The sequence below is a fragment of the Rhamphochromis longiceps genome, linkage group LG7 (assembly GCF_057381845.1).
Source record: "Rhamphochromis longiceps isolate RC_006_pf linkage group LG7, R_longiceps_female_GT1.1, whole genome shotgun sequence".
NCBI classification, from domain to species: domain Eukaryota; kingdom Metazoa; phylum Chordata; class Actinopteri; order Cichliformes; family Cichlidae; genus Rhamphochromis; species Rhamphochromis longiceps.
In genome coordinates this window covers 45,623,016-45,767,194 of record NC_140563.1, presented here as the reverse complement: position 1 = coordinate 45,767,194, position 144,179 = coordinate 45,623,016, and the positions used below count along the sequence as shown (strand labels likewise).

Sequence of the window (144,179 nt, the reverse complement as noted above, 5' to 3'; positions counted from 1 at the left end):
CTCACAAATATAGCTTCATGAATTTGGTAACGTCCTGTAAGTCATATCGTCAAATGCTTTTGTTCCAAAATAAAAAGGCCTTTGAAATAATGATTGGTGTGGTTTTTACAGGTGAATGAGCAGCAGAATAACTACAGAGAATCTGTGAATACATGAATGACCTTTTGTAATATGCCTTTAGCCTATTAGTGCCCTGAAAGAGTGGAGATTTTACCTATTTTAGCAAAATGATCTACAAACTGTATGGGTGAATATAGGAGCTTGTTAACAGGTTAGCATGTCCAACTAACAGACAGGAAAATGAGCTATGTATTTTTTAGATATCATGTTATCAGCTGACCACTGAAAGCTCTTTCTGCATATATCTTCTACACGTTCTGTCTCTTGTCACGTGTGTGTTTATATTTAAATCATGTATGTTGATTATTTAAATATGCTTTTTCATTCATTTTTAAAAAATGTCAACAGCTGTCGTTTACAGATTCATTGTTTACTATATGCTATATATATATATGAACATGAACAAAACTGAAAACACTGGGTCACCGACCCAGGAACCCTGACAATATGTATTTTACCTGGTTAATGTGTGTGGCGGGGCGTGGTCTGCAGCGCCGCTGCAGGGGAGGCGGACGCACCTGAGCGGCACCCGCGATCACGCCTCGGCGCCTTAACGTCTGTGCTCTCTATGCTGTTGTGTTGGTATGTGTCGGGCTGTGAGCTTTAACACCGGCTGTATGCATACAGCAACCGTGTGTGAAAAGTGGTCAATAAAGAGAAGCTGTAAAGCGTGTTCATGGAAACATCGTTGGGTCTGCCGTGATATGTTTACAATGGGACTTCTGCTCCTGAATCTCTGCGCACAGCGTCTGCAAATCGGAGCTGTATGAAGTCACTTTCATCTTTACGCAGGACTGTAAGCTGTCATCTGTGAGGCGTGAGCGGTGTTTGTTTTTAACATAGTTCACGGTGGAGCTGCTGACATCATGTGGATCCGAAGATTGATAATTAGCCTACCTGGGGTTGAAAGTCTCGATAAATGCACGGCGTTTCGGCGGGTATATCGGCTTCCGCAAGTGTGACGCTTATTTTGAGCGTTCAAAAACTAATAGAATATAATTTTATATTTATATTTCAATATCACAGTAATCTTCCAATTTAGAACTACAAGTTAAAAAAGAACTAACACAAATAAAATACACTTCAGCTAATTACTTAAAAAAATAATTTATTTTCCCAAACCACGCAGAGCCGCACTAAAAGGACTAAAGAGCCGCAGGTTGCTGACCCCTGCACTAACCTATTCAGCTGCTTGTGAATGCAAATATCTAATCAGCCAATCACATGCCAGAAAAAAAAAGGGTGATTTAAGTGACTTTGAAGGCAGCATTGCTGTTGGTGACAGATGGGCTGTTTTACGTTTTTCAGACACTCCTGATCTTCTCAAATTTTCTCAGGAATTTACAGAGAACAGTCCAAACTGAAAAGCGAAATAAACATTTCCCTGGGTAAAAATGCCTTGTTGATTGCAGAAGTCAGAGGGGCGTGGCCATGCTGAAGGCAAGAGGAATTCTAAGCCAGTTTCTCAACCCAGCCCATCTGATATCAGTAACCACAACACATTCAAAGTCAATTAAAAGTCGCCTTTCTTGCCCGTTCCGATGCTCGCTTTCAACTTTGAAATGAGACCACTTGGACAACAGTAATGATAAATAATTGCAAATAGAGCACGTTTACAGAATTTAATGTCATTTTTATAGAGCACCTCTTATTTTAAGAAAAGATGGGCGAGACGATTTTTGAAACTAACTGCAAATTAAGCACACAATATTTAATATCTGTATTTTACCATTTTGATAAGACATATTTCAGTACTCCAAAACACTTTTATTAGACTGCCAACATGCTTACAAGTAGTAAATCCAGGTTAGTGGATCATAATTAAACATAACTCTGTGGCAAACGCAGAGTTCAGCAGGCCATCAAGGAAGAAGTGACGTGCATTTCTGCAGTGTAAAGATTCACAAATGATTTTCTCCTTAATCTACAGTCACACAAAGCGCCAGGAAAATCTTTGGTGATGTTCTCAGATGATTCTGACGCTTATCACCCAGTTCCTCGTGATGTCCTCCACACCATCAACCCTCTGTCCTCCTCACAGTTTCTTCCTCAGCTTGCCTTTCTTATGGCCACCCCTTCCAAAACCTGACTTTTTAACTTCTCCGAGCCACTTTTTGTTCTTGGAGCGGAGCTTCCTCATCCCCCCGCCCTGCAGGAACTGGTGCTTCTGCTTTTTCTTGCGCTGCTTCATGATCTGATCCTTTGTTTTCAGCTCCGAGCGTGCTTTGTGGTCACCGGAGCTCTGTACGTTTGGACCTCGTCGGCCACGGCCACGACCTGGGAGAGGCACGACACAACAAAGAGGTTGGAGGTTATAGCTCGCAAGGCTGGAAGAGGGACTTGAAGTATTTACCTTTAGAGTTGAGTTAAAACATGGTGGCTGATGGTCTATATTTAACATGTTTGTGCTATTCATTTTGATGCCTTCCTACCTCTTGCTGGCTTCCTGCCTCCTCCGCCTGTTTCTCCATCTGATCCAGATCCTGTATCATCAATCTTGTATTTTTTCCTTCACTCCTCATAACTGACATGTTGTCAAGTGATACAACATCTTCACAGTACAGCTTAATATTGTCATAGGAGTAGAGAAGAGGGTCATTGAGAGCAGCACACAGAGAAGCTTTTTGTTGGAAGGATACAAGTTCTTCCTGTTCTTCTTGTTACTGATAACCTGACCGCTGTCTGTTTTGATCTTCTTCTTCTGGTCTTCCTTTCCCGTTTCTCTCACAAAACGCTTCCTCTTACGGTCCCTAAAAAAAGAAGGGGGAAAAAAGACTTTAAATTATAGTTTGAAATGACCATTTGGTGGATACTGAGTCAAACATAGGGAAATTTGTACCATTTCATCATTTTCTTCTGCTGGTTAAGGCGATCGCCTTCATCTCCCATGAGATCAAGGACAGCTGAAGAGGCCTGCTGTTCAAAAGCACTGCCCTCTCCACCGAGACTCAACCTGTCGACGCATAACACAGGACAAAACAGCATAAAACACAAAGCCATTCACATTTTTTAAAGAAACAGATGCAACAGTTTAATGCCTCACCCTCTCTCAGAGTCAAAGTCTTTAGGTCTGTAAGGGATATAATACTCTTCATCTTTGCCTGACTGCCTCTTTTTCTTGGTCTTTGGTCGCTCTTCGCCATCTTCCTGCTGACCTCTTCTTTTACCACCTACCACTTCTGAAAACACCCCCTGGTGGAAATAGAAAGAATTACATGGTACAAAGTGACAAAGCATGATACAGAGATCCTACTATCTTCCTCTTCTAGTTTGTATACAACATCATCTACATCAAAACTGCACTTTATTTTGCTTCTTCTTCATCAGACAGCACAAACAACTTTCTCATTTTGACTCAAATATTGGTTTTGAATGAAAATGATGAAACAATCCTGGGTGTTTATTCAACTTGTGAGCAGGTTTTCTAATCCACCGTACGATTATTATTGACACTAGTACATGTTCGTGCTGCTGGCAAACTAATACACTCAAGAACATATAGCAAAGCAAAAAAGTGAAAAGTAGGTCTTGCCTACATAAATAAACATAAGACAGTTGTGAAACTTTGACATAGTAACATCTGCAGTAATATTTACACCTGTGATCACATCTCACCAGCATTAGCCTTATTTTGAAACCAAGATTGTTTACACAGACTTTGTAATTGCAGAGAAATGCTCCATTTATTTTGGTCATTTCATTTTTGAGCAGGAAGCTCACCTTTCTTGTTATAGCCTTTAGACGAATAGAGAGTTTTCCAATTAAATACATATTCTTTAAATAATGTTCCCTCTTATAAAAAGTAGGATAATTTAAAAAAAAATTTAAAAAATGTATTATACCTCTATTACTTAGAAAAAAACCCTGTTTTTTTCTGTTGTCTGTTATATAACGTTAGTGATGCTCGTTTCAATTCATTTCTTAATCAGCTAAACAGGTCAGTTAAGAAACAGTCAAATATTAAGTTAAATTTGAAAACGGTTTAAAAAAAAATATCCCCATTCCAAAATGTCACATGACAATCTCATTGGCTCACGGAGTTATGATGTCACTACACGATCCTTTGAAGTTTTTCCTTAAACAGGGGTGACACACAGCAGTTTTTTAGTTCGTGTCTTCGCAGCATTTGTGTTTGCAGCCTTCACCACAGAAACTTTTGGAAACCTTTTCGTTGTTGTCGTGTACAACCTTCAACATGTATCCAACAAGACACCAACCAAGGCAAAAAGATTACGCCGCTTCTCCTTCCTGTCGTGGCCGGCCAATTTCCCCAAATGACCTCTTAGCCGTCCAAAGGGCATTACATGACAGTAAGAAGGAAAACTACCATCTCCAGAATAAAATTCAACAGATTGAAGAAGAGAAACTTCAACTGGAGGAGAAGTGTAGACAGATGGAAGCGCAAAATAAGAACCTGGAAGAAAGACAAAAACGCCAGCCCGACATAAATATTATTAATGAGGGTTGGGGAATCAAGTTTGGACAAGCCCGAGAGCAGATTGTCTTCCTAATTAAGGAAAACAAGCAAAAGAGCGTGGAACTAAAGGAGATGTCCAACCAGCTTAAAGACAGCAAAGCTACTGTTGAGAAGACAGAATGGGATCTCCAATATATGGACCAAATGAATCGGCTGCTCCAAACAAACTTCGATGAAGCTGTGAAAAAAAATAAAGAAATCCTCCAACAGAAAGAAGAACAGGAGAAAAAGCAAAGAGACATGGAGCACAAACTCAAAGTCACGGAGGAAAAATACAGAATGCTGAAAGAGAAGGTGGATGATATTCTGCGCCAAAATAAAGACCTTCTTCACGAGAAAAAGCAACTAGAAGGGGAAAAAGAAAAACTGGACAAACAATGCTCGCACATGCAGAAAAGGATGGAGCAAATGGCGAGAAACAACTCCGAGCTCACTAAGGGGATATTGTTGGAATACAACAACTTGAAGCGCAAACACACTGAAATGCAGGTGCAAAAGCAAGAACAAGACAACATACATGACGACCTGCAGCGTACGCTCCAAGATATCCACAGAAGAAATGAGGAGCTACAAGACATGTACAAAGAAGTACAACAGAGAAACGCAGACATGCACAAGGACAAGATAATGCAGGAGGAAACATCCAAAGAGCTCAGGGAAAAGCTTGAAGAAAAACAAGCAACGTTGGAAGAGGTGGAGAAAACGTGCAAGAAGCTTGAGAAACAAAACAAAGAAACCATCGATGAGTTGAGAACCCTCATCCTGGAAAAAAAAGCTCTTGTAGAAAACTGCATGAAAAAGAAGAACAAACGCTTCCGCTGGCCCTGGAGGAGGAACTCTACTGCTTCCTCAGCAGGTGTAGCCTCGTCTTGCTCCACCTCTGTTCACCTCCCCAACCAGTCCCGGCAGTTGACTGTCCCCTCCTGAGCCTGGTTCTGCCGGAGGTTTCTGCCCGTTTAAAGGCAGTTTTTCCTCCCCACTGTCGCCTAGTGCGTGCTCAGAGGGGATTGTTGGGGTTTTCTCTCCTCTACCTTGTTTCATTATTTACTTAACTTTTTGTGCTTGCTTCATTTTACCTTGTTTCATTATTTACTTGTTAACGTTTTGTTCTTACTTCATTTTACCTTGTTTCATTATTTACTTAACTTTTTGTGCTTGCTTCATTTTACCTTGTTTCATTATTTACTTGTTAACGTTTTGTTCTTACTTCATTTTACCTTGTTTCATTATTTACTTGTTAACGTTTTGTTCTTACTTCATTTTACCTTGTTTCATTATTTACTTGTTTAACTTTTTCTTTTTCAACTTATTCATAAAACAATAAACCAATTGAATTTATCCTTTGAGTATTTTTCATCTTTTCATCTATAACTTTTTCAAACATTCATATCTGTCGTTTATCTTCTTCTTGAAACCTCATAAATGGTGAAGGAAAAATCCTGGAACATGGTTTGAAACACTGAAATTGTTTCAGCTGAAACCGGCAAAGTCATACGTGTGTGTGTGTGTGTGTGTGTGTGTGTGTGTGTGTGTGTGTGTGTGTGTGTGTGTGTGTGTGTGTTACTCTGTACATGAAACAACTTTGTAGAAAACCATTTTCCTGTCGAAACATTAGCAAACACAAACAAAGTGTTATTAACAAACGAATTACTAATATCCCTCTCTATGATAGTGATTTATTTTCTTACGGGATTAAAACTGTAAATTTTACCAAACTAAAGAAAGTAATACAAAGTAATAAAACTTTTTATCATTTAGTTAAGATCCAACATCCATTCTTTTCATAGTTGGTTGCTACCACCAGAGGGCGACATGGAGTACTTTTACCCATGTAGAGAAACATAAACGCTCATATATTACACACGCACCAACATTTTACTGTCTATTACTACATCAGTCTGTTTACATTAAACTGATATTGATAAATAAACTCACAAATATAGCTTCATGAATTTGGTAACGTCCTGTAAGTCATATCGTCAAATGCTTTTGTTCCAAAATAAAAAGGCCTTTGAAATAATGATTGGTGTGGTTTTTACAGGTGAATGAGCAGCAGAATAACTACAGAGAATCTGTGAATACATGAATGACCTTTTGTAATATGCCTTTAGCCTATTAGTGCCCTGAAAGAGTGGAGATTTTACCTATTTTAGCAAAATGATCTACAAACTGTATGGGTGAATATAGGAGCTTGTTAACAGGTTAGCATGTCCAACTAACAGACAGGAAAATGAGCTATGTATTTTTTAGATATCATGTTATCAGCTGACCACTGAAAGCTCTTTCTGCATATATCTTCTACACGTTCTGTCTCTTGTCACGTGTGTGTTTATATTTAAATCATGTATGTTGATTATTTAAATATGCTTTTTCATTCATTTTTAAAAAATGTCAACAGCTGTCGTTTACAGATTCATTGTTTACTATATGCTATATATATATATGAACATGAACAAAACTGAAAACACTGGGTCACCGACCCAGGAACCCTGACAATATGTATTTTACCTGGTTAATGTGTGTGGCGGGGCGTGGTCTGCAGCGCCGCTGCAGGGGAGGCGGACGCACCTGAGCGGCACCCGCGATCACGCCTCGGCGCCTTAACGTCTGTGCTCTCTATGCTGTTGTGTTGGTATGTGTCGGGCTGTGAGCTTTAACACCGGCTGTATGCATACAGCAACCGTGTGTGAAAAGTGGTCAATAAAGAGAAGCTGTAAAGCGTGTTCATGGAAACATCGTTGGGTCTGCCGTGATATGTTTACAATGGGACTTCTGCTCCTGAATCTCTGCGCACAGCGTCTGCAAATCGGAGCTGTATGAAGTCACTTTCATCTTTACGCAGGACTGTAAGCTGTCATCTGTGAGGCGTGAGCGGTGTTTGTTTTTAACATAGTTCACGGTGGAGCTGCTGACATCATGTGGATCCGAAGATTGATAATTAGCCTACCTGGGGTTGAAAGTCTCGATAAATGCACGGCGTTTCGGCGGGTATATCGGCTTCCGCAAGTGTGACGCTTATTTTGAGCGTTCAAAAACTAATAGAATATAATTTTATATTTATATTTCATTTCAATATCACAGTAATCTTCCAATTTAGAACTACAAGTTAAAAAAGAACTAACACAAATAAAATACACTTCAGCTAATTACTTAAAAAAATAATTTATTTTCCCAAACCACGCAGAGCCGCACTAAAAGGACTAAAGAGCCGCAGGTTGCTGACCCCTGCACTAACCTATTCAGCTGCTTGTGAATGCAAATATCTAATCAGCCAATCACATGCCAGAAAAAAAAAGGGTGATTTAAGTGACTTTGAAGGCAGCATTGCTGTTGGTGACAGATGGGCTGTTTTACGTTTTTCAGACACTCCTGATCTTCTCAAATTTTCTCAGGAATTTACAGAGAACAGTCCAAACTGAAAAGCGAAATAAACATTTCCCTGGGTAAAAATGCCTTGTTGATTGCAGAAGTCAGAGGGGCGTGGCCATGCTGAAGGCAAGAGGAATTCTAAGCCAGTTTCTCAACCCAGCCCATCTGATATCAGTAACCACAACACATTCAAAGTCAATTAAAAGTCGCCTTTCTTGCCCGTTCCGATGCTCGCTTTCAACTTTGAAATGAGACCACTTGGACAACAGTAATGATAAATAATTGCAAATAGAGCACGTTTACAGAATTTAATGTCATTTTTATAGAGCACCTCTTATTTTAAGAAAAGATGGGCGAGACGATTTTTGAAACTAACTGCAAATTAAGCACACAATATTTAATATCTGTATTTTACCATTTTGATAAGACATATTTCAGTACTCCAAAACACTTTTATTAGACTGCCAACATGCTTACAAGTAGTAAATCCAGGTTAGTGGATCATAATTAAACATAACTCTGTGGCAAACGCAGAGTTCAGCAGGCCATCAAGGAAGAAGTGACGTGCATTTCTGCAGTGTAAAGATTCACAAATGATTTTCTCCTTAATCTACAGTCACACAAAGCGCCAGGAAAATCTTTGGTGATGTTCTCAGATGATTCTGACGCTTATCACCCAGTTCCTCGTGATGTCCTCCACACCATCAACCCTCTGTCCTCCTCACAGTTTCTTCCTCAGCTTGCCTTTCTTATGGCCACCCCTTCCAAAACCTGACTTTTTAACTTCTCCGAGCCACTTTTTGTTCTTGGAGCGGAGCTTCCTCATCCCCCCGCCCTGCAGGAACTGGTGCTTCTGCTTTTTCTTGCGCTGCTTCATGATCTGATCCTTTGTTTTCAGCTCCGAGCGTGCTTTGTGGTCACCGGAGCTCTGTACGTTTGGACCTCGTCGGCCACGGCCACGACCTGGGAGAGGCACGACACAACAAAGAGGTTGGAGGTTATAGCTCGCAAGGCTGGAAGAGGGACTTGAAGTATTTACCTTTAGAGTTGAGTTAAAACATGGTGGCTGATGGTCTATATTTAACATGTTTGTGCTATTCATTTTGATGCCTTCCTACCTCTTGCTGGCTTCCTGCCTCCTCCGCCTGTTTCTCCATCTGATCCAGATCCTGTATCATCAATCTTGTATTTTTTCCTTCACTCCTCATAACTGACATGTTGTCAAGTGATACAACATCTTCACAGTACAGCTTAATATTGTCATAGGAGTAGAGAAGAGGGTCATTGAGAGCAGCACACAGAGAAGCTTTTTGTTGGAAGGATACAAGTTCTTCCTGTTCTTCTTGTTACTGATAACCTGACCGCTGTCTGTTTTGATCTTCTTCTTCTGGTCTTCCTTTCCCGTTTCTCTCACAAAACGCTTCCTCTTACGGTCCCTAAAAAAAGAAGGGGGAAAAAGACTTTAAATTATAGTTTGAAATGACCATTTGGTGGATACTGAGTCAAACATAGGGAAATTTGTACCATTTCATCATTTTCTTCTGCTGGTTAAGGCGATCGCCTTCATCTCCCATGAGATCAAGGACAGCTGAAGAGGCCTGCTGTTCAAAAGCACTGCCCTCTCCACCGAGACTCAACCTGTCGACGCATAACACAGGACAAAACAGCATAAAACACAAAGCCATTCACATTTTTTAAAGAAACAGATGCAACAGTTTAATGCCTCACCCTCTCTCAGAGTCAAAGTCTTTAGGTCTGTAAGGGATATAATACTCTTCATCTTTGCCTGACTGCCTCTTTTTCTTGGTCTTTGGTCGCTCTTCGCCATCTTCCTGCTGACCTCTTCTTTTACCACCTACCACTTCTGAAAACACCCCCTGGTGGAAATAGAAAGAATTACATGGTACAAAGTGACAAAGCATGATACAGAGATCCTACTATCTTCCTCTTCTAGTTTGTATACAACATCATCTACATCAAAACTGCACTTTATTTTGCTTCTTCTTCATCAGACAGCACAAACAACTTTCTCATTTTGACTCAAATATTGGTTTTGAATGAAAATGATGAAACAATCCTGGGTGTTTATTCAACTTGTGAGCAGGTTTTCTAATCCACCGTACTATTATTATTGACACTAGTACATGTTCGTGCTGCTGGCAAACTAATACACTCAAGAACATATAGCAAAGCAAAAAAGTGAAAAGTAGGTCTTGCCTACATAAATAAACATAAGACAGTTGTGAAACTTTGACATAGTAACATCTGCAGTAATATTTACACCTGTGATGAGATCTCACAAGCATTAGCCTTATTTTGAAACCAAGATTGTTTACACAGAGTTTGTAATTGCAGAGAAATGCTCCATTTATTTTGGTCATTTCATTTTTGAGCAGGAAGCTCACCTTTCTTGTTATAGCCTTTAGACGAATAGAGAGTTTTCCAATTAAATACATATTCTTTAAATAATGTTCCCTCTTATAAAAAGTAGGATAATTTAAAAAAAAATTTTAAAAAATGTATTATACCTCTATTACTTAGAAAAAAAACTGTTTTTTTTTTCTGTTGTCTGTTATATAACGTTAGTGATGCTCGTTTCAATTCATTTCTTAATCAGCTAAACAGGTCAGTTAAGAAACAGTCAAATATTAAGTTAAATTTGAAAACGGTTTAAAAAAAAATATCCCCATTCCAAAATGTCACATGACAATCTCATTGGCTCACGGAGTTATGATGTCACTACACGATCCTTTGAAGTTTTTCCTTAAACAGGGGTGACACACAGCAGTTTTTTAGTTCGTGTCCTCGCAGCATTTGTGTTTGCAGCCTTCACACGTTCACCACAGAAACTTTTGGAAACCTTTTCGTTGTTGTCGTGTACAACCTTCAACATGTATCCAACAAGACACCAACCAAGGCAAAAAGATTACGCCGCTTCTCCTTCCTGTCGTGGCCGGCCAATTTCCCCAAATGACCTCTTAGCCGTCCAAAGGGCATTACATGACAGTAAGAAGGAAAACTACCACCTCCAGAATAAAATTCAACAGATTGAAGAAGAGAAACTTCAACTGGAGGAGAAGTGTAGACAGATGGAAGCGCAAAATAAGAACCTGGAAGAAAGACAAAAACGCCAGCCCGACATAAATATTATTAATGAGGGTTGGGGAATCAAGTTTGGACAAGCCCGAGAGCAGATTGTCTTCCTAATTAAGGAAAACAAGCAAAAGAGCGTGGAACTAAAGGAGATGTCCAACCAGCTTAAAGACAGCAAAGCTACTGTTGAGAAGACAGAATGGGATCTCCAATATATGGACCAAATGAATCGGCTGCTCCAAACAAACTTCGATGAAGCTGTGAAAAAAAATAAAGAAATCCTCCAACAGAAAGAAGAACAGGAGAAAAGGCAAAGAGACATGGAGCACAAACTCAAAGTCACGGAGGAAAAATACAGAATGCTGAAAGAGAAGGTGGATGATATTCTGCGCCAAAATAAAGACCTTCTTCACGAGAAAAAGCAACTAGAAGGGGAAAAAGAAAAACTGGACAAACAATGCTCGCACATGCAGAAAAGGATGGAGCAAATGGCGAGAAACAACTCCGAGCTCACTAAGGGGATATTGTTGGAATACAACAACTTGAAGCGCAAACACACTGAAATGCAGGCGCAAAAGCAAGAACAAGACAACATACATGACGACCTGCAGCGTACGCTCCAAGATATCCACAAAAGAAATGAGGAGCTACAAGACATGTACAAAGAAGTACAACAAAGAAACGCAGACATGCACAAGGACAAGATAATGCAGGAGGAAACATCCAAAGAGCTCAGGGAAAAGCTTGAAGAAAAACAAGCAACGTTGGAAGAGGTGGAGAAAACGTGCAAGAAGCTTGAGAAACAAAACAAAGAAACCATCGATGAGTTGAGAACCCTCATCCTGGAAAAAAAAGCTCTTGTAGAAAACTGCATGAAAAAGAAGAACAAACGCTTCCGCTGGCCCTGGAGGAGGAACTCTACTGCTTCCTCAGCAGGTGTAGCCTCGTCTTGCTCCACCTCTGTTCACCTCCCCAACCAGTCCCGGCAGTTGACTGTCCCCTCCTGAGCCTGGTTCTGCCGGAGGTTTCTGCCCGTTTAAAGGCAGTTTTTCCTCCCCACTGTCGCCTAGTGCGTGCTCAGAGGGGATTGTTGGGGTTTTCTCTCCTCTACCTTGTTTCAATATTTACTTAACTTTTTGTGCTTACTTCATTTTACCTTGTTTCATTATTTACTCGTTAACGTTTTGTTCTTACTTCATTTTACCTTGTTTCATTATTTACTTAACTTTTTGTGCTTACTTCATTTTACCTTGTTTCATTATTTACTTGTTAACGTTTTGTGCTTGCTTCATTTTACCTTGTTTCATTATTTACTTGTTAACGTTTTGTTCTTACTTCATTTTACCTTGTTTCATTATTTACTTGTTAACGTTTTGTGCTTACTTCATTTTACCTTGTTTCATTATTTACTTAACTTTTTGTGCTTACTTCATTTTACCTTGTTTCATTATTTACTTGTTGACGTTTTGTTCTTACTTCATTTTACCTTGTTTCATTATTTACTTAACTTTTTGTGCTTACTTCATTTTACCTTGTTTCATTATTTACTTGTTAACGTTTTGTTCTTACTTCATTTTACCTTGTTTCATTATTTACTTGTTAACGTTTTGTGCTTACTTCATTTTACCTTGTTTCATTATTTACTTAACTTTTTGTGCTTACTTCATTTTACCTTGTTTCATTATTTACTTGTTAACGTTTTGTGCTTACTTCATTTTACCTTGTTTCATTATTTACTTGTTAACGTTTTGTTCTTACTTCATTTTACCTTGTTTCATTATTTACTTGTTAACGTTTTGTTCTTACTTCATTTTACCTTGTTTCATTATTTACTTGTTGACGTTTTGTTCTTACTTCATTTTACCTTGTTTCATTATTTACTTGTTTAACTTTTTCTTTTTCAACTTATTCATAAAACAATAAACCAATTGAATTTATCCTTTGAGTATTTTTCATCTTTTCATCTATAACTTTTTCAAACATTCATATCTGTCGTTTATCTTCTTCTTGAAACCTCATAAATGGTGAAGGAAAAATCCTGGAACATGGTTTGAAACACTGAAATTGTTTCAGCTGAAACCGGCAAAGTCATACGTGTGTGTGTGTGTGTGTGTGTGTGTGTGTGTGTGTGTGTGTGTGTGTGTGTGTGTGTGTGTGTGTGTGTGTGTGTGTTACTCTGTACATGAAACAACTTTGTAGAAAACCATTTTCCTGTCGAAACATTAGCAAACACAAACAAAGTGTTATTAACAAACGAATTACTAATATCCCTCTCTATGATAGTGATTTATTTTCTTACGGGATTAAAACTGTAAATTTTACCAAACTAAAGAAAGTAATACAAAGTAATAAAACTTTTTATCATTTAGTTAAGATCCAACATCCATTCTTTTCATAGTTGGTTGCTACCACCAGAGGGCGACATGGAGTACTTTTACCCATGTAGAGAAACATAAACGCTCATATATTACACACGCACCAACATTTTACTGTCTATTACTACATCAGTCTGTTTACATTAAACTGATATTGATAAATAAACTCACAAATATAGCTTCATGAATTTGGTAACGTCCTGTAAGTCATATCGTCAAATGCTTTTGTTCCAAAATAAAAAGGCCTTTGAAATAATGATCGGTGTGGTTTTTACAGGTGAATGAGCAGCAGAATAACTACAGAGAATCTGTGAATACATGAATGACCTTTTGTAATATGCCTTTAGCCTATTAGTGCCCTGAAAGAGTGGAGATTTTACCTATTTTAGCAAAATGATCTACAAACTGTATGGGTGAATATAGGAGCTTGTTAACAGGTTAGCATGTCCAACTAACAGACAGGAAAATGAGCTATGTATTTTTTAGATATCATGTTATCAGCTGACCACTGAAAGCTCTTTCTGCATATATCTTCTACACGTTCTGTCTCTTGTCACGTGTGTGTTTATATTTAAATCATGTATGTTGATTATTTAAATATGCTTTTTCATTCATTTTTAAAAAATGTCAACAGCTGTCGTTTACAGATTCATTGTTTACTATATGCTATATATATATATGAACATGAACAAAACTGAAAACACTGGGTCACCGACCCAGGAACCCTGACAATATGTATTTTACCTGGTTAATGTGTGTGGCGGGGCGTGGTCTGCAGCGCCGCTGCAGGGGAGGCGGACGCACCTGAGCGGCACCCGCGATCACGCCTCGGCGCCTTAACGTCTGTGCTCTCTATGCTGTTGTGTTGGTATGTGTCGGGCTGTGAGCTTTAACACCGGCTGTATGCATACAGCAACCGTGTGTGAAAAGTGGTCAATAAAGAGAAGCTGTAAAGCGTGTTCATGGAAACATCGTTGGGTCTGCCGTGATATGTTTACAATGGGACTTCTGCTCCTGAATCTCTGCGCACAGCGTCTGCAAATCGGAGCTGTATGAAGTCACTTTCATCTTTACGCAGGACTGTAAGCTGTCATCTGTGAGGCGTGAGCGGTGTTTGTTTTTAACATAGTTCACGGTGGAGCTGCTGACATCATGTGGATCCGAAGATTGATAATTAGCCTACCTGGGGTTGAAAGTCTCGATAAATGCACGGCGTTTCGGCGGGTATATCGGCTTCCGCAAGTGTGACGCTTATTTTGAGCGTTCAAAAACTAATAGAATATAATTTTATATTTATATTTCATTTCAATATCACAGTAATCTTCCAATTTAGAACTACAAGTTAAAAAAGAACTAACACAAATAAAATACACTTCAGCTAATTACTTAAAAAAATAATTTATTTTCCCAAACCACGCAGAGCCGCACTAAAAGGACTAAAGAGCCGCAGGTTGCTGACCCCTGCACTAACCTATTCAGCTGCTTGTGAATGCAAATATCTAATCAGCCAATCACATGCCAGAAAAAAAAAGGGTGATTTAAGTGACTTTGAAGGCAGCATTGCTGTTGGTGACAGATGGGCTGTTTTACGTTTTTCAGACACTCCTGATCTTCTCAAATTTTCTCAGGAATTTACAGAGAACAGTCCAAACTGAAAAGCGAAATAAACATTTCCCTGGGTAAAAATGCCTTGTTGATTGCAGAAGTCAGAGGGGCGTGGCCATGCTGAAGGCAAGAGGAATTCTAAGCCAGTTTCTCAACCCAGCCCATCTGATATCAGTAACCACAACACATTCAAAGTCAATTAAAAGTCGCCTTTCTTGCCCGTTCCGATGCTCGCTTTCAACTTTGAAATGAGACCACTTGGACAACAGTAATGATAAATAATTGCAAATAGAGCACGTTTACAGAATTTAATGTCATTTTTATAGAGCACCTCTTATTTTAAGAAAAGATGGGCGAGACGATTTTTGAAACTAACTGCAAATTAAGCACACAATATTTAATATCTGTATTTTACCATTTTGATAAGACATATTTCAGTACTCCAAAACACTTTTATTAGACTGCCAACATGCTTACAAGTAGTAAATCCAGGTTAGTGGATCATAATTAAACATAACTCTGTGGCAAACGCAGAGTTCAGCAGGCCATCAAGGAAGAAGTGACGTGCATTTCTGCAGTGTAAAGATTCACAAATGATTTTCTCCTTAATCTACAGTCACACAAAGCGCCAGGAAAATCTTTGGTGATGTTCTCAGATGATTCTGACGCTTATCACCCAGTTCCTCGTGATGTCCTCCACACCATCAACCCTCTGTCCTCCTCACAGTTTCTTCCTCAGCTTGCCTTTCTTATGGCCACCCCTTCCAAAACCTGACTTTTTAACTTCTCCGAGCCACTTTTTGTTCTTGGAGCGGAGCTTCCTCATCCCCCCGCCCTGCAGGAACTGGTGCTTCTGCTTTTTCTTGCGCTGCTTCATGATCTGATCCTTTGTTTTCAGCTCCGAGCGTGCTTTGTGGTCACCGGAGCTCTGTACGTTTGGACCTCGTCGGCCACGGCCACGACCTGGGAGAGGCACGACACAACAAAGAGGTTGGAGGTTATAGCTCGCAAGGCTGGAAGAGGGACTTGAAGTATTTACCTTTAGAGTTGAGTTAAAACATGGTGGCTGATGGTCTATATTTAACATGTTTGTGCTATTCATTTTGATGCCTTCCTACCTCTTGCTGGCTTCCTGCCTCCTCCGCCTGTTTCTCCATCTGATCCAGATCCTGTATCATCAATCTTGTATTTTTTCCTTCACTCCTCATAACTGACATGTTGTCAAGTGATACAACATCTTCACAGTACAGCTTAATATTGTCATAGGAGTAGAGAAGAGGGTCATTGAGAGCAGCACACAGAGAAGCTTTTTGTTGGAAGGATACAAGTTCTTCCTGTTCTTCTTGTTACTGATAACCTGACCGCTGTCTGTTTTGATCTTCTTCTTCTGGTCTTCCTTTCCCGTTTCTCTCACAAAACGCTTCCTCTTACGGTCCCTAAAAAAAGAAGGGGGAAAAAAGACTTTAAATTATAGTTTGAAATGACCATTTGGTGGATACTGAGTCAAACATAGGGAAATTTGTACCATTTCATCATTTTCTTCTGCTGGTTAAGGCGATCGCCTTCATCTCCCATGAGATCAAGGACAGCTGAAGAGGCCTGCTGTTCAAAAGCACTGCCCTCTCCACCGAGACTCAACCTGTCGACGCATAACACAGGACAAAACAGCATAAAACACAAAGCCATTCACATTTTTTAAAGAAACAGATGCAACAGTTTAATGCCTCACCCTCTCTCAGAGTCAAAGTCTTTAGGTCTGTAAGGGATATAATACTCTTCATCTTTGCCTGACTGCCTCTTTTTCTTGGTCTTTGGTCGCTCTTCGCCATCTTCCTGCTGACCTCTTCTTTTACCACCTACCACTTCTGAAAACACCCCCTGGTGGAAATAGAAAGAATTACATGGTACAAAGTGACAAAGCATGATACAGAGATCCTACTATCTTCCTCTTCTAGTTTGTATACAACATCATCTACATCAAAACTGCACTTTATTTTGCTTCTTCTTCATCAGACAGCACAAACAACTTTCTCATTTTGACTCAAATATTGGTTTTGAATGAAAATGATGAAACAATCCTGGGTGTTTATTCAACTTGTGAGCAGGTTTTCTAATCCACCGTACGATTATTATTGACACTAGTACATGTTCGTGCTGCTGGCAAACTAATACACTCAAGAACATATAGCAAAGCAAAAAAGTGAAAAGTAGGTCTTGCCTACATAAATAAACATAAGACAGTTGTGAAACTTTGACATAGTAACATCTGCAGTAATATTTACACCTGTGATCACATCTCACCAGCATTAGCCTTATTTTGAAACCAAGATTGTTTACACAGACTTTGTAATTGCAGAGAAATGCTCCATTTATTTTGGTCATTTCATTTTTGAGCAGGAAGCTCACCTTTCTTGTTATAGCCTTTAGACGAATAGAGAGTTTTCCAATTAAATACATATTCTTTAAATAATGTTCCCTCTTATAAAAAGTAGGATAATTTAAAAAAAAATTTTAAAAAATGTATTATACCTCTATTACTTAGAAAAAAAACTGTTTTTTTTCTGTTGTCTGTTATATAACGTTAGTGATGCTCGTTTCAATTCATTTCTTAATCAGCTAAACAGGTCAGTTAAGAAACAGTCAAATATTAAGTTAAATTTGAAAACGGTTTAAAAAAAAATATCCCCATTCCAAAATGTCACATGACAATCTCATTGGCTCACGGAGTTATGATGTCACTACACGATCCTTTGAAGTTTTTCCTTAAACAGGGGTGACACACAGCAGTTTTTTAGTTCGTGTCCTCGCAGCATTTGTGTTTGCAGCCTTCACACGTTCACCACAGAAACTTTTGGAAACCTTTTCGTTGTTGTCGTGTACAACCTTCAACATGTATCCAACAAGACACCAACCAAGGCAAAAAGATTACGCCGCTTCTCCTTCCTGTCGTGGCCGGCCAATTTCCCCAAATGACCTCTTAGCCGTCCAAAGGGCATTACATGACAGTAAGAAGGAAAACTACCACCTCCAGAATAAAATTCAACAGATTGAAGAAGAGAAACTTCAACTGGAGGAGAAGTGTAGACAGATGGAAGCGCAAAATAAGAACCTGGAAGAAAGACAAAAACGCCAGCCCGACATAAATATTATTAATGAGGGTTGGGGAATCAAGTTTGGACAAGCCCGAGAGCAGATTGTCTTCCTAATTAAGGAAAACAAGCAAAAGAGCGTGGAACTAAAGGAGATGTCCAACCAGCTTAAAGACAGCAAAGCTACTGTTGAGAAGACAGAATGGGATCTCCAATATATGGACCAAATGAATCGGCTGCTCCAAACAAACTTCGATGAAGCTGTGAAAAAAAATAAAGAAATCCTCCAACAGAAAGAAGAACAGGAGAAAAGGCAAAGAGACATGGAGCACAAACTCAAAGTCACGGAGGAAAAATACAGAATGCTGAAAGAGAAGGTGGATGATATTCTGCGCCAAAATAAAGACCTTCTTCACGAGAAAAAGCAACTAGAAGGGGAAAAAGAAAAACTGGACAAACAATGCTCGCACATGCAGAAAAGGATGGAGCAAATGGCGAGAAACAACTCCGAGCTCACTAAGGGGATATTGTTGGAATACAACAACTTGAAGCGCAAACACACTGAAATGCAGGCGCAAAAGCAAGAACAAGACAACATACATGACGACCTGCAGCGTACGCTCCAAGATATCCACAAAAGAAATGAGGAGCTACAAGACATGTACAAAGAAGTACAACAAAGAAACGCAGACATGCACAAGGACAAGATAATGCAGGAGGAAACATCCAAAGAGCTCAGGGAAAAGCTTGAAGAAAAACAAGCAACGTTGGAAGAGGTGGAGAAAACGTGCAAGAAGCTTGAGAAACAAAACGTAGAAACCATCGATGAGTTGAGAACCCTCATCCTGGAAAAAAAAGCTCTTGTAGAAAACTGCATGAAAAAGAAGAACAAACGCTTCCGCTGGCCCTGGAGGAGGAACTCTACTGCTTCCTCAGCAGGTGTAGCCTCGTCTTGCTCCACCTCTGTTCACCTCCCCAACCAGTCCCGGCAGTTGACTGTCCCCTCCTGAGCCTGGTTCTGCCGGAGGTTTCTGCCCGTTTAAAGGCAGTTTTTCCTCCCCACTGTCGCCTAGTGCGTGCTCAGAGGGGATTGTTGGGGTTTTCTCTCCTCTACCTTGTTTCAATATTTACTTAACTTTTTGTGCTTACTTCATTTTACCTTGTTTCATTATTTACTTGTTGACGTTTTGTTCTTACTTCATTTTACCTTGTTTCATTATTTACTTAACTTTTTGTGCTTACTTCATTTTACCTTGTTTCATTATTTACTTGTTAACGTTTTGTTCTTACTTCATTTTACCTTGTTTCATTATTTACTTGTTAACGTTTTGTGCTTACTTCATTTTACCTTGTTTCATTATTTACTTGTTAACGTTTTGTTCTTACTTCATTTTACCTTGTTTCATTATTTACTTGTTAACGTTTTGTTCTTACTTCATTTTACCTTGTTTCATTATTTACTTGTTGACGTTTTGTTCTTACTTCATTTTACCTTGTTTCATTATTTACTTGTTTAACTTTTTCTTTTTCAACTTATTCATAAAACAATAAACCAATTGAATTTATCCTTTGAGTATTTTTCATCTTTTCATCTATAACTTTTTCAAACATTCATATCTGTCGTTTATCTTCTTCTTGAAACCTCATAAATGGTGAAGGAAAAATCCTGGAACATGGTTTGAAACACTGAAATTGTTTCAGCTGAAACCGGCAAAGTCATACGTGTGTGTGTGTGTGTGTGTGTGTGTGTGTGTGTGTGTGTGTGTGTGTGTGTGTGTGTGTGTGTGTGTGTGTGTGTGTGTTACTCTGTACATGAAACAACTTTGTAGAAAACCATTTTCCTGTCGAAACATTAGCAAACACAAACAAAGTGTTATTAACAAACGAATTACTAATATCCCTCTCTATGATAGTGATTTATTTTCTTACGGGATTAAAACTGTAAATTTTACCAAACTAAAGAAAGTAATACAAAGTAATAAAACTTTTTATCATTTAGTTAAGATCCAACATCCATTCTTTTCATAGTTGGTTGCTACCACCAGAGGGCGACATGGAGTACTTTTACCCATGTAGAGAAACATAAACGCTCATATATTACACACGCACCAACATTTTACTGTCTATTACTACATCAGTCTGTTTACATTAAACTGATATTGATAAATAAACTCACAAATATAGCTTCATGAATTTGGTAACGTCCTGTAAGTCATATCGTCAAATGCTTTTGTTCCAAAATAAAAAGGCCTTTGAAATAATGATCGGTGTGGTTTTTACAGGTGAATGAGCAGCAGAATAACTACAGAGAATCTGTGAATACATGAATGACCTTTTGTAATATGCCTTTAGCCTATTAGTGCCCTGAAAGAGTGGAGATTTTACCTATTTTAGCAAAATGATCTACAAACTGTATGGGTGAATATAGGAGCTTGTTAACAGGTTAGCATGTCCAACTAACAGACAGGAAAATGAGCTATGTATTTTTTAGATATCATGTTATCAGCTGACCACTGAAAGCTCTTTCTGCATATATCTTCTACACGTTCTGTCTCTTGTCACGTGTGTGTTTATATTTAAATCATGTATGTTGATTATTTAAATATGCTTTTTCATTCATTTTTAAAAAATGTCAACAGCTGTCGTTTACAGATTCATTCTTTACTATATGCTATATGTTTTATTGAACAAAAAATAAAAAGTGATAAAAGGATCAGTTAAAATACACACTGTACTTTTTTTTGTCATATAAATAATTTCTGTGTCATCTGCGCTACATTTAGCTGTAGCTAATATGTAATTCATTGCATATCTTTTCATCAAACCTGGAATTTGAGGACCTGAAGGAGTGTAATTGAGTATGATCAGTGGTTACAGATCAAGGATCGAAGGTTATTCACGGCACTGGAACAGGAGATGATGCTCTCATGTTGCGTAGTTTAGTTCTATTTTAACTATTTGAATAATAAATTTAGTAAGTGTGCCTCATTGCTCAAGACAACCAGCAGGCATTCCAATACTGTTAGCCACACTCTGACTCTGACCTGGACTTCTCAGCGACCTTGAACAAGAGCCCAAAGGTTACGGACCCTGTTTAAAATTAAAGTCGTAGTTATGCATACACGTGCATTCCCATTTACGCATTTATAGTTACATCCAGCTACGCTGTGGTTTCATTTTGCAGGGAAATCAGTGTCTGTGCAGTCCTGACTGGCTTTTTGCTTATATAGTCAAGGATCAGAGTTCAGAGATACCACAGCTACACTGTCATGTGGCTGATGGCTGATGGAAGTCATTCGTTTTAGGATGTCAGATAAAAAAAGATGCTCCGCGCGGACCTTTACTACCACCTGGTGGACCATGAGGTACATAGCCTCCTCGGTACCTACAGTATTATAGTGAAAGAGCACTTGTAGGTGGTCTGAGGTGGGCCTCTGCAGCTGTAAATAGTGTTCCAACACGTGTGTGACCACTCCAGTGTTGGTGACCTCTCACCCCTGAAAGCTTAGCTTTACCACCTGGAGGTAGGCTGTTCTTGATCTCACAGCACCTCCAGGAGGCTGGCACAGAGCTCACTCTCTGTTTCCCCGTAAAGAACCTCTAGGTGTATTTATTGTGCACAAACAGTCAAGTACAGTACCTGTGTATGTGTGTGTTTGTGAGTGTGTGCGTGCGTGCGTCTGTGTGCGTGTGTGTCCGTGTTTTGGGTCCTTCCTAGAAAAACAGCTCTATTACAAAGCTATTTGACATGGAGCTCTCTGGGACTGTGTTCTTACTCATTACTTGTAATATGTTTGTAACAGAGTTTGTTTATATTATAAATATCTCAGTCAAAACAAGGTCAGACTCAAAGTTGAAGCACATGCAGTGCTGTGTAAATTCTGCGTATTATGGTTTTCCTCTGTTTTATGTTTGCAGCGCGGATCTGCTCGGCTGACTCGTGTTTCACCTTTGCCGTCTGATCTTTTTAATTCCAAGGATGACGATTCTCAACAGTGCAAGCGAAGGTTCGTCTTTACGTCAGTGTCAAAAAGGATTCAGCACAGCAAAACTGGCTTTACCTATTGCTTATTCTGGGATTAAGCACATCTGGGGTGTGTTACGAATAAGGCACTCTCTTCTCCTAAGATCATCACTGACTTATTCTCTCTCTCCTTTTTTATGATTGTGTGAAAGCACATCAAAACTTATAACAAAGGCTACAAGATGTCTTGATGTCCCAGATACAAGCAGGAGACACTGCGTACCTAGTTTGAGCGAAACAGATGGTGACAGACATTGGATGATATTAAAAACATACCCCAGGTGCGGTACACAGTGAGCTCTCCTCAGGCATGCCTTTTCAAGAGCTACATGATGAAGTATGACATTAATGTTTCTACACTATGATTTTTTTTAACTCCTCCACGGTACCTCAGCCGCACACCCCCACCCCCGCTCCACTGTATTCACTCTCCTCAAAACCTACCAGAGCAATCATATACACGCCTTTGATCAGAATTATCCCTCACTTTAGTCGTGTTAAAAAAAAATACAGCACTAACAATGGGCCAAAATGTGTCTCACTCCCACTGCCTACCCTCCTCTCTTTTTCATTATCTTTCCTCTTTTATTCACTTGTCCACGTGCAGCACAGAACAATGCAGCGCAGGCGGACAGGGTGGAGGCTCATGACAGGACTGGTAACACGATGACACACCAAAGGCCAGGTGAATAAAATCCCCCCTCCACAGTGGGACATGTGTCACGGTCCAGCCATGTCTCCAGCCTTTTTTGTGGTCTCGTTTCTCCCTTCTCGGGCTCTTTCCCCCCTGCGGCGGTCACGATAAAGCGCCCATCTGCTGTGGAGACCCTGGCTTGTCTCTCTCTGAACTGATCCCTCATAGCAGCCTCCCCTTTGTCAGACGTTCCGATCACGTATCAGTTTTGACACCTCTCTGTTATGCACATGCGACAGGTACCGAAGTTCTTCTGTTCTCGGTAGAAATGTATTGGAAAGATGATAGTCATCTCTTTTCAAAGCTTTGCCCTTTGCACTCTTATGCCTTTGGTGAAATTTTTTTTTAAACAACAGAAAAACATTTCTAAAGGAATTCATGAGTGTGTTGATCCCCAGCAAGAACTGGATAAGTGATCCTTTGCTTCAACGACAATCCACCACAAAAGATCCAACTAGCAAGCTTTTTCTTTTACTCAAACATCTTACTTGTGCCTTGAGATGCATGTAGTGTGTGTCTATCTATCACCCTCCTGGCTCTCTCTGTATACGTTTATCTGTCTATCATCCATTAAAGAGGCTGTCGTTCATCGATAGTGTTCTCAGCTGTTTCAGCGTGTCAGCGGCGTTGCTCGTGATTCCACGCACAAACCCGCGCATGCCAATTGTTAGTAACACGAGCCGGCGCAGCATCCTAACCTGCAGTGAGATCACCTGTCACAGGTCAAAGAGACAGCTGTAGCGCTTTCAGATTTGGGCTTAAGCTGATAAAGTGTCTTGGAATGGGAGCGATGTGCGATACGATGCCAGATTATCTTGTTTCAGTCATGATAAAGTTCACAAGTTGTCATGTGTCCCACAAACCTTCGATCTTTTTATCACACTTACCAACAGACTGTTCACGATGATTCGAAATGAGTCCATGCTGTGTTTTACGAACTTGACTTTTTGAAAGCTGGATGATAGGCAAACCTGTGCCCAGAGCCATTCAGCATGTGACACCTGAAGCATGACCTGTGAACTCAAGGATAAGCCTGCCGCTACTCCAGCTATCGGGTAGACTCGAAGCTACTAATGAAAAGAGTTTGAACTTTTCTCTCATCCTTAGAGAGAAATGCAAATGCAAATGCAAATGCTTAAATGCAAACTGCATTTCGTTGCCCTGTACCTGTGCATGTGCAATGACAATAAAGTTGAATTCTATTCTATTCTATTCTAGATTACTCACTGTCTTGTATGATCCAACCCATTCTTGGCCTTGAAGCTCGAAACCTTCGTAAATAATACCAAATAAACCCGACTGTCATATTCTGATTCCTATTCTTGTTACTATGCATTATCACTCCAGATCTTTGAGCCAAACTCTGTCGATCAGTGTTTTCCAGTTGGTTACAACATACTCTTTAATTCATAGGGTTGCTGATGCTAACAGACTCAATAAACTAATCCGCAAGGCCAGCAATGTTGTGGGGATGGAGTTGAACTCTCTTAGGGTGGTGACGGAGAGGCGAATGTTGTCCAAGATAAAGACAATGTTGGATAATTCCTCCCACCCACTTCATGACATGCTGGCTAGCCACAGGAGCACGTTCAGTGAGTGAGTTACCAAAAAGCACCACTGAACAACACATGAAATCATTCCTGCCTGTGGCCATCTCCCTGTACAACTCATCCACCTAACACACTGTATACTGCAATAGCTACACCCTTTTTGCACATGCTCTTCTTTCTTTTTCAGATATTTATTAGTAAGTGACTTACATGTATGTATATATTGTATATATTGTGCTACTTGTTACTTCTTGTATTGTCTGTTTTGTTACTGTTTGAACTCGAGCACTGCAACTAACATAATTTCTCCTAGGGATCAATAACGTATTCTGATTCTGATATTTAGTAGTACTTTACATCTGATTCAGTCCAGGATCCAAAGATCCATACAGGCAGCCCATAGCTATTACTAATTTATTTAACCTTGGAAGGACATTGACACTGCAAGTCTTCTTTCCCATAATCTCTACACCCAAGTGATCTGATTAGATTATCATGGCATTATATTCACTTGTCTCTCCGTATGCTCCATTTAGTTTGTTACTGGAAGCCACTTGTTATGAAGCAAAGTTCAAGGTTGCTGCCACATTTCGCTCATCTTTCATATCATCACAAGAATAACAACAGTGAGTAACAGCGTTTGCTAATTCTCCTTATCGTTGCGTCTGTTAGGTGTTAAAGTGGTAATGTAATGTAATAGTAGCAGAATACAAAGGACCGGGAAATGCCACATCCTGTTTAGCATGATCCTGAGTCATATTTTTTAGGTCTGGAAAGGTTCACCTCCTTTTTGCCAGCATGTGTCCTTAATGGATTTCGACTGCCTGGCAGCACCAGGAGTTTATACGTGTTCACATGGGTGGTCCAGTTAAAATCTGAACTTCTAACATTTGCAGTGTGAGAGCCTCGTTAAGTGAAGGTTTGCAGTGTGTGGGTGTAGTTTTCGACTTTCAGTATTGAAATGACCCGATTGTGTTATGGGACAATTTGTGATTTTAAAAAAAAAAGTTATTTACAAATTGATGCATATAATGGGAAGTCACTCAGAATCATTTGCTGACAAAGTGTATTACATAGTTGAGAAGTGGTAAACCTGTAAATGCAGAAGGAGTCTGCATGTATTTGCAGAATATGCAGTTAAATGTACAAAAAAAGGCAACATTTAACTATGGATGATTCTTTTCAGAATCAGAAGCAGTTAGAACATCAGCAGGGTGGCCCACTGACTGATCTGCTTGATCGTGTTATGGCTTTGTTACTGTGCATATGTTTTTATATGTTAAAATATTTTTTCTGCTTTTTTCCCCTTTTAGTAAGTTGATTTTAAATACACTCACTGGCTACTTCGCTCCATTAGTTAAACCTTGCCATTACCATATTGGGATGATCATGCATAATTATAAAAATTGGAATGAGAATATGAAGGTCAGGCTTATTTGGTAATCACTAAAGTGTTTAACTTCAAGGCCAAGAATGGGGTGGATCATACACGGCAGTGAGTCATCTAAGGATGAGAGAAAACTTCAAACTCTTTTCATTACTTGCCTTGTCATAAAGCAGAGTGTTGGCTCATTTTAAAGCATCGTGAGCAGTGTGTTTAAAAAAAGAGTGATAAAAGATGAGTCTCCTTCAGAGCTGGATCAATTCTTCATGGCATAGATTCAACATGGTGCTGGAAGCAGCTTTCAGAAGATGGGTACGTGCACGGTCATAAAGGTATGGACATGGTCAGCCACAATACTCAGGTAGGCTGTGGCATTTAGTTGCTACTAAGTGACCCAAAGTGTCTCAAGAAAATATCCCCCACACTCTTTCATGTTGCGTACACCAAGTTCCGAAACCTGCTATCTGAATTTTTCAGCAGAAACAGGTAACATGTTTCCAGTCTTCTGTTGTCCAATAATGGTGAGCCTGGGTGAACTACAGCTTCAGATTTCTGTTCTTAGCTGACAGGAGTGGCACCTGGTGTGGTCTTCTGCGGTTGTAACTCACCTGCTTCAAGTTACCGTTGCCTTCGTATCATATCTAAGCAATCTAACCATTTCCCTTCAAACTCTGGCATCAACAAGGCATTTTCACTCAGAGAAATCCTTCCATGCATTTTAACTGTGCTAAGTAGCATACATGAAGCATACATGTTAAAAATGACAATAACAATCAATAGAACTACATGCATAATAATATTGTATAGTTCTCCTTTGTGCCTTACTGACAGCTGTGGCCTGCTGAGGCATAGATATGGGTCTTTGTGATGGTTTCTGAGTTGTGGTGTGGGACCTATGTGGCTAGCTTGTTCGGGCACATCCTGCAGGTTCTTGATTGGTTTGGGATCTGGGGAGTTTGGATGCTAGGTCAGTGCAATGGGCTCTCCAATGTGTTCCCTGAGGTGTTACTGAGGTGTTACTTAGTAGTTTTTGCTGTGTGGTGTGGTGCATTATCCTGCTGGGGAAGTGCAGTAACATCAGGAAAAAATTTGTTTGAAAGTGCCAATGTAGCAGCCACAGAATGAATTCCAGGATGTAAGGTTTTGCAGTTATTCACGTCATCTGTGTCCTAACCATCATCCCTGATTTTAATGTTATGGCTGCTGATGGTGGACAAGATTTCTCTCTTGTGCTTTAGTTTTGAGCAGTTTTCAAGCTGACGGTGCTGCGTGATTTACATCAAAGTGATCATGTGGTTGTGCTGCTGTGATCAACTGTCTCGTCTGCCTAGAGAGACATAATATCCTTGAGGTTTTACTGACAGGGAGCATGATACGTGTGTGTGTTAGTGTCTGTGCCTCACTGTATGCCTGTGTGTCGGTGTGTGTTCACTGTGAATGTGTGCAGTTACACAGGCCTGTATGTATGAGTGTGAATGTGTGACACAGAGTATTTATGTAAGCGGCTGACATATAAATACATCAAGGGGAACACACAGCTGTCTAGTGCCATGTTTCCTGGGGTTTAGTACCTTGAAATGGACTGTGGGAATGTTTCTGTTGGGTCTCTTAGTCCTCAGTTTCTTTTAGCAAACTTGATTGTTAGTTCAAGTGTCTACCAGACTGTTGTCTGTTACTTAGTGCACAGCAGTAAGGGAACTGCAGACGTAGCAACTCCCACTGCACAGCCGCCGGATGGCTGCGGTGAAAGGGACCTGTTCTGATCTCAACACATACCAGGCTGGATTAGAACAGGGAACCAGAGCAGATACAGGATCTGACTCTCTCTGGTATCATTCTCTAACCCTGCTGCCACTTCCCAAAGACATCTTCAACACTTCCTCCTCCAATTAGTGTGACCTTGTTTCATTGAGATACGTCTGTGGGTCTCGTGTAAGTCAAGAACAAGTTGCATGCAGCACACTTTTAGCACAGCGGCCAAAGGAGCGGACACGGAGGCCTGAGGTTATAAACAAAATAGCTCAGTTCGAATCTGTAAACTGATACAGACACATTAAACAAATGGACAACAAGCAATGTAATAGTGTCCCTTCCCCGGGGAGCTTTATGTTTGCTCAGTGGTTATGATCAACACTTAGCCTGCCCTGTTTATTTAGTAATGTAGTCTGAGGAGGCTCCGGCGGACGCTCTTTGAATACTAAAAACCGTAAAGCCAGCATAGAGTCTGACACCGTGCCACCTTGGGGAGGACTGCTAGTATTCCACATGCCCCCTCTTCGAAGAGGGGCGCCACCGACAGCTGCCGAAAGTCAGGGGTCAAAGTCATGCCAGGTAAATATCAGCAGTCAGGATTACAGCAAGAAAGGAGGATGATCGAGGGCAGAAATGAAAGAGCTGAGAAACTCTATCAGCCTAACTGAGACATCCTTGCTGCCCCATATGTTTGCACATATGGCAGATCGTACAATACATAATACACACAGTTCTTTCTCCTTTCTGCATTTGTAGCAAAGACAGCTGAATGCAGATGCTCCTGGCGAGTTTCATTGGTTTGGGTCCTAGCCAAGAAGTGCATCTATGTACCCCATCTGTCCAGCCTTGACTCGCAGAAAAAAATAGAGTAGGTGGTTAAAGATTTGTGGGATGCAGTGTTGTAAATGCTTACACATCAACAACTTTCACTGCTCTCTGCTGCACTCTAAGGACCTAGACTTAATTGTTTATGTCATGGCTCAATAAATTCCCTCTTACTGGATTCTTGTGTGGCCGTGGCCAGACTATTTAGCTGAATATTTAGCTATAAAAATAAATAAAAAAAGGTCTAACAGGACATGCGGGTTTTTAAATGGCTCCTCGTTTAGTAACTGTGTCTGAGAGATTTAACCTTCCTTACTTCCTCCCTTCTATTTATAACCGTGTCATAGGCCTGCTTGCACTTTGATAGTACCAAGTGATCTCATTTACACACACGCACTCACATACACACACACACTCATGCTAGCACATATTTTTGCATGCATACAATCTATCTGTGAACGATGCCAACAAATACTCGTACAATGTTTGAGCAATGAGTGAAACAGATGGAAATACTGCGCTGAGTGCCACAATGGCTGGGTATTTGGCGGGGGGCCATATCGGAATTGTAGCATGTCCTAATGGATAAGCTAAAAGCCATGCAAATCCCTCCATATCTGCCCTGACTACCTGCTCCCTGTCTCTCTGTCTCTGTGCCAAGGGTGACCAGGCCTCTGTGCCCGCTGACAGATAAGCTTACTCTGGCAGATAACTGGCACTTCTGCACACTACATTCGGAATACAGATCAACACAAGAGCCCGAAGTACAACGATATCCAGTCTGAGCTAATGTGCAAAGGGCAGCGACAGTAAAAGGGAACATAAGACATTTGTACTCTTGCAGTAATGAATTGCAGAAAGTTCTGTTACAAATCAGATTTTTCTGCACAAACACGGAATTCAAACGCAAGCTAAAGTTGGTCATTTTGGTCACCTACTCTGCAGCCTGTCTTTCTTAAACACGCTGTTTGTTTCAGGGTATATTTCCCTGTTTGCTGTGCATCAATAAAAAAAGGGGGGAAAAAGCTGTAATTCAGTCTCTGGGGTAGCTGCCAAATACTGATGTTCATCCTGGCAAAGTGTTCTCATGAACCCAATAATAAATTTCATCTGTCAAACATGCACTGAAAACATAAATTTGTCTAAAACACAGTGAGTCAGGCGTTATTTTAACATTATTTGTTTTAACTTCATGCTTGTGATGATCAGTGTTAAACACCCTTCTTCTTATTTTTTTATTATTCACATTAATTTAAGGGAGATCTTTATCATTAGAGTTTATCAACAGTTTGACATAATATTTCAAACTACGGGACACCCATGAAGAGTTTTCTAGGCTAGTATGCAGTTTGGACACTTAATCCTTCTTTTAATCTGCAGAAGTGAAAAGAAGTGACTCGTGAATGCTGTTCTTCTAGGCAGAGCTGCAAAAATAGCCCTTAAAGAAAAATATTAAGATGTGCTAAAGAGCAGATTTTTGCACAGAGGAAGAGCTGCCCTGGTGTTTAATGGGCATTAGGTAATGGAGGTATGCACTGAGGACTTGTCACAGGTCTGTAGAGAAGATATTGTATCTGTCTTCTTGCTAAGTTGTGCTTAATAATCCTCCATGATTTACTTTATCCACAGTCTCAATAAAAGCAACTACGCATGCATCCAAACACTTTGTTGTAATTTATATTTTTCCACCACCTAACCATTTACAGTGCTGTGAAACTAATTTCTACTAATCGGAAGGCTGGTGATGTGATCCCTGGCTGCTCCGGTCTGCATGCTAAAGTATTCATGGTCAATATACTGAACTCCGACTTGATCCGTTCATCGGTGTGTTAGATATTAAGCACTTAGGCATAGAAAAAAGTGCCTGTGTGAATGAGGCTTGTAGTATAGAGTGCTTTGAGTGCTTAAGCAAGGTAGAAAAGCGCAGTCCACTTACCACTTGTTGTTGAATCATGAACTCTGACCTTAACTAAGGGTGACAAATATGCAAACGACTAAGAAATCAGGAAGGGAGCAAACCGTTTTTCACAACACTGTACGTACAGTATACCTGCCATAGATTGTGAGGTTAAAAAACCTAAATGCAGACTCAGGGCTCAAAGTGAAAACAGGAGCGCTTTATTTTAAAGATGATAGCTCCAGTCCAAAAACAGCAACAAGCAAAGGGGAATCCAAATATTAGTTTTCCAAAAACCAGCAGACAGGTAAGAGGACTGCAGACCAGCGGACAATCTGACAGAGGCTACAATGAAGACAGAACTTTTTATACACATCAGGGCAATCAGGGAATCAGGCACAAGAGGGTAACAAGACACTAGTGTAGACAATAAGAACAATCAAACAGGGTAGGAAGAAAAACTAAACACCAGAGACACATAAATATCAAAGTAAAGCATGACATGAATAATTACTGAATTCTAAAACTATAAACAGTAACTAGAACTAAAAGACCTCAAACTGACTAAATCAAACAGAGCACCTGAAAATAAGAAAACCAAGCAAAACACCAAACGAAACAAAGGAAACCTGAAGAGAACCTCAGGAATCTGCTACATGCACAAAACTCCAGGATCATGACAATACCTGTTCATTACAGTGCACCTTGTGTACCTGTTACATTCCTCTGAAAAAGAGTTGAGCATTCAATGATTTTGATCTGTTTTTGCTCCAACCCCCAAAAAAGAGTTCCTGCTGCTTTTTCTGGAAAACACCAGAGCACTGATATTGTCATATTTTATTCCCATAACTCTTATTTTGAAGTTATGAACCATGGCAAATCTAATTATGCTCTCTTGGTACTAAATAGTCTAAGGAAAAGATCCCATTCATTTCTCAAACGAAGCCTTACATTGACAAAGGTCAAATACTGACCTCATCGTGAATATATTAGGGTGGATCAAACAAAACACTAACTTTCTGCCTAAAGCAAATCCTTAAATAAGACTGTTAACTGAGTAAAATGTGTTTAAATGTTTTGTCCCAGTGCACTATGCGTTTTAATTATTTAGAAGTTTAGTTGGAAACAGAGCCACAGGTATCCCATTTTGGCTGCATGAGGCACGCAACGATGGCTCATAAAGTCAAGAGGCAGAAAACATGAACAGCACTATGAACAGGTTGCGAGTTGTTTGACACTTCCTTTTTTTTTCTTTCAATAATTTCAGCCATTTAAATCTAATAAGTCATCGGTGGATATAGATGACGAGAAGACAGGATCCCGAAAGACAGAAATAAAAGCCGATTAGCCACATGTGACATTTGTTTCATATTATTATTATTATTATTTTACAGTTTGTCGCTAAACTGAAGCAGACGCCGTGATGTGGTTTTGTTTATGTGAGCTTTGTTAGATGCTCTTATAAACTCTGTGGGGACTCGTGGGTATTTTCCATCTGAGGTCCCGTCGAGTGCGGTGCGGAGACGTGACATCAAACATTAATGCGCCCATTCTGTGGGTGTCACAAATAATGAAAGAGGCTTTTCTGTGTGAGTGACGACGCTCTTCCTCACACCCCATGTGGTGGTGATTCGTTGAGCTTACTCACGTTTCGTCTCCTAACAAATTAATATTTATTATAGTCACTGAGGCGTTCAGCTCGGGGGATTTTTGACACCCAACAGACAGTGCAGCACTCTCACATAAAGGAACTCTCTAAGATGGGTCTATTTTCAGTGACCATTATCTTCACAGCTCTGTCTGTGTGAGGCAGAGGAGGGTCACAGAGGACTCCTTTGGTGACATGAGTGACAATATCAATAAACAATACAGTCTCTGTCTGTCATATCTCTGAGTAGGCCGTGTCCTACACTAGCCTGCGATGTCACACGCAGTGACGTGTAAAAGTATCTCCTAAGAGATCTGCATACACCAAGTGTGTGGCAGGAAGCACAACATACGTCACAGTGCCGGACACATCAGGGCGCTCATGTTGAAGAGTATCTTTGCATTAATACAGTCGTGGTAAAGAGAAGGTGTGGCCTCTGTCAGTTTTAGGATCTTACATATCAGGAAATCTTAAATTTAGGTCAACTGAACCCGACTTGAACAACAACACATGGCATTTCACAAAAAGTTCTCAAAAATGCAGAAAGTGTGTCAAAAACACCCCAATCAGGGTCACTAATTGTTTTCTGTATGACTTTATCAGTCACTCACATCAGTGTGGAGCAATTTTGGCCTATTCTACTTCACGGGATTGCTTCAGATCATTGAGGTTTGCAGGTATTTGTTTATGCAAAGCTCTCTGCCACAAAGGTCCTGCAGCATTTCAGTCGGCTTGAGGTCTGAACTTTATCTGGGCCATTGTGTCACCTTGACTCTTTTCTATTTTAGACTATTATAGTATTGTTGCTGTGCTTTGGATCATTGTCCTGTTTTATGACCCAGTTTCAGCCATATACCAAGGAGTTCATTGCTGTTTTGAGGACTCCAAGGGTCCCCGGTCCTGTGGCTGCAAAACAAGCCCACATCATCACCCGTCCACTATTGTGCTTGACAGTTAATTTGAGGTGTTTGTGCTGATATGCTGTGTTTGGTTTTTGCCAAATGTGACACTGTACATTATGTCCAAACATCTCCACTGTGGGCTCATCAGTCTTGTTCCAGAATTCACACAATTTTTATAAAGTTCCTAAACTTTTGTTTTTATAGAGGTGCTCACACTTGCTGATGATCAGTTAATCAATTGCATTTGATTAGCAGCACATGGATGACACTTGACACTTGCCCTCCTCACTCCTATGGAAGTAGTAAAGGTCTACTTAATTTTTCACACAGTGCTTGTGCATTTTGGCTTGATTGCTGTTAAATAAATAATGACATGATGTTACACGGCATGTGTCGTACTTCCTACTGATATAGAAACATTAGAAATGAGAATGTACTTAATTTAATGATGACTGTAAGCTGGTGGTTTTAATGTCCTAAGTGAGCATTTTTAATGTTGTTGAAATATATTTTCTAGCTGACACAATGTTGATAAATCATTTGGTGTACAGTATAAAATCTCCATCTCAGTTTCCCGTTACATGTGATGACATCTGCACCATTTCTTGTTCTGTTTGACCAGTAATCAAACAGATGGGTATTATATCTTATTATATCTTATTATATTATATTTTTGCTTGTGGACAGTAGACTTTGTCGTCCTGACCTATCTCTCTCTCTCTAACCCTTTTAGGCATACGTAACTGACCGAATCTAATGATTAAATATGGACTTAATAATTGCTCATAAAAATTATACACAGAGGTTGAATAATCTGCTCTGTCAGTTTCAACTCAAAAAAAATGCAGTTGAATAATTTTTCCATGCAATGCGAACTTCACAAAGAAAGATTCTCTGCTGCCTGTGACCTTCCTGCTGTGAGGGGCAAGTGCTAACCATGCACCATGACGCCGGCCATGCAGCCACCCACTGTGTGGAGTTTGCATGTTCTCCCTGTGCTTGAATGGGGTATCTCCGGGTACTTTGGCTTGCTCCCACAATCCAAAGACATGCATGTTAGGATAACTGGAGACTCTGTGTGTATCGCCTCTAATGTGCTAGCCCTGCGATAGACTGGCAACCTGTCGAGGCTGTACACCAACTACCTGTGACAGCTGGGATAGGCTCCAGCATCCCCCACTCCAACCCTTAATTGGATAAGTGGTTAAGAGGATGGATGGATGGATGGATGGATGGATGGATGGATGGATGGATGGATGGATGGATGGATGGATGGATGGATGACCAACTCAATTTTTAAGGTACAAGTGGACCCTGTACATGCATGTAGTAGTAGTTGTAGTAGTTGTAGGCAGTGTAGTAGCCATTTGTAAGGGTGTGGTAGATAAATAAAAAAAAGATCAAAACATGTAATTAATCTAATAATCATATGTTATTCAGTAATTGCTTTTATAACAAATATGAGATAATATGTAGTGTAATTGTTTTTTCCCCCCAACTTCCTTCCCTAAACTGAACGTGCATGTCTAGCAAGTGGCTCCGCTTTTAGGTGACTCAGTCTTTTATTGTAATCTGCTCAAAGCAAGTTCACATTACATCCGTACATTTGAGCCTGTTTACATAAGCACCGACTGTCTCTCATTCATTTTCTACACCTGCTTGTTCCTGTTTTGATCAGTGTGAACAATTAGGCAGGAAAACATCACAGTGGCATTTTTTTTGACAGTCTGATTTTTCCATTGACCTTAAAAAAATGTTATTCAGTTTTATTTCACAGATGAGCAGATTTGTGTGATTGTGTTACATTGTCAAATGTGAACATAAGCATCAGCCAGCATATAAAGCTTAAATATGGAGTCTTAAACTATGTTTGGAATTTCTTCATTTGTGGCCCATGTGTTCCTTTACGCAGAACAACGCCATTTTTGAAGAGATCGTAACATTAAAACATTAAAGAACCACACGTGAGAGACTTGCCCTTGTATAAAATAATTAAGAGCTCCAATATGACTCACTATAAAACTGTAAACAAAAATAACATGTGAATTGAGAAGATTGTATGATGACAAATGAACCGTTCACGGCTGTCATTTAATACAATGAAACCATGCGAGAACATGACAGAGAGGAATCCATACAATGAAGACTTGGCTCAGTACCATACAGACACTTTAGAATTGGGCAGGGCGCACAGAAATGCTTGAATGAAAGCATGTATCAACAAGAAGTTTCAGACCAGGAGCAAACAAATATGAGCCTTAATACCTCTGAGAAGCAGACAGGTCAGCGTGGATTCGAAGTGACAGCGCTAGATTTTCTTCCCTTTGTTGAACAGCCATTAGCAGCATTTCACGTGTTAAATTAAAACCAGAGCGCTTCTTGGAAGTGTGTCTAGCTGCATTTGGAGCGGGTCTCTCCTGGCGCACGAACACAAAATTACTTTAATTCTTGAAGGGCTGGGTTACTGGTGGAATTCAGTTTTGCGTTAGATAAAAGGCAAGTGAAGCTTGTAAATCATGAGAGGAGATGGAAAGGCTTTCTCGGGTGCCATATCTTAAATAGTGCAGCGTCCTTTCTTTGTGGTCTGCGTGGTGTTGGCCTGAGCTCACCTGGATATAAAACCGCGTATTGAATGACAAAATGCTCCAATTTGTTAACCTGTGAATGTAATTTCTGTGTAACAAGTTTTGAAGTTCGAGAAATTGCGAATATGTGCATGAGCTAAGTGTCTGCTGGTATTTACAATTTCGTTCTAGTAAATAACAAGTGAGATAGTAACCTCACATTTGAGACGTGCTGTAGCCGTGAGACGGAACTTGACGCCGAGGCGCACAGAGTGAGGAGATCAGGTTAGAAACATGGATCGCAACAGAACATCTCTAAATCGCATTCCGCTTACTGAAATCTAACCCGGGGACATCAGGATGTGTGACATAATCCCCAAGACATCTGAAAACCGCGCTCCTCCAAACACGGCTCCAGGGGTGGTTTGGAGAGATATGTGGACCACTGTTTGCTCTTGCAGGGATCTATAAAAGAAGGGCGGACACCAACTGCCCCCAAACGTCAGAGCGCACTTAACTATAAATCTCTCCAAACTGCTCTCTGCGCCCGGCGCGTTGTTATGCGCAAACATCTGTCGTGCCTCAGTCCAATATGAAGAAAATGCGTGTGGACACCCTTCGAGGTTCATAGACACCAGCTGACCTGGAGAATATGGAGAATAAATATCGCCGGGCTTCTTGTTTACATTGACGAGATTTGTATAAAATGTTGGCGATTGTGACATTTTAACGCAGTTTCTGGATATGAGAGGTTCTTGACTGTTATATCAAAAGTCGGACTACACGATCGGGCACTCTGGCAAACATATTGCGCACTTTTTAGCGCCGTGCTCGTGTGCTGGAGACACTGATGTCTTCATTGGACTCCTTTCAGTTGGAGATGGTGGCCCTCTCTCGGATTTCCAACGTGGAAACGTAGCATCCAATTAATCAGCGGCAGCAACTGTACCCCCAAGGCGCAGTGGCACTTGGTCCGCTCTGTTCAGCACCTACCTTTGGACTCTGAAGTGTGAAAAGGCGCGTGGATGGTCGGTGTGCTGAGTCCGAATATGAAAAACATAGCTGGTGCGTTACTGCAGCCTTTTTTCTCCCGCTTGGACACAAACTGAAATTGAACTCGCTTGAAGGAAATTTTCGTGCTGGGGTTGTTGAAATGATTCACGCAGCGGAATCAGCTGGGAACATCAAATGAGTGGCGTTTTCTGTTTGGATTTTTACCACTAAAAGCCGAGCTAGTTTCAGGTCTGCATGGGCCATATTTAAGGTAAGTAAGTCTGTTTTTTATTTTCTCATTTCAGAGTGTCACACCAAATACTGCCTATAGTTTCGGATTGTCTGTGCGCATTTAGATAAAAAACAAATAGTGACTGTGAACGACGGGACTTTCACACGTATAAAGACAGTAGAACTTTTGTATTGTATGTCTGAGCCAGTATTTATCTATGCATAACTGTTTAGTTTTGCTGCAGACTCAACATGCCATTAGACAGAGTCACGTAAGCTTTGGGGTTCGCCATCTGGCCAACTCACACTACTATTTAGGCAATCGTTGCCAAAATGCTTCGATGCGTGCTTTAAGCAGCGCATTTTTTTTTCCTGTGAGGCGCACCCTCCCAGTCTCTCACAAGTAGTAAGAGCTTGGCTGATTTGAATAAATACAACCAGTCTGCCATCAGTAGCTTTCTATTTAATCACGCATTTAAAACAGTACTTTTACGCACAGATTTGCGCATTCCTGCATTGTTATTTTTAGCTTTCATTTGTGGTCTTTTGTGGATTCTTGCTCCTTTACGGCACAATATGCTCATTTATTTTGTTTTAAAAAATGTGAATCAACATTTTCTGGCAGCTTCACTCTGATATTCACGTTCACGGCACATGCACAGAAAAAAAAACTGAGGATCAAAGCTGCTTGACATGATGACACAGTTATTAATAAAGAATGAGTCAGGGTAGGTCTGGCCACAACAGTAGTGTTTCAGACACTTTGCTGACTTCATTACAAACTAGAGGAGGCTCATATTCACTCTGCCCATTTTTATACCCATCAGTTTGTTTTGATTTAAAATAAAATATTATCTTGTTTTGTTTTGTTTGCAGCTTTCTTCATAGGAACTGAGTCTAAGATGAAGTTATGGGATGTTTTGGCCATGTGTTTGTTGCTCCTGAGCTCTGTTGCTACAAGGCCTCTCTACCAAAACACTCAGCCAGCCAAGAGGACTTATTTCCCCAGCAGCTATAGTGATTCTGTGCCCTTGCCTTCTTTGGAGGACGAAGCGCCATCGTTTGAGCGTGAAGACCACCGACTGCAGGAGATCTCAAAGGAGAATCAGTGTAAGTATGTTTTTGTAAGATGTGTAGTCTGTCTTGAATTTGTAATTAGGCTGTATGGGTGTCACATAAGAGATGTACTGTTTGTCCAAAGCAATGTCAATGTAATAATATGCAATTAACCATTATATAATCCAGGCATATTACCCTGTTGATTTGATGCATATGTAATGTTGGTCTTCCTTGACTAATTACACTTGGGAAACAGCACACGCAGTGATAAGCGAGGCAATATGCTGAGCCCACAGTGGAGAGTCCCATATTGATAAGGCTGTCAGACAGGCAAGTTATCAGACGGAAGATCTTAATTTGCGTTTTATTGGCACTTTGGGTTGCATCATATGGATGTCAAAACAATCCAGCAGGAAGAATAAGAGTGTGAACAGCTCCAGTCCCAAACATGGGGTCATTCTCAACACTACCCCCTTCTCCCTTTGTTTATATTCACCTCTGCCTCTCTGCGGTTTAGAGACCCGTAACCTTTACCCATCTGCCAAAGCTCAGAAATTATGGTGTGGTTTAGAGAACAGGGGCCAGGTCATGAGGATTTTCGACAGACAACACCGGAAAGTTTGAAGCACCGACTGAGAGTTCTGTGTTTATGCTCATTTTAACAGCGACAGTGGGCAGGAATTTATTTTGTTTGGATCAACGTGACACTGTAACATCTTCACGCAGACGTGAAACACGGCCAAGAACTAGATAAGGAATGGAACATTTGGACAAGAGTTTGTCCTGCCACCTCATATTTTGTTTGGGCCGGGGTTACATCACTGATCTGCTGTGCAACCCAAGTACATTAACTATGCTCAGATACTGTAAGCAACAATCGAGATCCAAAGAGGGAATGGGTCTTTTTGGTTTGTAAAGATAAAAAGCTTGTTTCTTTTTCATTTAAGTTCTAGAAGCTGCAGACACCAGAAAATCAGCGGTTAGATCTGATCTTATTGTTGTGTTCAGTGATTTTTAAAAAGCAAACTTCTTAACTGTTAACTCTGTAAAACTCCGGCAAGGTTTGCACAGCGAATCCCCCCATTTGTTGCTGCTAGTCTAGTCGATTAGCAGGTGTAAACTGTAGCCACCCTGCCTGTCATCTGAGATGCTGGGGTTTGTCTAAATCAAAGGGTAGGTGTGTCTAAACAGATTGGCCCTAGCTCACCTGATATATTAGATTTGTGGCTCAACAGGCTCTGAAGCTCAGGCAGATCAGATGGCCTGCGCTCTGCCAGACAAATAGGTAAAAGAGGAGTGATAGGAGATACTGCAGTTTAAAGGCTGTTACACACCACACTACCTGCCAGACATCACACGCCGCCGGCCTGACCTCTTGGTGACACACCCACGCTGACTTGAGCTCTTCATTTGAGAGCAATATGTCTTCATTATCTTTATGCACACTTCACTGTTTCTGGAGCTGCAGGCACTCAACCAGGAGAGACGTTACTCTGTAATAGAATCAACATGTAACAGTGCAGCATCCAAGCCTTTCAGTCAGTCCTCATCACTCTTCGCAGCAGATGGCAGAGAGCTGTGCTGGTGCATGTTTTCAGTTTTGAGCAGACTGCAATCTGCCTCATCTGAATGAGTCAAAGCATATGATTTCCTCTTATTCGGCCTTTGAAGTCTAGGCGTTCTAAAATTACATCCGTCCGAGATTTAAATGCATCTCTCTAGGTGGTGTAATTGGCCTGTGCCTACTGTATCAATACAGTCGGTTCCTGTGTGAAAGCCTGCTGGATTAACTTAAGCTGTAGAGTTAACCTTTAACGACTCAGGGTTGCATGGCAGCGGGGTAACCGCATTATTTATCCGAGGTCAAGTCTGCCCTTGCATGCCTATATTTTTTTTCCTCCCATCTCTGACTGAAAAAGAACTGAAAATGAAATTGACAACAACCTCTGACCTTCAGCTTCCAACTCATCACACAGCAGCCATCATGGAAGAGGTTAAAACAGGGCACCTGTAAACCTACGTCTGAGCTGCTCTGGACTGGACTGCTCTGCATTCCTCCACTCAAGACTTCTTCTTGAGCGTCTGAGCAGCACATATGCCAGTATTTCTGTGCATTGTCTAAAAAAACAGTCTACATTCGGATAGTGTTATTTTTTCACATCTGAAAATTCGAATATTGTGCTTCCTGCACATAGTTAGATGACAATAGAGATACTATTTTCATATGTCTATTACTATTTAGGACTAATGCCTGAACAGTTTCTTGGCAGGCACCTTTTTGGAGGTGCCAGCAGGTAAAGTTTGGATTGGACTGTCTCATTCTAAAATGATGAGATTGTAAGTAAGATAATGTCTTACTTACAGTAAATGTGCGCATGTCTGTGTGTGTGTGTCTTTTTGTTAGTTGTGCAATGTTTTAAATGTCATGTACTATCACTGTGGTTGATGTGTTCCTATTCCCACAACGATCTATCAAATTTTATCTTATCTGCTCATGCAGTCTTTCAAAACAGTAAATTATTAATTACAATATAGTTGATGATCGTAGAGCTGACATGTCAGAAAACTGTTTAGTGTCAGCGGGAGCCTGGATATGAGCTTTATAAAAGCAGCTTTATAAGCAGATCTCTCCCTTCTGTTTCTTCCAGATGACATTGGAGGTCCCTATCCAGATCAGTTTGATGACGTAATGGATTTTATTGAGGCTACCATTGGCAGACTGCGGAGATCTTCGGAAACCAGCGGCGGTTCCAGGGGAAAGAAGGAGCAGAGAAAGAGAGGAGCAGCAAACACAGGAGGCGCGAGAGAGGAGGGGAGAGGACACGGTGACAGGAGGCGTAATAGGGGCCGAGGGGGGAGTAGAAATGGCAAAAGAGGACGAGGTGAGAAAGGGAAGGAGAAAGAGAGTATATCTGTGCAGACGCGGGGGTGCTTGCTAAAGGAAGTCCACCTCAATGTGACGGATTTGGGGCTGGGCTACCAGACTAAAGAGGAGCTGATCTTCCGGTACTGTAGCGGCCCCTGTATTGAGGCAGAGACCAACTACGACAAGATCCTGAACAACCTCACGCACAACAAAAAGCTGGACAAGGATACACCCTCTCGCACCTGCTGCCGGCCGATCGCGTTTGACGACGACCTGTCTTTTCTGGACGACAATGTGGTGTATCACACGCTGAAGAAGCATTCTGCCCGGAAGTGTGGGTGTGTTTAAAGAAGTCACATGAGCGGCACGTAGCAGACTAAGGATATCCTTTACAAGCTCACGCTGGAGAGGGACATGTGTACACAAGGTCAAATTGGGAGTGTTTGTCTCCTTTTTGTTGTTGTTGTTTTTGTCAGTAGTCATCAGAGGAGGAGCAGGTAGGCGTACTGAGACCGCCTGAAAGACACTGGAACAGCCGCTTGAAAGGAAACTGTGCGTTTATCCCATACTCGACTGTTCAAACACGTGCAAAACAAAATGTATCAGGTGTGCACCAGTTTGCAGAAGATTAAATACTGTTACACTTTCAGATTTGCCAACTGTGCTATCTAAAAAGGGTGAGAGTAGAAGAAACATCAGTTGTTTTGTTTTTTCCACAGCTGGCTCTTTAGACTGTAGATGAATCCAGAGATTTGACGAGCTTCAGTTGCAATCGAAACACTTCCAGCCTGGATGTTGGCATTTACATTCAGAGCCAAGGAACCCCATCGGAGTTAAGCAAAGACTTTTTTTCTTCTTTTTTTGTGCAACACATCTACATAAAACCCAACCTATATGCATACATATAGTATATACGTGTGTCAGAGGTATATTTATTAAGATGGAATTAACTTATTGTTATTTATTTCAATCCATTTTATTAAAAAAAGTGTCTTTTTTTTTATTTATTTAAAGCTTTGTTTGTCCTGGATAATGCCAAAGTAGAGCATTTTCTCAAGTAAAACCATGCAAGCTGACTCAGACCTGTTAAAACACTCCCACGATCCCAAAGCTTATTTATGTCACTTAGATTCCAGGCTTTCTCAAGCAGATCCAAATGATCATTGTTAGCCGTTAAGGAAAGATAGAGAAGCAGAGGAGGGGACCAATAGAAGATTTCTTTTTTTTAAATAGAGCTGATCTGTTGTTGCATTTTGAGTAGTTCACCTCGTTATCGCTAATGTGACCACACTAAGACAGGGAGAAAACGTCACCCGGGTACAGCCTCCCATTCAAAGCATCCTTTAAGAACACTATGTTTACGCGGAAGCAAATAATTCTTTGCTGCTGTTTGTTTATAAAGTGTGTGTGTGTTGTTTTTTTAAAATCAACAATCCAGGACAGACTCGGCGTCACTCCAGCCATAAGCCATAATGACTTTTAATTTCAATCTGCAGTCGACACGAGAGCGGTGTGGTCTCGCGAGGATCTGCAGGTGCCTTTGACGATCCATCCTTTGAGTCACACAGTACAGAAGCTGCTATTTCTGCCTGTCAGCACGCGTTACCTGAAACCTCGCCCTGGCCTCGCACCAAATCTGAGCAAAAGGCTTTGCAGCGATAACCGTCCCAGTAGGCTTAAAGTTCACGGGGCTGGCCGTGTTTCTGTCTGAGCTGTGACAGACAGGTCTTTTATTTTTTTTTATCCTCAAAGGGGATTTGAAAGTGATCCTCTAACATGAGTCTTAACCAAATATCCCCACCGGCAAAGGCAGTTTAAGGAAGATCTAGCTGCTGTAGTGGATGTCATCACACAACTGATATGAATATCTCAAAGGACTCAACAAAGGAGTATGTTTTGGAATTACTGAGTAAATGATTGGTAGGCTCAGTGGGCTTTTCGGTGTACCCGTCCAGCCACCTGTCCCCAAAGTTTAGGAAGAAATATACATTAAGGAAAGGAGACTCTTTAAAAAGCGCGTTTGTGTGCCCTGTTAAGGGGGTAGTTTTAAGTGGAACAAAGAGAGCCCTCGAGTAGGTCTTGATGTTAACACGGATTAGGGACCAAGGTATCTGTGCCCACCCATCAGCAAGCAGGCCAGCTTTACTGTGTAATCCCCCCACACAGAACAAATCCAATGCATCAAGCTGAATTTAGGCCAAATACTACACAGACAGGGAAAAAAAGTCTAGCTTTTATCACAGCATACCTCATCAGTTGGATCATCTTCCCCTTTAACAACTGATTCGTGCATAAGCCTTCCCAGATGGGAATGTGGAGGCTTCCCAGAAGCCTCCAGAGCACCTCGCTACTCTTCCACACCATACATTAAAGAGTGTGAACTGCAGCACTCGTCTCATCGGTGATTAGTACCCCGGTTTTGATGCAAAAGTGTAAAGATGCGAAGGAATCCTCAGTGTTAATTTTAGAAGAAAAGGACTACATTTGTTATCACTCCGCTATCACCTCTGTGGAAAAGAAAAAACAAACTGTCATGTCGTCTCACTTGTTGTGTGTTACAGAACCAAAGCTCTGGGCAAACTTTATTTTTGTACAATATTCATTTTATAACTTTTTACAGAATTAAACTTGTTTCTATTAAATGAAAATGTCTCCTGGTATTGTGCCATGTACGACAATGATCCACCGGTGCCAGATGGTTCTAATTTGCAGGGTAATGTTTACACAGGCATCAAGCAAAATTGAGGGTGAAAAATTTGGGTTAAATGGGGAGAAATGCGAGGATGGTTTGAGAGATGGCCTCCGCAGTGTGGCATCCCCCTTCTGCTCTGAATTCTTGAACGGGAGCCCGGGAGTTGTACAGTAAACAAAAGCCAGCAGAAAAGTGCCACCGACTGTATATCAAGCTCCTCGAGTCTGTTTCCACTGTGCAGAGAAGATATGTAAATGGCAATGAGAAGGTGGCAGAGGTACAGATAGTGAGTCATGACACAGACGCAAGGAGTGCACGCAATGTATACCTGATGGCACCTTCTAATCCCTTTGTTCGGCCTGGTTACTGTGAACCTAAATGGACAACTGGTTAGTTGCTGTTTAACAAACCTGAAGGTCACCTCTTTACCTCTAAGTGCAGAAAAGAGGTTGTCTTCAGTCTCATTGCTTGAGCAGAAAGATGCTCCAATGAAAACGAGATCTGTGAAATATTTGCATTGACCAGGAATATAAATAGAGATTCATCCCCCCAGATATTCACTAATGGTACTGTAATTTAAAAAAAAATGTTTGAATTTGAGAGTGAGCTTAGTCTTTTATAGGCCTATAAAAGGTTCTACCTTTAGGCCTACACAGAGCTTCTCCTTTTCGCGTGCCAGACGCTTTTTCACACAGTGACGGACTGATCAACCGTCCCACTTGAATCAAACTGCAATCACTCCCCACCTCCCGCTGCTGACTGAGGACTCTGCTACTGAAGAGCTTGACGTCAGCCTCTTCCCACGAAGCCAGTATCCTCTCTAGATGCTTTTAAATACATCACTCACTGTTTCAGTCCATCCATGTTTCTTCTTCTGGTTCTTCAGTTTCATTTCATGGCCACAGGATGCTTGCCAGGACACAGAGACATTTTATTTGTCTTCTTATAATTTTAGTTAGGACACATTGCTCTACATATATAGCCCTTTCTAAGCCACTTGGTAAAAAGATGAACCAAAAGCCAGATCTGGATTTTAAAAAAAGGTGTAGTATTAGTTTACAGTTTTTGACATTCACTCATTCATTTTATTATCCAATTCAGGGTCTTAGAGGTCGGGGCTTAAGTCTGTCCCAGCTGCCATAGGTTGCGAGGCGGGGCACACCGTGGACAGGTCACGTATTGCGGGGCTCCTGTTTGTCATTATGCAGGCTAATCTTGTTACAAACTAGATACATTTGAGAGCCAGTGCGTTGTAGGCAGGCGATGCATTCCAGAGAGATGCACAGTACACAGAACACAAACGTGGCTTTCATTAACTCTGTATGTTGTGGTTTTTCTCTGTCAGTTGAAGGATTTTAGACACTACCCAGGTCAATCAAAGGATTGCTAAAGAAAAGAAAAAGGTATGAATGCACAGGGAAACAGGACCTCTGTGAAAAACAATGAAATTAAGGAATCCGACTGTGGAAGTTCATCATTCAGCTTGAGAACAGCTGTTTGAGAAAGACTCAGCTCAGCGCTGGAAATCAAATGTGTACGTGGGATGCATACCGAGTAAACTTCCATATACTGCATTTAACATGTGGTTGGATACTGCTGAAATTTACCTTTTCAACATAACGATGGTTTACATAATAAACATTGCTGTACTTGCAATTATGTTATTTGTAAGAAACAAGGCAAAACATGTTTGGGGTTTTTTTGATTTTAAAGCATAAGACTGTGTGCTGTGTATTTTACATCCACAGCCGCACAGAAAAGGTATCTGGCAAAGATCTCCCTTTAATCAGCTCTTAAAACCATTTCACTTTGGATAAAATATACAATTTGACATTTGGATGCAAGTCTTTTATTAAGGCGTTAGGTGGGTGTAAAAAAAAAATTTAATTAAAATAAACAGATGATTTGATAAAGTTTTGTCGCAACCCACCAAAAAAGTACATCTGTAGAAACATTAAAGCCTTTAAAACGTCTCAAAGTAAATTTGGATGGATTTTTTTTTGTACTTCTTAGTAATTTACTTTGTACAAAGTGGCAAACTGTTCTTCGTAATGACAAACAGCTCTAGACCGCAAAATCTGGAGCCGATTTACGAGGCATTAGCAAACGCTGGAGAGTGCACATATATACACATAAAGGCTTCACAGCGTTGTCAGGGGGACAGATACTGTACAATTTAGGAACATAATTGATGCTCCTTTGCTGAGTACTCAACAATAATTCTGTCTTGCGACTAATTGCCCACCGTGTCAGCTGTCCTGTATAAAATGAACTGACACTGAAGTCTCTCAGATTTTGCGTTTCTTCCATTCTGGCTCCTGGTCGGGCTCCTCATCCTCTGATTCCTCTGCAAACACGGGCTCTGGCTGGGTCCTAAAGGGATTAACAAAGAGGAATGATTTACCTGCTTCTTTAAAAGTCTTCAGAGCAAAACAATGAAACGTACGAACAAAGAAAATCAGCAGAGCAAATGAGAAGTAATGGAGAAAGTTACATTTCTAGTGCACTGGAGTAAAGTTTTATTCTATATAGAATAAACATGGCTTACTGAAATTTAGGCCGTAAACTGAAACTTTCCAGATTAAAAATTTTTCAACACCAAAACATTAAACTAACCTGAAATGTTTTGAATGACTTGAATGAGTCTATTTAGCAACTGTCACTCCTGTGATCTGTTGGCCAGAGTCTCTGCAAGTTTATGATTATGATAAATGACTAACTGATCGTGTCAGCGCACGTGAGTTAAAAATAAAAAATAAAAAAACAAAAAAACCCTCCTGTGACGACTTTGGCTCGTTGAGTACCTGGAACGTCAGCCTTTGTGACTTTTTAGTAAAATTTCTTCGGTGTTCTAAGAAATGAAGGTAAAGTCGTGCAAAAAATGTCCAAAAAACTGAAACATTCATGCACAAAATGTACAACTATCTTCGCAGACCGCCATAAAAAAAGGCACTGGCATGTCGTTGTGCTACCCTAAGACAAGTTTATCACGGCCAACACGGCAGCTTTATTAAGTAGCATCCAAACTACGCAGGTGTGTGAAGATAAATACACACAGTTGGAGGGTTTTTGCAGTTTACCTCAGAGAATAATCTAAAATTCTTAGACCAAAGAACACTCTGACAAGAATGAAAATAAAAGTTTATTTGAAGGTGATCATCAGATTTAAAAAATACACACGAATGTCTGGTGATGTTGGGACCAGGTAGATTTTCTCCTAAAACAAACATCAGATTTATGAGACATAATTCCATTAAATGCTGTCAGATTTCTGATTATTCCCATTTTGTTTTAAACAATGTGCTTTAAGTTACACTGAGCTATGGTGTGTGCATACTATTGAGCCTTTTTTTCTTTGTTGTTGTGTATTTTAATGCAAAAGCTCTTCACTCTGAGTGCTTGTTTTTGCACCTTTCAAATAAACATGCATAATTGCAACAAAAAATCTATAGCTGCTTGCAACACCTCTAAGCATTAACTGAATGTTTAAACCCCCAGAGAGCTGTAACGGTGAAAAGTAGCCCACTGTGTGAGCAGCCAGGCTAACGTACTTCATCTGATTTACCTACTACACTGTGTATCACAAGGATACTAAATTTAACTCGAGCTTGTTTGCCTGCAGTCTGAAAGACAGACTGTTTGATTTGGCTCAGATCCTGATAGTGATCTAAAACTGTCTGTTGCTCTCTGCTCTGCAGTTTCGAGTGCGTGAAACAGTACAGCTTTTTAAACATTTATGTGTCACACCGGTAAGAAGAAACCTACCTATGTGACACCTCGCAGTACTAAAAAGCAGACACACTCATCTTACACTGTCTGATAATGAGAGAGGGTGGGTGGGTGAGCAGGACGGGAACCATCACATGGACACAGTGTGTGAATTATTCATGCATTTTTCTCTTACTCTGTGTATGCTGGAGCAATCCAATAAGGGTTCTCTGATGCTTCCTTGGCATGACGCAGGATGGCCTCTCGCGGGTTACTGTCGTCCGTTTTATCTAATGCGATGTTCTTCACAATGAATGACGACAACGTGCCACCGTGAGCTGCGACTCTGCCTCCTCGGCCTGTCAGTGCACACATTTAGTGGATTAGATCCAGCTGAGACTCATGAACATACAAAACTACATGTAAATTACTGAAACTGTGCATCTTCTAAGAGTTCAGCGAATCCTAAACATCAGTAAAGTGTTACTTTGAATAGTTGGCAGTAAATCAGCATGTCCGTGCAAACACAGCAATCCACCTCAACCAAAGCGTTCACAAAGAGGTTGCTGCCAATCGTTCCCGGATGGTTGCGGAGCGGTCTCTAGGCCCGTGTTACTGGGGCCTCATTCACTTAACCCCACCTTAATAGACAGGAACATGAGCTGATCATCATAATGGGCAAACAGCAGATGTAAGGCTATGATGAGTGTCCTTTTCTCACCAGTGGATATTAGACCTCTTAACTAGCTAATGAGCTGAAGTTCTGAAAACCGGGATTTTACATTTTTGAAACTTTGGCGACTTCACACGGCGTCACAGGAAAATCCCAGACGTGTGAGATTTATTTACTCATATTGATGTACTACATATTAATCTATAGTACAAAATGAGATGTTGGAAAGTGATGAAATTTGTGGGTTAGGTAATTAATTTTTTGGCATCAGTGGGAAAAAACGCGTAACCTTTCTCGATACTTAAATTCATGTGATCTGGGAGGAAAGCAGACTTCCAAACCTCCACTTAGCTTTGTTTTCAGGTTTAAGAAAATCTAGTTTGTGACATGAGGCTTTAAGAGAGAGGATGTTCCAGATGGCTGTTTAAAAATATAGATGTGACTCTCTTACTACTTTAAAACATAATGGGAACATTACGCTTTCTTCAATTATCGGGTTGTCACATATTTAATTTTTAGTCCCTCCACAAAGCAGCGCATACAAGCTCGGCTCTTTGCTGCAGCATCCGTATGCAGTTGGCTGGATTTGACTGCACTTAATGGAACTTTTGGGGGGGGAAACTTCCTGCTTTCCAGAGAGGACAACTTAAAGGATCAAGGATATGATACACACACATGCACGCATACTTAAAACATGTAGGGATTTCCTGCTGAAGCTGGGCCATAGGTTTGTTTGGGGATTGAGAGGCACCTCTTTCCATTGCTTGTAAGCATCCGGCCAACCACCAAACGTTACCTTGCAGTCATCCAAAGTCATTTTTCACAAAAAACAAACAATATAAAGTTCGTCTGTAATCTAAAAACCCAGGACCTGCTATCAAACATCCCACCTTTTCATGAAGTGGATCTTCTTTTTTCATTCGCAGACTGTTCAGTTTAGACTTGTGTCTTTTTCTCAACCTCATTGACACTTTTATTTGTTTCATTTATTTTACACACACACATACATACACACACACACACACACACACACACACACACACACACACACACACACACACACACACACACACGCATATATATATATATTTTTTAAATTTTTAATTTTTTTTCTTTCTATTTGTTATCTTTAAGCAAAGTTTGTGTTTACTATTTATAAGCCTCTATAAGAGTTAAACGACTCATACACTATTTGGTATATATTGAAAAACAATTATTTCCTTGAATCCAAAACATTTTATTGGCCTCATGTGCAGCTTAAGGTAGACCTGTTGTGATTGGCCTAAACTTCCAAATGGCTTAAACATGTCTTTTGAACCTAAAAAAAAAAATCCCCACTGTGGAACCATTATATTGTTGCAAAGACATTGTGCTGAGGGATTAAGTGAAAAAACAGTGGTAGTGAAGAGACGGTGAGCCAGCTGGATACTGTGATACAGGAAACACTGTCTGGCCCTTTGCCATATTGAAACACAGCTCACAACGGTACCTATTATTATTTTTAGGTGTAGTATTTTGTAGAAGTGTGTTAAAAGGCGTCTTTAAAAAATATGAGGCAAGAGTAAATCTCTGAGAGACTGTTACAGCTCGACATCAGCTGGATTGCATAATACCAAGCAACAATACCAACAATTACGGGTTTGCACATCTGCCTTGCACCAAATCTTGTAGGTGTCCAGTTATGAACATGACTCACATCCAAAACAAAAACAGCCGCTGAATTGCAGCCAAACCTGATTAATCTAATCTTGTTTAACATCACTTTTCATATCACCTTTGGTCCTTTCGTTTTCTTCTTGTTCACTTAACTTTTTGGTTTTTGCATTACTAATTTTAAAAACAGGCAACAACAACAACAAAAAAGAAAAAAAAGAAGAAGAAAAGAGCATGTTACCTGGTCCAGACACCGGAGGCTCGGGTTTGTGGGATTTCTTTGGATCAAGTCTGTCCTTCTCCAGCTGTTTGCGTGTACTGCGCTGTCGGGCCTCTCTGAACATGGGTAAGGCATGAGCTGGAGACGCACAGAGTAAACAAGGACAATCAGTTGCTTAGGTAACTAAGACCAACACAACACTGCCACACAAATAAGTAGTCAAGGCACCGAGGAAATTGTCCTTAAAAAGTACAGACAGAAATAGAAACAGAAAGAAAATGAACACATTTCATGATTTCACCTACTGCACTGTTGGCATTAGATACACAGCGTACATGCAAAAACACGCACTTGTACACAAATTATTTCCTTAGATCTAAAATCTACTTTATCGCCAAACCAGCATATCAGCTGTTCTCTGAGCCAGGATGCATCACGTTCCTCAAAAATAATGTTGAATATACAGGTTTTTCATGTCGCCTATATTAACTGATAAAACAATCACCAGAGTTTGTCAAATATCTTCACAGATATGGAGAACACAGTGTGCAAATATGTCACTAGCTGCATTTAAATACATTTTTGGATAGATTTGTGGGGATTTATGGTGAACAAATAGACTTAGAAGGACACCAGGTGCACAGATGGTGACCACATGTTCAACTTTACTGACTTACACGCTTGATTTTTGAGCTAAATACAAATGTCTGACATCATTAGTCATGTACAAGTCCATATAGAGGCTTCACAAATCTCAAGCAACGAGCTAGATGACTGCATTGTGCAACAAAACAACCTCCTATTCCAAAAAGTACTCAGGTTATAATTGTTTATTTTATTTGGTTTGGTGCGCTTCCTTCTGAAATTGAACATTATCTACAAGGACGACCCTCAAGAATTTTGACCACTTATATTTCATAAACAAGGCCCCAGGTGACCCCCAGCAGCGTCCCACCTATTGTGTTCTTCTTCTGCTGTAATGCACACCAGCATATTCAATACAAGTTTCAATTCAGACAATCACTCTACTGCTTTTCACACCTTTGTGCACACCATCACAACAAGGGCCTCCAGTACTTAAACTCATGAGTGCATGAGTGAACTGGTGCCCTGAAAAGTGTGTGGTGTGTGTGTGTGTGTGTGTCTGTGTGTGTGAACAAGCCAGTTTGTGTTAGAAAGTGTGTATGCTGCTCTTATCCTCAGGGGTTACAAGGTGACACTCTAGTAAAGAGTTAGATAAAGTGATTTTCCATTCAGGCGTCCCATCAGTGTTAATTCTTCTGCGCCATGCTACATTAAGCAAAAAGGTTACTGTTAACAGATTCCCTCGCTTTTCTCAATGGGCCATCACTTGCTTCCTGTGCCTTCTAATTTTCCAATGCCAGGGCATCAAGTGCGTCACTCACCACTTTTGGCAGTCAAATGCCTGTCTACTTCACACCCTGTTGGCATGGCAATGAAATCACATGATGCATTTGAAAAGGTAGCCCAAACAATAAATGGCATTTGAATGGGGTCCTAGAAGCCAATCAGCGACGCCGAGTCGGCAGCTGTCACAGTCCTCTAGGTCTATGACTTCAGTCTGGGGCCACAGGAGTGAGAGGCACGCACCCAACAGATGACAACCTCGTGTGTTGGTGATATGACAGCATGACAGGTAGTGTTTGTGTGTGTGGTTAGACCAGCAGCGGATCACGCCAGCGGGGGTGGGAGAGGAGGTTGTCCCTAGCGTGATCCTGCATAACCGAAGACCACATGGCCATCGCGTGGCACAGTGCCCCTCCGGCTTTATATTCAATACTCCACACCCAACTCCATCTGCTAATGAACACCCTGAACACTCACTAATTCCTCACAAAGCCTCCACCCGTCATGAGATAAAGCGTGTCTGAATATTTGTGTATGCGTGTGTGTCTGAGAGGGAGACAGAAAGAGAAGCCAGAGCGGATGTAAACCAGGACTGGCATTTTAGTTCTCTCTGTCTGAAAAGAAACATGCTCTGCTTGTCACGTCACATTTCGAAGATGGTTGGCATTGTTTTGGTGATACTTCTTTTGTCCTGTTTAAATCCCACTACCTTACTGTATGAAGCAGATTAGCAGATCGTCTGTGACTTGAGGGTGACATGATAAAAGCGGTATAAACTCACTGGCCACTTCGCTACTTACATCTCCTCAACTGCTCATTAATGCAAATATCCAATCAGCTGAGTATTTCAGAAACTACTGATCTACTATATTTTTTCACACTACGATTTCTAGGGTTTACAGATAATGGTCTGAAAAAAAGAAAAAAAAATTGAGTGAGCTCCAGTTCTCTGGGTGAAAATGCTTTGTTGATGTCAGAGGTGGAAGAGACTGATCAGACTACTTCAAGCTGATAGGAAGGAAACAATAACCCCAATAAGCACTTCTTACAACCAAGGTATACAGAAGAGCAACCCTGAACACACAATCGAGCCTTGAAGCAGTACAAGACCACAGTGTGAGCTCTGCCAGCTAGGAAACCGAGGCCACAATGCACAAAGGCTCATCACAATTAGACAACAGAGTATTGGAGAAATGTTGCTGGTCTGATGAGTCTTAATTTATGCTCTTAAATTCAGATAGCCGACTTAGAATTTGATTTAACCAACAAGAAAGCATGGATCCATCCTGCCAGGTATCAAAGGCTCAGGCTGGTGGTGGTACAATGGTAAGGGGGATATTACCTTGGAAAAGTTTAGGTCCCTTAGTCACGATTGTGCATCGTTTAAATGCAACACCCTACCTCAGTATTTTTGCTGACTATGTCGATCCTTTTATGACCACAGTGTACCCATCATCTGCTGGCTGCTTCCAGCCAGATAACACGGTGTGTCACAAACCTCAAATCAGCTCAGATTGTTTCTTGAACATGTGAGTTCACTGCACTCAAATGGCCTCCACAGTCTTCATATCTCAATTCAACAGAGCACCTTTAGAATGTGATGCAACGGGAGATTCACATCGTCCACGTGCAGCCGATAAATCTGCAGCCACTGTGTGATGCTGCCATGCCAATATGGACCAACATCTCTGAGAAATGCTTCCAACACCTTGTTGAATATATGTCACGAAGAATTCAACTCAGTACCCACCCAGTACTTAATAAAGTGGCCGATGAACATTTATGATTTGCATTAAAAAGGTGAGTGGACAAGCCCATCCAAGGTGCACCCTGGATGGGATAGACTCCAGCCCAACTATGACCCAGAATTGGACAAGCAGAAGCACATGGATGGATGGTGAAAATTAATAACACACACATTATTATTTGGAAAATCTGTTTTCTACACTTGTGTGTGGAGAAACTTACGTGTGATGATGTAGTCTTGTGTAAGAGCCTCTGCATGTTTCTCTTTGCGCTTACTCTTCACTACGCACAGCTTAGCCCCCCTGGAAAGAGTTATACATGGTGCTATTTAAAAATATTTCATAGAATACGTTTATGATCCTGTGCGCTCCAGATTTATGGTTAGAAATATCAGAATTACTTGTTATTTAAATAAGTCTCATCTGAGAATTTCACAACATACTTCAGATAAGGCAAAAGTGAGAGATTTATCTGTAAAAGGTCTAAACCGAACATACCTGTGACTTTTAACGGGGTCATAATACACCTTAACCAGCCCATTTCCAGTTCCCACCATTATCTGGTTAAGTTTGGGGTGCCACAGGCAGCGGACAACACTCTGAAATACAAGCAAAAAGAGACAAAAACAAAATAAGTCACTTAAGCACTTTTCTACAGTTACCCAAGGCTGTATGTGTGAGGAGGTTATACTTTCAAACAGAGGTCTGCATCAGTTTAGGTGCCAGATTTACAGGCACATTTTTGCTCCTCAGCCAACAAAGGTAACAATCCTATTTTATTGTCCTGAGTATTGTGAGTGTGTGCGACCCAGGTTGGTTGTGATGCAGAGGGGATCAGTCCCAGCGTGCTCTGCTGCTCTAGTTGACTATATTTGGTTGTTGGGATGAGGCCTGGATCCCTCAGTCTGTGTGTGACAGATGGCCCAGTGCCAATACGCAAATGTGACCACATTTATCCAGAGGTTTGGTTGTGTGTGTGTGTCTGAGAGAGAGAAAGAAAAATACAGACAAAACAGGGGCAGAGTAAGAAATGTAGTCATAATGACGAAGACTCTGTTCATTCTGTGATATGCAAGTTACAGCAGAGAACTCGAAACCCCCTGCAGTTGTCTCTGCTTTCTTTGCACACGTTATTAGATCATCACAGCCTTCAGTGGTTAATTCTGGGCTATTGTTAACACACACTTTATCTGTGGATAAGCTTGTGGTCTGTATGTCCTGTAGTTGTACAGACATTTGGTACGTCTTTATATGGAACAGAGAAGGCAATCTGATGGGGTCTGGGACAGAAGCGTTGGATGGGGGTAGGTAGGACTATGACTGGGATGTCCTGGGATTCTGTGAGAGTGAAAGCTGCTTAACGCCCAGCTGTTCAGCTTCCCACCAGGATACCAGAGGACGGCGTCTCAATAGCACACATGTGATCATCCATACACAAGCACGTACATGCACACAAAAGAACAGACAGGGGAGGACTTGTACATAAATGTACATAGAGGAAAACACGCCTAGCTCTTTGATATGAAAACTATAAAGAGTCTACAAGTGTTCTATAAACCAAGATATTCTTTCACAGCATGAAAGAATAAAATTGCTTTACGCTGACCCATTTTCCAAACACACAATTAAGACTATCTATGCTTTCGGTAAATTAAAATCACACAACCAGGCTTCGTTTTACTCACGCCTCATACATATTTGCACCATCAAGCCAGTAGCTCAGTGGTGTGTCACTCATGAGACAGACGAGGGTTAATCTGCTCAACCAGATGAGCCAGCTGTAATTAATTGGAGGATCTAGAAAAATGCTAGAAACAGAACGTGCCGAACACACGCCTCGCATACTCTTTTCTTACAATGGGACATGCATAATTTGAGTTAATAATTCCAATACAAATGCATGTGCAATACATACACTGGCTCATTCACCTAGTCTCACACACACTCATCCAGCACTGAAACTATTTGGTCTGGGATAGATGCGTGTCCCAACACATACCAGCGTGCATGAATTATAATTTCACAAACTGTGGATTTGTTTCAGTTTAAATGTGTAATTAATTGGCCTATCAAAGTTGCTAAAGCAACAAAAGACAGTCATGCAGAGAAATGCAGACATTCACTTCACAGGTCCTGTCAAAGCACGCACTCAGAAAAGCCAATGCAACAGGATGAGTGACAAAGAGGCCAGAACAGCTATCTAGTCAAGTTAAAAAAACAACAACAACCAAGCAAAATTTGCTTTTTGATACCTCTGAAAATAACTGTGTTAACAGTGGAGCAAATCTAACATAAAAACCTGAGCAGCCTAAAACGACCTAGGTCAGCGGAGCCAATCCCAGCTGCACCCACCGAAAAACCCACAGCCAAGCACAGCTCAGTCCAGTCCAGACTGCTTTCCAGATATTCAGAGAAGCATGTTTATACTCCAGGAACCCCTGTTTACACTTCAAGTCCACAAAATTACATCACATTATGAGAGAGGAAACTTTAATCAGTCAGTTCTTCAGTAACATGCTTCTACGTTCCATCAGATTAAAATAACGAAGACTGACTATGGATAAACATAACAACAGCCACTTGGCCAATATATATGCCGATTATGAAATAAGGCACTAATGAGACATAACAGTCAGTTGTAGTTCTTGTTTGGCTGCTGGTGAGTGGATCCAAATGTGCACTGCTTCTGAAAGACTGAGTTATAATGGTTAAATGAACGCAGCAGAAGGAAAAAAGAGAGAAGAATGCTAGTTTAAGCAACTCCGCTACACAGTAAGAGGGCTACGCTCCAAGAAGTCTACAAATAGCACAAACTACCTGACTGGAACTCTGTGCTGACTTCCAAGGTACGCTTGGTAAGAGAAAACACAGGACACAGGTAAGTGTCAAAAGTCCCCTTTAAAGGTATGGTAAAGAGAACCGCTGACTTTCAGTGAGCTGTAAAAGAAGAACAGCTCACTTCAGAGGTTTTGTTTTTGTAGCTAAAGGAAAGAAGAAAATTAAATGTTGGTATCTGCACTTTAAACACTGTACAGTTATTCAGCGCTGGAGGTTTGGAGATGCATTTATGCATCTTACTTTAAAAGGTGCTCGATTTCCAGAAATGAAGCACTGATCAAGCAGAATTCAAAGCACCATTTAATGTCTAATTCTTGCTATATTAGACTTTGCAACAAAATTTAAAGTTTCTACCAAAATCTCTAATTTTTTCCAATCTTTACCCAAATATGCTAGACCATTCCTCACATTATCTTTTAGGAGCTCAGTCATTTAGAAGAGGTGTAAGGCAGAGCAGCCAATACTCCACACTGAATAAAGCCAGGAGAGATTGGTTTGGGCATCTGTGAATGTTCTGGGTATGCTGAAGAGATTTCATCTTTCTGCTAGCTTGGAAACACCTCAATGTCACCATTAAGTTGCTAGAGTCTCCCCAGCCACGTTGCCTAGGGAGACTGAGGTCTATATTATCTATGCTTATGGCTCACTCACACTAAAGCAGAGATAAGACAGCAACCTTCTTTAGACTAGAGGGCAAAAAAAATCTGTGTTTGCCCAGAGTTTGATGTTGCAGCATCTTCAGTCTTTGGGTGACCACTTTGGACTGCAAGGTGAATGCACAGGGCACCTGATAGGAGGCAACCTGTCTCCAAGCAAATGCAGTCCAACTTGGACTGACGGCACTCACTTTCAGACAAACTGGTGAAGATCTGCATAACTTGTAAACACAGAGTGCCAGAACATTGCAGCCTTGGGTAGTCTGCGTTGATGAGCTCAACAACTCTGTGATGAGTCTCTTTCCAATAAGGGACTAAAATCAACTGGTTGTATTCTGGTCATATTCCTATATAAAAACGTTACCGGGTGCCTATGTCATTCTGCAATTAAACTGCAAGTACATTACCATTTATTGAGGAGTTTCTGAATTTACAATTGTACTCTCTGAGGTTCTGGCTGGACTTTGAATGCAAATAGCCAGTGTAGATTTCAGTTTAATGTGAATGTAGACGACAGAGTTGCAGCAGACATATTTGCGATTTTCACGAAGTTGTCACAGACAGCACACAGATACAATAATTTTGGCTGTGCCACAGTGACCAAGCACTGCTTTTACTAGTAGAATGGCAGCATTAGACTGTTGCGTCCAGCTAAGTTGCAGGAAATAGATGGATGGAAGCACAACCAATCATCATCATTGTGTTTACAATCTCAGGTATCATTGGAAAGTGGACTACTGGCCTTGAGGTCTGCACTTTGCCATTGTGATTCTGCTTGTGGAGTATCAATAATATATGGCCAATACCGCGTGAATAACGTGAATTAAATTTGTGATTTGAGTGACGTATCAAAACATGATTAATATTATTTACTACACAGCAACAGTAGAGACATAACAGAAGAAAAAGGTTCCATACAGCAAACGTCCTCAGATGGATTTTCCCACAGCAGGAAATGTCATTATATAAAGTATTTATGGTGCACATATGTAGTTGGGATCAAATGTGCATATATAGATAAAATGACAATCGGCACACAGAAGTATGCACACACACACAGATTTACAGAAAGTGCATAAGTGCTGCAGGGTTCAGCCTCCATTTGAAATGCAGCCAAAGCTTGATGCTTTTTTAGTAAACAGGATCTCACCTGGTTTCTGACCCATCTGATGGACTAAGATAAGCTTAAGCGTGTCTGAAATATTTACCAAACAAGCCTGAAACAGCCTCTGCTCCTGAGCGCACCCCAGAATCCAGGTCTGAGGTTATGTAGACTGTTTAGTTAGAAATGATTGGTGGCCCTTCCTTTCACTCGCCTGCTTGGTACGCCACTTTATAAAGACTGCACTTAAATTCTGGAGCCATCCGAGAGCTGACGGCTGATGTAAACATAGTAAATAGCACATTCATCAGGTTCACCGAGTGCATGCTGGAGATAACTGATCTGCTGCACAAAACTAAATTCACACATCAAAATTACTTTAGAAAATCGAATTAACGTACTGATACGAGCAGGTGTGGGTGACCGATTTATACTTGAACTGCTGTGTTGTTGGTCAGCGGGTGGGGTGAAGAAGTTTATCAACTCAACACAGGAAAAAAATGGTCTAAGCTAGACAGTCTATAAATCATTCCTCCTGCAACCAACCACGCTTTTAAATCATGTTTTAGAAGAAGTTCTGATTCTTTAACACAAACATTTCTTTGTTTCTTACTTTATTTCTGTGTCCCTGTGGGCCAACAAACTGAGAGGTTTTAGGACATATAAAAGCAAATAAATCAGATTGAGACAGAATCCATATCAGGATTAAGTTCCTTTTGGAGGGAAAACACATCAGTCAAAGTAGTCAGACCCAAAGAAGACAACAGGATTGCTGGTTTTTGTTCATTTAAGGTTTTTGTCTGTGTGGTAGAAATTTAACTCACATTTGTGGAGACAGTGACAGACTTTTTTCAATGATAAGCACCCACGAGCCCGTGCCGTGACTTCTGTTAAAAAGCCATGCCATGTTTCTAATGTGACATCCATTGAAATCTACTCAAACCATCCAACAGAAAAAATCTTTACTTGTAAAAACAGAGCCCCTTTTAACTGAATGCTGTTTTGCTGTTCTAGCATTAAACAACTTTCATTCTTATTTTGCTTTATTTAAGACTTTTTTGAAACATGCAGCTGGTATAAAAATAAAAAGTGTAATAAAATTAGGCAACTATTTGATATGTTGCCATTATCTGGTTTAAAAATAGGGCTTTGGTGGATTGTATCATTGCATTCTGTTTTCATTTACATTTCACAGTGTGTCCAAACTATTTTGCAAATGGGGTTGTAAATTTTGGGAATTTAGTACAATTAACACAAATAAAAGCACTGCCAAGACGACTTGCAGCCTGCATCATTCCTTAATCTAAAATCTTTTTTTCTGCCGCATTAGGCTGGATTTTGTGGGAAATCTACTGGATTTCTGTACGGCTCACAGTGTCAAAAGACAGGAAGAGGTATTTTGCCATCCTTTAAGTGAAACTGAGCTGACACTTCCAGAGGTTCTTCGAATGGCAGATGGTGGAGCAAGTGAAAGGCCAATGGAAAAATCACTTCCAAATGTTTACCCTCTTCAGTAAAGGGAAAGAGAAGACAAACGTCCACAGAGTGATGCAAAGGAGGAGGAGGCTGTTAAGTTCTGCACAGACTCTTTGACCCAAAGAATCTGAGGTCTTTTGTTTTAATGCTACCTATAGTTAAAGTGAGAGCAAATGTTATAACCACAAGTGTGTAAGTGTTTGTGAGGCTTTTCAAATACTTAAATAAAAGACAACTTTAACTGCTTTGTCTAAATGACTGAGAACTACACATAAAATATGTGGATTATGGTGTTTGCAGATTAATAATGCCACCGTTTCTGAATGACAGCATTATCATTACACTCAGAGGTCAAGTGTACGCGTCAGTGTTTAGTCCTGTCAGGTTTGTGGAGTGTCGTCTTCTAACTGTCACCAATCAAAAGCCCTAGCTATTTAGAGAGCAGAAGACTTTTAAAAAAGCAAGACCACTCACGCAGAGAAGAAATGTGGCTTTGAATTTCATAAACAATAACGAAAAACTTGGTAGGTATCTTGGTACATACACTTCATGGTATTGGTGTGTCAATCAGTTGACAGTGAGGGGGTACCACGATGTTAAAACAAGCTGTTCTTTTTTGGCAACATTGTAACCAACAGAGAAATCAGAGAATTCATTTTGTGTCGACAACATGGGCAATATGACAAAAGTTACCAAGTGTATGGACACCTGAAAGCTTAGATTTAAACTCAGTCATTTTATTTAAGACAGCTAAATTGCAATTATAAAACAGGAATGAATAATGTTTAATTTCAGGTTTAATTAAAAAACGGACCATTTTTCCACTCCCGTCAGTTAGTGCAGCTGAGCAGTGGGGTGTGCACTTAGTGTGAATGCTGTGCCAAGTTTTGCAAGATAACAGCAGCTGGCTGGCAGGGTTGGAGGACACACACACACACACACACACACACACACACACACACACACACACACACACACACACACACACACACACACACACACACACACACACACACACACACACACACACACACACACACAGTCTTTTCTCTTTCCCCTCTCCTTGTTCATTCAATGGCCTATGTGGAAGGAGCATGCCTCAGCCGAGGAAACTGAGTTAGAAAGCATTAGTTTCAGTCAGGACTCAATGTTATGTCTATAGATAGACACCATTAAATCTCTGAAAAGGGTTTGAAGATTGAGAGAAAGAGGCGGAGGAGCAGGAAGCAGCAAAAAAAGTGCTTTCTACTGTCGAAAGCACCTCTGCAAATCATTTCAGCACCTATGGCTGGTTGCCCACACCAAATGGATTTCTGAGAAAGCGGGATTAGTGTAAAAGTACAGAGCATGCTCATGTGTCTGACAGAGTACTCTGTATGTGGGAATGGGACGTGTGGATTGTGTTTTTAGATAATTAAATTTCAAATATAACTCAAAGGCAGTGCGCATAAAAGTGTCAATAGCTGTCCTGCCAATAGGTTTGTGGGAATATTGCAGTAAGGAAAGGTCACATTGCCCCACTTTTACCTTTAACTTGCCTTTATTCTCCTTCAAAACTCAGCTCATAGAGCTCTGATTTTTTTTCTTACCTCAATGATGCTATATTATACTTTGTTTACAGTTGAATTCTGCTCACACACAGTGATTTACAGAGGAAAATGTCTAGTCACTGCCAGACAACTGTGCTACTTATTAGATAGAGAAAAAGAAAAAACCAAACCCACATTTCTTTATCTGCAGAAAGTCATTCTTTAGCTCAAATGATAATTTAAGGCAGTTTTGTAGAGTTGTTTATTGAGTTTAGCTCAAATTCTGCAACGCACATTTCAAGCTGAAATCGTAAAAAAGCAGTGGAATGCATTGGGCTAAACAGATCTTTAAATGAGTCCTTAGACTACTGCTGTTGTGTTTTCAAAACATTTTAAATGCTTCAGTTTTGCTTGAGCGCAAACCACTTATGTTGAGAAGGAATGACTGTCATATTGATTTCATTATGTGTCATTGTGTATTCATCATCTTTTCCACTGCTCGTTATGTGTTCAAGGTCACCGTTTTGTTTGTAACTAACATATCACATCAACGAGCTGGAAAACATCTTGTTGCTGTGGTTGTTGGGGATTTGAGGCAGAACTTACTGCGTTGGTGACATCTATTTCGTAGACCCTCTGAAACGAAATGCGGTCAAAGAAAACAAGCTTCCCATTTCCTTCATCTTTCTTCACCGACGTCCCCGTCACCAGAAGCTTGTCATCTGGGCTAAAACAGCAGTCGGTCCTAACAGGGAAAGTTACAGACATGCATTATTGGGTAATAATGCATATGTAAGCACTTACAGCAACAAACAGGCAGATTATAATTAAGATGACAGTTAAGACTCTCACATGGAAAAGTAGTTGGTCAGACCACTAACTCCATTCACTGGCTTCCTGAAGTTGCGTATATCCCACATCTTGAGAGTGTCATCGCCTAGGGGGGGAAAAAAATAACAGTTGGGGACAAAAGGCAAACTGTAAATTGTGAGTCACCACAGACAAAACTTTCCTGAAGGTTATTTACTTTACTATAGTGCAGCGCATCCTCCTTAACATAGAACAAGGCTGTATGAGTTATTTTTCATTTACATTACAGAATAATGTGAAGCGGAGGTCTCCTATGCAGAGTTATTCCAGTTTACCTTTGTGCTAGACATCTCTTCTCCAGATTACATACCAAGCTAAGTCTGCAGGGTGTTGCTGTTAATGATCCATGCTTATTTGTATACTCAGACTGAAAAGCCACTGCTTCCCAACAGTGATCTTTGACCTTAAAACAGACCCTCTTAGCTTGGGTACTGATGACCAGAACTTCAAATTGTGGCTGTTAAGCTTGGCAGATAAGGGTAAGGCTTTTTTAAAAACTTTATTTAATGTTCTGTTTTTTTTACCTCCACGTGAAGCAAGCATCGTGCCATCATAAGAAAAGCTGAGGCACGAGGTGTCTGATCCTGGGGTGTGGGCTTGCCGACAGTGGAACTTTGTATGAACCTAGAAAGACGGAAAAAGAGAAAGCGACGCATTAGCGACATCACTTTCTACAAGCCATGGTGCAGGTTTATGGTTTCATAATGATGTATATTACAACTGCATGATACAGATCCTATCTAAAGATCCCAGTTCGCTTCTGTTTGTTTTGCAAGTGACACAAATAGAAAGAACTGGACAAAAATGTTAAACATGTTAATATTTATCACATAAACATCACAGACAAAGCGACAGCTAGAAAAAAAATGCGATAAGTCTTGATAAGTAGTTTTTCCATAAACACAACGTTTTTTCGGTCAATATTAATCATCAGTGTTAAAAAGAGTTATTACAACCTCTTGATAAACCACTGCATGGAACTGCCACTGCTCTGCTTCAGTAGCAAGACATTTTAGTCTTGCTGTAGTAACAAAAAGACCTTTTCATTCCCTGTGTTTTCCAAACAACACACGGTTCCCATTTGCACTATGAGCACCAAATTATATATTTAACTATAAAGCCCTCTTAGAGCCTATGAAATACCAACAAGACACCATACTCTCCACTCTTTTCAGCAAGACCACAGACATTTATCTTGGCAAGTTTTTAAGTCCCTGCCTGACAGATGGTATTTTGATTTTTTCCTACCTGAAATGGTATTCTAATACTCTTACTGCACACAGTTTAGTAGCCTGCAACAGGCGAAAGACACACTATCACTGCCAGGGGTCACTCTTTGGTATATTAGCCATCTTTGAATGAGTGGTTTGCCACAATCGGCACCCAGTAACAACAACTAGCAATGCACAATATCAACAATTCCACTTCTCGACAACATGTGCAACAAGCATAGATGACAGTAGCAGCTAGTGGAGTGGACAAGATTATTTTTCATACTCTTCAAAGTGTGGCTATTAAGTATTAATTTAATAATATATGTTCTGTTCAATTTTTAATTATTATTATTTGAGGAAATAATTTGGCACAGAAATTGTGAAATATTAATGGGCTCTGGTGCTGCTGAGTGACTGCTGCTCGTCAAACACATTTCATTCCAATGTTGACCCTGTGCTAACTTGCATATGACAAATAAAACTGAAACTGAACTGAACTGAACTGGTGCCACTAATATATGGATTTTCACAAGGTTCTGTTTCTGAGCCCTTAATTTCTACTTACACGTTGATGCTTTGCCATAATTTTTTTTTTTAAATCCTTATCATTTTAAGAAGCTTATGTTCAGTAAGAGAGAGCTATGTTCAGTTTGGTTCCAGTATTCCTGGGTGCTCGGGCTAATCAACTGTTTATATCAATCTCAGCTCTGCAGTCATCACTTTGGCCCAATCATTTTCTTGCCTGCCTTCTGCGAGCCAATCAGACTCTGTTACATGTGCTTTAAATGCCATTGCGCTTATGTCATTCTGCCCTTTGTGCATCCCGCCTCAACTCCACCTCATCCTAGTCAGTAAGAGACTGGGATGATCAGCCTGCTTCATCTCTGCCACCGCCAGTGATTACACACTTCCATGAAATGCTCATGACACACAGTTATAGTTTCAAGCTAATGGAAAACAAGGTAATATGTTATATGCATATGCACAGCTGATTCCAGTAACTGGTTGGCATAAGACTAAGCATTTAAAATGAAAAAGTTTATTATCATAGTTCTAACTTAAGCGTAATTACCCTCGATTTTACCCATTATCATTAAATACCTCAGTGCTGACTAGCATAATAACTGTTATTCAGTCATAATTTTCCATTGGGTAAGAAGCCGGGTACACCCTGGACAGGTTGTCAATCTGTCACACACAGACAGGCAACCAATCACACCCATGTTCACACCTGCGGTCAGTTTAGACTCATCAATTAACCTAATCCCATGTATGTCTTTGGACTGTGGGAGAAAACCCACAGAGACATAAAGAGATCCACACGGGAAAGTCCACTTCAGACTGGAGTCAAACCCAGGACCTTCTTGCTGTGAGGCAACAGGGATAGCCTCTGCCTCCTGTCATATAATTTTCCAGTTTAAGACAGAAAAATGTCAATCATTTTTATTTGGCAGGAATTTAGAAACTGTACTTTATGCTCAAATGTGAAGATTTCTTTTGTCCCGTGTGAATGTAAACTGAATACTTTTTTTGGGTTTGATTTTTGTTTTTACTGAATCAGCATATTAGTTGACTTTTGAAAATAACTGTTATTTTGCTAAATGGGTATGTGCAATTCTAAAACAGAGCTGGTACAGTTGCATCCCAACAGGCTACAGGGCAAAAGCAGCTGCAATGAAAACATAGGGGTAAATTGCACATCGCAAATTACAACCTTGAGGCAGTGTTTTCACTAAATTGTGAGTAAAGTTCTGCCCTTGTGAACATTTCCTTGGGATGTTGCTATATACAGAATGAGAACGTGATCCTACTCATCTTGGCTGTGATGACTAGCATGTATCAGTGAAAGCTAAGAAGGCTAAATGGCATTTCATTCAAGGTCATGGTATAGAGGTGAGAAAAGACAGAGTGAATGGACTTATCTTTGTAGTCTGCAGGGTAAAGACAGATAATAAGATTTAAACGATTATTCCTGACGATTCCCAGCCAATTCAAACGTCTACCCTGTATAAATAGTGGTTCCCAACACGCCTGTACCATTTCTTGCACTTCCTGAGTGCAAAAAGAGCAAGAGATTAACAGAATTGTAGATTTTCGTCTAGAGGTTTTTTTTCCCATTGCTGATTCATCTAATAATTTTCCAAATCAATCAACTAGGCAATCCAAGAGCTCATGGGGATATCCAGAATGGGGATATCCAGAATGCTTGCCCCTAGTAACCATCCCTTCTCTCTGCTTCCTCCCGTTTACTTCCCAGCGCCTTTTACCTGAGAACAGTCAGATTTCAAAGATCGATCATTAATAGGCGCTGATGAAGCAACAGTCTGGGAAGTAGGCTTGCTAACACTCAAACAAACATAACCTTGGTTTATATAGCTCCACTTTCATTAATCCCAAACGGAATGCAAATAAATCAGTGGAAAGAGAATTGCAGAAACGCAGGCTTTAGACCAAAAAAAAGAGACGGATAAGGAATTTGAAGCACACAGTGTGGAAGACAGATAAGGCAGAAATATAGAGAAAAGCTGGCAAAAACTGCAGGAGAGAGTGGAGCGTGAGGTGAATGAGTGATGTGCCCTGGCGATAACAGAAGGAAACGAGGCCATACTTCACTTCCAAAGTAAGTGGAGGGAAGTTATTAACTTGCACGAGACAGATAACACTGTTACCTTGGACTGTAGATAACGTGGATTACACTTCTTCAGGCCTCGGCCATTTAGTCTCTGTAGTCTCTCCTGGAATAATTTTCTGCTCCCCATCATCATTTTACTCATAGATTGCCTCTGACTTATTTCCATTTTTCTCCACAATTATCTTACAAATATCTGCCTATTCATTTTTTACTGCACCAAAATTGACTTGGTGGAAAGTGCGAAGCCAAGAGGTCAATTTAATACAGAAACTGGATTTTTTTTAATCTTATGCAAGCTATTTCAGTGCTAATAAGTAGCAGATAAAACATAACATATAATATGCGTAGCCCTTGGAAGACCCCATTTTAATCCTGCAATCACTTGCAATGACCATTGTGACTACTGAGCTTTGCAAATGGGCAATAGGGGCGTATCCAAACATGCATTCATGTAACTCTGCACCCATTCTATGGATGGTAACCACCAACTGGGTGGAGTCAGGACACTGTGAACAGGAGGCTTTTGCTCATGAACCGTTTTCTTGTAATTATCTTGTCTTAGCATGTTGCTCAGTTGCACACCATGAAATTAGCCAGCGGAGCAGATATGAACTGAGGCTCCTTTTAGGGGTTTGCAGGAAAATGTGCATAAGCGGTGCAGTCTCAGGGTGAGAACAAATGGCATCAAACATGTAAATATTACAACATAAATATTCAGCGAGGGGAAGGTGATGAAATCTTCTTTACATAACTCCACGAAAGAACTGCACAGATGTGCTTTTTTCCCATCTGAATCAACCTGTTCCGTGACCTCAAAATGCACAGCCGCAGTTTTCGTCAGCTCGACTAATAAGAAAAGTTATGAGTACTTGTTCAACCTGTGATGAATCACTCCGCGATGTGGTTTTTCTTCTTCTTTTCATCTGACATCTTTCTTTCTAAGATGAACACCATCTGCTGTAAGCACATGCTGTGTTTTGACCCCTTTCATGTCCTTTTGTTACATTATACTTTTGTCTGTGTGTTTTCTTTGAACTGAAAATACGTTTCAGCACTTCCTTTTGTCATCCAAACAAACAACCAGACAGCAGATAGGAAAACCCTTGCCTGAATCTGGAGTAAATTATCAAAAAATGAAAAGGAAAAAACTGAGAAAAAGATGCTAAATGGGTGTAAATATAAGACAGAGGTTTTTTTTTTCATAAATAGTTTATACAGAAACTGGGGGAAAGCAGCACCTTTAATACGTAGTTTGTGGTTGTTCTAGATGCATACTGCAAACATACACCCCCGTCAGCTATTTCTAGATCATATACTGCTGTTGTGAAAGCTTGAGTATTTATTTACTGTCCTGATGTTGGCTGGCATTAGCAGATGCCATTGCGTTTGCTTCCTGTGCTAATCTACACAGCCGGCCTGTGAAACCAGATTCTCGTACACTGTTTGAAACTTCACTCGTGCCTTGTGACATCCTCTGTAAGCTATAGCCTCTTCTCCAGCCAGCAGGCACGAAGCTAAATGATTAAGATTTTTTTCAGAAAGCTAATGTGCGTATTTTTATAAACAGCATCCAGTAAATTATGAAAGTCTTCCATATATGCATGCACGTATGCGCGCACACATTCGGCAGCACGAGCTGATACATAGCTGAAGGAACACAGCATTGGGTTTCATCCTGAGCAGACTATGATAACAATCTACCGCAGCGCCAACTGTTCCAAATCACGCTATCAGAGCATTACATAAATACTGCAGGGCTCTTTATCTCAGCTCCTTTCATACTTTTACAACAGCACACCTGAAAGACTTGATGAACAGTGTTCAGTTAGTTTCACATCTCATTCTGACCTCTGTTACTCCCTGAGGATCGAGTGGCCAAACCACAGTCCTAACAGCTGCTCTGATCTTTCATGGAAATCAACAAGTGGTGGTGGCGAAGAGGTTCTAGATAATCCAAATGTTCGCTATGGTAAAGTAACTGTATTCCTCTATGTCTCAGTTACAAAAGGCTATAGATGGCAGGAATATTTTGCACATGCTTCTCTTTTCTTCCAAGTCCCTTCAAGGTCAAAAAAGGACACAACAATGAAAGCGTTGGCATTGCTTTCCACTTCTCTAACATCTTTTAGTGGACCTAGACTGTATGTATAAGACAGAGATAGTCTTGATGTTTTGAAAACTTACGTGATGAGCAACGGGTGGATCTGACAGTAATCTAAAAGCGAGTGACACTAGGGTCATAAATTCAGAGAACAAAATAAGCTATAGGCTTCTCTATAATGGGGATTTCTTTTTTTCAGTTAGAAGAGTTGCCTCCTGCTGGGTATTAGAAAGAATGCAGGTTTAAGGCGCTACCACAGTGGTTTCACTTTTCAGACATGTCTAATCGTCGATACACCGCCTATGAGAAGTCCCATATACAGCATAGTCAGACAGAGAATCAAAGTGTGTGGCAATGAGAAAAACAATGAGCAAGTCAAAATGACGGGACTAAGATATGACTAAGATGTCATAAATGTTTATGATTATGATGTCTCTAGAGTGCTTGGTGGATTTATTCATTTTTAGATGCTCTCACGTGTTGTCAAATCCTAGATCATTTAGAAACATGAGTTGACTTTAAGAGGTTCTGATCGCCTTTCCTAATTTATCTTTGAGCACCCACTGGATTTACTACTTTACAGTGAAAATACTATGTTCTGAAGGTGCGTTAATCAAACTTCTAGAGGACCCTGCACTGAGAGGTTCATGGCAGTAAGCTATTCAGTGGCATTTTAATAGCTTCCCTTGTAATCAGTGCTAATTTCGTTGACCAATACTTTTCATCACAGTTTTATTAATGACAATTTTTTTTCCTGGTGAAAGCAAGACGATAACTAAACAAAAGCTAATGCACAAGTTAAAAAAAGCTGATGAAAGGTGTTAACACTTTCATCAACGAGCAAAAACGAGAGGCATGCTGGAGAGACGAGATCCAATCGAAACTAATTAAATTGTGTAGAAAGGTGGGACGCATTTGGAAGTGATCCAATCAGAAGTGATGTCCTTCTATGGTAAGGTTAGATGAGCACATTTAATCTGTCCCCAGGAAACGGTACAACTATTTACTGTACTCCTTGTTTCTAATGAAAACTCAGCAAAATGTTAACGCTTTGGAGGAAGAGACGGGTGGACATAGGGACACATTTCACACGAAGCAGGTCTCACAGGTAAAAAAGTTTACACTCTATATTTTGGTCAACTGAATCAACTTTAGATTTAGTCTACTGTAATCTTATGACATTTAGTCTAATAAAATGAAACAATTCAGATGCTTAAATTATGAATAAAACTAAATGGCATTTTAATAAAAAAACAAACTATGACTAAAACAACCTCAAAATCTGTTGTCAAGATTAATGCTGCTTGTTTAACTTCCCAAACAAAAACCTGATCTATGCTATGAATTTTTAAAGGTCTTTTCCTAGTTTGAGGATCTCATCGGTATATTTGATGTCTCTGGCAAGACAAAAACCTTGACTTACTAATCATTAAGTAAGTCAATGTTCTCACACATGTAATAATGAAGTCAATAATGAACTACCTCTGAATATCTTTCTTTTCAATTAATATCTCTATTTCAGATCAAGTGGAAAACTAATTTCAGCTATGTTCAACTCCTACACTTACCAAACCGAAATCCACTTCTAGACAGAAAAAGCAGTGTTATAAGAGTGATTAATGGAATGAAATTGAGTCTGGACTCTTAATTACTTTTATATCAAGAGTAATATAAGATCAAAGTAAGACACAGCAGGACCAGCTTAACACTTACTGATTGCTCTTATTCAAAAGCTTGAAAGTGTGGCAGATTTTTTTTCTTTTTGCTTGCATATCTGATTCACCACCTAACCGTAATACTCTGCACTGTGTAGTTTTTCAAAACCACCTCTTTTGGGGTCCCACTTTGAAGTCTGGAAGCATGTAAGTTCACCTATGACGCCATAACATTCCTCAGGTCTCTGTGGTAATGTTTTGGAGCAAAAAACCTGGACCATCAATGCACCCAGTATCACAAAGTGCACATTACCTGGCAACCATTTAAATGCAGTCTTGCAATCCTGGCACCGACCCCTTTGGTCAGGGAATGAACATGCAATCACCCTCTGTGGCAGTGCACCGAACGAGACCTACTTGACTCCCATCGCAGGATCAATCAACTCATGTCAGGGTTCAAGAGCGCGATGTGTCACTCTCAATAGCTTCTCTTCAGACTGAGCCATAGATCAAGGTCATGTATGAGATTGATCATGATTGATCTGCCTGCATATTCTTGCCATGAGTAATAGTGGCAATACAACAGCAGATAGGCCTCATTTAAAAGCGGGGGGAGGGAGCAGCAATAAAAGCATCGGGAGGTCAACTCCTTTTTAGGCTTGTGGCTAAATTCGAGTCAGCAGCACAGGTTGCTGATTAGGGCAGAGGGCACCAACTAAATTCTTGAGCCATTCAGAGAGGACAGGCTCCAGTGGTCAGGAAACAGCCATGACTATTGTAAGCTGCTATGGGACGCAGGGTAAATATTTAGCTTGGAGAAGGAGGGGTAATAAATTTTGAGAGCTTTAACCCAATTGCAAAAAGCATGCTGCTGTGAGCAGCACAGGGGTGGGATGATGGGTGACTGGAGCAGAGAAGGGAGTCTATATAAAGTGGGGTTCATAGAAGCAAAGACTTACAATAGGAAAGCCGTTAGAGCCACACAAAAAAAAAAAAAAAATCATACAAACTACACTGTATTTGATTATGAAGCCGGTTGTTGGATTAATTAACATGACGACTACTTCCCATTTCCCTAATCTGGATAAGCTTTTATGCCCAATGAGTCTGTTCCAACTCACTCACTACAGCTTACTATTACTATTTCTGTTCTCACACAAAATAACAAAAGCATTCACCCCTGACCACAGATAGAGCTGAACAGATGAAAGGATATGAAGTGGAACAAAAAGAATTAGAGAACAAATGTACTGAAAAATAACTTATTATTCTTCAGATAGTTAAAATTAGACTTATACTGACAAATAGTCAAAAACTGTCCTTAAACTGGCTTCTATTAAGCAGTGTATATGTTTAATAGAAGCATAATGAATAATCCTTATTCAATTTTATGTTCAATCCTAAAATCTACGTTTTCAGCGTTTAAGGACTCTCTGATGACAAAATATCAGCCTATAATCTCCCAGAATGCAATGATGCCTGCTAAATTGATTGCTGTAGGTCCACTAAACTCTTTTTCCCTTTCTCATCTTGCCATCCATTCATGGGGGTAAATGTTTTGTGTGACTAATGAGAAGAACAATAAACTGTCAGATATGCCTTGTCGCCAATAAACAGGAAACAGCAGCATTTGGAGCCCAGGCAATGACATCACATCACTGCGACAGTCATGAAGGAGAAAAGATGAAGCAAATTAGTAAGAAGACATTGAAGAATGTGTTACGGAGTAAGAATCAGTGAAAAAAACTTTCGAGTCACCCAAAAGATCTGATGGACGTCATGCTTTCTCAACCCTGAATGGAAGTCATTTTTATCAACAGTGTTGATTTGTCAAATAACTCAAATGAAAAGAGCCAAATAAGTGAGTGCACTGCTTGCCAGAAGCCAAGATCAACTATTACCTCAACGATGTGAATCTTGAGGAAAGGAATGTACACTTTGATCACTTAATTTCCTAATTACCTAATTAAATGGAAAATGTGCAGGGGGAAATTGTGATTGGGCCTCCCAGCAACTTTCATGTAACTCACCTCAATCATTAACCATCAGTTAATTCTGTTACATAAGTAGCTCTTTCAAGCCATGCTAGGGGAGAGGCTCTAGGGGGGTCATAACATGTGCTGGCTTTCCCCCAGTATCAACATCAGATCAAATATTTGATCACATCAATACTTCAGACTGGGCTACTTCCAGTTTAGACAAAAGCATTTTAAATTCTTTGGGCTTAGCGATTTGCCGACCTCTGACCTCTCTGGCCTGTGACCTGAGTCTCATGACTCTGTACTTGAGCCCATAAGAAAACAGACATCCATTGTTTACAATCCACTGCACATTGCCGGCGGCTGGCATGCGTTTGTGTTTTAAAACTCACACTGAGGTTTCTGTCCCAGATCTGGATGGTGCCATCTTGGCAGCCCGCTGCGATGAGCTTCCCGTCGCGGCTGTAGGTGCAGCATGTGGGGATGACCTTCTTACCCTGGAAGGAGCGAGGCTTGAACACAGACTTGTGCTTCTTCTCTGAATTGAGGTCCCATGTGCGCACAGTGCTGTGAACAGACAGATCATTTCATTTATCCTAACCCGGTTGTCATGAATCACTCAAAAAACGTCCGTCTCTCACAACATATTTGTTCTTTAACACCTGCATCCACCATAATAAATCAGAACTGTGGCGATACGGTGTCCCCCGTCATTTCGTGAAACTTTAGGTCAGGCAGCTCTGTGACGCAGGGTGAGAAGTTTTGCGAAGAGCAAAACAGTAGATCAGTCTGACAGGTACGTCTGAAGCGTCCATGAAGTCCTGATTCTCTTTCCTACATCTGCTGAACACATTACACAACCTGGAGCACTGAGAGTGGGGGTTTGAATGCAGACCCGTCGTAAAATACAAATGAGAGATTTCATTCCAAAACATCATAAAATGAGAGTAAAACAATAAGCCCTCATGGATACAGGTCAGTCTGTGTAACACTTTACAGTTCTTTCCTGGATCGAAACCAAAAATGAGCTTGAAACTTTCTGCGAAGGCACCATTAATGCTGTACGATCTATTCATGCTTTGAAGCTACATATGCTGTCATACAGAGGATAAACCTATTTATTGATTGATTTATCCACTAAAACTGCATAATGACAAATGTTGCTAGCTTAAAATTCAGAATGAGCATTCATCTAAAAAAAAATGCAACAAAAATGCAGTTTTAATACTTACATTTTTGTACATTGCAAATAAATATAGAGTTTAAATGATGCTTTTATCTGCCTTTCTCCTTAATCTAGCTCTGCATCATCTCAGACTGATAAAGCAAAGATGGCAAAAAATGATAACAACACTAACTCAGGTGCCCACCAGTGATGAGACAGACTTCACCTCCCACATTTATTTATTGGAAGGGTGTTAGTACACATCGACATGCCAGCACCTCACATGCTCCCACCAACATTCGTGACAGACACGGTTCATCCAAATGTGTCTGTGAACCCACTGCCTGCTTTAGTGGGTATCTTGACCTCTGGGTCACGGGGTCAGCAGGGGAGTATAAACATACAGGCAGGGCTGCTACTAACAGCCAGGGAAGGATTCCACTGTGGCCGGCTACAAAATCACAGACACACACACTCAACTGTGTTTGGATAAGTCTAACAATGTGATACAAATGCCAGCTGAAGACATATGGTTTGAGTGAAAACCTGCAAGGGTCAAATAAAACTCTGATGCATAGTTGTGTTTAAATCCACATAACATGAAAGCTGTTAAATCACAGAAAAGAAAAAATCCTGCTGGGAAAAAAGTGCAAAGGCCACATGTATAAAATCATATTTTCCAATGCAAACTGGAGGCTTCTGCACTGTACAGTAAGCTGTTTACACAGCAGATTTCCATGTGTATGTGTGTGAGTGAGGGATAAAGAGCGATAGCCACAAACTCAGTGACATATTGGTCCACCTGCTGCCTCACACAGACATCTCAATTCTGTTTACAGGAGACTGTGGGCGAGTGTCAAGCCAACAAAGACAACATGACCTTTCATGTACCACACAAAACCTGGAATGGTATTTATCATAAGAAACTCTTTCCAAAACATGGCATTGCTGGCTGTCAGAGGGATAGAGCAGAGAGGCTGGAGCCCACCAGTGCTGAGCAGAGCGTAAGTGATGGGGAAAGACTGCACACAGTCACTTGTCGGGAGTAAGATGCTTGTGGGAAACTGAGGGCTATCTAAAGGGGTTCATTTTAGTTTTAACCTCCTAAGACCCGAACTCTTCCACTGCATGCATTTTTAATTTCTCTTTGATATTTGGGCATATTGGGGCCCAATGAATGTAAAAACAAAAAATTACCAGATTTTTTTTTTACCTTATTTTTGTTTTTAAGAAAAATAAGAGCCACATATGAGTATATCCGTTTAAAATTTTGATAGAACAGTAGCAGTATAATGTCCTTGTAAGTGGATATTGGGCCCTTGTAGAGCAAAATTCAGTATTTTGGTCTAAATAACCCAAAGTGGATGGTTGGGGGAAGGGGATAACAGGTATATATTAAAAAATGATACACAGCATGAACAAAAAACATTAGCAGGTAATAACATTGTCATTTCCCATTTCTCAAAGGCCTGTTTTCCCTTCAATCAGCAGCCCCCTTTTCTTGCACAAACGCTTCACAGGCAGAGGGGTGAATGCAATAAAATGAGACCCATTCAACCTCAGTCATGCATGTGCACTTTACGAGGTAGCACAGTCGTTGACACATCAACTGAGGAGTGACAGCTCCCTAGGCCTCGGGTTTTATCTGTACATCAGGTTATAGGCCCAGTGGGGGTGACGGCTGCTAGGATCACCTTTCCAGATTACGGGATGAAGAAGAGAGACGGAAAAGAAGAGCGTTCGTCTTGTTTAAGGTTGTTTATTGGTCGAATTCCAGTGATAGACTGAATTGCCTGTTTCCTGGTTGACTGACTAACTGGGGCTCTGTTATGAGAAAGGAGGATTAGGAGGGAAGATGCTCAATCTTCCATCACAGCTAAAGAAGATAACAGAGGGATTTAGGAGGCATGCACACAATTGTACCCAAGCAATGAATCAAAAGGAGGAAGATTGTGGCCATTGTGGCACAGATGGGCTGTGGGTACAGTGACAGACTCATTCACAAAACTTCACAACATTTTCACAACATTGTTTCTGCTCAGTAGCAAGGCGGGTGAGACCATACACTACAAAAGGCAAAATGCCTAGAAAAATATCTCTTGAGCTTGAGTCAAGGCAGGTTTTCAGATTTAATCAAGCAAAGGTGTGATAAGTTGCGACCCAGTTCGCTGACAAAAGAAACAAACACTGTATTTCACAGCTCTCACAGTAAAAAACTAGAGGCTACTGTCAGTCAAAAATTCAGCCATGGCTATAAATTGAACAAAAAGGATTAATGCACTCCTTAAAGCTATGGTATGTGCATTCGTGGGCAGAATATGGAACACTTGCAATGTAAGGTGGGAAAGAGTTAGCTAGCAGATCATTACATGAAGGAACCTTTTAAAAACAAGCGCGTTCATGCTCACAGGTGTACACACGGGTGCTCACACACACAAACGACACCCTTTTTGGCTCCTACCACAAAGCACACTGTGTGCTGTCGATCTTACGTGCTGCACAATAATGTTTAATATTTAGTATTTACTGTTATATTCCCATATATCATCATGATGTTGTTTATTGTATTGCTCTCGTTTTCTTCTGCTTGTTTACTTTTTTCATTCTCAACAGGTGAAACTAAAAAAGTATCTATTGTTAGCTAGTGTTTTCTCTTCTGGTTTTTTTTTTTATCTCCATACAGGTGATCCAGGTGTTTTGTTTGTTTTTCTTTTTTTTCTTCCCCCCTTTCTCACCATCTCTTCTCCCCTCTATTTTTCTTTCCCTCCCTCTCTTTCTTTCATTCTTTCTCCCTGTCCTATCCCCCAGTCATGTCTGTCCCGTCTTTAAAAAGCGAAAATAAAATAAATACATAATTATAATAAAGGTCAATCAAATGGACCAATATAGAAAGGCCATGATGATCCACTTGGTAAAGTAAATCCACTTGGCATCTTTCTTGGCCTTCAGACAACAATTCTGAAGGCTAAAGATCCAAACGGGACAGGCAAAAAAAAAAAAGGTGGGAAAGAGTTGGAGATGTGCTGGACTGTGGATGAACCCATCCAGTTCAGTGAATTGCCCCAACATGCTCACCCACACTTTGAGGAGTCATTCCTCATATGTCATCCATTTAACTCTCCTTTCCTTTAAAATTGAAAGTAAACTATTACCAAGGGCACTGATAAGCAACTGACTTGCTAATTCGTCAAGATCCGAGTGCTAGAGATGATCAATTAGCGCTCACAGCAGACAAAAGCAGAGAGAGGGAGAGACAGAAGTACGGCCTTACACAAAAGTACCATTCTCGCAAAACAAGATGAATTACTACCACAATTTATCCATGCGTTAAATCACAAATCTGCTTTATGTGACTTTGTGTTTGTCGATGCTCTCTAGTATGACACATTTCAAATCAAATGTTTAGTTTGAGCACATGACAAAGACAAACAATTTGTCAGCAGTAAAAGGCCCTGCCATGTTGTCCTCTGGGTCTCCTTGTATACAGCTACACATCCAAGTCCAGCTGCAGCCCTGACAGCAGGCCAGCGCGAAGGGAATCCCTGGCATTCAAACCTCCTGGAAACATTCCTCAAATTGTGTGTATTTGTGTGTACACATGCTCAAGTGTGCTTCAAGACTCGACAGAAGTAACATGTGGGCCCAATTAGAACGTCGCCATTTGTCCTGTCCTCTGTGCTCCACTGGCTGAAATTTCAGTCGCAAAAAAAGGAACATAACATGGATTTTTAACCTTCTCCTAGGCACTATAAAACTACGTACGTAAAGCCAAGAATCACCAATGTCCTATCCTTCAAAACAACAACACAAATCTTTCCAGTGTTATACTTGGTAAACTGTTTTATGCCATGTGGTTAGTTAAGTGTTAAAGATTTGGTGCATTAGAAGTTTTTAAAAAAGCTCCTAATATACACCAAGTCAGAGCTATATTTTAACTTTTTTACTACTTCAAGATCAGCCCTGCCAAAGAAATACTTCCACTGAGAGTTAACCCAGCAAGTATTGCTTTCACTTTCTTGGAAATAAAATCTGTGGCTTTCAAACATTCACCAAAGACTCAGACGCAGTTAAAGTTGCTTCATACTTGTGCGGTTTGTTCCTTAGGATCAAACATGAATACTGTTGGAAAACACTGTTTCATTTTACAACTGCACGCTCTCAAACAGAATGACAGAAGAAATGTTGACACACACAGCGCAACACTTTTCACTGACTGACTCGATTCGCACAGTTCTACTGAAGCCCTATTCAAGCCACAATTTCTGAGAACACCCTGCTGCTATATTATCAGTACTTCCCTCTCATCCACTTCCTCCCAGGAGGGGAAAAAAAAGTATGGGTTAATGAAATCATTCAAGGCGCTGGGAGGTAGCCCTTAATGAATGAGATTCCACACTACTGGGGGATCTTTAATTAAGAAGCTGGGCGGTCCAGTGATCATGCTTAATAACCTATTCAAGTAAACACAACAAAGAGCCTCTAACTAGGCAGAAAGACCTGGAAAAGCCTGGATGTTGGTCTAATATTGAAGCAGACAGACAGCAGCTGACAGCCTCTCATACTACTGGCCAACTGCTGGCCCATTCTCAAGACGTCCACTGACTACCGCCTGGCCCCTGTGCAGAATCCATACTTATTCACTAAAGTGAATGGAGTGGATGGTGAGACAAAGAAAAGGAGGAAGACTGTCCTTAATAACTGAAGCATTAATAATCCATGATGAAAAGCATAGTTGTCTATAAGGTTTCAGTGATGGTACTGTGTGTTTCACACCTTCATGGCAACAGAACAGTCTCATTAATGTAGAAAGATCCATAGACAGTTAGATCCTCGACAAACCACCTGTGATGTTGTAAATCACTGAGTAAACCCACATAAATTAAAAGTGAGCAAACGAAAGGAACTAATATGAAGGGACAGCCTTCCAAATTATTATAGCCTGAGTCAAGCAAAAAACCCCACAAATATATATTATTAATATTTACCTTATTGTGGCAACTGTAGTTTAAGCAACTTATCACACATATCGCAATTTTAAGCATTCTTCTGCAAACCTTGTGTGCTTAAAGTTATCTGTTTAGGACTTGTAGTAACATGCAGTTTGCTCCAAAGCAACAAAAAGGAATTTTTGATTGAAAACATTGTAGGTTCAGGGACAGTGTGTCCACCAATAAAGTGAAATTCTGCACCAAGTTGCAAAGCACATTACCAACACAATAAGGTGGGAAAATGTAACCAGGAACAACCTCCTCCACCTGTAAATCAACATAGCCACCCCCCCCCTTTTCTGTCTTTGCCACATCTCTGAGACTCAGCTTGCCACACCGACTGGGTCTGCTGCTGTGAACCTCTCCCGCATGCAGCCCCTCTGCCTATGAATGGCTCCCTGTGCGCTCCTCTCTGCTGCTCTCCTGTTAGCTGGCCAGGAGAAACACCCAATGCTAACGTGCCAGGGGAGGATTTCCAGAGCCTCAATGAGAGCTAATTAAACCAACCTCCACATCCGGGGGAGCAGTAACACTGGTAAACACTGGGCTGCGGGCTGCCCGCAAAGTCGGGCCCTTGTTTCTCCTTAATGATGATAGCCCTAGGTGTCTCTACTGCTGTCTGTCACACTCTCTTAGACTCATCAATGTGCTGTAGCTTAGTCATACTCTTTGCCTTACAAATGTTCCCGCACACCTATACACAGGACAAAGAATTACAGCTTCTACAGGTTTAGTGCTGATTTAAGGATGTCGCTGACTGTTAAAACTCTGCGGTCTGAAGCAAACAATATAAATATCTGTGTATGACAGCGGTTGATCTGGTCTAAATCACTGCATACAAATAAAGGGCTCCATTTGGACAACATCCAGTATAAATATGCCATGTGCAAACACACAGCTATGAGGCCATGCTACAATCTTCAGAGGCATAGTCTGGATTAGAGGACTCCCTGCTGGTGACGGAGGGGATGAGAGCGAAGAAAAGTCTGTTCGGTGAGAGCATTACTTTGAAAATCCGACAGTAAGAATTACTAAATATAATGCTGGACATTAATTTTGTATCAAAGAGGTGTGGCCTATGTATGATGGGTGTCACTGTGCTATCAGCAGTGCTCTGAAGATGAGAAAGGGTATTTCTCACTGACTGCATACTCTTCAATGTCCTGGGGGACTTTCTCAATGATTATTACTATAAATGGCACACGCTGGTTTGTAAAACAGAGACTCCTTGTTATGCCTGTAAATGAAGTGTACAGGAAAGTAACCAGTTATTGTTTAGAAAGACCAGAGGCTTGTTTTCATTTAAAGAGATAAAATCAGCCAAGATCAAAACTCACTATACAAAATACACATGCTTGGTGAGTCACAAAGAGATTAGGCCCATCTAAAAGCCATTTCTGTTTTCTCCTCCCTGAAAATCAAGACGGCTCACTGTGAAGCTTAACAACTGGATGCACAACATGTGCAATGTAACAGCGCGAGAAAGACAACGGGGGCGTGGAGGCTTCTGCCTTTAACTCAAAGCTTACAATGCTTGGTTAAAACTTACCCATCATTGGAGCAGGTCATGAACTCTTCTTTAATCTTGGGATGCCAGCACCCACAATTAAGCATAGCTGTGTGGCCCTGAGAAAAAAAAGAGCATAAAGTGAAAATAAACAAATGCACACTTTTAACAAGCACTAAAATGACCCAATATCCTGTGGCTGGCTTCCAGTGGCTTTATTTATTTTGGATCCAGTGCACAGCAGATATTGAGTTTCCTTTTCTTCACAGCAGTTTTTAAACACTTTATATTCAAGGGCAAGCCACAGAAATAGTAGCTAGCATGTGCTGTTAGAAACTTGAAAGGAGATTAAGACATATTTCGTAATCGTGCGTACAAATAAAGAGTAAAGACAGCTGTTGTTTTTCCATTTTGGCAAAACTTGCAACACAAAAGGTCACCAGATAATTAATCCGATGGTGAATTTTCCAGCACTGTGCATTACAAATGTGAGTCCTTTATCCATATCCTTAATTAGGTTACACTGTAATACATTGACTTTACATTAACGTTCGGATTTCCTCGACATAAGTCTCACTTTACAACTGTGCTAGTGAACTCAGAGGCCCTGGAACAGTGAGCTCTTTGCTCTTTGTAACTTCTACACATTTCCTCTGCTGGAGAGTCATGTGGAGAATTACTCATAACAAATAACTCCAAAGCAGTATAACCCAGAGAGAGGCCTCTCTGGCTGCCAGGTCAGAGTGGAACACTTCAGTGTGCTGCGAAGGGGCTTCAGACAAGACATACTGCTATTTGACAGGATGCTCAAGAAGCAGAGCCTTGCATGAGCAGAAGCTGACCAAATGGCATTGGTATGTGTGGATCAGGAAGAGGGCCTGTCTGTTCACTGTCAAATACTTTAACAACACACCATATTAATAACTGATTAAGAATAATTGCATATGACCTGCTGTTTTATGACTAAAAAGAACTACAAATTGCTAAGCTGTTAAATTTTATGGTAAAATATGCACTCGCTATATGATCAGGAAAGTACAAATGGTCTGTGAAGCCCCTCACTAATTCCCTCCTCTGTGCAAAAACAGCAACCTTCAAAACAGCTTTGCATGAGTGTGAAAAAGGCACTAGCTTCCTTTAAAAAAATCAGATTCATCCTTCTCCAAGTGTTCAAAGCATAATGCATCACTGAAAACAATGTCTTTTTTTTTTTTTTTAAATTAGCGCAAATGTCATCCCAGAAGTAAAAGACAACTTTTCATGTAAAGGAAAAAAAATCTGCTTTTTCACAGGGTTTAATGGGATACCTTAGTGTCATGCAAGAAGCTCTCACCTGCAAGGCGTAGGGTCTGTGGTTACTCAAGTATGGGTAAGGTAATATTTTCAAGCAGGTAACTGGAGAAGAACTTACCACTGGCATTGAGAGTTAGGACAATAATCTCAAACTCATCTACAGTGGCTTGCAGAAGTATTCGGCCCCCTTGAACTTTCCCACATTTTGTCACATTACAGCCACAAACAGGAATCAATTTTATTGGAATTCCACGTGAAAGACCAACACAAAGCGGTGTACACGTGAGAAGTGGAACGAAAATCATACATGATTCCAAACATTTTTTACAAATAAATAACTGCAAAGTGGGGTGTGTGTAATTATTCAGCCCCCTTTGGTCTGAGTGCAGTCAGTTGCCCATAGACATTGCCTGACGAGTGCTAATGACTAAATAGAGTGCACGTGTGTAATCTAATGTCAGTACAAACAGCTGCTCTGAACACACCATCCCCACTGTCAAATATGGTGGTGGCAGCATCATGCTCTGGGGGTGCTTCTCTTCAGCAGGGACAGGGAAGCTGGTCAGAGTTGATGGGAAGATGGATGGAGCCAAATACAGGGCAATCTTGGAAGAAAACCTCTTGGAATCTGCAAAAGACTTGAGACTGGGGCGGAGGTTCACCTTCCAGCAGGACAACGACCCTAAACATAAAGCCAGGGCAACAATGGAATGGTTTAAAACAAAACATATCCATGTTTTCAACGGGCCAGTCAAAGTCCAGATCTAAATCCAATCGAATTTCTGTGGCAAGATCTGAAAACTGCTGTTCACAAACGCTGTCCATCTAATCTGACTGAGCTGGAGCTGTTTTGCAAAGAAGAATGGGCAAGGATTTCAGTCTCTATGTGCAAAGCTGGTAGAGACATACCCTAAAAGACTGGCAGCTGTAATTGCAGCAAAAGGTGGTTCTACAAAGTATCGACTCAGGGAGCTGAATAATTACGCACAATCCAGTTACCAAGTAAATGAACGCATCTCTTAGGACTTTAAGGTTTCTCCTTAAATTAGAAAAGAAAAATGCAATTCTTTTAATTTAATGAAACATTTTTTCCTAATTCTGGTGTAATCATCAGAAAGCAATGGAAAATTACTCTTCTCCAGTAACTGCATTATGCTTCTCAGGTTCACAACAACAACTTGCGAAAGACTAAAAAACAGCAGATATCGATAACAAAAGTAAGCGCAAAGAATTATAATGACAAACAGACAAGAACGGATGGGCAAGCCCAGTTTTTTATTATCACAATTTCCTTAGGCCAGAAAAGTGTCTGTGTTAGCGTTTACATTTGGGAATACTGAAAGAATAAGAAGAATAGTTTGTGCAAAAATTGGAACTAGTACGAAAATTATTTTCACCTGCTGATGGAAATTTGTCTTGTCTATAGTATTTATTCAGAGAAGTATCACTGACAGCAATACATATTCAGGGAGACAGAAGCAATACCATGTGATCATACTGCATATACATACAGCGCAGGCCTGCGTGTGACAAATCTCTGCACACAGTGGGGTTAGTTAGGAAGGAAATTAGTTTTTGTCAACAGAGACAGAATAAAAGCAAGGACTTAATTATCACATAAGACACAGCTAATTGACTGGGACACCGTCACCCGTCCAAAACGCATTTTCACTGAACCAAACTCCCCCATCAGCACCAGATGTGACCGTGCAGGACAAGAATGTAGGACATCAAGGAAAACACTATTTGCGATCAATGGGCCTTCACTTCAAGTAATTCATATGGGTGGTATAAACCATGTCTAAATGCAGTGCAGCAGGCACAGATGCTCATTGACTACCAATATGGCCTTTCTTAAACACAATAAAATCCAAACATGGACACTCAATTAGGATCCTTCTTTGTAGATTCAGGTATATGCAAGAAATGAACCGCGACAGTCCCGAAAGCATGTGTTCCTCTCTTCCTGAGTGCCGCTGGCTTCTCACACAGCACACACATCGTTATCCCCACATACAAAAACAAAACCAACTACACATTGCTACCATTATGCACTGGCAGGGTCAACCCACAGCGCAGAAGAACAGATCGTCCGCTGCATGTTTGGAATTAGCAGTGAATCCTGGGTAGACCGCAGTTGCTATCCGGTTGTTCAGTGATGACGCGACGAATCCTACTTCCGGGCCTAAAGTAGTCTGCGTTTAATATGGCTTTTGTGTTGTTAACATGTTTAATGTTATGTATTTTCTTCTATTTGATCTCAAAAAGCTCCTAAAACAGTCAGTGATCACTGTTGACCTCCCTCGGCTTTTATTACCGCTAATCATTTATTTAAGCTCAGTTTTTAAAACCTTACGATGTAACTACAGCCCAGCCCATGCAGCAGTATATGAATGACTAACCTCGTATTGTGGATGGATTATCTCAGTTGTTCTCCTGGCTGAAGTTTGGTCCTTTTACAGCATCCTGCCATGCGATTACATTTGTTCCTGACCACCGAGAACACTCACATTAACTTTTATCGAGTGGAAAAAAAGTTAGCTTGTTTATATTATGCTAACATAGCTGTGTCGCTAGCGGTCACGTAGCACATCATTATATACCAGCTAGCCCAACTTCAGTAACCCTACAAACGTCACTGCTGTTTAGTTTTCTGTCTTCATTTATGCTGGAAGTGATAGCAGAGCTGTACGTTTTAATTTGTTTCCAAAACCCCACAGTCAGGACATGCTATATTGTATTTAGATAGAAGCTAGCGAGCTAACTCCCTGCTAACTTCTAACTCCGTTAAATGTCATAAATTCCGTTTTCATGGATGCCTGGATGTTAAACTCAATTGTTACACCTGGGAGAGCAGAACGCTGATCATTTTATTAAAGATGAAAGACTTTAGACAGTTTTTCAACTCTCAGTAATCCCATAGTGATCGTTTGATATATGGACCTGCAGCGGAGTTTAGACCCAGACACGGCTAGTGACGTCAGACTGAACAACCGGATAGAAATGAAAACACGAATACCTGCAACATTCTAGAGTATTACAACTTGTACCATATTTTTTTAATAAGATTTTACTATGATTAGGTGTGATTTTACTCTCCGAGATAAATGCTGAAATCTCAGAATACTTCGGCATCACAAAAGTTGGAAGTTGGAGTAGAAAATATGGGCTGTTAGATGATCAGTCACATCTGCAGTATTACAATCTGGCTTCAAAGAGAAAATCAAGGGGGCAGTGAAATGATAGCAAAATGTATCGTAAACATCTATAATAATAACCAGACTGACACAGTGATTCTGCATGCTTACAAAATGCAATAAAACAACAGACAGGGAGTTGTTTTTCTTCATTATCGGGGTGTGATGAAGACTTTTTAGTGGAAACATGTAGGTCGCTTGCTCCAACTATTTTATAATTTTATCATGTCTATTAAATATTTTTATAATTCTAACCAAGAGAGTGCCTCAGGAAATCTCTTGGTTAGACTTGCACTTGTTGAGTTGTTTCGCCGTACTGATGAGCACCTGTTTTATGTCATTTACAGAGCCACGCAGCACTTTCTTTTTATTTATATTTTCTGAAGAACAAATTTTTCATGACTCAGATTAAAGCAGATGTGGAAACTGTAACAATGGAGTTACTTTTTGGCATAACGTGTGGCGTTTGACTGCAGTGAGCGATTATTACTGACATTTCTAGTAAACTTGTGTGTTCTTGGCTTCATTGCCACTCGTCTGATCCTCTTAGAGCGCATTGTTATTGTTTCGTTAGATTTTATTGTAGAAACTGACAGTCAGCAGTTTGGCATACCTTTGTGTTAGCCATATCCACAATGTACTGGTCTCCTTTCACACACTCCATGACACTGAAGCCATCACGGTCCAACACCTTGGCCTGTGCATTGCCCGAAACCACCAACATGACATCACCGGTGATGCTGTACTGCAGGGCCTTGATCTGATGGCTGAGGAGACACAAAAACAGCACAACAAAGACTGCTTCACTAAACATTGTTATATAAGCTTTTAATTCTTCACTTTTTCAGGCACAAATAAACACCAGATAATTGCAACTATACGACCAAAACATCTCAACATCTGATGTACCTGATTATTTGTATGACTGGCCTACAACAATAAACAAAGACACCCAACTATAACAACAGCAGAATATTTCTAATAAAGTGTTTTTAAAGCATAAAAAAACAAAGCTTTCACAGAGAAAATTATCCACTGATAAAAACTGATGTTTTAAAAATAGGGGCAGGGTGCTGACATTGCGAGGTTAATGTGCAAATGCTTATTAGTCTGGAACCTCTCAGTTCTGCTTGGAGCATTATCAAAGGGCAAACCCTACAAACAGTTAGAGCAAAGCGAAGCAAGAGGTAGCAATCAGCACTGGAAAAATGTAAACATACTACGGTATTCACTAAAAATAACCCACCCCGTTTTAGATAACCGCTTCTGATTGGTCGAGCAAGGGCAAGACCAGGTGGAAATCTGTTTGAATGTGAGATCAGCTGCTTTCTGTCAGAGCAAATGAAACATGAGCCCTCAGATTCATCCAGTTCCCAGGCCGAGGAAGCTTCAACAACTTTCTATATGAAGCCCGGCTTGTTAGTAAACCAAACAGACTCCTAGATCACACTGTAATCAAATTAAATGTAGCGTTAATAAGGGGAAACCTGCTCCAGCTCAGCCCACTGCTTCCCAAAAGCAAAAAAGAATTTGATCTTTGATGATGGCTTTAGTTAAACACGGAGTAAACACACATGCAAACACACAAACAGACACATATCTTAACCATCTGTTCTCAAAAGGCTCATTTTGCATGAAAACAGAGGATGTCGCAGAGTTAGCATGAGGTTTGGTGATGTGTGTGTGTGTGTGTTTGTGAAAGTGTATACACTCTGGCACATGGAAATGCAGTCAGTGTAGTGGATGTTTACATGAAATTAATTATTGAACACGTGTCAAGGAGGTGTGTTGCTGTTCTCAGTACCACTCGCAAGGCTGCAGAGATCTGAAGGCCTGCAGAGCCTGGTCCATCCCGAAAGCATGTGTTCCTCTCTTCCTGAGTGCCGCTGGCTTCTCACACAGCACACACATCGTTATCCCCACATACAAAAACAAAACCAACTACACATTGCTACCATTATGCACTGGCAGGGTCAACCCACAGCGCAGACGAACAGATCGTCCGCTGCATGTTTGGAATTAGCAGTGAATCCTGGGTAGACCGCAGTTGCTTTAGAAATGAAAACACGAATACCTGCAACATTCTAGAGTATTACAACTTGTACCATATTTTTTTAATAAGATTTTACTATGATTAGGTGTGATTTTACTCTCCGAGATAAATGCTGAAATCTCAGAATACTTCGGCATCACAAAAGTTGGAAGTTGGAGTAGAAAATATGGGCCCACTGCTTCCCAAAAGCAAAAAAGAATTTGATCTTTGATGATGGCTTTAGTTAAACACGGAGTAAACACACATGCAAACACACAAACAGACACATATCTTAACCATCTGTTCTCAAAAGGCTCATTTTGCATGAAAACAGAGGATGTCGCAGAGTTAGCATGAGGTTTGGTGATGTGTGTGTGTGTGTGTGTTTGTGAAAGTGTATACACTCTGGCACATGGAAATGCAGTCAGTGTAGTGGATGTTTACATGAAATTAATTATTGAACACGTGTCAAGGAGGTGTGTTGCTGTTCTCAGTACCACTCGCAAGGCTGCAGAGATCTGAAGGCCTGCAGAGCCTGGTCCATCCCAGCAAAATCCCAGAATCGAACATCATAATCATATCCACCAGACACCAGGCGGGCTCCAGAGGGGTCCAAGCCAAGAGCCGACACCTGAGGAAGCAGTTTGAAAACCAAGAGACAACTTATGAGCCTGTACAACTCAGAAAGCAAGCCGCTGCTGATTACTAGTTATAACACTAGAAATCTTTAACAATACAGTCATGTTGGCTTTGTTAAAAGGCACAGAAATAAATACAACCCAAATATTTTAAGTTTATTCTTCAATAATTTAGAACTAAACTGTTTAAAAACTGAAAAAGTGCTAGATCTGGATACCAGACTAAACAAAAGCAGAAAAGTAACAGCCTCACAGCTGCTCTTTTGGCTAAAATCAGTGAGATAAATGTTAACTGAAAATCCAATGAGAGGCCTCCGAAACCAGATGTTTGTGTGTGTGTGCGTAATATAAGCAAAAGTTGTACTGTTTACAAGCTTGTGATAAAAATAGAATTTTATTCAATGTCAACTGAGAATAGAGTTGTCACCAGCTCTAATTACTGGCTGGGTGTTAGAGGCGAAAGCCTTACCGTTTTAGTGCCATGCTGCAGCGTGATCTCATGAGTGTCTGGAATTTTTTTCACTGGATTCTGGGACAGAAAGTTGACATGAACGTGAGGAAAAGGCAAAACAACACAAGTCTATATTATGTCAATTGATCAAAGTGCAGCAATATGTATGATATTTTTACATTAACAGGTTGTGAGTCTAAGACATTTAACGACAGAAGTCATATTTGTGAATGGTTGGAATCTGACATATTGTGTAGATAGTACTTTCCTGTAAAAAGCAATACACACATTCTAAAAATCCTTCTAATTAAAAATTCAGATATTTTAGGTGTCACTGTCCTTTTGGTAATGTAAAGAAAACAAATGAAAAAAGCACAACTAAGAAAATAGGCAAAAAGTTCACCTTTTATCGTGTACAGTGCAAAACTAACAATGTTAATCTTTTCTCCTGCTGCCATCTTGTGGTTGGATTTTTTTTTAAAACCTCAAACACAGAACACAATGTTGGTTTTATATGTCGAGATTGTGATCTGTCACAGTAGGAAAATCACACTATAAATTGGCTCATAGTGAAAAGAGCTTTGAGTGGTCAGTATCAATGTAAAAGCACTGTGGAAAAAGCCAGTCCATTCCATTCTTCAGTATCTGGGTCCTGTAACTGTGCATGCTATTTCACCGTTCAAATAGCTATTCATTGTTTATTTTTATTTACTTTTATTACCCTGCAATGATAATAAAATAGTTCTTTTAGCGACACAGAGACGAGGTTAAGGGAATGTAACCAACGCGGAAATCCAAAAATTCAGCAGCTCATAGCCTAGTGGCAATTGTGCCACGTATAAGGAGAGAGCTGATTGGCTGAAAAGTTATCTTGTACAGGAAGAGAAACAAGAGCAGAGTTCACACCAAAGAGGAAGAGCAGCTTAAAAAAAATCAACATCTTCATAGTTTTTAACTCTTGGATAATTCATGGCAAGCTAAATAATGCAGAGCGCATGCACAAAGAAGGGTAACTCACAGTACACAGCTACAACATGGATCTGCAAAGCGCTGTATAACACTTATAGACTACTAACATACCACCATGGCCCAACATTTACTGAGAAAATCTTGTTTTCTTAATGAGCAAGAAGAAAGTCAACACTTTAGACAGACTAAGTGTAATCAGATATATGTAGTATGCTGTAATTCACAGCCTACTAAGAGATTGTATAATTCAGACATACATCATCGTCGTCATCTTGTGCCTCTCCTTCTTCATCATCGTCATCATCACTGTGAGCCGTGCTGCCTGTGTAACCTGGTGGAAGAGGTGGCCCTACGTGCTCATCATCATCATCATCGCCCTGCTGAGCTGCATGCTGAGGAGGCACCGGTGGCCCGATAAGCTCTGAGTCTGAATCAGAATCTGAGCCACTGTCACTGCTGCTGTCGCTCTTCTGGACTCTAAAAATGATAAAAAATAAATAAATGAGCTTTGTCAGACAAAGCAAAACATATTGTACACTTAAGTAGACAAATTGGAAGCCAGAACAGATGTAACAGTCAGTTAAGGATAAAACCTCATAAATGCCTCCCTACCTGGAAGAAGCAGCTTTTCCTCTCTGACTCTGGACTGACGGTTTGACTGACTTGGAGCTCTCCCCCTCCTCCTCCATTTCTATCTCCTTCTGCCGCTCCTCTAAGGACGCAATGATTCCAAATGCAATTAAACTCATCATGACTCCTAAGCAGGGTTATCACATTGCCAGTGATGAAACACTTACCTATCACACGCTGACTCCTCTCGATGGCTGTTCGCCGGGTCTGCTCAAAAATGGCATCAAGATCAAATGTGCGGGCTTTCTTACCTGGAAGATAAAAATAAAACTCGATGTATGACTGCAACAACTCAAATTGTCACTTTATCAGAGAATACTTTTTTTACGGTTATATTTTCTGACAAGTGTGCTGGACTACACATACCAAACCCAGAGAATCCCATGACAGATGCAATGTCTCCATCGTCACTCGTCTTGCCTGTTGCTGTAAAAGAGGTCAGTGCCTTGTTTACAGTGTTAGACTCCATAGTGACAATTTCCTTTTCAGATCACTTCAGAATGCTTAAAAATGAAAAGTAATTCAATTTGGGAGGGTTTCTGTTTTCCTCTGTAGAGCAAAGAACAGCTTCAACATCACGTGTTTCAGTGAGATTAGGCAGACCAGGAAAAATACTGGGGTTACACAGACCTCCCAATTAGTAGACTCCACAACTAACTCCTGAGCCACTGTTCCTGTAGGTGTAATGTCCAGGTAACCCAGTGGTTTTATCCATATAGTGCATCAACCATTATATGGCTATGAAAGACATATATGTTGAGAGAGCATCTCTAACTCTATTGTTTATGCTTTGTTTAATACTCCACACTAGCAGCGTACACACGGATGAACAGAGGTATCCTCCTATGTCTACTCTGAATGTTCCAGTAATGTACAGTATTTCAATCAATAACCCCATCCTTTCCCTTTTCATTTATCATGATGTAAGACATGTAAACAATGTCAGTTCATATGCCAATATCCCTTAAAATCTGTCCCATTATTAAAGACTGGTTAAGGTACAATTATTTTATGTAAATTGGGACATAACTCTACATAAACTACGGACTATGGGGCTGTGAAAGCTAGCAAGCAAATAATCATGTACAAGAAATACTGATACCGACACAACAACCAATTTCCATATTGGCATGGAATTCATTCCGGGATTTATATGTAGGCTTCCGATAAGTGTGTTTAATCCACTTCAAATGCAATACAATATGAAAATACGTATGCTGTCCTCATTCCAGCTTACACAAAAAGATTTACAACTAGCAGTAGCTGTTCGTTTTTCCCCTTTTAAAGGGTAATAAGGATAAGATCAAAAGGGATAAAATGGGGGTAAATAAATGTGTGAACGTTGACAACAACTCGGCGTTTCAAATTATGCTATGGGAAACAGATCTCACATTATAGAAAACATTAGTTAAGCTAACAAATAAGCTAACAAAAAGAGCAACGTTGTCCATTTCTTCACATGTTGTGTTACTAAATTAATTTCACTAAGAACTCAGGACAGAGTTTATTGTAAGTGGTCATTCATGTTTAAAATTAACATAGTGTCCGGCTTACAGATAGACAAAGGCAAAAAGTTCCTACCTTCATCTCCTCTTTTGGAATCCATGTTTTCAAATACGAACGTTACCTTTGACCTCCGGACGTTCTCGTTGTACGTCTGCTGTGCGGCTCGCAGCGCCGCTGCTGGTGTGCTTCGGTATGACCTTGTTTTGATAAACCAATAAGTTGTCCAAGCCAATAACATATAAAGTAATAATATTTATCTCAGAACAAAGCATCGATGAAACAGAGGAGCTCACAATTCTTCTAATGTTCGAATTCATTGCAAACACTGGATTTATTTAGGGTGCATTTTTGTGGATCCATTGTAAAATAAGCTTTAGGAGAAGAAAGTCACCGCTTGTTAAAGGCTCATCTCACATTTGCTTTAAAAAAAATTTAAAAAACCTATGTTGATAATGCCCAACACTTTTGGGAAAATATTCTGTGGACTAATGAGACAAAAGCTGAACTTTTTGAAGATTTAAGTCCTGTTGCATCTGAAATTAAAAAAAACCCCCACACCATTCATAAAAAGCTGCTTCAGGGCCTGGACGAAGCTGTAATTAGGAGACATGAAGGAGAATGTCTGGCCATTATTCATAGCCTGAAGCTCATGCTCACTTGGGTTATGCTGGACAGTGATCCGAAACACATAGCAAGTCCACCTCAAACAAAAAATGTCTGGAATCAAATCAGACTGAGATGCTTCAGCTTAAACAGGCCGTTCAAAAACCCTTCAAAATGGTTGAATTACAGAGGATCGCAGACATGAACATAACATTAGAAATGGAAGTTGAGCAAAGGAGAGAAGAACTGCCTCAAAATATTTATTATTAAGGAAGTGAAGTATGTACAAAAAAGTACAAATGTAGAAAGTTTTACACATACACAAAAATGACAAGCCTATTACGCTACAAAACTGATTACATCATATGTAATTTATTGTTTTATTATTATTATTTATTTATTATTTTCATCAGTTTAAAACACTTTGGATTTACAGTATATGTAATAGGTACATACAAATACAGCACATTTCATTTTTCCAGCAATATTTTAAGCTATTTAAGTATCTACGTGGACCATTTTTGCTTTCCTGGAGACACTCAGACTTCCTCTCCAGCCGCCATCCTCTCAATAGCTTCCCAGTCTATTTTGCTCAGGTTGCTGCTTCCACTCTCAGAGAGATTATCCAGCCAGTCCATCTCTGATCTGGAAGCATCACCATGCTCATCCAAAAGCCCTGCCAAAGCCTGAGAAAATATTCAATTAAAAATACATTTTAACACAAAACCACATCATCTGTTTTCCCTTTAGTTACAGTGGGGCAAAAAAGTATTTAGTCAGCCACCAATTGTGCAAGTTCCCCCACTTAAAATGATGACAGAGGTCAGTAATTTGCACCAGAGGTACACTTCAACTGTGAGAGACAGAATGTGAAAAAAAATCCATGAATTCACATGGTAGGATTTGTAAAGAATTTATTCGTAAATCAGGGTGGAAAATAAGTATTTGGTCACCTCAAACAAGGAAAATCTCTGGCTCTCACAGACCTGTAACGTCTTCTGTAAGAAGCTTTTCTGTCCCCCACTCGTTACCTGTATGAATGGCACCTGTTTGAACTCATCATCTGTATAAAAGACACCTGTCCACAGCCTCAAACAGTCAGACTCCAAACTCCGCCATGGCCAAGACCAAAGAGCTTTCGAAGGACACCAGGAAAAGTATTGCAGACCTGCACCAGACTGGGAAGAGTGAATCTACAATAGGCAAGCAGCTTGGTGTGAAAAAATCAACTGTGGGAGCAATCATCAGAAAATGGAAGACATACAAGACCACTGATAATCTCCCTCGATCTGGGGCTCCACGCAAGATCTCATCCCGTGGGGTCAAAATGATCATGAGAACGGTGAGCAAAGATCCCAGAACCACACGGGGGGACCTGGTGAATGACCTGCAGAGAGCTGGGACCAAAGTAACAAAGGTCACCATCAGTAACACACTACAACGGCAGGGAATCAAATCCCGCAGTGCCAGACGTGTTCCGCTGCTGAAGCCAGTGCATGTCCAGGCCCGTCTGAAGTTTGCCAGAGAGCACATGGATGATACAGCAGAGGATTGGGAGAATGTCATATGGTCAGATGAAACCAAAGTAGAACTTTTTGGTACAAACTCAACTCGTCGTGTTTGGAGGAAGAAGAATACTGAGTTGCATCCCAAGAACACCATACCTACTGTGAAGCATGGGGGTGGAAACATCATGCTATGGGGCTGTTTTTCTGCCAAGGGGACAGGACGACTGATCCGTGTTAAGGACAGAATGAATGGGGCCATGTATCGTGAGATTTTGAGCCAAAACCTCCTTCCATCAGTGAGAACTTTGAAGATGAAACGAGGCTGGGTCTTCCAACATGACAATGATCCAAAACACACCGCCCGGGCAACAAAGGAGTGGCTCCGTAAGAAGCATTTGAAAGTCCTGGAGTGGCCTAGCCAGTCTCCAGACCTCAACCCCATAGAAAATCTGTGGCGGGAGTTGAAAGTCCGTGTTGCTCGGCGACAGCCCCAAAACATCACTGCTCTCGAGAAGATCTGCATGGAGGAATGGGCCAAAATACCAGCTACTGTGTGTGCAAACCTGGTAAAGACCTATAGTAAACGTTTGACCTCTGTTATTGCCAACAAAGGTTATGTTACAAAGTATTGAGTTGTATTTTTGTTATTGACCAAATACTTATTTTCCACCCTGATTTACGAATAAATTCTTTACAAATCCTACCATGTGGATTCATGGATTTTTTTTTTTTCACATTCTGTCTCTCACAGTTGAAGTGTACCTCTGGTGCAAATTACTGACCTCTGTCATCATTTTAGGTGGGGGAACTTGCACAATCGGTGGCTGACTAAATACTTTTTTGCCCCACTGTACACAGAAACATTAAAATTGCTGTTTGGTTTGCTTAAACTAATTAGCAATTACAGTTTTTAATTCAAGCACTGAGTGATCATAAGAGTGACTCAGAGTTGATTTTCCATCTACAGCATCTGGAAAATAGGTGGCAAAAGTGAGGTTCTTACTATGTTAGACTGCAACTCCTCCTGCAGCCTATCAAACCCTGATTGCTCCATCTCTTCTCGCTCTTTCGGCCTTGTCTGCTCCCTCAGGATCCCTGTTCTTACTGCAGTTCCTTCTGAAGAATTTCTGTTCACTTCCGTCTTTCTCTGGTACCAATCATGCTGTTCCTTACTGTGGCTCGCTGCAGGAAGTTTACTTGGGCTCTTGAGCATACCACGTTTAGTCACTTGAGACAAGCGGTCCTTTGGCAAAAAGGTCGCTGAAACAAATAAATAAACAAATAAATAAAAATTAATCGCACAACCTAAACATTTTTCTTTTTTACAGTTTAAGCATCCATTTACTTTAATACCAATATATTTCATTACAGTACCTGGTCGGTGTAGTCCCAGTCTCCTGTGGTAATCGTCAGAAGGCCGTACCTGCACTTCAGCAAACTGTTGGCGAAGGCTGGCTGGGGTTTGTCCTGACTGGGGTTTCAGACTTCTTTTATTATTGATATCACTGTAAACTCTAGGACAGAGAAATCAACTCCATTACTGTATAAAGCCTCAATTCTTTTTTTGTTTATTTTTTAATACACCGTCTCTGTAGGTACACGTCTTGGATACTCTGCAAAAGTTCTGAATTCATTCTGTAACTAGAAAAAAGGCCACAAAAGGTAACTGTGCGCTCATCTCTTAATAAATGTCAAAACAACTAGAATAGCAGCTCTCACCGATAATTACACCAACTATTATTTCTGGATGAGGATGACAAATGCATTTCAGCTTTAATGCTGGTGACTGCTTATAGCTGAAACACAAGAGTTTGTTTTCAACAAAGTGTCTCTGAATATACGACAGAGGTAGTCGACAGCCCTGACCTCAACATCCTGGCACAAAGACACAGAAGCAAATGAGAGAACAACCTTGGTGCACTTCTATAGATGAACTATTAATGCACTCGTATGATGATAAATTCATGGCATCATAACAGAAGCAGCCTTATTCTACTTGGGCCTTGGACCTTCAGAAAATAAAGTCCATGGGTTCACATAGTTTTCCTCGTCACTGTATATAATCTTTAAAAAAAAGTTTACAAGGAATGTGTTCAACATTCTTATTATTCTTTAATGAGTCTGGTTCCCGGTCGAATTACTGTCACAGACGATACCTGTGAGTGCTGCCTGAGGGAGGAGCAAAGGAAGAGTGTGTGGCGGAGGCCACCTGAGGTCCTTCAGGCCTTGACGAGCTTAATGTGGATGCAGGAGAGGCAAGAAAGTCACTGACCAAAGAAAAAGCTTCATGGGTCCTCTTGTTGTACTGCTCAAGAAGCAGGGCCCTAATAAATCAAGAGAAATAGTTTTGCACAGGCAGACGCATTTCTTTAAGACAACGATTAAGTAAATAAAATACATACTTTTCTTTCTTCTCTCTGCTTCTCGAACTGGTCGTTCTATTTTTGGTTGCTGAATACTGAAGAGAACAAAAAAGTAACAAAGTGAATGGGATATTTCAAATACACAGCATGTGATAGAAACCCTAATGAAAAGGCGACTGAATCTCACCACTGCTGCTGAAGAAGAGAAAGGTTTGTGCTCCCTCTCTCTCAGGGTCTCTCTGTGTTTTTGATAAGCAGCCAGTCTTTCCCTCTGTCTTCTTCTCATCCACATCCTCAGCTCTCTTCTCTCATCCTCTGCATGATTCTGCGACATGGAGCTACTCTGCAGTTGGTCCTGCCTGCTGTGGGACATATTTAACAGCTCAGAGAAAAATCACACTTGTTTAAGTCACCATTTGAGCAGCACTCATTTTTAGTAGTCACTATACCTGCTACGGTGTGGAGTCTGTGAGGTGGACAAATCCAAGTCAGTCTGAGATAAATAGCCTTCTCTTATCAACTCGTCTAAGATTTCTGCTGTATCGGATAGCTCAGTCTGACCCAGATTCTCATCTGCTGATCTAGACATTGACAGGTAGAGGGCAGAATATTTTAATATTCAAGAGAAATGGGAAAAAAGGCGAGCAAATCAACAGCAGAAATGATAAGTTATAAGATCAGTATACCAACTTCAACTTACACGTGAGATATCCTGAATGTTTCATTTAACTGAGCTTCCATTCCTGTAGATAAAACATACAAGAATTATGACTTAAATAACCACGTATGCTAGTACAGTATGTCCTCCATCTATAAAGACAGATTCACAATCAGGTCAAATGGTACAGTAGTCCTCTATTAGAGAAAAATAAACATTATTATACCCAAGTTCAGCTCATTTTGGTGAGACAGAAACATAGAAACAAACAACAAGAGTGACAGCTAGTAAGTGTTATTATAAATCAGCCTGCTGTTAAATATATTTGTTGTCATTAGTGATGTTTTTTTAAATTAATTGCGCGATTACTTGGTGGGCTGTTTAGGTGGGACAGACCAGCTCTGTGACAGTGCGGAGAAGTGGAATAATGAAAAGAAGTTGTTCTTTCAGGACTGGAATCAAACACAAACTCCTCTTCTTGATTTTCATCATCTTCTTGGGATTCACTCAGTTCAGGTAAAATGTCCACATCAGGTGCCCATGCTGTTAGACAATATATAACTGATATCAGCATTTGAACAAAAACAGTGACGCACAATGTAATATCTTATATTTGAAATATATTACAAAAATAACGCTTTCATTATATACTGTAACAAATTTTTTGAGATGAACTAAAAATGCAGATGATTTCACTACAGATGAATACATTTTAGGAAGCACCTTTCTTAGGGACATTGAGTCTGACAGTTTTCTTTACTGCTGTGGTCGTCCTCACATAAGGGACCTTCTCTGGCTTGAGCTTTTCAATAGTGTTAACCAGCTACATGAAGACACAACAGAATAACCAAGAAATTACCTATAACATAAGCATGTCAGCTGTAGAATTCAATTTGTAAACTTTGGTGACATTAAAAATACAAGTAGTATAAGTACAAAACATTTTCTACCATCCCGGAGTTTGAGAAGTCCTTCTCCAAATGATCTGCAATGTTCTGTAGAGCAGCCAACTTGGAATCCAGCTCTGAGAGGCAAGAGGAGAACCTGACTATAGGAGTTGAAGAGGAGACACTGGGTGGTTCAGAGCTCTGGGTCTTTATAGCCTGAAGGATCTCAGAGTCAGACAAATCAACCGTCTCACTGTTTAGTGGAGTGTTTCTCTCGGAAACCCTGCTGGGTTCAATGTGGCTGACTGAAGGGGACTCCTCGGGAATATCTAAAGTATACAAAGATATTTGGAAGAATAGCAGTGGTGTGCTTTAACAGCGGCACAACAATTTTCAGTAGACGGAACTCTATAAAACTTATAAAGACCTGGTTGAGTCGTGGGTTTCAGGAGATTCTCTGGAATTGTGAATGACGGTTGCGGAACGGCACCGACATCATCACCCCTGATAACAGAGGTTGCAAGAACATGAAGCTGAGCAGATGTAGGTGAAGAAGGGTGGATGAATGGAAGATCCTGACGGTGCCTCCTTTCCTCTATATCTAAGACACTTATGAACTGGCGGCTGCCCACATCCTGAAAAAACAAACAAACAAACAAAAAAGATACTTTAAGCAACCTCCTGATGAAATATAATAAAAGGGGTAAAAGTGTGCATAAATCATATGAACTTAATACATTATAGTTACTGCATGAAAAGACCTGCATACTTTTATTTACAGGCGTTAAAAGAGCATCTATGCTAAATATATTCAGTGCATCCAGGTAATAACAGACCCTTTTTTCACAGCAGCTATTTTGACATAAAACAGCAGGTTAAACAATATACTGTTGTATTCAAATATAGCTGTACAATCCAAAAGCACAATTTACTGTAGCTAAAAATTGTAATGCTCCTTTATTTGGTGAATCCAGCATGTATTCCAAGGATCTTACCATAACTTTCTCTTCCTCCTGTCTTGGCTCCTTGGTGTTCTGAATAGTGACTTCACTGCACACCCGGAAATCCCCAGAATTTTGTGCTAGGTGGAGAACACAAACATACACACCCACAGATATTCTCAGTTGTATCATATAACAAATAAATAATCAGACTGTTATCACTGACCCTGCAAATTCAAAGAGACTTACATTTAGGGCTGCCAGCCTGGACAGATACAGCTTTATCCACAAGCTTGGGAGTATAACCTGAAAGAAGAAGAATAAATGCTAAGATTTTTAGCTATAATTCAAGTTTTTCTTTAACTGTTTATGCTAATTATTTCTTATGAATAAAAACAGTCAGGCTGTTAAAGAAATTTCATTCAACTACAAATAAATGTAAGCTGTGTAGTAACTTTACAACCATGTAAAACCATTGCATCAACACTTTAACTTTAACTCACCTGGATCTGTGTTGGTGGAAGCATCATGGCACTCTGGGGGCCGTTTACATGCGGAAGCAAAGGCATGGAGCTCAGCTGAAGTGGACATAACTCTGTCCAATAATCTCTGACCAGTCAGTGAAGAGTCAAAAGATTCTAGGAGTTAACAAGAAGCAGATCAATAGAACTGCAAATGGGACATAATATATGATATTGTCTCATCAAGAATGTCCTTATCTCCTTGTTCTTATTTCTGAGGAAAGTTTTAAAGAGTCTGAATAATTATTGCTAGTTCAGAAGAGATTTTTAAAACAGTATTACTTCTCCGCGATTTCAAAAACAAGGCATACATTTTGTGGCTCCTGGCATCTACAGTGGTGCTTTAATACTCTGAAACTGGAAACTCAACAGTGCCAAAACCTACTAACATACAGTAAGCATGCAATGTCGCTGTAAATATCAAGTGTTGTGCATTTAAGACCAACCAGGAAGAATGGGAATATCCTGTTCGGGGATAATCTCTTTGGCAGCTGCAGGCTCTTCACTCACAGGAAGTTCAGCTGGCTAAATATATAAACATACGTAAAAACATAATAATGAAGCAAACATATGATGAGTGTGTTGTAACTTAATATCTATTAAGCACAAAAAACTTTTTGGAATTAATATCATTCTACCTCATGTGTAGGAATGATGGAGTCATTTGGTCTGAATGTGACCTCAGTTTTTCTCGCCTTCCCCTCTCTCCTCTTCAGCCTAGAAATGACACAAAATGATATATAAGTAAAATAGTGACCAAAAAGGGGGGAAACCACTTAATATAGAACTATTATGTGTTTGCCTGTTGTTGGAGATAGAGGTGGAAGAAGTGGGGTCTCTTCTAGTTGTTTCAGCAGATGGGTCTACTCTAAGTAACTGCAGCCGAGCCTCTTCAGCATTCGGGTTTCTCTTCACTAAGTTAGTCAAATCCTCCATGGAAAAGAGACGAGTTACATGGGTTGAAGCAGTGGCCAAGGGTAACTCCTGTGGGACAGGCATCCATCAATAAGCTATAACACAAGATACAGCGGTACCAAATGTGAAAATCAGGACGTTTGGGAAGCACTGCTTACCATTTTTGGTTCAGATTTAATATGCAGAAGCTTGATCGCAGGTGCTTCTCTAATTGGAGCTGCAATCAAAGGAGGATGTCTGGGAGAAGAAGGCAATCTGGGGAAGGTGATGTTGCTTTGAGAAACAGACTGTACGTGCAGAAGGCGAAGGCCCTGCAGTGCTGCAGGTGTGTGAGCTGGAAAAGCGGGAAGGAGTAGGGAGAACTCTTGACCTCTGGACTGCTCCGATGGCCAAATCTGATTTTGAGAGTTTCTGGGAGTAGGATTGTGTGGAGGATTAAAATTCAGCTGTCTTTTTGGAACTGAAGACCTGTCTGCTTTCTTTAAGGTGGTTTGGTCACTGTGCTTAAACTTTTTCTGATCAAATTTTGAGGTTGCAGGATTTAAAGTGTGCAATGCTTGGGGGTTTTGGGCCGGATAACACTGCGGGGCATTCTGCTGGGGTAACTTCAGGCCCAAAACCTGTGGAACAGAGTCATTTTGGCTGCTACCATTACAAGGCTGCAACACAGGAGTGCTGTGAACAGTGTCTGTAGTGGTGAGAAGGCCCTCGGAGGAGGGGATTAACTTCCTGCTCTCAAACAGCTGAACGTCTGCCGAGTTCGCCTGGACGGACAGTGGCTGCATTTCCTGAAGAAACAAGGACTTATTTCAAACTTGGTTTCACTGTGTTGCAAGCATTATTCACACAGAAAAGCAATCTGTTAACATTTTTCTAAAATTAAGGAATTTCTCTGTTTTTAGGATAAATAAATATATTGGTTTATCTTATCTTATCTTACCTGAAAATTTACACTGGTTGTACTAGACAGCAGAGCTTTTGTCTGTGTCTGTTGATTGGCAGGCTGGTCTGGAGGTCGGCATGTATGGGTGTGAATGAACTGGGTATTCTTGGATCCTGAATATGTCTGTACTGGATGTGGCACAGAGACGGTAGCTTGATTGGGTAAGGTGCTTGGCTCAGGAACGAACCTGGTAGTGGAAGATGATGGCACATTAGGGTCTGAGGAGTTCATGTCTGGGTGGGTCAAAGAAGCACTCTGCTGGGCAAGTTGTAGGTTGGCAAATGTAACTCCCAAAACCTCTCTCAGACTCATGTAGTTGATATGCTGCAATGAAAGGACAAATACGCTCAGTTCAGCGTTAATCTTTTGAATCCAATCCTTCCCTTTTGGTTGGTCCCATTTTTACCTGAACCAGCCTGAATAAGTCTTCACCCAGACGTTCTCTCATTGGTGGAATGTGGGTGGTTGATGGCTGATTGGAGTTTGGAGAATATGCAGTGGCTCCACTAGCTGTGGAGCTTTGTGGATGAAAGTTTGAAGGAGCTACAGATGGTTTGGGGGGTGGCATGCCAGCTGAATCAGAAGTTTCTGCCTGGACTGTAGCCTCAGACTGTATAATGGAAGGTGCAGGAGGCTCTGGGTGTGGAGGTTCTTGTACGCTTCCAGCATGACTGTACAGGAAATTTCACCAATAATTTTGCATGCTTAGATTTGCAGAGATTTTTTTTAAATTTTAGAAATGTCTGAGAAACATGCATTACTGAACAAATTAAATGTTCTCCTCTGAGAAAACAGTGTCACCATTATATATAGGTATAATAACTTACACAGAGGTGGAACTGGATATATTGTCAGTTTTTTCTGAGCAGTCTAGGTCTGCAAGCTTTAAACTCTGAAAACGAAAAAAACAACAATCATATTGTCTTTGACAGTCACGATGATAGAGATGAATACTGGGAATGTTAACAGAGGATACTAACCATGTTGGGTGTGCAGCTTTTTCCACTGGAACCAGAAGACAACACATCCAAGCCCTCACTGTCACTGTGTTTGCCTAGAAATATAATATAAATCCATTAGTATTTTCTCTTTAAAAAACAAACTAACAAAAAACTGTGTTATGGCAGCCTTCATGTTGCAGTATAACATAGCGTCATACAGTCTTTTTCAGGTGTAACATCTAAGTCATCGAGAGATGGCTGTATTGGACTTGACGGTCTGTGTGGCGCATCAAAAGTCAGCTGATTCTGGACAGCAGGGAGAGGACTCTGGTGACTCTTCAGCTCTTCTGGTTCATCTATATGAGAACCACTGCAAGGAAGAAAATAAGAACGACTCATTGGAGAGGCAGCTAAATGGCACAGAGGACCAACAGAACAGCAACATGTAGGAAAAAGTAGGACAGGAGGCACTAACTAAACACAACCCAGTTTTATAAACTGATCAAGACTTATCTATAAAAGAGTAGATTTCATTTGGCCACCTATAATCCAAAATAAACTGACTGGCAAGTACAGACTGGCTCGATAAAGACATCCTCTGAATGTGTGTCAGTCCAGTTTGTTTAATATAGAAATTTATGACTGTAAATAAAATATTGGGCACTCACATGGATAGTTCTCCTTGCTGTAGATTGTGATCTAGACCAGTGACAGGAGTGTTAGCTGATCCGGGGTAGCCTGTGTCAACACTGCTCTCTCTTTCTAGCTTACTTTCCACCTCAGACTGCAGCACAGGGGCTACTGTCCATTCCATTTCTGGGACTCGGAAGTGGGCGCTAAAGCAGTCCATCCCAAGTTGAGCGGTGTACCTGCGCTCCAGCAAACTGAGGGAAGTAAGGATGGCAGGTGCTGAGGCTTTGACACGAATCACTACACCTTCATCTGCTGTTCGTCCAACTTTTCCTGCTTTATCTTTCTTTACTCTACCATGATGCCCCATTAGCGCCCTTTTGTCAGCCCAGCGAACCATCCACTCCAGCAGCCTGCCCAGTTCTGGAAACTTAGATTCCAATTGAGTATCCAAGCCCTGCTGCAATTCAGTTACAGCTTCCACAGACACTGAAGGACTAAATATGTTATCTGATGGCTGTGCAGTGGTTGAAGCATTTTGAATAGGCCTACTTTCACTACCAGACAGCCCTCCCATCACTCTTTGGTCTAAAGGCACACTGCTTTGCTGTCGGAGGCCAAACAAACCTTTTTGCCGCCCTATTCTCAGTCCAGGATGAGAACTGGCAGAAGGGTTAGACCTGGTTATGGGGGTTTCATTCCAGACAGAGGAAGTTTGCAGTTCAGGTGTTGTGCCATGTTTTACAGGTCTGTAGCAATAACCAGCTCTGAATACAGGTGGATCATGGCCTGGGTGTTTTCTTGCTGGATTGAGCCCATCTCTTTGACGACGATGTATGGTGGTGAGCACGTCAAAGGTGAGAGAATGCAACTCCTTCTTCCTCAGCTCAGAGCAGTAGCCCTTAAACAAAGGTAGTTCACTGCTCGAGTCCCCACCATCGGTACTATCCTTCTCTAGCACGTAGCTGAGGAAGAGCTCCAGGAAACTCAAGTACTCCTCATCCTCCAGCTCAAACTCCCAGGTCCCAACCACTGGTGGGGAGGGCTCCCTTATTTTCTTGGCACTGCCTTGGTTACTCTCCTCTTGAATTACGCTTTCAATCTTAACAGCAGTCTTCTTTTCATTTTCTCTTTCTTTCTCCTTTCTTTTGACTCTGAAACAATCACATAACGCAAAATAAGATACAAATAAGACACACAACACCACAGAATAATGGCAGTGATAGTATTTCACACTGCCTACCCGGTCATAGCTCTAGAATACTGTTCAGGAGAGACTGCCCCAGATGTATCATCTGTTGTGTCTCCATCAATTCGCATTGATGGGAAACCACAGTCAGTTATGGTGCTGGTACTCAGACTTGTACCCAATGACAGCTGCCCTAACATGGCCATCCCATGTTCCTGATCATCCTCCTCTTCATCCTCTTTCTCCCACAGATTGAGCACAGGGGGAGCCAAGTGCCTTTCTAGTCGTGCCAGATGTTTCCTCCTTTGCCTGTGTTTGTCTTGAATGAGAATCACCATGAGCTCGTTGCCTTCTTCTTTTTTCCCATCTAGGAATCAGATATTACACAGAGAATCAGCATCCAGTTATCACGTGTTTTCAACAGAAATCAAAGCTCAAACACTACTATTATGACTTGTTTTAAAGACCATAATAAATTATTATATAGGCATCACATCTGGCCTTTTAAAATATAAGATGAAGGCTTTCACTGCCTTCTATGCATTTAAAATGCTAAAAGAAGGATTAAAGCCAAAAGCTATTAATTTCTTTAAGTGTTGCACAGCACTTCAAAGCAACTTGCAAACAAAAAGTGGGGTCTGTACCAAGCACATTGCACTGCCTCAGCCTCTCCAACAGCGAGTTATACTTTTCTCTCAAAGGGACTCTGACAGACTCTTTCTCCTCTGGGAAGGCTTTTACAAGTGTGTCTGCAACCTAAGAAAAAAGAAGACAAACCAAAGAATGAAAAATGTAGTCACTAGAGTGTCTTTCATCATAAGATACCATGTATAATTAGACAAGGGATTGTCACCAGAGACACAGGAGGTAGTTCAGACATGAGGCTGAGCAGTATGTCTTGAAGAATTTCATCAGCACTAAGGAAGCGTGAGAAAGGCAGAAGTCGACAGGCCCAAAGGAGAGCATCAACACAGGCAGAATTCACTTCAGAATCTCCAGAAAACTGAGGAGCATAAATATACCAGAGCATTTAGAAGGCATCAGTGGCTAAAGAATAGAGAATAAATTGCACATTCACACTCAAAAAAAGTGTACCTTTTCATCTGTAACATGCTCTCTGGCAGCCTGATACCTCCTGCAACATATTGAGAGCTGGTCTCTGACATGAAGCATCCAGCATAGAGCACACAGCTCCCTGAAAACAACTTCATAGCAGAAATATGGTTAATACAAGTAACCTGAAACTAGATCATCACCAATTATATCCACAATTTACAGTAAGCAGCATCTTACTAATAGTCTGAATGATGTCAGAGTCCAGGTGACCATCATTATTCGGCCCCCTTCTGAAAAAACCACTACGAGTGATGAACTTCATCAATCCATCCGGGAAAGCCTTTTCCTCCTCAGCAGCGGATCGATGAGAATACTTCTTCTTGATCTGATTAAAGACAGAAAAATGTTTACCACCACCTATTCCACAGGACATGATCGACCACATTATTTTGTCCATATGCATAGCGGACCAATGAAGATCTATTAAAAAAAGAAAAGGGTAGGCAGTGAGACAAAAAGCATTTTCATGTGTCTTTTAGAACACACTCGTAATACAAAATTGTAAACAAGAAATTTAGTTGTTGTTTTTTTAATTAATCTAAATCATTCATTCAAACTAGAATATCCCACTTCTTTTTTAAGCCCTTCCTTAAGCGAAGAAATACCTTGTGTAGCAGGTGTCTGGCACGGCGCAGAGAGCTGATGTACCACTGAGCAGCAGAACGGCAACACCGGCCAGATCTTAGGAGCAACACTAATCTTTGAAGATCCATAGAGACTTTGTGTCGACATGTGATTTCTGCAAACTGCCCCTCTGTCCCTATTTGATCCTAATCATGAGACACACGCACAACATTTAGCAGACAATTATCCTGTGAATGTACCATATGTAAACACTGATCTTCTATTAATGCACCTGTGTGTTGGGAGAAGGCTGTGGACAGTACAGAGGTGGGGAGGGAAGATACAGTCCACTGGGCACCAAGGTAGGTAGGGAAGAACACAGGTCTTTGGCTTTGTCCAGCAAGGTAGACAAGGGTGAAGATAAAACATTCAGTCCTGCAATGACTGAAGCTTTCAGAATCTCCTGTATGGAGATCTGTAACAAGTCCCAGTCTTCTCCTTCCAAAGGATCTTAAAAAACAACCACGCAAAGACAAAACAATAGCACAGACAGCAAGGTTAAAAGGTTTCATGTGCACTGGGATCACCTCATAGAAGTCAGGTCTCACTAACCTGATAAGCTCTTGTCAGCATCTTTATCAATGCAATCTTGGGAGGCAGTCTTGTTGCCCAGAAAAGACTCCAACTCCGCCTGAAAAATGCTTTCTGGTTCTAAAACTGCTGGCAGGTGGAGCTCTCTCCTCCTGAGCCTGTCATAAAACATGTCACAGGGGAAAGAAAAATTCACAAATATTGAAGTCCATCCATCCACCCTCTTCTGTTTATGCAGTTTAATATACGATATTCTAAAAACATCAGCCTGTTTGTTATACGTTTTCAAACTGACCGAGTGAAGTCAAAATGGTTGGTGCAGTAACTGGTGTACGCCAGGCTCAGAGACACTGCTGTTTTCCAGTCCCCCAGATGATAAGCTAACCAAACAGACTCAGGAAGTAGACCCCCTATCAGGAGCAGGTCCTGAGCATAGTCCACTGTCCATACTTCCGAAAGATGCTGCTGTCGAACTGCACGAGCCACCTCCTCTTGGCACAACGACACCACACGCTCAACACTAGGGGCTGAGGAAAGACATATTACATGATACAACAATACATGCTATGAATAAATCCTAATAAATTTTTAACTGATGAGTAAGTTGTCAACACACCATGAGGTAGATGTAGTGGAGGCAGAACTACGACATTGTGAGCGGGCAGGACGAAGAGCGGCTGGTTGGTGAAGTAAGAGGCCATGAATCTCCCCAGTGTCTGAACCACCGCAAAGGCAGCGTCATTGTGAAGGTCCATCGGGAGCCATGGGCAAGGAAGAGAATCTACTGAAGGGTGTAAAGGCAGAGATAATAAATAACATCTTCTATTTACAGTGATTTGGTTACTTGATTTCTGCATATAACCAGTAAATTAGAATTATGGTTTGTCTAAACTATATGTCAGATAGTCAGATGAAGTCAGTTTTCCCACTATTATCTGACATTAATACTCCCCTCAGAATTGTATGAAAATAAAGTTTTCATGACACTTCATGTGTACAGTAACACTATCAATGTCTTTATAGAGAAACAGTCTGAAAATGTGTTCAATTTTCCTGTCTTGCCACCCTTCTACTTCTCCAGCTGGTAGCTGGTTTTCATATAGAACTCATATAAACACATTTGATTTCCACTGTGGTCAAATTGTGCTTTTTAAAGTTATTCTGAGAGACTGTAACCTACTGCCTATCTATGAGACATAAAAGCAGACAGTAAACTCTGCTTTAAAGCAGCTTTTAAAGCCTGGTCTTGTAGACAGAGAGATGTATGTGAATGTCGAATCAAAGTATTTCATGCTAATGACTCTTTTTATGTGCACCCTGCATGCTTTAAAGCGTGAGGTAATATAAAATGATGTACTGCATGCAGCAGAATATGGTCACAGAACAATCTGCAGTAACTGTGTGATAGATCACATCAAGAACAAAAAAGTACACTACTGCCCTAAAACTTTGTTAAATGTAATAAGACCTGCTATCACATATAGTTCCTGCCTTGTTTTTCCTCAATTTCCTTTGGTCTGTTTATCAAATAATGTCTCTTCTGGGTCATCTGTTGTTTAAAACCATCTGTTGTAATTGCTTGCATCTAATGTAGTGAACTGATCTTTTGCCTCCAAATATCACATTTCCATTGTTAAATAATGAACACTATCCCTGTTAAAAACAAACAAGCCTAACTGCAAAGGATTTATTAGAAAGTTTCCAACAATGGCTTTAATTACTTAACATCTTGATTCTCAAAACTTACTCAAAGATGAGGTTTTGGAGGTCACGCTGTCCTTCTCCTGTCGAGCCCTGTACAGTATCAGCTGAGACATGTGGTCCCCCAGCTGCTGGGCTTCTTTTAGTTGGTACTGTGATAGCAGACTATACAGGAGAGCCAGACAAAGCCGTGTCTGCTGAAAGACACTACGATCACAACCTAACAAGAGAGGCATATAATGACTATTTTAAACTGACTGCGACTATGCAGTCTGGTGCCCTAATGTAAAACCTGAAATATACTTGTTCTTACTTTTGTCACTCTCTTGACAAATCTGTAACCGCCACACATCGGCACTTTCCGGGTATAAGCCACACAGGAAAAGATGTTCACCTAGTGCAACAAAGGACAAACTTTTAGTTAAACAACACCCACACAAGATGCACTATTTCTGTGTGCTTATTTTGTCTTTTAATACATAAAGTGTAACTGTTATATTTGGTAATATTTGGTAAAAAAAAAAAAAAAAAAACTTTTGGGTTTTTCACTTTCTGTATCTGGCATCAGAGTTACGTTTGAAAAAATACTGTAGTTATCCATCCTGCTCCATACCTGGATAACTCAGCAGTGCGGGGCCCTCTTCTAGTCTTTCTCCAATACCCTGCAGTGCTGTCTGAATCTGGGACATGATGACAGACAAATGCTGATCTTCCTCATCCCAGCCATCATAGCCTTTAAATCTTTTTAGTTCTTCTTTATACTGCTGGGTGACCCTGTACACCAGCTGCCACACTCCCAACAATCTGCCCCAAACAAAAAACAACAAAATCAAATTCTGTAAGACTTTGATAAAGCCTTATATTCAGTGGACGACATGAAATTTAGTGGCTAAAGCTAAGCTTTGCTTATAACTACTTATGTAGAGAAAAAGTCTGTTCCAACCTGCTGGACGGTCGCTGAGGAGCAGGTTGAGCTTGAGGTACAAATATTGATTTCTCCTCTTTCTCATCCTGTAACTGAGGCACATGATATATATCTGAAGAGGAGAGCTGTGGTGGATGTGAAGCAGATTGCTTCTCAATAGAGGGCCAGTCAGATTCTTGCTGCAAGCAGTAAGTGTGGTCAAGAGAATCAGAGATAAGCTGCAATATAAGCATGACTCTGGATAGACTTTCAGATGATACCAGGCATTGGCTCATGTGTTTGGAGTCAGGATGAGGGTTTAGAATAAGGCATATTATCTGTTTCGTAAACTCCACCATCAGCCCTAAGCAGTTGGGCCCATTTGAGTGAACAGTATCCCAGGAAAGGAAAGAAATAAGGGTCTTGATGAGCTGTGAGAGCCAAGTAAATGGCGAGGTATTCATTCTTCCTGTATGGATGACAGAGTTGGGTACCAAATGGAGTAAAGCAGCAAATCGAACCAAAAAGTGCAGGGTGTGCCTCAGCAGAGGAGCTCTGTGTTCCACTGCATTTCCAAGAGAGATGCCAAAGGCCCACGCAGTCAACAATCTACTCTGGATCTTCCCAAGTTTACGGTGAAGAAGAGTCTCCCTCTCCAGTTCAACAGAATCAGTTTCATAATCTTGGCCAGTAACAAATGAGGTGTCAGCGTGTGTCTCTAGGGCATGGATCGTGTCAAACATTGATGCAAACTCCAAACGACCACCATCCTCCACATGAGAACCGGCAGGAAGTCCATCTAGATCAGAGTCATCTTCAAAGACGGCCTAGGAAGCCACACACACAAACAGCAGATTAAAACAGTCAGGACACATTATAAATCAGTGTTACCCAGACTAAAACAAGACATTTCTCTCTAATAATATGTGACTGACTTGTATGTTTTCAAGAAGCTCCTTTGTGCCACCCAGTGTCTGCTGGTCCAGCAGAAATTGAGGCAAAGTGGATCCATTTGTGGCTGCTGAAATGAAAGAGCCTGTGGTCTTGGGTCGACATGTACTAGTGGGACTAAATACATCCAGGCTGAGGTCCAGATTCAAGCAGGATACCGAGTCCAACCATGCCTTTACATGACTCTAGAAATAACAAATATACGTAAATTGTAATGCTTAGAGTACTAATAATTTTCTAAAAGTCCTGGGCTAATTACCTGTGATTCATCCAGCATTCGGCTGGTCTTCTCAAGATCTTTTCTTGTGTCCTTCAGAAGTGTTTTTAGTAACAGGGCAGGAGAAGGCCTGTCTAACACCCTCATCACTGTGGCCATGTAACCATCAGACACAATGAGATACATCAGTCGTGGATGCCAGGTCACAGAATACCGCTGTCTCATCACGTCCCGCACAGACAAACTGGAGCTGGACAAAGAGGCTTCCCCATTCCTTGTAGACATGGGTGGACTTCATAGAGAAACATAAGATCAGCACAGAAATTAGAACAAAATAAAGAAAGGGAACATATGCTCAAACCAATCAACAACTTTTCAAATGGAGTAGTAAGTGACAAGCACGACAGCCTTTAAATAAAGTATACCGGTAAGTGACGAGAGGGTGCAGGGGTAGGAAGTGTGCGGGTCCAAAGTCGACATTGCAACCAGAGCTTGTTAAAGTGAGCAGACCCCCAAGGCGAGCCAGCATAAGAAGAGAGCCTCGCTTCAAAACACATGCGAAGAAAAGGCCTCCAGGGGACCAGCTGACACTGCCCACCCAATAGGACCTGAAAGAGAAGAAATGCAATTAGTTTCAGCTAATTTTTACATATATAGGACCAAATCATCCCTAACAAGTGACTTTACATATTATGGTGAAGGCTACATAATGTTATAAATAAACTCCCGTTTCATAAACACTTAGAGATGACAAATAATGCTATTTTAACATGAGAAAACCTCACATGGGAGCAGACTCAGGGATGAGATAAGAATCATTCCAACAGAGATCCCAAAATACTTTCAACCACAGAGAGCCTTGTGTGATACATCACACCATTTAGTAGTAGTGGCAGTCGTGATTGCACTTCTTGGCAATTTTGACACATTTGTATATATATAGTTGATTTCTCTTCCTGGGATGCTGGGAAAGGATCATGCAATGCTGTTTATTTCTTGTAAATACTGTACAATCTAGCAGTGACTGTTAAATAGAAGTTTTCTCGCAAATTTAACTGGATGACTGTCGCACAGTGCAAATCATTTTTACTTGTACACACTGACCTTATGTATTTGGAGGGGATCTCCATTTTCTTACTTCCACATCCTCCGAGGCCACTTGATATCGAGACAAAATTCTGCATGCTCACAAAGAGGACCTGTGTAGCCTAAATTCCAACAGGCAACACACGTTTTGATTTATGTTTCTACTGATCAATGGACCTAAAAAATGTAGATGTGAAAAAAGAAAGAAGCTACATGCTCACCTTAGGTTTCCTCTGGTTCAGAACAATGGCTAACAGTCGGCCGTCTGGTGAGAAGGCTGGCACCAAAGCCCCTCTGGACTTGACTGGTTGGCATGGTGGAGTGAGACGAGACATGGGATATGTCTTAGTGGCCCACTGTATCCTGTATCCCACAAAACTAAAAAGAAAAAAATAGTCCTTTTAGTTCTATATGTTTACTATTTAAATTTACTATGTAAATGTTTCGAATTATATTTACTCAAGGAGAGTCTTACTGTTACAGCAATGTGTTCACTCACCCTGATTTCATGTGACCTTCTTTCCATTTAATCTTAAGGCAAGTGATAACAAGCTTCTTCCCAGATGTGAAAACAAAGGCAGATAAGCAGCTATCACCCATAACCTGAGGTAGTTTGGATGACAAAAAAACATATAAGATCTCTAGACAATAAGAAATGATGAGAAGGTCTTTAAAATGCTTTTGTTGATTTAAATATGGCACAAATATGGATTCTGTTTAGAAACCAGACCTCTGTCTTGACAAAAATTGTGTGCTGGGATGCTTCTTTGTCTTGGGAAGAAGGCAGGATGGTGTCTTCTAGGGACTTTATCAGAGCCCAGTGTCCTTTGACTGGACCATCTCGCAATCCTGTCAAATCCTTCATGTCTATACATTCCCACAGGAAAACTTGCCCAGTTATGGCCACCAATAGCACACGTGTCCCATCACAGGAAACCTGGAGGGACAGCCTTGAGGAATTCCCTGTGAAAATATCGGATCGGATAATTTTGTTACAGATGTTCACTACATATGTGTGTGTGTGTGTGTGTGTGTGTGTGTGTGTGTGTGTGTGTGTGTGTGTGTGTGTGTGTGTGTGTGTGTGTGTGTGTGTATAATCTATACAAATAGAATAATTAATTAAAATAAGTTAGGTGCCTAGAACAGAAACAGCTTTAGTGAAGGTTACAAATGATCTTCTTATGGCCTCTGACAGTGGACTCATCTCTGTGCTTGTCCTGCTAGACCTTAGTGCAGCATTCGATACTGTTGACCATAATATCCTATTAGAGCGATTAGAACATGCTGTAGGTATTACAGGTACTGCACTGCAGTGGTTTGTATCATATCTATCTAATAGACTCCAATTTGTGCATGTAAATGGAGAGTCCTCTTCACACACTGAGGTTAATTATGGAGTTCCACAGGGTTCAGTGCTAGGACCAATTCTGTTTACATTAAACATTAAAGTTAGAAATATCCTGTCTCAGAGTGACGCTGAAAAACTAGTTCATGCATTTATTACTTCCAGGCTGGACTACTGTAATTCATTATTATCAGGATGTCCAAAAAACTCACTGAAAAGCCTTCAGCTAATCCAAAATGCTGCAGCAAGAGTACTGACAGGGACAGAGAGAGCATATCTCTCCTGTTTTGGCTTCCCTTCATTGGCTTCCTGTTAAATCCAGAATTGAATTCAAAATCCTGCTCCTCACATACAAGGTCTTAAATAATCAGGCCCCATCTTATCTTAATGACCTTGTAGTACCATATCACCCTATTAGAGCACTTCGCTCTCGCTCTGCAGGCCTACTTGTTGTTCCTAGAGTATTTAAAAGTAGAATGGGAGGGAGAGCCTTCAGTTTTCAGGCCCCTCTTCTGTGGAACCAGCTTCCAGTTTGGATTCGGGAGACAGGCACTATCTCTACTTTTAAGATTAGGCTTAAAACTTTCCTTTTTGCTAAAACAGATAGTTAGGGCTGGACCAGGTGACCCTGAATCCTCCCTTAGTTATGCTGCAATTGACGTAGGCTGCCGGGGGATTCCCATGATGCATTGAGTTTTTCCTTTCCAGTCACCTTTCTCACTCACTATGTATTAACAGACCTCTCTGTATTGAATCATATCTGTTATTAACCTCGGTCTCTCTTCCACAGCATGTCTTTTATCCTGTCTTCCTTCTCTCACCCCAACCGGTCGCAGCAGATGGCCGCCCCTCCCTGAGCCTGGTTCTGCCGGAGGTTTCTTCCTGTTAAAAGGGAGTTTTTCCTTCCCACTGTCGCCAAAGTGCTCGCTCATAGGCGACTTTTGTTGTGATTTGGCGCCATATAAATAAAATTGAATTGAATTGAATTAGAACAGTTAGGATAAGTAAAACTAAGATATTCATGCAGTGCAATGATAAATTAAAAGGAAATATGCCAAAGTTAAAACAATACTTTGTTCAGTATAGACAAGATATTTAAAGTGATGCATATAAAGGTCCCACAACTGATTTATTCAATTTATTGAAAACTTTCAAATACTACACAAATCAAACTATTTTGCCTCTAGGTGTCTTTATAAAATACACACATACCCTGAAAAGAAGTAATTATCTGAACTATTTCTGGGACTCCTGCAGCAGTCTTCAGCAAATCTTTATCCCGGTTCCACAGAAACACTTCTCCAGAGACCAAAAGACCACAAAGCCACATACCTGGAACAAAAACCAAGAACAAGATAAATTTCTTAGCCAATATTCAGAGCTAAATACATTACTTTGCTTCGAGTTGACATACTAAGCTCACCGTTTTGCGATGAAGCCATTGTCACAACATTGTTGAGCAAAGGATGGAGTTTAGGAGTTCTCTTCTTGGTACGACCAGACACCATGTTAATTTCACTGATCCTCTTGTCATCCAACAGAAACACAGATTCCTTCTCCTGAAGAGCCATGACACCTGCTTGTAATCATATTTTGTATGTCTATAGAAATGTATTTTCGTAAAAATGAATTCCCCTCACCTGCCCGAGCCAGCAGAAGCGCGGCCATGGTTTCTTCCGTTTGATGCTGGATGACAGAACAACTTCCAACTTCAGCTCCATGTTTGAAAGACAGCATCAGTGCTTCCTTGTGACTGTGCATTCAGGAAACTGTAACGGCAACACAGACAGTGTATTTTTCCAGACGTAGTCGTAAATCTCCCTGAGATACGATACGATAAATAACGTGCTCACTGCAAATGTATTCATTATATTGTGAGCTAAAATTAACTTTGCTTAAAACCAACAGCAACAACAACAAAGACGGGGAAGAAACATTACTGTAGGTAACGGTATGATTAACATGAAAAGAATAGCGTTAGCAGCCTAGCTGGTTCTGTTTAGTGCGCAGAGACAAAGTCCCTAAGAAGCCTAACCTGAGTATTTGAAGTACATTGGCTATATTCACTGGTTATCTTCAGACTAAGCGATGCTGAGAATTTTATTATAACTTACCTATTTGGAATTTATACCGTATATAATCACGAAATATTTCGAAACTCCCTCCGCTTCAGTAGCCAGAATTGCTTCCCATGATCCTCCGGGAGGAAGCTTCAGCGCGTTGCCGTAGGAACGTGACGGCAGCTGTGGCAGACGCTCTCCGCTCCCTCCATGTTTTTAACTCTGTGAGTCCCAAATCCTCACAGCTGTTATTTTGCTCGTGAAAGATATACAGCTTCATGTCACCCCTGGAAGCTGAACATATTGTAAATTTCCTCTCTTCCATTCGTCATGACGTTTATATGACTTTCTGGCTCTTTATGCCAAATGTTGTATTTTTTTCAATACTAAAACACTGCAGCCTGAACATTGGAGGGACATTTTGTTACCGTTCTGTCGTGCGGAATAATGCTTTAAAAACAAACAAACAAAAGGGGTTAACTTCCAAAGTTATTACAGTGAAGTCAACCTAAACTAAAAAGAGTAAAAATGCGTCTTAATTAGCTGACATAAAACAAGACCAGACCATCTTAACCTTGCCTCATGACTTTCTCTCCAAACTGCTCAACCTAAGCTGTCCATCTGATATACTCGGTGTAGGCTCTTTACCTTACAATATAAATAACATTTCCGGTGATTGCTGTTATATAAAATTGAATTGAATTGAACTGAATTGAAGAATATTACAAATGAATTAATAAAGTGAAATGGCAAAATTGACTCTGGCCAATACTGAAATTAAACTATGTACAGAACCTGAAAATATGGAAAAATACAAAATTAGAATAAATCTATGTCCTACTTGACATTTGAAATGTCTAGTACCTGCAATATCAAAACTGAAAACAAAAGAATGTTTTTTCTTTTGTTTCCTTGCTTTTTGGTTGTGTTTGTGCATATTAGGTGACGGGGGAAAGGACTAATGGGCACTAGGGATGGGTATGAGAGCAATAAACAAGGCCGGTTGTGAATTGGTTTGGCATAAAATTTAAGGAATGGACTTTTTATATTGACAGTGCCATATTAAAATGCTCCCCACCCAATTCAGTGAGAAATAACACTAACAGTACTGACAATAATTGCACTTTTTCTTTAAACATCAGTGCATTGCTCCAAATGCACAAATACAATGAGTGTTATATGCTATATGCAGGATACAAAAAAAAAACAGAACATGGCTGTAAAAGCATTCTAATGCCAGCAGATGGCGACCTGCTGCAATAAGAATGAATTCTTCTGAGCACAGAAAAGCATTTTTGAGTTAACATGAGGAGCTTGACTCGAGTCAACGTGAGCACTGTGGCAAATAAACAGAAGCATAAAAGGCCTTTTGTACTTTGTCCCTTCGCTGCTGCAGATATCTTCGACAAGGTCAATTTTCTCTCAGGAACAACAACCCATCTGAATGTTTATGTGCGGTAAGTGATCATCTTCACTATTAACGTGCTTTGGGTTGTGCAAGCCCTTAAGCAATAAGTCTCTTATTGGCTTGTTACAGAGAGTTATTAGGTTTGCCCCGCGGCCCCCGCTGGTATTTAATTACCCTTGCACTCTCTCCTTTTCATCACGACGTTGATGATGGCTGCCATTGCCAGTAGGTGAAAGAGGAGACTTCACCAGACCTTAATTAGTTCATTTGCCTCTGCCTGCCAGGCACAGATGGAGCTCTTTATTACTGTCACTGCCAGGCTCATTCTGCTATGATGATGAGTGTCTTAAGAGGAAGAGCTTGACATCCTAAAATGACACGATGACATGGCCAAAACAGAATCGGTTCAACAAACTAACCAAAAGCAGTTCTATTTTAGCCAGTTCATCATGGAGCAAGCCTACCATATTATAGTCTCATCCCTATGAGATCACAGTGTAAAGATAAAATCTAACCACCTATAAGGTTTCACTTTAGTCTTTCTGTTTATTCTTCAATAAGGCCTTTTTGTTTGGGGTGTGCTTGCAGTTTCATGCCTTTAATAATTGTATGTCTGTTTATTTAATCAGGTAAAAATCTCACCCAGACTGAAACGCTTTATTTAAAGTGAGAAGGCAGCAGAGATTTTAATAAATATAACTAAATAAACAAATACAACTGGCACACACGACAGCTTTATTTGTTAATTTTATAAGAAAGTGAACAAAACAACAAAAGCATACATTATAACATAACTGTTTTCCTCCTTTAAAATGGGCATAAACTGCCTCAGACAAACCACTTCTCCTTCCATAGAAAAAGGGGCAACATATTTAAAAACTTCTTTTTCCTTATTCTGATTCTGTGGTATATAAAAAAACAACCAATGGGAAAGTATGTGGACATAGAGGGATGAGTGTACAGAGAACAGTGATGTACATGATTGATGCTATCCAGCCTCTTTAGTTTAGATGCTGTGATTTCAGCAGATGTCTGTATGGTTACAAACATTAGAATACTGTACATAGATACATATTTGTATATTTGTGTCCCAAGTAGTTCTTAACATCATCATTATCTTGGCGCCAACACATAAAAATACAACATCAGTATACAATCCTTTATGGGGTTAATGTCACACTTCCCCATTGCCTATACAGAAACCAGCCAATTTCATGGGTCAGACTGGGTGATCTGGATTAAATCAAAAGAAAAGAAATCATTCTAACTACAATGACAGTGATAATTTTAGCAGTAAATAGAAAAGGATAAATGAAGGTAGAACAAAACAAAACAAAATTTCCATCAGGAACAATTAGGTTTTTTTTTTAAAGATATTAAAGGGGAGTCTGTGTAATTAAATTCATATTAATTCATCTTTAGTCCTGACATGAGTCATTATTCAGTGAAACGGTTCATAATGCATCCAGTCTTGGGATAACTCAAGAATATTCTGGTAAGATAGATTTAAGTGATCATCCACAATATTAATAATGTGCAGATCTCTTCTGTATCTTGACTCTGACCAGTTTGGGCATTGACACAGGATCTCTGTGGGTGTCTTTCACCAGGGGCTAATTTTACCAAAATAGACTTTGACTATGGTGCAAATAAACCAAAATAGTCATGTGTCTAAATTAATCCATTGCGCTGACTTTCTCGAGCAAGACTGGTACACTGTTTTTGTTGCACAGACTTACTTCAGAGAAGAAATCTAGCAGCTAACCACTCAGCTATGTTTACTGCGGCAGGAAATGTTTGTCTTTTGGAAGAATTCAACAGTTTAAAGGTCCTTTTAGATGCTGCCTTATTTCCCAGCAGGTCACCCCCGCGGATGGATCCACGTATTTGATTTGACACCGGTTTTAACCCTCCCATTTATCTGTGTTCGGGACTGGCACAAGGAGTCCACCAGCTTGTAACCCCCTCCTGGATGAATTCAGCAGTAGACAGTAGTAAACAAAGAGTGTAACCATGAAAAGGATAAGAACAAGTAATGACAGCAACAGTAAACAGTGCAGGAAACTTCCTGTTACATAAAATCTCAGCGCAGTGCAAACCTGTAGCAAAGCTTTGATGCTGTGGTTTGCTAATGGAGGTGGGCAGACTACTTCTGTCATTTACTTAGTGAGCTTAAGGATAGCTTTAGTGGGCAAACAACAACACCTGACAATAAAATGTACTTTTCAAAACTGCTGTACTTTTTCACTGAGTTACCACTGTCTCTGAAACATCTTTCTCTTCTTGCTCTTGCCGGGAGTCACATATTTTGACTCTCGTTTTCTGCTTTTAGGTTTTAGAGTCACATCAGACATCGGTCTTAGGCTTGAGTTAGGTAAGGGTTGGGAAGGGTGTGTGGGGGTGGTGGGGTGGGGGTTCTACCCCTCTCACTAGCTTAGGTCCTTCTCATGAATACTTGATTGAGTTGGGATCTGTTGGAGTTTGGCAGCTGGATAAATTCTTTGAGCCATTAGTAAACGTTTCGTGGTGCTCTATCTTACTGGTGGAGGCCATATGGAGATGTGCTTTGCCTCCAACAATGTTTAGTAGAGTGTTTTTTAAATCTGTCAAAGGCTCTTATAAAGTAGGCAAATATACACTATATCCAGACTGCTAGATTATAGAAAATAAGATAAGATAAGATAAGATAACCTTTATTAGTCCCACACGTGGGAAATTTGTTTTGTCACAGCAGGAAGTGGACAGTGCAAAAGTTATGACGCAAAAATTAGAATACAATAAGAATAAATACAGTACACAAATGGTTCATGAATAGAGTAATGTACATCTACTCTATACTTATGCTCTCTTAAGAAAGCACGCTGGTGGTGGATAATGGGTTAGGATTTCTGGATGATCCTTTTGCAAGCAGTTATGGGGCCAACTTCAGGATCAGGATCCCATGTTTAGCTACAGAGGAACATCGTTTGCGTCTTTAGCACGAACTAAAAGTGGATTTTCAATTTAGCGGCCTGTGATTAACTAGAAAACTATTTCCCATCTATAAATTCACTGCTCAAAACAGGGACATCAGTTGGCATGGTAACCTCATTTCCCATCTGCAGGCCTCATTCATACTGAAAAATGACACTCCGGCAGCTCTCAAGAAACAATTCAATATTCCTGCCGTAACAGCAGGTCAGAGTATGTCTTCTCTAAATCTTGGTCATGGTGTATATCTTTCTTAGGAAATAACAAATGGCATGTTTAGAAAGGCTTTAATTTGCAGTGAATATGATTTCAATTGATTGATTAGTGTATACAGTGCTGAGTGCAGGAGTGTGTTAAGTATTGACAAATTTATATCTAGAATGGTCTTTGGCATCTTATTCGACTTCTGGAAATGAAAACACTGAAAACTCTGTGTTGGATCATGGCAGACTTTGACATATTGGGTAAAATACTTGCAGAAAGTCAGTTCCTTAAAGCTTGCTGGAAACGCATACAAGGAAATTGGGTAGCCTTTATTAACGTTAGATCTCATTTTCAGATAAATGGATGTGTAAATATAACAAGCTGTGGTTTTACTGGAGCTTAAGATCAGGACTATTTCTTGGCCAGTTGCAGTGACTTTCTGTAGTCTTTAGAGGCCATTAGAAGTTACTGGCAGCAATCAAAGACATTCGGAAACTGTTGACTCATATAGGATGGGGTGTCATATATTATAAATGTTGTTAATACAAACAAATGTATAAAGAAACCGTTTTAAATAGCTCTGTATAGCATTATTATCTCTTTGACTTTCAGTTTCAGTCTACTGACCTTGAAGAAGAGATCAGAGGTCAAATGTGACAGGATTTGGTGGTGGTAATAATATAAAAGTATGACTGTACCCAACAGCCACTTAGTTAATATATTGTATGTTCACACTACAGTTACAACAAGTTACAAAACAACAATGTCTCTAAATAGTTGCTAAAGTTTTCCTCAAGTAGTCTTCAAAATCGTTCCTGGGCTTGTATACATGAAAGTGTAATGCTTGTCATGGTGACAAGCAGTGGCACGCTTCTGCAGTGGTTAGCATTGATGACTCACAAAAAGAAGGTCCTCGATTTGAATCCACCAACTTGCTTGGCATCTCTGTGAAATCTGGATGTTCTCGGGTTGGTTATTCTAAATTGGCCACAGGTGTAAGTGCTCTGTTATCCATGCAATATACTGGTGAACTGTACAAGATGCAATCCCGGGACAACTAGGATAGGCTCCAGCACCCTCCATGACCCCATATTTGATAAGCAAATAAGAAAATGAATGGAAAAGAAAAGAATTTGAAATGTTCGTGACATTGTAGATTCATATTGCCAGCTTGTGCACAAAGATTAGAGTGTGTTCTTGTAGGCATTACTGACTCCGATCAAAATGCATCTGTTTAAAAGAGGCAAGCCTTTCAAGCCTCTTAATATAACGTACTGCACGAATACAACAGATGGAGAAGATAGAACTTTACTCTCAGTAGATGTAGAAAAGGATACTGTAGATAGCCCTGCTTGATGCTCTGAATAACAATGTTATTTCAGCATTTAATATTAGTAGCTTAGTAGCTTTGCCACCCTTATTGTTTAAACTAACCACAGAACCCATTGTTATGTTGCTGTGGCACACAAGAATATTTCTGGTACACACACGAATGAATATCTTTGCTGTTAAGACTGGTCAGCTGCACACATTGCATAGCTCCATTTGAAGATGCTGTTCGAGGTATTCTTGAGGTATAATTACAACTTCCAGATTATTTTCATTTTTCTAAATTTTCTTTCATTTTGTTAAACAAATAAAAGGGGCAGCTCCGTTGCTTACGTTTCCATATTTAAACATATTTACCTGTTTAGCATTTGTAAAATTATTGAAAAAAGTTATGATCCTACCTTTGAGCTTATAAATTAGAAGAAAGATTAATAGTACCTGAAATTAATACCCCTCCAAAATTGTTGTACCTGGTCCAAATCTTTGCTCTTGCCATTTTCCTCCTTTACTACATTTTTGGCATTTGTGTGACAATTTTATTGTGAAATGATAGATGAAACAGGCTACAACTAACATTGCTATACCTGGCAAATTACATTGTTTTTCAGTGGTACTATTGGGCTGCACAGCTGCAGACTATAATGTATTACTTCTCCCTAAAGCCAACCCAGCATGGGTCGACACTGAATCATCTTAACTTATTCCTGAACTAAGACTAAGACACATGTACTCTGCAAATATTAAAAAGCTGAGAGAGGAAACACCTGATCCATTAGATATTGATACTATTATAATCTGGTGTACCATTTCTTCAGTTTCTGGTTATAGCCTAGCATGGGATAATAATGACTTTAAACCTGGAAAAATGGACGAAGGCATCTACCTGTAGCCCACCAACAGATGGTATGTTTCAAAATGATAACTTAATCATCACCTAGATTACTGCTTGCGACAGGCACCACTTGTGGGGGCTCTGAGCCCTTGCAGGTGGGATGCAGACAATGAGGTGAAAAACATGACGTGAAGTAAACCAACAATTGCCTTTACTGACAGCTCCATCCATCCATCTATCCAGCCAACCAAAATTGTAAACGTAGAAAAGTACAAAAAGCAGAATTCCAGAATGAGGAGATTGACACATGAAAAACAACTGAGAGGATTCATTAGCAGGATCTAACAAAGGAAAAGGGAAGGAGAGGACTGTAGATACACAAAGGACTAATTTAAAGCATGACCAAAACATTAACACTTAAGACATGAAAGCTAGAAAGTTAAGATCACAGGAATGCTCATTGCATTGCTTCTTGTTCTTTGCTAGCTTCAACAAAAATATTGTAGTTTTGGAACAACTTTAAATATCCTCTGAAGTATACATGTAATGTGACAAGATAATGACTTTAATGTGCACAATTTTTGTTTAACTTTATTCTTTTTTTTCTTGTGTGGGTGTGCTAGTTTAGTCTTTAATTCAGTGTTACTTGCTATAACCCCAAATCAAACAACAATCTCTTTATACTCTGGTGAACAGCAGAAAAAAAACAATTTGATTTTTAATGCATTATGGCACCAATTCAAAGCAACAGGGGTCTTAAGGTGATTTATATTACAAGCAAAAAACCTTTCAGTATTAGAGAGATGACCCCCAACAATTAGACAACCTTATTTGAGCAAGCTCCAGGTAACACTGGGAAAGAATTCCCTTTAACAGAAGAGAACATAAAGAGACAAGGACAAAGCACAGACTATGGAAGAAAGAGGAACATTTTTAATGACATGCAGATGTGGTCTATAATTCACAGGAGAAGAGGTACTCGTTGCATCATGGGGGGTAGCCAAGCCTATAACTGTTTCTTTAAAATGCCTTGTTCACTCATCAGAGACACTTACGGTGAAACACTCCTGACATTTTCCTCGCCACATTACAAAAAAGACGTGGTAATAAAAACATTTAAAATCCCTCCTTCCTGTATGTTGCAGTGAGCAGTGAAAAAGTGACACTGAGCCATGATGTGCAATTCCAAGGCCCTGAAAGTGAGACAGCTAAATAATATTAAACTCCTACTTTAATCCCTTACACATGTACATTTCCTACTATGTTATATCACTGTAAAAGGCTTATATTGTTTGACACAATCTCTAGATACTTCAAACAAGCACACTTGCATAGACACATAAAAATGCACAGGTACATTTACCTCCCCTCTATAATGCAATCACCTCATGCAGTCATGTCATTAGACTTACAGCATGTTCATTGTGGCAGCCACTGGGCACTATGATTAGATTTAGGCTGGGTGAGTAGTCAAGCATTGATTGTCATTTCTATCTGAATATGTCATATACCTCATGTCCTTAAGGGTAACAAGACACAAGGCTATTATACTGATAAATGCTCTAATTTTAAATGTGTACCTCAGGAAGCAAAATGTATAACATAAAGCAGAAACACAGTCTGGCACACACTGTTATTCCACTTCCTACAACATCTATATTTGCATTTCAAGATCTAGATTAACTGGTTTCAAATAAACTTACAGTTCTGCTGGTGTTGAATTACTGCAATAACGATGGCTCCATTCAGCGCAGTAAACTGTGTTAATCCCAGCTTTTTAAATGTAGCTATTGGCAGCAATTTAGGAGAAGAATGCACCACTCAAGTGCTACCTTTCAACGTTTCCGATCCAGCAGTCATAGCGAACTAAAATCTTCTTACACTGACAAATACAACTGGTATTAAAAAAAACAAAAACAAAACAAAAAGTAAATTCCTCCTCACTAACAGTTAAAAAAATATGAGCCATCAGTCCAGACAGTCCCAGTGAAAATGCAAAATAACTCAGCTGTGAGAGTCCAGACGCTTTTCTGTCCAAGCTCCTGAGACAACTCAGCTGTAGTTGTCTCAACCTTTGTTGTAGTAGTAGTAGCAATAGTAGTAAAATTAGTTTGCTAATGCTTCAGGTACATTAATCTGATTATTTGCATTGGAAATGTATTCCTGTGCATTTTAAATTCGCCTTCTTTGATGTGTTGTAGATTGTCATGAGCTTATGTTGAAAACAGGCTTTTATCTCTGAACTGATGAGTCCTGACTTTTTTAAAGGTTACAGTTTGTGATATTCTCCCATATTTTACAGTGTATCTGTTGTCTCTCAGTCATTACCTGACAGTGTTAAGTAAAGGGTATTTTCTGTTTACCTTAAAGTTACCGAACAGTTTCAGATGTATAAAAGATGCATTCAGATGCATTCATTAGAAAATCCCCTACACCATAAAGTAGTTTCGTCTTATTCAAATAGCCTACAATAGCTTTACAAACTAACAACAATAATGACAGCACAATGACTTTGTAATAATAAGCTCATTATACACTCACAGATACATTACAGTTGTCTTCATGTTACTTTAGCAAGGCTGAATGTGTTCTGGGTTTGTGATAGTCTAGCTGAAGAAAATAGTGTGTGTGTGTGTGTGTGTGTGTGTGTGTGTGTGTGTGTGTGTGTGTGTGTGTGTGTGTGTGTGTGTGTGTGTGTGTGTGTGTGTGTGTGTGTGAGAGAGAGAGAGAGAGAGAGAGAGAGAGACACGGAGAGAGAATGTGAGATGCTGTATTTGCTCCAGTACAACATGTTGGTAAGTACAAAATAGTGCCTACCATAGGGTTGTTTCACCTGTGACTTTTAAATGATGCCCAGATGATACCAAGGAGCATAAAGTGTGTCAGGAAAGTATCCCCCACACTATTACACCACCAACAGCAGCTTGAACTATTAATTCAAAGCAGGATGGATTCATGCTTTCATGTTGTCCACGTCAAATTCTGCCCCTTCCATCTAAATGTTACGGCAGAAATTGAGACCATGCAACATTTTACCGGTCTTCTACTGACAGGAGTGGCACCCCGTGTGGTCTTCTCCTTCAAGGTTTGATGCATTGTGATTTCAGCGCTGGTCTTTTGCATATGCCGTGGTTGTAACAAGTGGATGTTTGAGTTATTATTGCCTTCCTACCAGCTTGAATCAGTCTTTTCTTTGACTTGTAATGTCAAAAGGCATTTTCATCCAGAGAACTGCCACATAGGAATACCACAGGATAGTTTCTCTTTTTCAGACTATTCTCTGTAAACCCTAGTGATAGCTGCAGGTTGTTAGTTTCTAAACCACCACCATATAGATGACCCGTGAATAACAATCTAGGTGTATAATATATAGCTTTTGGACAGAGGACACCTACTTGCAGTTCTCCTCCTGAACACCTAATCTAATAAAGGGTTGATTAAGCACTGCTAACTGGATAAGCTGCAGAAAAACCCCGTCTGGAATCATGGTGTGTAGCTCTCTTGATCGATCAGATGTGCTTGTGTAAAGACCGAAAACTTACATTTGTTCTGGGCCAACACACGGGACGCTCTTCCCCTTTAAATCTTTCCGCTAAACGGGAACGTGCTTCCTTTGACTGGTTTGGGATCGCGACAGCGGCCGCCCTCTCTCGCGCACGATTGGCCGAGCCGTGGGAATATTCAAATGAAGCTTTGATTGATTGGCCCGGAGCCGGTTTCAACAGTGCAGAGGACTCATTTTCATTCCGACATCACTCTCCGTGGTTCACACGGCTCGGTTAGGCTTGCTGACATGATACGCAAGCGATGGCAAGGAAAACCTAATCGGTGAAATTATCTCCCACACCAGCGGCGAATATGTCGAGGAAGTGCAGTTAACGGAGCCAGCTTTATCAATGGATATTCCTCCCGGGGTTTCAGGCGCTCATCGCGAATTCTGTGGCGAGATTGCTTTTGCAGAGGAAATACGCCTTCCGAGCAGGAGAACAACCAATCAGCCGTGGCGAACCAAAGATAAACAAGCCTTATGATAAGACAAAACTCTGTAAGACATCGATCACGTTTCCCCTTTTTCCTCTATAATAATGTTTCATCTCCTCTGTGGGGACTCCTGTGAAATGTTTGTTTTTTAGTTTTTTTCAGTAATTTAGTTTGCCATGCATTTGTGCCAGTCAGACTGCCTCTACTCTAATTATGTGTGTGTGTGTGTGTGTGTGTGTGTGTGTGTGTGTGTGTGTGTGTGTGTGTGTGTGTGTGTGTGTGTAGTATTTAACAATAACGGAGTGAGAAAGGAAATAAGGTTCGTACGGGCGCTTCAGCGTGTAATGCCAGCATTGATTTTAGGTTGACAGCGCTGAATTGGTGAAAGATGCCCAGTGCGCACTAATAGGATAGGAGCGTCTCGCCCTTACTGTATATCATTATAGCTGTGTATCATATCTATTGGCCAGTGTGCATTCATCAGAGCGGAGGTCGCTCATTTGTTTTCGTCTTAAACAATAATATATAGTATTTACTAGCTCCAACATGTATTTAACGAGTAATTGTAGAAAATATAGGAGGCACGTGATTTTTATTTTATTTCAAGACACAAAACATTTTTAAATTTTTAGTCTTTTTTTCCTATAGAGGCGTTATGGTGTAAGTAAATATCAGTCGGCACATCCATGAATGGGATGAAGGCTTTGAAAGGCGCTTTATATGTCAGCATCTCAGTGGATATGGGAAGTGCTTTGAAGTATATTATCGGTCATTCATGGCTGCCTCAGAAGGTTTCCATTTCTATTGTCTAGAAGCCGGAGGTGGGATCATCGCACCTCACTGCACCGGTGGCAGCCGAGGTTGAAGGTTAGCCGCAGCGGAGTTCCTAAAGATTATTGGCCAGGTGTGAAATTCTACCCTGCATGCTTTTCCTGCTTGGGCCAGATCCTTTATTACCCAGAGAGATGGGATGTCACAGCTTAGCACCAGAGGCAGAGAAGAAAAGCCAGCAATTTGGTGTTTTATTATCATCTTCTTTTTCTTCTGGCTGTTTCCAGAGCAAAAGAGAAATATATGCCAACTCCCCTGGGTTTAGTTTAATAGGCTTTTCTGGGTCGTTTTTCTTCCTTATGGCTTTCCTATAAACATATTTAAATTATGACTTTCTGGCCTTTGATTTATTATAATGTCAGAGTGTATTGAAAATATTGCCGCCTGCTCATTTCCATCGCTTTTCTTTTCTCTCTGAAAGCTTCAGTTTGAAAATCTTACTTTCAGCTAACTAGCTGTAATTACGTGTTCACATGGTGTTTGCGTGTTTGAAGTATGTGTTGACCGAGTCCGAACTTGCTCGAGAGGCTTTTAATTTGCATTGTATCAGGAGCAGTCAGTGTGCAGGTAACCCCCATGGGGGTTTCCCTCTGATCTCACATCTCACACCCCAGCAGTAATTCCAGCTCTGTGAGGGAAAAGGGATTTGTCATTTGGCTGCCTGCTTCCCTTTGCTTTCTCAGGAGCGAAGCTGAGCTCTGATTTATTATGAAATTTCCTCAGGCTGGCTCAATCTCCAGGCCTACCGAATTACTGAATGGAAGGAGCTGCTCGCTAGGAGAATGACCTTTTCTTGAAAGATTATTACTCAGGCAAGTGCAAGGACTAATTAAGGTCATGTCCTTTTTTTCTGCTATGTCATCCATTGACTGACTTTTCAGGGTACAGCGAATTTTCTGTGGTGTATCAGTCCATGGATGTGGAATGATAACATGAAGCAGATGACTTGGAAAATATATGGATGGGTGACAAACAAAACCTGATCCCTTCTCCTCTACAGTAAAGGGATCCAGTGGCCCCGTTGTGATGTGGATGGGATTTTTGTCCTCTTCTTTGTGTTTCCAGTAAAAAGTAGCCACACCCTACAATGCCCTGTCTTTATTGTCTTTTCTACTCAAAATAAGCCCATGCTTTACAAATTGAACACTGTGTTGTATCCAGTAAGACTTAAAGTAATGGCTGGGGTGATAAACGCATAAGAAAAGTGCTTACTGAAGCCATAAATGAAGTGAAAATTGGGGCGATTTTTTTGTAGGCTGCGCATTAATTGCTGTCTACTATCAGAAGAGTCGCCCCCTGCTGGTTATTAGAAGGAGTTCAGATTTAACCAATTTCCAGACTGGCTTCTGATCCAGAAACTATTTTACAGCCTTACCAGTCGCCTGACTTCAAAGCACTGAAATACCTGTGGGACGTTATGGACTGTAAGTACTTTGCACAACCATCAGACTTGGAAGAATAGGAAGAATCAATGCCAAAGTGCACCGAGGCTGTTTGGTGGCACATGCTGGTCCGGCACTTTACTCGGTGCTATTTCATTTTTTTTCATTTGGTTTGTCATCTGTCTTCTGTGCACTCAACTTGTCCATTTCACTGGGATAATGTCAGTGGTTTTGTTGCTTAGCAATTTCTCCTGTGCACCCTTTGTAATCAGCTCTTTATCTGCTAGGAGATGTCAGGTGTAATTATGAGCAGCCTGTCATCTTTTGAAATTTGTCTAATTGGTCTTTTAATTCTAACAGGATGAAGGCTTAGTGAGACGTGGGCTGTGGGTTGAAGGTTAAGGACTGGGCCTCCTGAGGTTAGGGAGGAGGGAACCAGCCCTCCTAAGGTTGTTATTGTTTTGTCTACATACTGCTACTTGGTAATTATTTTTGATTAATGTAAAGCCAAATTTGAACTGATGCGTCATCATTTAGTCTGAAAAGAAAGGCTAAAGAAAGGCGGTGAGATGATGTCTTTATAAGCTGAACCAAAGATCAAAGACTCTTTTCTCATAGAGCATTTTAATGTTTCTGTGATGCATGGCAGAAAGCTTCTCATTAGGTTCATCTCCTGCATAAGAACCATACAGGCAGCATTTTCTCCACAGTTTTTAATGAGTTGTTTGTTTGCCCCGAAATTTTAATGGCTTGAAGGAATCAGTGACCCTTTACAATTTAGCAGTAAACTAAGAAGCCAGGAGACAGGACTTGGGAGAAGATTGTTTGTCTAACATAAACTCATTTTTATCTTTTTTGTCATGGAATTGGAAGACTAAAAACAATCCTGCCTGTCCACGGTTTGGCAAACAGATGTCATGTTAAAATAATAGTCTTCATCTACTGACAAAAGAGCTTATCTCTCCACAAAACCTACAGCTCACTCTCATTCACGATCTGTTATCTTTGAAGTCAGGGTTTTCTAAAGGCCAGGCTGCATACCCATAGCTCTTTGACAGTGTGTCTCAAGTGTGCATACTGGGATAAAGATAAGATAAAGCTCTGTTTAGCCTCTAATGCTGCTTTGGCATTGGCCAGTCTTTACCCAGTGTGCAGTGTGTTTCTTTTACCTTGGCACTGTGTATGCACATAGACCATTTTGGGTCAGCCCAAGGCTTCCTGCTCAAAAAAAAAGGCTGTTTAAAAAGGTTTAGATTCGTGGCTGAATTTGTGCTTCACATCTTTATGTATAAAATGTCAGAATTACTGTTTTCCAAATAGTTAATTTAGTATTTAGACTTCTTTTTTTTCTTTTTACCTTTTTTCCCTAATACTAGCATTTCATGCTTGCACAAATGAAAGCTGAGCATAAAAGCAAAATTCTACATGTGTATAGGTTGTGTCGTGTAGATTAAATACAGACAGAAATGACCTATATTAACAGAAAAGTAAATGATTAATTGTTTGAGAAAAACGGTGACCCTCACAGATCGTCTGTTTCTATATCAAAGTCCTTCAAGAACCTCGAGCCTACCGTGGACTAGGTCTGGTCATTTGTTGACCAGCAGTTTCACTGGTCCCAGGACATAAATACAAACTACACATAAAAATCACCCAGTGAAATCTGAAAAACAAAGCTTGAAAAGTTTGATTGCTTTTCCCTGAAATGTAGTTTTAAAAAGTTGAATTAACTGTTTGTTTTTTTTACCCTGTAAATTATACTTCTACCACCATCTTTGCTGTTGCAGAACTCTTCCATAGATTTCAATTCAGGATTCTGCAATTTGGCCGTGGGCCAGTGTTAGCTATTTAATATTAGCTGGTCAATCTATTGGTATTGTCATGCCTGTTATATAAAATATTTTAAAAGTAAAGAAGAGACATATCAGTATTTGGTATCTATCTTAAAAATCTTGTATCAGTCAGACACATCTCTGGAAGTTAGAAATGTCAACTTGTGCTCAAAAAATGTTGTCGCTATTAGATAAAGGGAGGGTTAAAATTTGGTCATTTGAATTGTATGATTGTGGGATTTGCAAAAAAAAAGTCTGTGTTTAGAAGGAAAAAGTGATTTACATAAGAAAGTAGAGGGCACACAGCAACCTCCAGGACTGGAAAAATAACTGCAGATACGTGAATGGGTAAAGGCTGTAAACATCTTTATAGCTCACATTTTAATATTAATCATATTTTCCCAGTGACTTATTGACCTGGCTAATAATGCTGCATAAGTTACATCCAACCGAATGCTCATCTGCCGCAATATTATACATGATAAATTGCATAAAGTTTGTGCTTGCATAAATAAGTTGTAGGAAATGCGTTCTTACACTGTTGTAAAGCCTTTTACAGGAACTAATCTTGGTGCTAATGAGGCTCATTGTTATCAGCCGCAGGCCCAAAGTGTTCTTGCTACTAAAGCAGAGTGACTTCGGGTTGTTTGGTTATCCCGCGCATGAACCTTTGTTTCCTTTCTCCTTTATTTATTTATTTTTTGCTTTCTCTACACTAAATGTGAAAAGAGAAGTATGGCTCTCTTTTGTATGCTATTCTGATACCAATTATGTAAACTATTATAGAATTTAACCAGGCCAGCTCTTATCGGTTAATCCAGAAGTAATAGATTCTATTAAAAATGTATGAAGGGATTGGGGACGGATGATCTGTGTGTGTGTGTGTGTGTGTGTGTGTGTGTGTGTGTGTGTGTGTGCGTGTGTGTGCGTGTGTGTGCGTGTGTGTGTGTGTGCGTGTGTGTGTGTGCGTGTGTGCGTGAATTCAGCAGCTGCAGCAACACTGCTGTCTAATTCTGTCTCTATGTGAGGTTTGTCTGGTCTCCATTACTTAGACAGGTTCCTGCAGTGCCTCTGAAAGCCATACATAATATACAATTAATTATACAATAAGTGGATTGTTATTCATGGACCTTGTCATTTTTATTCAAAGTGAGACACTGCTTTTTCTCTTTTGTAATAACTAATTGCTCTTTGTTAGTCATTTATTGATTCTCATTTAACCTTCTTTTCTGGGTTTTTGTTCTCTCTCTTTGCCTTTTGCTTGCCTGCAGTTTCTGAGTAGAAGGAAAGGTATTAGCATAGCACCCGTGCTAATCCACTGGCAGAGTGAAAAGGGTGCTCGTCTTTTTCATTATCATCTAATTATTTACAGAAGATCCTGAGAACTGCTAACGGTAGCTGAGATGGTTCGGTTAGGGAGGTGTGAGTGTAAATGTGGCAGCGTGAGTGTGTGCGTGGAGCCAGCGTGCATGGTGTATTTGTGCATTTGACATTAGTTGAGAAGGAGGCTCTTTGTGCAATTTGCCTCTATCTCAGCTCTGACCCTTAATGCTGTGCAAAGTCATAAAAGACTCCAGAAGGTCAGGCAGATGCTCTTGTCTGAGCCTGTGTATAATTTAGGGCTTTTTCCTCCGTTGATGGATGTTCTTGTGCAGCTGCTTTATACATCCAAACAGGTAAAGCAAGAACACAAGCCTTTTTATGTGTTTTATAATGCAGTAGCATTGTCTAGGTTATCATGCATACGAAACCTTATTATCTCAGGGAATGAATTTATAATCGGTGAATTGTCAGGATATAAATGGTGCTGCTTTGGTGTAGTCATCTCAAGAATAACAAGATGCCTGAATAATTCAGTTTGAATCATCTGCAAACTGTCTGTTAAATTAAACAACCATACTGAAGTTCACCTCACCTCATCATCTCCCAAAATGCCTTGTGCTGACAGACGTCACATTATAATATGAAGCATTTTACAGTATGACAGGGACAAAGGGGAAAGGCTTGAAAAACGACTTTGTCCGCCAACATATCCTTATCAGAGCACCATGGGGGACAATTAGATGGGCTGCAAAAACAAGGCCTTTATCTCCCTGTCAGGTCCTCAGTGGGCCACACGACATTGCTTATCACTTGCATGGATGTCGCCTGAGAGTCAGAAGACCTAAACGCTCGAGTAGCTTATATCTGAATGCATAAATACTGTAGATTATGGAGCAGACAGTCGCACATATTGCTTAATTCACACCTCATTTCTTTATATTTTTCTAGGAAAATGGGAAATACGTGCAGGAAAAAACAGCTTAAAAGTCAATATAATAGTATGTATGTAATAGTACGACCTCCTTTATTCTTCACACAGCCTGAACTCTCTTAGGCAAGCTTTCTTGTCATTTCTTTGAGGAATAGTTCTCCAGGCTTCTTGAAGCACATTCATATCTCTTGTTGGCTGTTGGCTGCCTTTTGTTGCGTTCAGTGTAAAGATGATTTCACACTGCTTTTTTCTATGCAGTGGCAGTGTTTGAGATCATTGTCATTGCTTAAAAATGAAGCTGCTGCCAATCAGATGCTTTCTAAATGGTACTGCATGTTGGAATTATATTTGAAAGTAATTTTCTTTGTTCATAATTCCATCAGTTTTGACACGAGCTCTGGCCGTGAGTGGCTGAATTGCAGCCTGAACCATGATAGAGCCTCCACCTTGTTTTGCAGAGGGCTGTAGATTTCTTCTGGCATCCCCAGTGTCAGTTTGAACTAAAAATTAAAAATTTGGACAGATCAGTCTATAAGATCTGATGTCACTGATTTTCACTCCACGTTTTGTGTAATTTGGCATACTTCAGCTGTTTCTCCCTGTTTCCCTTTAAGAATGGCTTCTTGACAGCCATCCTTCCACTGAGAACGTTTCTGATGAGGCTTTGGTGAACAGTAGCTGGATCAACTGTCGGGTCAGATGTATCTCTCAGGTCCTGTGTCAGGTCTTTGCAGGATCTTTTACCTATTTCTTAATGACTTTCAGATGCTGTTCATCTGCTGTAGATATGCAAAAATACTATTTATTTTATGTGTTATCATTTTTGTAGATTCAACTAACAGGCTGCTAATAAGAAAGCACCTAACAAAAGAGTTTAAAATTGGTTCTTTGCTAAGTTGCCTGTGAAGTGTAAAAACAACACTGGTTCATCCTTTGAGTTAAGTGCCTTTTTTTGTGCTCGAATAATTCAAAGGTCATTCTGAAGTGGCTTAATGAACAAGAAAGCAATGTTACTCTGCAGATGGTCAGAAGCAAAGACTAAAAAGCAGACAGTGTCCAAAGAACAAGTCCTAAAGACTTCTTAAATAAAAAATACCAGACTCGCTCATTGGAAGCAAAATACAAAGGAAGGATATATCATAAGAAAGTGCAAAGCATAAAAAAGATTCATCGAGCAAAACTGTGTCTGTATAAAAAGGATGAAATTGCTTGAGGGCTTGAGATAATATCATGCATTCTGACATTACTTTCATTTCTCTTCTATTTCGTGGATAATCAGACTATTTTTAAGATTTAAGTTTGTGCTCTCAGTGACTTTTTTTGTCAAGTCCTTGCTGCCCTCTCTTTGAAATATAGCGCCCTGCTTGATGCATTTTCTTCCAGCTGCAAATTATGGGAGTAATGGAAGGTATTCCAAATTCATGTCTCATTTTCTGCTTGTGAAGGGATTTCTCCAGACGTGCATTTTCTCTCTTGTGTTCCTTCTGCCTTTTCAGTATTTCCCTCTTGACAAATGTGTAGTAATGGAGGGGTTGTTGTGAAATTGCTATTATTTTCAAAATGGAATCCAGGCATACCGAGGCTTTTAGCTCTTCAGATGTGTGTGTTCAGATGAGGCAGGTTGCGCTGAGCAGTTTGAAGTGAGCTTGTCACCGAGGGACAGATGTTGGGTGGAGGAAGGGAGTGGGGGAATCTTTTTTTCTTTTTGGCACCTGAGTAACACAAGATCCACTCCGTCTTCTTCCTTTTGAGGCGAAGGTAATCATGTTTCTGCAGCCCATTGCTGAACATGCTGTTATGTGGTTGACTTGCTTTAGCTGCCCTCCAGACCCTGAGGCAGAAATCAAAACAAAAATCCAGAAGAACCTTAAAAGTAAAAAAAAAAAAAAGGGCAATCTGAAAGCTACATGCTGCAGGCTCGTAAGTAGCCATTTTGGGGACTACTGCACATCTAAGAAAAATACAGTGTTTCAATTTGTAATCACCAGATTGATTAACTAGTATACCAATAGTTCTGCGGCATTTTGAACTGACAGCAGTTGTCTGTCTTCGAGATGGGCTACCTGATACAAATACAGCACGATAGCCTGAGGTTTCTTTTTTCTTAGTTTTGCAACGCTGCATTCAGAGTTGCTGACTCTTTCAGATAATCAAATAGAATGTCAAATGCGATTATCGCTGAAATATTTCCTCAAAGCGCAGCTCGCTCTTTTTAGAGTGATTGCTTCAATCAGCACAGCTGTGGCTGTGGCTTTGGCGAGTCTTGTTCAGACACAGGCTCTCATTTCCTCTGACAGTACTTAACACTGCAAACAGCGCAGCCTATTTTAGGGAGCGAGCTGCTTTTGGCTTTTTCTGCTGATCAATACGGTCATAAATTTATAGAACAAGAAACCAAGGTCTCAGAGCCGGTTAGAAATTGAAACACGCGGCCCGAGGCTACAGGAGGGGTTGTAAATGATCTGTGATCACAACAGGCAGAAAGCAAGGTTGATAACGGGAAGGAGCCATCATAACAACTAAGCAGAGGAAGGAGATGGAGTCATCATTAAATTATATTACTTTCTTAAATTTACAGTCTCTGCATTTCATCGAGGGGCAGCTGAATTTTAATATGGTAAAAGGATCTGAGTGGTTGCAGAAATTTAGATCTGCGCTTTACAAAGAACACGCCTATTGGATTTTAATGTCCATGAGGAAGCTTTGCAGTTTGCTTCCATCAGCAGTGCCTGATGCTTTTAATTTGAAGTTAAAAAAATCACTGTGGATAATCGAAGGAATAATTAGCCCATCTATTTGATAGATGGGATGCCACAAAACTACACACAACTGTTCATCTTCCCTAGAGAAGGAAACCCAGTGATTACATTTAGCTCCGCAGGCACAAATAAGGCAGCCACCTGCTTTAAAAAATACATATATCTATTTTGAAGATTAGCTTGAATTTTGGAACAGATAGCTGTTGGTGGTCAGAGGCTAAATCTTTATGTTGAGCAGGTGTGATTTTTCAGTAACTACGGATATTTCTCAACATCTTCTGGGTGAATGTGATTTTAACCCTCTAGAGCAGTGGTTCTCAAACTTTTTCTGGTATGCCTTGCTTCAGATGTTGAAAAAAAGGGTCACATGCCGCACTTTTTATCAATCAGCAAAGAATCCAAGTAGAATTTTAGTTAAATAAAGATGTTTTGTTATTTGTCTTTACAATTTACCCCTGGACTTCAAGGCTCTGGCAGCAGTGGCTCTGTGCTCCACAGTTTGAGAACCAGTGCTCTAAAGCAGGGACGTCAAACTTATTTTACATCGCGGGCCACATAGAGCTACTTTGATCTTCTGTTGGCCCGACCGGTGAAACTCCCTCGTCTGTCGGTGTACAGAAATGTAACTAGACATTTAATCCCTGAGATATTTTAATATAAGACAAAATTAGTGCAATTTCAACAGCGCGTGTCAGTTCTTCTGCATGCTGGTGGAGTAAATGAAAGATATCTGTCAGCACAACTCTTTAATCTTAAATTGTATGTAATAAATGTGTAAAATTACAGAAATCTAATACTTATGAATGACCATTGGGAAGGTTTGTATTAGTAGGAAAAGCTGTAAAACTTATGAAAATATAGTTAAAAGTTAAAAATTGATGCCACCCTTCACATTTTCCAGAGTCATCCAATTGGCTGATTCAGTCTCCTGTAAAGTCTAAAGGGACTGTGAAGTTAACAGTGGTTATTCAAAGAAATATTGATGGTAGATGGTTATTTTAATGACATTCCTTCTGATCTTGACTGTACTTTGATGCCTTAATTAGCGGATGTTAGTATACCTGCTAAACATCCCCACATTAACATTTTCATTGTGGACAGAGGCGAGTTAGCGTTTAGTTAACTGTACAGTCTCTAAAACTTACTGATATGTCTGTGTGGTTTTGTCTATCAGGTGTTAAGTGTTAACCAAAGTGTAAAATCATGTGATTTCTTTTTGTTGTTGTCTTGTTCTAGCAGGTTTACCCAGGCTGTGCGCAGCCCTAGTGAACTATCATGCTGGCCTGTATCCAGAGACGGCAAAACTTCTCGTCGCAGCATTTGGCCTGCACACCCAAAAGCCTCGATGTTCCGCCGCCGCCATTGCTGCTGCCGGTACCACCGCTGCAGTCATGCACCCACAAAGGTGAGTCCTATCGAACACATTTAAGACATTTTGTCATAAAGTATCTGTTTTTCACGACACACTGGGAGTAAAAAAAAAAAAAAAAAGTCACGTTCTACTTGACCTTGTTGGCTCAAAGTGCTCGTAAAGATCACACGTGGTTGTTTTCAGCAGCGCTCGCTGAGATTCCAGGTACTGTGGAGCATTTTGAATTAAAGTAATGGGCTACTTGATGATAATGTCTGCTAATTGTAAAAGCTTGTAATCAGCGTGCTCATGCAGTGCAAATGCATGCAGGTCAGAGTGGACAAAGTGAAATTACAGAGTGACTCAAATCGCCCATACAGAGTTACTAATGATGCTCACACTGTGCAGAAGGTGCTTCGTGTGTGGGTGTTGTTTGACCTTCATTTTGAATGATTGCACGGCATGTGCTGTAAGGTTGAGTGTTGAATCTATGGGAGTGGAATTTATGATTAGATTTCTTTCAATTAACTGATTAAATGAGATGATTATTATTTTCTTTATGTAGTTTACTCTGCTTTCATGCTCTTTGTGTAGTTGTCCAACTCGCTTCCACTGGTTCATCCTACCTGCAAAGCCTACTTCTGCTCTGTTGTCTGTTTCTCATCACCCGCCCACTTTCTTAGATACACCTGTTCAACTGCAAATATCAAATCAGGTAATCGCATCGCAGCAACGTGGTCAAGATGACCTGCTGAAGTTCAAACCGAGCATCAGAATAGGTAGAAAGGTGATTTAAGTGACTTTTAATATATAGTTGTTGGTCTGATGTATTTCAGAAACTGCTGATCTGCTGGGATTTTCCCACACAGCCATCTCTGGGGTTTACAGAGGATGGTCCAGAAGAGGAAATTAAATGGTGTGCTGCAGTTTTCTGGGTGAAAATATATTTTGTTGATCTTAGAGGTTAGAAGAGAACAGCCAGGCTGCTTCGAGCTGACAGGAGGGTAACCATAAATAAAATAGCCAAGGTTTACAGAAGAGCATCTCTGAATGCACAACACATGAAAGTTTGAAGCAGATGGGCTACAGCAGCTAAACACCACTTCATGCACTTCTGTTGATTAAAAACAGGAAATTGAGGCTACAGAAACTGCACTGGTCTGATGAGTCTTGATTTTGCTGTGACATTCAGATGGTAAGGTCAGAGTCTAATGTAAATAACATGAAAGGATGGATGGCTTGTATCAGTGGTTCGGGCTGCTGGTGGTGCTGTAATGTTGTAGGCGGTAATTTCTTGGCACACTGATTGGAGTGAAGTTGCCCCCCCTCCCTGTTTGACACCACTTTTGTTTGATTTAAGGTGGGGGGGGGACTTCACTCTGATTACCAACTGAGCATTGTTTAAGCATCACACCGTAGCTGAATATCGTTGCTGACCGTCAAACCCTTTATAACACAGTTTGCCCATTTTCTGATGGTTGCTTCCAGCAGGATAACCCATCAAATCATCTCAGACTGGTTTCTTGAACTGACACTAAGCTGACAGTCCTCAAATGGTCTCCGCAGTCACCAGATCCGAATCCAGTAGAGCACATTTGCATGTGGCTGAATGGGAGATTTGCGCCATGGACGTGCAGCCAGACACTTCTGCAGAAACTGTGTGATGCTGTCATGTCAATATGGACCAAAATCTCTGGGAATGTTTCCAGCACCTTCTTAAACCCATGCCTTGAAGAGTTAAGGCATTTCTGGGTCCAACACAGTACTAGCAAGTGTACCTAATTAAATGGCCAGTGAGTGTTTCCCAGTTGTTTCTTAGCTTATCTGACTGATTATGTTCCCGGTTTTCTTTGTTTGCATGATCTTGTGCACTCTCGTGCGTCTCGTTCTCATTTATTTCTGATAATTAGATTTCCTCAGGTTGACCTTCTATAGAGTCATGCTGTGAGTCTAATGAGGTCACCAAACTCCAGGCAGTTAAAAGTACCATAAAAAGTGAAACGAGACTAACAGCATGGGGGGGGCATGTCAATTAAGTGCATTGTATACAGTTACAATACAAGCTCCAATCAGCCAAAATAAGTGAAATCTGTGGTGTCGCAGACTGCGCAGTTAATTATTATGTCTTCCTTATTTACTTGTAGCCAAGCAGTGTGTATCCAACCATATTCAAATTTGAAATGCTAAAAATTCATTCCCTCTTAAGCTCCATCTACTCATCCCTCATTTCCCCAGGTGAAATACCCCTTTGTCTTTTCTGTTATTAAATATTAATTGGGAATCAGTGGAGCGCTTGTCTGCTAAATGTTGGAACAGAAGGGCCTGGTTTGCCTCAGGCAGAAACAGGGATGCATTTTCTCATCCTGTTTACCTGCAGGGCCTCCACCCACCCCCCTCTACCCCCCTTCAGTTTTATGCACTGCACTGTGCGTGGTGCAGCACCCTCCAGCTGTAGCCTGACATTTCAAGCGCAGCCACAGGGAATAAACTACTGATGGGAGCTCAGTCTGTGTGGTCTGGGCTTCTTCCTTAAATGAGTCGTTGGATCAAGTTAAAAGGGGGCAGTATTAAGCCACTGCTGTGCTTTTGAAAGCCATTTTCATTTTTAGCCATCGATAAATGGAAGGTGCGGGGCCATTAGAGCTCCTGGCCACGCAAACCAACGCGAAAGATTTCTGAGAAATGACTGTTAGGAATTATGTGATGAGAGTAATTGAGAGCTGTGATGTTCGCTGTTATCTCAGCTTGAAAGCCGGGGCTGGAAATGCTTTTTTTCCCACGCTGCCGGCCTGCACTCGGCCCGCCTTTGAGAGGGGGAAACTTTGCCCAAGCGGCATAGAAACAAATGAGGAATGACACTGGTGCAAGGAAGTATTTGGCCAGAGCCTCCTCGAGCACACATAACCAAGTGTTAAACCCTGAGGTTACTCTGTTCTTTGAGTACCTAGCCTTCATCCAGGGAGCACTGACGTGGAAAGAGCGAGGCTCGTGAAAATGAGGCGAATGAGTGTCTGAGTGTTTTTATTTTTGTGTTTACCAAAGAAGCCTGTGAATAGAGAGGTTAGTGTGAGTGAGATTTAAGAGCATACGGTGTCAGCGATTTCCTGTGCCTCGCTGCGATGTGAAGCGCAGAGAATTAGCACTCAAATCTGAAGCTGTGTTGGGCATGGCGAGTGGCTTTAAACACTACAATAAAAGCTTTAGCCGCTACCGCTGTGAAGAAGAAGAAGCAAATCACAGGCAGCGTTTTCTCTTTCGCCATTGCAGTTGGAGTTAAAACGTCTCTGCACTGTTGTTAGTTTTTGAGACAGTGAATCAACTCTAACTACAGTAGAGGTGAGCCAGCTTTGAGTCCCCAAAGATTATCTGTAGGGAAAATGAATGGGATGTCTTTTCTTGAACTGGGGGCACCTGAAATAACTCTGCCGGTGACTTTAGAACAACTTTAAAACTTTATTGTGAATCTTTTTAATGCCCTCTTTATTAATCACTCCAACTTTAAACTGAGTTCAGTCAGTGTGTGTAAAGCTGAGCCGTTATGAATTTCCTTATGTATGCTTTGATTATTCACAGTTTCAAAAAATAAAGTACACATAATCACTATGAACCTAAAGCTAAGACTTCAGGCTGCTCTAAATGCTTAATTTCAAATGTTTTTTTTTCTATTCTTGTGTTGACTTGATGTCGACTCTGTACATATGTCTTTATATGCTCATCTCAAGCACAGCAAGAGCCTGAGATTGAAAAGTATAGGGTTCTATTTGCAAAAGCCAATAAGTAGGAAATGGGCTTTTAGAGAGGGGATCCTTAAAGAGATACAGTAGTGTGCAAAAGTCTTTAGCCTGTGAAGGTTCTCAGTCATCCAGGTCATCGTAGTCAAAGGAGCTTGCAAAGAAAAGCGTCTGGACTTCTTTAAGTTACTTGAAGACGTTTCACCTCTCATCCGAGAAGCTTCTTCAGTTCTAAGGTCAAATGGTGGAAAGTCCCAGATATAAACCTAGTGGGAGTATCCCCCCACAGAGGGACAAAAGGACCCCCTGAGGATCCTCTAATCCTCTAAATGAGAATCGGCTAAAAGTCTTTAGCCGATTCTCATTTCTTTATATTTTCCTGAAGTGGCGTTCAGCAATAGTTCTCCAGGCTTTCTGAAGGTCTTTTAAAATTTTTACTTTAGACATTGGCTGCTTTCTCAGTTGTTTTGAGTCCAGTATTTGTATCTGATCATTTTCAGTTTTTATATGCTGTTAAGCCACTTAACAGTTACCTATGAATCATTTAAGCATAAAAAGGAGCCTAAATCAAAGGAAAAACCAGTGTTGCGTGTACAAAAAAACCCCAGCTTGGCAAAGAACCAGTTTTAAATTGTATCTTAAGGCACTTTGCTACTAAAAGCATGTCAGGATAGGGGGAAAAAAGCAGTGTAGGATCATCTTGACAGAGAACAGAACAAAAGGAAACTAACATCCAAAGATAAGCTTTGATTGTCCTTCAACTGAGCCCGGAGAACTATTCCCGAAGACGGCTTAAAGAAATGACAAGAAAGCTGAATAAGAGAGTTCAGGCTGTGCCGAAGAATAAAGGTGGTCATTCCGAGTATTACTGACCGTCAAGCATGTTTGAATGTATTTCAATAAACTGTTGCACTTATTTCACATTTCCCTTGAAAAATTACACTTTTATGAAATATAAAGACATGAGGGATGAATCACGACTTCTGTACAGTACTATATTGCTGATATTATTACTGCTTATACACAGAAGATGAATGGAGCTACAAGACAAATGAGTTTTCTTGAACTTTGAATCACGCAGCTACTCTGAGTCACAATAAAAGCATGGCGTAGGTCTGCTTTATAATAAAATTGGAAGCTGGGAATTAACTGAAATAATCAATCACACCAGGATATAATTGGGTTCTAATCATGTAAATAATGTAAAATAAAATACCAAAAAGATAAATAAAAGCCATAAAGTTATCTTCCGTTTGCTCTAACAGGCAGATAGTCGATTGCAGAGGCTCGTCTTAAACAGATGAATGAAGGCAGGAGCAATTAATTACATGGTTCTAATGACTGGACTTACTGGGCCAAGTGAGTGCACGGAGGAGGTTGTCATGGTAACAGAGGGATGGCTTTTAAAAGCGTTCTTGAATTTCTGAGCTTCGTCCCTAGTTATTAAGGTATTTTAAATATCAGGATTATTGGTGTGGTAAACAAGTATTTATGCCTGCTGAGAAGCGCTGTTCTGTAATTAACTGCCAGTTCTCAGTGCCATGTTCCTGCTGAGGATTTGACACTTGTAAACATGTTATCACACAAAAGTGTTCAAGATAAGTCTTTAGCCTAACATCAAAGGCCTGTGGGGGTTTTTTTGTTTAGTTTTTTTGGTCTGGCAGTTCTGCCAACATGTATGGATAATAACAATGAAATGGAATTTTTTTATTTATTTTAGTTTTATCTCATTTGGGAATCGTATCTAGCAACCAACCATTGTAATTGTTTCCTTATGTTCTCCCTCTGGGCATGAAATGGTTGGAAGCCGTGGTTTTGGAAACTCAATGAGCCTGTCCAACTCCTGTTTCAGCCCTGCCTCTGGGGCTTGTTTTGCCCATAAATTAGTGATTAACTCAAAGTGCTCCAAAACAATGAGGTCCCTGCTCTAATCTGGGGGAAATGGCTTCAAGTGTGACCACAGGAAAAAGATTAGCCCGTTTTAAAGTGGCAGAAAGCGTCGAGTGGGATTGCGTGTGGGTGGAAAAAGGTTATGAAAGACCCATACGTATGTATACATCGACATAACACTGTATGATTAAAAATGGTTTATCCCTCCAGATTATTTTTATGCTAATATTAATGAAATCTCTGTCCTGAAGCTACACACACACACACACACACACCCGCACAATCAGGCGTAGTGGTGATTGAGCGTTTATGATTGCCCCTCACCCTGAGCTCTTTCTTTCCAAGCATGTCCCCTGCGTGGAAGCAGGAAATCAGGATTAGTTGTTTCCTGTGAAAGTGTGCCAGTTTCAGTGGGTGCCATAACAGCACCCATTGAAACTGGCGTGTTAAATGTGCCGAACCCCTTTCAACCAAAAGAAAACGCCAAATCCCGACCGGAGGAGCCACTAAATGTATCATCATGGTTTTTAGCAGCACCGCACATCACAGTCCAGCGTGCCTCACATAAACAAGCTCGATTCAATCAGTCCCGTCTAAAAAGCAAGCGGTGGAAATGCTAAAAGGTCAAAGCTTGTTTAAGCACTGCGTGATGGCTTTGGTCAAGACTGCTTGCAGAAAAGTGGCTGATGGTATTTTCTGAGCTGCTTCTACTTCTGCTGCTGCTCGCTGTCAGGGCTGAGGAGAGAAACAGCGTGCTGTCTGCAGGTTCAGGGTGATTAAGTGCTTAAGGTCAGACTGCTAATTATCTCTCTGCCATGTCTTACCTCACAGCACATAGCTGCCATTTCCTTGTTGTCATGCGAACAGCCTCGTATTTGTTTTCACTTCTTCACTTCTGTCTTTATTTTATACCACTGTGCCTTTTCACAGTAAAGCAATGTACACTTTGGAGAAAAAAGGTAAAAAGATGGTTTTAAAAATCTGGTTTCAAATTAAATAGACAAGCGATCCCCCCCCCGGCCTCATTTTGAATCCTCTTTTGCTCATAATCCTTCACAGCTGAGCAGTGGTTGTCACCCTCACTGAGTGCCCACTTCAAGGGAAAACTGTTTTCTTCTCAGATGCTTCTGCTTCATATCCTTTTCAGTGCTATCTGATCTCTTCCTATCTTAAAAGCCTTGTGACCTATGAGATTGACGTCTTGAGAAATTAACCCCACCCCTCCGCACTGGATCCACTCAAATAAGCTGTGAACGACAATGTACGCTTTACTTTCAAGCTGTTTATCGACATGATCTGGACTCATGGCATTATCTGTTGGAGTTTTAGAGCGTTAGACGCCCTTTAACCTGTGAAAAGTGCATGTAGCTGTCCACTGAACTCACAGCAAGAGAGCGGTCATTATGTGTGTCACTCTCACTTAATCCAAGCTGAGAATTTCCAGTACTGAGCCTGTCTGAAGGAGACTGTCCCCTGCTGTGTGCTAAATGTGATAAAGGGCAGTGGCACACAGTGTACCGACTTGACCCTAGCGACACTCAGAGTTCATGTGGGAAAATGGCTCCAGTCTTCCTACAGTACACGCCTGTATAATATTGCTTATAGCGTAAAAACTGACAATGAATGTGCTAAAAATATAAGCCTGCATTAATACAAACTTACTGTAAGATCAGCGTGCATGATCCCATAATTGCAGCAGGGAAAGATTAGAGTAGATGAACTCATTGTTGGGTTAAAAGTGTGCAGCAGTTTTATCTCACGCATTCTTATCTGCAGAATGAAAATAATGAGGTTTTCCTGCCTCGTATGCTCATGTGCTGCAGTTGAAATGCTCTGAATACAATCCCTGTGGCTTAACACTGGATGCAAATGAATCGGAATTAAAAGCTGGCTTTGTTTTTATTGTATTTTATTTACTTTTTGTTTGCTTGTTTTCAAACTAAAGGAGGAAAGGAGCACGTACTGCGAGGTACACAGTCTGCTTTGCCTTGTAACTTTTCACAGTAAAGTTCAAACCTAATCTCGGAGTGTGCAAATGACCTTTTCCTATCTGCGGATCGCAGTGGAGGCAGCGCTTTCTGCAGGCCGACGGTTTTCACTCTAATAATATGCATATGTTGAGTATTTGGATAAGGTGGCAGCCGGCACAGTAGGCTATTGTCTAATTGGCAACTGGAGAGAAAACGTCAGCTTTCACACTGCAACTGATGAACTGCACTTTTTAATTTGGTTGGGGTGTGCTCGTAGGAAAGCTTATGTGTTTTGCAAGGAAAGAGTTACTGCGTTACTTTCATTACAGCTAACACACTCTTTGGGGGAAGCCAACCCGCGTGGCGCTCACTTCACTGCCATCAAACGCTGCCGACTGGAGGTAAAGCCTTCAAGATTGAAACAAGTACCTGTGGTTGCAATTTCGAGCAAATGTAATGCCGCTCATGCTGTTTTTGATCACACTTGTAACTTCACATTATCCAGCGGTTGGGGGTTTTTTTGTTTCGTTTTTTGAAGTCTAAACTGATCCTTTTTTATGCCTGTGTCACACAGTAGTGGTCCTCAGATGATAAATATGTGAATGCAGAGTGCCTATTTGCAAATGAGGCTTTCCATATTGGCAACATTAAGGCAGCCGCAGTGGGAAGTGCAGCTGTGTTGTGTCTCCATAGCTCTGACAGGGCTGTAATCTCTGGACTAACAATATCAGACACCCCGTGAAGACGTGTTAGCATTCAGAGTGTTTGAAGTGTTTGTGGAACAGCAAGCCAATCACAGCATGCTGGGGCTTAGCACTGACATTTTACTCAACCAGAAACGGCTAAAATGTCTGTCTTTGATTTGTTTTGCTAAATCATCCATCTTTGCTTAACTGAGCGCCGTTATCAAAGGCGGGGAACAAAAAAAAGAGGGGGGGGGGATTTTTGTGCTGTGGTGATGCAAGCGGTTATTACGCTTTTAAATGTGTCATCGCATCTAATCATCTAAAGCTCCTTTCAGGTGGACGTGATCCTCTTCTTCTTATGCTTTGTAGTCATGAATATTTATCTTATTTTTTTTATACATTTGCCAGAAATTGTTATTGCAGCTGCTTTTTCCTCGATACCCCCCCCCCCCCCACCCCACCCCGTGAGCAGTATTATGGGAAACCAGAGAAGGGATAGCTCCCATCTTGATGTTGTATACAATACAAACACCTCTCCAACATCCCAGCTGTCATTGTTTTCTATAGCAGCGCTGCACCGCGATACATAATAAGCAGTGTTTTTGCTTTTGTTTTATTTCTCCCCAGAATTCATTCATGCTCCTGGCACTGTGGTGCCTGCTCCTTCTGCTCCGCTGGGAGATTGTTGGATGGATTGAACACTCCACCTTGCCTCTTTCCTCCATTTTAAACACCCAATTTATTTCTTTCATGAGATGGATCTGTAGATTGACTCATTTTCACAGTCGGGAGGCTCACTGTAGGCCTGAAATGAAATGAACTCCCAAATCAATTTCAAATGGGAACGACGAGCGAGCGCTCCCCTGCATAGCTGGAATTGGATTTGTTATTGAAAATGAAATGAAGTGTTTTGTTTTTTTTGGTTTTTTTTTGTTGAGGGTTTTTTTCGGGGGCTTTTTCCCTTTTCACTCTTTATTGCAGATTACAGCTTTGTTCTTTTGCCTGCTGTGATTTCCTCCGACTTACGCTGCGATCTGGGTTAATTTCAGCAGCTTTTCTTTTTATGTCAGAAATTCCATAAAAGTGTCACTCCGAAAGGTGGTGGTAATTTCTACACGGTGATTTATTGTTTTTAAATGGGGTGCCTTTTCCCCACCTTAGTCACTAGGAGTTAAGCAGCCATGAAATTGCCTGAATAATAGTGTTTAAATCCAATCTTAGTTTGTCCCGTCTGCTTTCTCGCACACAATTCAATCATCTGTGCCCTCGACGATTTTTTTCTTTGTCCATCTGCGTCAAGTTTTCCTTCACAGTTTAGGCTGCAGGCTTTTGCATAGATTAGGTCCAAGTTTACGAAGGCATAAAGTGGAACGGCATTGCACAGGCAGGACGTGGTGATACTTGAGTAATTATGTTGGCAAATTGCTTAGGTACTCCTTATTAGATGAGGCTTCTGCTTCTGCTAAGGTGTGCTCCAATAACCAAGATTCCTTTTGATCACATTTTTAAAAAGCAAAAATTAAAAAAAGGTATGCTTATTTGTCAGAGTTTCCTGTATCAGGATCATCCTGCATTTAGTGCTAGCTGCTGTTTTTATAGATTTTGTACTACTTTGAAATTAGACCCTTTGCTTTTTCCTGTTTCTTCTTTTCCCAGAATGAACTAATTGTGAGTTGAACTGAGCCTAAGTTTAAAAAAAATCCTGGAGGTGTGTAATAAAACCGGTTTGAGATTTTAAGAGGGAAAAAGAAGAAAAAAGAAAGACACAAGGGGCTCATTTTCTGAGCTAATCACCGTTTCTGTCTTCTGCTTTCTTCTCAGGGGAGCCGTCCTCCATGATTTCTCGGTACCCCTCTCCTGCAGAGTTGGATGCTTTTGCGCAGAAAACTGCCAACAGCCCACTGTCCATCAAAATCTTCCCGTCGGATGTGCGGGTGCCGCAACACAAACAGCTCAGCAAAACAGTAAACGGCTTGGACACCACTGGTCAACGCTACAGCCCCTATTCGCATCCGTACTCGGGAGGCTACCAAGGCTTGTTGGCCATTGTCAAAGCCTCTGTGGTGGTCAAAGGTGTGGTGAAAACCTCAGAGGGCAGAAGGACTAAACATGTAAACAGCCAGGCTTCTGTGGCACCATATAATAATCCTTTGAATAATGTCTACACCATCAGAAACGGGCATAAAGCCTATCGCGTAAACTCATGCAAGCCGCCCGATGCACCGATCGAGACACTTTGTTCTAGCGTTGGAATAGCCTCTGGAGATCAGAGCCTGCCCCCCCAGTCTGAGCTGGCAGAGGTTCAAAGCTTGATGAGGCAGATGAGCAGAGTTCCTCACAGCCAGGCGCCGCAGCTGGGGGGAGAGGCCCGAGCCAGCCCCTCGCTGCAGGCCGTGGCTGCGGTGGCGCATTCAGACTCAGACTTTGTCCTGGGAGTGCCTCCCCAGAGCAGTCTGGCTTTCGCGGGAGCGGTGCTACCGACACAGAGCGCAGACAGAGCCAAAGCTGGATACTTGGACAAAGGAGACTACACTGTGTGGCAGCACAAAGCTCAAATGCAACAGCAGCAGCCCTATCAGCAGGGAGCAGTGAGGATGTACGGTGTGAGTAGCAGTGCTCAGGGCCACAGAGCAGCAGAAGCTGGGGTTGGCCTTTCTCCTGAAACTTGCCTCCCTTTGGCCCGCTCCTCACAGCTGCCGTATAGGCCGCATCCTGGCAGAGTGGGCGTCGGGCAGGAGCGAGTCAGCGCCAGCGTACAGGGGGAGGTGTCTGTCGGACAGTACTTCGCTCCTCTGTGGGACAGCGTCATGGCTACCCCTAACAGTGACTGTTATCCCTATCAGGTGCTGACAACGGGTACATGTGCAGCCAGGCCTAGAGATGTGGGTCTCTCCCATCCCCATCCCCATCTTCACAACCACCACAACCCACAACATCACCAGGCACAGCTTCACCCTCCTCTTCCTCTTCCCCCTCCCCCTCCTCATACCCAGGCCTACAGCACAGACCAAAACCTCTGTTGTGGGCTGTCTAGTTCTAGCCTGTGCCACGCTGCAGTGCTTAGCAGCAGCCTGCAGTCTCTGGAGTGCCTCATCAGTGAGATCCACCCTCCCTGCATCAAAGAGCGCATG

At 40.7% G+C, this 144,179-nt stretch overlaps 4 protein-coding genes across 8 annotated transcripts in view; 2 read left to right on the top strand and 2 right to left on the bottom strand.

The window, feature by feature from the left end:
* The first annotated feature begins 34,914 nt into the window (after positions 1–34,914).
* On the top strand, positions 34,915–44,889 carry gdnfa (glial cell derived neurotrophic factor a). The gene is made up of 3 exons (XM_085413888.1): positions 34,915–36,632; positions 37,469–37,702; positions 40,300–44,889. The coding sequence occupies exons 2-3, from the start codon at positions 37,495–37,497 to the stop codon at positions 40,863–40,865; spliced, it is 774 nt and encodes a 257-aa protein (XP_085270014.1). The 5' UTR covers positions 34,915–36,632; positions 37,469–37,494; the 3' UTR covers positions 40,866–44,889.
* A 153-nt stretch (positions 44,890–45,042) lies between these two features.
* wdr70 (WD repeat domain 70) lies at positions 45,043–89,144 on the bottom strand. Its single transcript, XM_085413887.1, has 18 exons — positions 89,080–89,144; positions 87,865–87,924; positions 87,666–87,749; positions 87,481–87,580; positions 87,126–87,345; positions 85,918–85,977; positions 85,308–85,441; positions 83,392–83,545; positions 78,331–78,407; positions 71,021–71,195; positions 61,572–61,671; positions 61,030–61,114; positions 60,784–60,922; positions 53,075–53,175; positions 52,800–52,879; positions 49,485–49,601; positions 47,114–47,276; positions 45,043–45,582 (listed from the first exon to the last, which is right to left on the bottom strand). The coding sequence occupies exons 1-18, from the start codon at positions 89,102–89,104 to the stop codon at positions 45,498–45,500; spliced, it is 1,959 nt and encodes a 652-aa protein (XP_085270013.1). The 5' UTR covers positions 89,105–89,144; the 3' UTR covers positions 45,043–45,497.
* Positions 89,145–89,963: 819 nt separating this feature from the next.
* Positions 89,964–111,814, bottom strand: cplane1 (ciliogenesis and planar polarity effector 1). 4 transcript variants are annotated; one of them, XM_085413883.1, is made up of 50 exons: positions 111,693–111,814; positions 111,219–111,347; positions 111,002–111,137; positions 110,791–110,910; positions 108,964–109,196; positions 108,733–108,836; positions 108,455–108,611; positions 108,252–108,355; positions 107,573–107,755; positions 107,190–107,439; positions 106,915–107,115; positions 106,019–106,806; positions 105,689–105,879; positions 105,389–105,469; positions 105,122–105,295; positions 103,991–104,158; positions 103,670–103,901; positions 103,396–103,532; positions 103,076–103,293; positions 102,825–102,989; positions 102,397–102,544; positions 102,199–102,308; positions 101,957–102,106; positions 101,748–101,859; positions 101,158–101,470; positions 99,953–101,068; positions 99,503–99,654; positions 99,324–99,397; positions 99,171–99,235; positions 98,750–99,014; positions 98,341–98,667; positions 97,559–98,188; positions 97,288–97,469; positions 97,124–97,202; positions 96,932–97,010; positions 96,468–96,602; positions 96,214–96,270; positions 96,019–96,104; positions 95,451–95,658; positions 95,087–95,352; positions 94,860–94,959; positions 94,506–94,679; positions 94,179–94,221; positions 93,928–94,059; positions 93,666–93,840; positions 93,518–93,573; positions 93,272–93,439; positions 92,490–92,629; positions 92,119–92,375; positions 89,964–90,293 (listed from the first exon to the last, which is right to left on the bottom strand). In XM_085413883.1, the coding sequence occupies exons 2-50, from the start codon at positions 111,297–111,299 to the stop codon at positions 90,147–90,149; spliced, it is 9,669 nt and encodes a 3,222-aa protein (XP_085270009.1). In that variant the 5' UTR covers positions 111,300–111,347; positions 111,693–111,814; the 3' UTR covers positions 89,964–90,146. The 4 variants fall into 4 exon arrangements, with proteins under 4 accessions (XP_085270009.1, XP_085270011.1, XP_085270010.1 ...); XM_085413885.1 differs by having other exon boundaries at positions 93,666–93,837; XM_085413884.1 differs by having other exon boundaries at positions 103,991–104,155.
* A 10,307-nt stretch (positions 111,815–122,121) lies between these two features.
* The window catches only part of LOC146666071 (protein FAM222A-like), a 23,344-nt gene continuing 1,286 nt past the window's right edge, over positions 122,122–144,179 (top strand). The window contains exons 1-3 of one of the 2 annotated variants that reach the window (XM_085413882.1): positions 122,122–122,426; positions 132,660–132,825; positions 142,870–144,179. The exon at positions 142,870–144,179 is cut by the window's right edge and continues 1,286 nt beyond it. In XM_085413882.1, coding sequence (XP_085270008.1) covers positions 132,696–132,825; positions 142,870–144,179 — 1,440 coding nt within the window. In that variant the 5' untranslated portion in view covers positions 122,122–122,426; positions 132,660–132,695. Of the gene's footprint in view, positions 122,427–132,656; positions 132,826–142,869 lie in introns of both variants that reach the window. The other variant, XM_085413881.1, reaches the window with a different exon arrangement.

Bases quoted from the DNA above. Each gene is read 5' to 3' on its own strand.
- cplane1 (XM_085413883.1), bottom strand. From the start codon at position 111,299: ATGGAGCTGAAGTTGGAAGTTGTTCTGTCATCCAGCATCAAACGGAAG. The intron at 107,440-107,572 runs GTATACTTTATT...TTCTCTATGAAG, and splicing joins CACCCTCTCGTCACTTACCG to TCCACCCATGTCTACAAGGA. The intron at 102,107-102,198 runs GTACACTTTTTT...TATGCTCCTCAG, and splicing joins AGCATGTTACAGATGAAAAG to TTTTCTGGAGATTCTGAAGT.
- gdnfa (XM_085413888.1), top strand. From the start codon at position 37,495: ATGAAGTTATGGGATGTTTTGGCCATGTGTTTGTTGCTCCTGAGCTCT. The intron at 37,703-40,299 runs GTAAGTATGTTT...TGTTTCTTCCAG, and splicing joins GATCTCAAAGGAGAATCAGT to ATGACATTGGAGGTCCCTAT.
- wdr70 (XM_085413887.1), bottom strand. From the start codon at position 89,104: ATGGATTCCAAAAGAGGAGATGAAG. The intron at 87,346-87,480 runs GTAGGGAGGCAT...TATCATTTTTAG, and splicing joins GGAAAAGCTGCTTCTTCCAG to AGTCCAGAAGAGCGACAGCA. The intron at 49,602-52,799 runs GTAAGTTTCTCC...GTGCGTCTCCAG, and splicing joins ACAAGACTACATCATCACAC to CTCATGCCTTACCCATGTTC.